The sequence below is a fragment of the Ciconia boyciana genome, chromosome 4, assembly GCF_034638445.1.
Source record: "Ciconia boyciana chromosome 4, ASM3463844v1, whole genome shotgun sequence".
NCBI lineage: Eukaryota > Metazoa > Chordata > Aves > Ciconiiformes > Ciconiidae > Ciconia > Ciconia boyciana.
Genome location: NC_132937.1, coordinates 100,381,419 through 100,524,748, shown reverse-complemented (window position 1 = coordinate 100,524,748; position 143,330 = coordinate 100,381,419). Strand labels below are relative to the sequence as shown.

The following is a 143,330-nucleotide window of genomic DNA, read 5'->3' as shown; positions in this document are numbered from 1 at the left end:
CTGCTCATTTTCACCATGGATGTCAAAACACACAGCTGTGATGTCTAGTGCCCACGGCTCATGTTGCAAGAGTTTGAGCGGGGTCGTCATGAACCTACATACATGCCATGTCTTAGATCGGGTTGAAGTTGGGGTACCTGAGCAACTTCCTGGTCCTTGCAGATGAGCAAATCCCTCCCTTTCGTTTTTTTTAAAGTAAACATAGCATGATGTTTTTACCGGTAGCAGTCCGGGTTGCGTGGTTGATCATCACGTGCTAATAACCACTTCCAGGCTGCGGGGAGATCGGCTCTGCACCCTGGGGTCCTCCTCCGTAAACCGGGGTGATGCTTGCTCGTCTGCTACCGTGCCCTTTGAGGTCTGCCTGTGCAAAAGTGATGCGTGACACTAGGTAATGCCGGCGTCAGTTTTCACTACGCCGGCATTCTGCTCCTCAGTCTTTGCTGAAAAAAGAGACTTTTTTTCTGTGCGCTGCTTATGAATGTGGAGATTAGTGGAGTGTGGATTACTGAGGTTCTGCGAATTGCATTAATGAGGCACCATCACTTTTGTTTCGTTTTTCTGCAGATTTAAAAAATTGTAAGTTTCTAGTTGAATATTAGTTGAGGGCATCAACAGTATAAATCTAATACTGCTGTGAGCTTAGTAGATGCATAAAGCCAATTCATATCATGTCTCAGCATGAGTTTATATCTTCTAATTAGTACCACCATTTTATAGAGAGCACATGCAATGAAAGTTTGTTTGCCATGCCAACAGGGACCGGAGCACATACAGTAGTTTTGCTATAGTAGAGTGATGGTGCTGTATGAGCACAAACGACTTGTAGCCTGAGCAGTAGGTAACCAGAAAAGAGTGGGATTTAATAAGTGAAATGGTGGAGAGTTTTTGCAGAGATATAACCATTTTCAAATTAGACTGGGTGGGGCGCGTGATTTCTTTCTTCGCAACTAATTAGAGCTTGGTATGCTTATTAGTGAATAAAAAAAAGTATTAAAATACAAATGCACTGCATCATATTACTCTGAGTATCGAGAAGCAGAATATTACAATATTCAAATGCTAATCATATCACTTAGCAGATGACTGCAGAAACTAGTGTATTTGAACTGAGACATAAATTATAAATTGTAAACAGTGCATAGGGGATATGTTATAACTGTGTCTCATTTAAATTAAGGCAGGGAGTTTTCTCTGAAGCAGATTATGTGCCTTCATTAAGTTTTAAAGTCCCCTCTATAATGTTTTATTAAGATCACTTGGCACACTGTTTCCCACACTGGATGTTAGCAATATGTACTGGTGGAAACGGCCGCAGCGGTGGAGGTGGTTCAGGTGCATTGCTGCACTCCACGGCTTTAAATGCTGTTTGCATACTTTCCAACCAAGTGCTAGTGCACGTACGCCGGCGACTTTTCCGTCTACTACCCCTCCCAAAAACCCCGATGCCTTTGCTTTCTTTACTTGAAAGCACCTCCAAAACATTTACATGATCAATGTTTGTTGCTGGAGGGATAAAGTTTGCTCTTCCATGGACAAGTGAGAACATATTGATCATTTTATTCTATTTGCTATTTCTAAATTCAATATACCTCTGGAGTCGATAAGCGAGATCGAGAGCATATTCTTTTTTTGTGTGCCTGCTTGTAGCTTGTTCTCAAGATCCAAGATACATTTTTGATTAATCACGAATGCTCTGGGGTCATGGAGAGCAAATGTGTTTGTGGAGTGTCAGCTGATGCTGTCAGATAAATGTCTTAAGCTTAGCCAGGGTTCGTGCCCCAGCTTTAGGCTGTGCCAAATGTCTCCCCTTGTTGAGGCAGATAACAGCTACACTGGAGGCGACTGAGCTGTTTGTTCACCGAAAGGGCTGACCTTGCCATATGGGGCTACAGGCAGGTGAAAAAAACACTGGCGATGTTTTAATTGAAACTTTAAAAATCTTAACTTTGTGCATTTTCCCCATCTTCAATGCAAGTTATTTTTGCATTCGCCTGCCGGTGCCGGCATTTGTCTGCTCGGCTTCTCCGGTGGCTACCTGGCCACCATGGTCTCCTCAGCGGGTCCCACTGGCCGCGGCTGCGAGCCTCCTTTGATAACCTCCGTGTCTTCCGAGAAACTTCTGACAAGGTATTTTTACACGGGGCCCAAAGAGGGGAGAAGCCTGCCAGCAAAAATAAACATTTTTAGGCACAGTTCACATTTCGGTTCCTGGAGTCTCCTGTAATCTCGAGCTGGTGGCCCAGAGAGGGGGGCACAAGAGAGGGATGCTCTGCGGTGCCTTCCCTTGTCCGTGTCAGGCTTTTAGCATCACCTTTAGCTCATCCGTAGCGGTTGGTCCTCTGTAACTAGTCGTCAGACACAGATAAGGAGCAGCGACACGATTGCTAAGCCAACGCCTGGAGAGCACGTTGCACCAAGGCTGATTTGTAGCGCTGAAGGCAAAAAAGATGGATCATATGGCAGTGCATAAATAAGTGAAAACTCCCAGGGCTACTTGTGGGCATTTGTTATAAACCACCTCGAGTCGGTGCTTTCGCTCCCTCCCATCTCCCCAAAAACGTGTTTGTTCTTTGCTCCGAAGATTATGCTCCACTTTTTCTTTCCTCTCAAGAAGTTCATACTGTCATGGGTAAATCATCAGGGCTAATTAGACGCAATAATGCTGCAAAAATTTAAAAAAAAAAAGATATAACACATCTGTCATGAACTCCCACCAGATCTCTTGGAAATGAGACATTTTTAATATTTTATGCTGAACACAAAATATCTTGAGGAAATGGTTTTATATTCTGTGTACCAAAACAAAACCTTCAGTGTCAAACGAGTAATACTGTCTAAGCAGCCCCTTAAATGCTGTTATTTCAAATCTCTCCGCTCCTAAAATATAAATTTCATTTTAATAAAATGTACTCTGTATTAAAAAAAAGTTGCAGGGAATAATGAAGAAAGTGCAATATATGTCTAAAATTTTATGTGAAGCCTGGAGTGCACCCTGATACAGGAACAGACATTACCGTTTTTACAGTGAGTCTTACAAACAGAGATATTTTTTTTTAATGAGATGTTTTCAGCTAACATCTAAATCAAATTAAATGCAAATATTTTGCACTTTAAACTAATTTTAACTAAACCGCTAGCTGCTTTTGTCCTAAAAATAACTTCGTCTTCCTTAAAACAATATTTAACATAGAGGTTTAAATCACGTTCTCCTACTGTATGTTATTAACAGTTAAATGTTTTTGGCTTGCATAATTTGCTTGCCGTGTGTACAGGGGGGAGAGATAATGCATGTGAGAGAGACACATTTGAACACTTTTAGTGGGTAAAAGTTGAGCAAATCCCTATTTCATGTTTATTCTTGGTGGCAGGTCCAGATTAATAAAAATACTTACCTGAGTGACAGGAAAATGCACTTAATCAAATTCCATGAATCCCAATAAAGTTCCAAATCATTCATTTAAATACCTAGCCTGAGACATGTTCTTTAAATAGATCGGTAATCCTTATTAAAAAGAGAAACATATCCGGCTTGGCACATCTGCAAGTATTTCTACATGATGACCGTGTTATTCCTGACGTGCAAAAATACATCTCTTCTCCAACACGGTATTTGCATACACCATTTCTGCAGGTTTTTTTGCTGGGACAGCCACCGATTGCAGTTGGTCCTCTTGTATGTTTTCAGCTTCACTACGTCTTATAAATTGACGAAGCGTTGCCATGTAGGAGCCCTGTGTGAGGAAGGGGCTCAGCACTTGGGTTCAGCAGATGGAGGGAGGGTCTGTGAGTGCTGCAGAAGTCACCCTGAGCAGGTCGTGATAACTCCAATGGCATGCGGGCACCTTACACCATCCAAATTGTGGTGGTCTTTTGTGTCAGCTTGGGGGGGAATTTTTATTTATTTTTATTTATTTATTTATATATGTAAAATTATATCTATTTTTTTAAATTTTATTTTATATATATATATATGTATTATTTTATATATATATATATAACTGCCCTCAGGCTCAGCTCAGCTGGAAAGGCAGGGTAGAAAACGTGAATGAAGAAATAAAATTATCGACGGAATTAAATCAAAGAAACAGAAGTCTTTATCAGCAAATTTATCAGTACAGTGGTGCTAAAGGTCTCCTGCAAACAGTTTATTGACAGAGGTCCCCCCTCAAGTTATTCCTTCCAGAGGATGCAGCATTACTTGCGATATTAAATGTTCGAATTAGCGCACTCAGATTATGAATTATGTTCTGCTTTATTGTTTCTTCCTGGTCCTGTCCCTTTTCCTTCTGGTTTGCAAATTGTCTAACTAAGCGTGAATTCCTTCAGCAGCTGCTGAATCAGACTATAGCCAGCTAAGAGTAAGAGACGTGACGTCAAAATTTAAATGGTTTAGGCAGTCTTCTACCACAAATTAATTTCTCACTGATATGACCAGGTTTGTTCAGCCTCAGAGGGCAGCTCAGAATAACTTTTGTCCGTTTGTCTACGCAGGGTTTGTCCGACAAGCGGTTGCGTTAATGGGGTTGGTCCATGAGTTGAGTTCTGTCTGCGGGATGTGCTGCACATCCCTGGCGTGGGAGCTCTGGGCAGGGAGGTGGAGAGGTCCTCTGGCTTTTCCCAGGCCTCTTCAGAAGTCAGGTTATGTGTATCTATGTTCTCACTTTTACATCTACGTGTATTTTTATTTGGGGACTGTCTGATTAGAGAAGTTGCTGAGTTTCACAGGCAGCGTTCACCTGTGCTGTTTTTTAACAATGATAGTTCAGGTGCCATCTCGTTGCCCTGGCGTCTTGAAGTTCATGGTCTGGTTCCCTTGCAAACAGAGTTAATTCAGTCCACTGCTGGCTTTTAATTAGACATAAAGAGAAGATAAGGCTACCTTGCTTGTAGTCAGAATATTACTTTAGTGTACCTTCCATAGGAATGAATACTTGTGTTTTAGCACCTCAGCAGGGGCAAGAGATATTTGCCTTGCTACAACTAGACTGTGAGAAAGGTTGGCCATCTTCTAGCTACAAAAGAAACTGAATAAAGCTAACGAGGAAACTTGGAAAACAAGCTAAGACATTGCTGTGCTCAGAAGTCCCAGATAAGCATCAGTAAAATCAGATTTGCAGAGGAGGTGTCTGGTTTGTTCAGCAGAAATGTGAGGGACCTCTCTCTTCCCACCGGGGACCCAGGCTCTCTGGGGCAGGCTCTGCTTTTCTGCAGAGGGAAAAAAGGCAAGGTGCAAGCTTCCCTTCAACTAGTCAAACCAAGCGAAGGCAAAGCAAGAACATACATTCAAAGGATGGAAAGATAAACCCGTATGGACGTGTGCTGGGAGAGAGGCAACAGACACCTTGCACTGGCTTTGACGTTACGGACGTGCATGCCAGGAGGGACAGTCAGTGTTTAATCTTTCCTGGTTGTGAACACAAAATATCTACCTCCTTTCTGTTTCTGTTGTCCTTCTTTGCTGGGGACAAGTTCAGAACTTCTGCAGGTGCCTGCAAAAGGGATTTCTTGACAGGACTGTCACAGGGTGTAAGCCACCAAAACAGACTTCCACCATCAATAGTGGAAACCTGGCGACCGTGTTTTTCCAGCAGTTGTCAGCTGGCCCTGTTAAGGGAAACCACTGAGTGTTAGGCAGAGCTTCACGACGCCTGGTCCGCCTTGGCAGTGTTACATGCACTGGGTCTGTCCTACCCCTGGCATGGTCCTCTTACCACGTTTGGCAATAGAGGTACTTCCCGAAAAGCCATTTCAGTGTGTGTCCTGCGAGGCTGCTTTTTCCAGCTTTAGACAGGCCAGCGTGCTTAGATGTGACCTCACTTCGTCAGCTCCCTTGCACACTAATTCTGCATGACATGACAGCCAGCTCCGCTCTCGCAGCCCAGCATCAGTTTCTCCATGGAGAGATCTTCCTGGACATGGTAAAGCCACAGAGATGACTAACCTGAGCTGTGGTGAGAGCAAACCCAGATGGATGCAAGTTCTGCTTCAAGAAAGAGAGCTCAGCAGTCAGAGTTACAGGCAGGTAACTGTAGGCACTATATGGTAGGCACTGTGCAAAGTCCCCCTGAATTTTGAAATCTAAAAAATAAGAAAGAAGTCATGGGCACAAAACCCTGTTGTATGCTGTGACAGCAGTTGTCAAAAGGACCAGCAGCCTCATTACTCTGATTCTTCGCAGGCATTTCAGCAAAGGAGAGCTTTGTTGAAGAACTTGAAGGAAGTTAATCAAGCACGTCTGCAGAAGTTTATGAAAGAGATTGCATGAGTCCTTGGAGGAGTGTGTAATGAGCTGACCGGAGGCAGGAGTGAGTTTGAAGAGAGATGGGTCAGTTAGGCAGCAGGCAGGATGGTCACGTATGTCTGTGTTAGTAAATTAAAGTGCCTGAGAACAGTCCCGAGCGTTGGGACGCAGCTGCCTGTGCTTTTGTGGTCCTCGTGCAGTTGCTGGGACGCCTTTGCCCGTGCCAAGGGATGGTCTCCAGGCACGGTTCTGGAGCGAGGATTTCCCTGGGGCTGTTCCCCAGAGGCAGTTGGATGCCATCACCCTGTTCTGGGGTTGAGGAGAGTTTAGTTTAGGGAGGACAGACGTGGGCCATTCGGTGCCAGCTGGATGCAGCACCCAACAATGTTCCTGGTTGTGTTTGTCAGCATGGACAAAGTCCGTGGGCTCTGAAAGTGAAAACAACTTCCTTACGTGAGACATGATCAAGAAAGCAGAGCCAGCGAAGGATGCAAAGAGAAGAGTGCATGGTCAAAGCTGTAAAATATGAAAAAAGGTCTTTACGGCAACATTCAGGATGAGTATCTGCACGCAGGGGTTCATTGGCAGGACGAGAGGAAAAGGCAATGTAGTGACCACGGTCACGTCGGTGGGCAGCAGCGCTGGCTGTAACGAATTGGGTGAGAATGGTTTTAGGGATGTTACACGGGATTTACACGACAGCGGCAGCCAACGTGAGCCAAGTGTCAGTCCCAGAAAATACAGAGAGAGCATGAGACTTCATGTCAATGAAAAAATGCTGTGTTTTATATCAGATTTTTACCTTTGTTTTCAATATCCATTGAAGACATACATTTAGCAACATAAACGCAACTCTTTCAAAGCTGAATTTCTTATTATGATTATGTAAATGTTGCAAGTTGATTAAGTCTTTGTAGTTATGTTTTGGCTCATAGCAACATCTTTATCAGCAGCATAATTCATACGGTAGCAGTTAGTATGACACTAGAGAGAAGTATCAGTTTATTTCTTGGAGCTAATTGGCTTCACTACATTGTTCAAAAATCATTGGCATCTAGTCAAACCCTACTCACAGAAAATGCACCACACTAATAAACTCAGATCTGATATTAGCTGTATTGCTATTAAATTTACATGAATGCATACCCAGACTATATCATTATTTTAAAGCTGTGTACCACAATGTAAATACTAAAACAATCAGATTCAGTAGGTCTGTTTTGTCCATCAGGTACATGGCTGTTGCGCTCATAGAATTCTTTCGGAAATGCAAAATCAATTCCTTTAACCATATCTTTATTCTCATGTATTTTAGGAAGGAAAGACATGTACTGTCAGTGTTGTCACTAATGTTTTGGGGGAGGTTAAACAGAAGATAGGGTGGATATAACCCAAATAAAAAGGTGTAATTCTAAAGAGCAGGAAATTTACCTGGAGTATAAAGAAGGAAAACATCAGGTTTTATTTTACATTTCAGTTTCAGGTTTAGAGAAGGCAAAGACATGGCATCAGTCACACTAGTCTTGTTTCTTTTTCTTTTTTCTTTTTTCTTTTTTTTTTTTGGGTTTTAAATAGTTGTGCTTTATTATGTGTTTGTTTAGTGCCTGCAGTTATTAAGAGCTGCCTGGAGGATGGACAGTGATGGCAGCTTCACCCCCACCTTTCTAATCTGTCCTGGCCCTTCTGAGCAAATGTTAGCTCAAGTGGCAGAAGTGAGGACAAGAGAGTGATGGATGGGACTTAGGGAAGCAGGATCAGTGGTGGGGTGGAAAAAGACCCAGGAAAGGAACATATGTCTCTCTCAAATACTTCGTCAGCTGCAAGGAAGAGCCACTGCCCCCAAAAAGCCTTGTTCGGGCTTCCTCAAGGAAGGTAGCAGTGGAGAGGCCTTATCTGCTGATGCTGAGAAGGAAACACGTGCAGTGCTGGGTGACCTGGCTTCTGACATTTAATTCAGGTTTTTCACTGATACCAGTCTGCTTTGTCCTTCTCATTTTAAGACTGCAGAGAAAACTCCCAGTGGCAGCAGAGTAGATGTTGCAATGCATGAAAACTTGTGTTTTCAAAACCAGACATTTAAAAAATGCTAAATCTGGCAATAAAACATCTGCCTTTGTTTTACAGCAGTATGATGCTTGCAATGGCTTAAACTACAGAAGTGCCTCCGACCTCTTGGCTGTTCAACAGAGCAGTGCTGTGCCCAACTTCACCTCTCTTAACCGTGAGGAAGAGAGTATGCATGGTGCATAAAAGTTTCTCTTCGTAATGAGATACAGGCTGTAAGCAAGCACTGCATTACCTTTACAGCCGACGTTCACATTGTAAAATTTTAGGGTAATTTTCATCACAAGTAAAGTTCATGGATTATTTTATCAGTGCTGGCCAATGCACGCCCGTGTCCAGTCTCTCGTAAGCTCAAGACGATCCGCGTACCTTTTCAAAAGGCAGCTGCAGGCAAGTGGAAATGAGACCTGAGGCACTGCGAGATTCGCACCTTATTAAAATGTAGGCTGAATTCCTTACAGCTACCCACTCAGGTATCTTGTATAATCTTCTATCAGGATTGTATCTCCGCTTCGGTTTGTATGACATTACCTGTTTTGAATAGGACAAAGGCTCGCTGCTGCTGTCAGCCCTGTTTCAAGCTCAATATTCATCTGCTCCTTTGTGGATGCCATTTTTTATCGGGTGTCCAGAAGAGCATCCCTCTGCCAACCCGCCGTTTCCCAATGCATCGCTCTTTGGCTTGCGTGATTTCTGGGGAGACAAGCTCAGACCTGGATGCTTTTCCTCTCCGCAGCAGAGAAAAGGGACGTCTCTGGTGCCTGCTCTGCCGAGAAAGTTGATTCATGTGTAAATTACCAGTTGCCCTTTATTTGCTCGGTCCGTGGAGAATACACACGCAGATAAAAGGCTCGGTGGGTCAGGGCTGAGTACGTGCCGGTTTCTCCTGTGGCCACGATGACAGGGTTAGGGTTGTTGTCAAAGATTATCAGACAGGCTCTGATGTCTTATCGTTATTTACTCGCGGTGTAGCACATAAAAATAAAATTTGGCACGCGGGAGGCTTTTGCAGCGTTTCAGCCGAGCGCGCATCACAGCTGCATGGTGTCGTTACCATCAGCCTTCAGTATCAGGAGTGTTGCACATCTGTCTTTGTACTGAAATGCTTTGCTTTAAATACCTGTTATACCTAGAGTGAGAGCATGCTCCGGGCTTCTCCAGCCCTCTGCGGAAAAAAAAAACGGGTATTATCTGAGCAAAATAACTTCTAAGATCTTACATTATAAAGTGGCAGAGGGAGGGTTGCACTAGTTTTGCACTGAAACACGTTTAGAGTTTGGTTTCACATGCTTGTAATTCCCAGTCACAGCATTGAACGGCTCTCAAATTCTTCCAACACCCCGTGTTGTGTCTCATTTAATAACATAGTTATAATATATTTGTCTACTTTACAACTGTATTTGTATTGGCATATAAAGTATGCAGCAGCTGGGAGCTGTGTGGGGGTGGCAGAAAGTTATTTGATCTACAAAATCAGTTACCTGTCACTCAGTTGCCTTTCACTGAAACATAATAAAGAATCATTATGGGCCTATTAGCAGTGCTGATGTAAATGCATTTTATGTGCCATTTTCAGATCAACAGTTACCCACACAAAAGTAAAGTTGTTAAGTACAACCTTCTTTGTTTAAGAAGGCAAATCATAAATCAGGCAGGATATTAAGCTTATGAAATGTAAATTCAAGACCCCAAGGGTTTGATCTATCGGGTCAGCTTCAGCTTAGGCATCGGGGGCTATCCTTCCCTTCAACAACCAGTAGACAAAGTCATGTGTGCTAACATATTGCTTTCTACTTTGTAACGGTGTTATGAATGCTTCTTAAAAGGCTTTTGGGGGGGGGGAAAAAAAGCAAGCCTTTTAATATATTTTAAAAACATGAAATTACATGGCTCAGACTGGATTAGGAGAGTGAGGGTGTAACTTGTTGCACATGGGTTTTATATCTCCCGTGAGAATTCTTTTTTTCATTGTTATTAATGATACCACATTTTTGTGTATAATATTGATGCTATTGAAATCACTTAACGGCTTTATTTGCCAGAGAGAACCTGCCTAGAAAAAGAAATTTGTTAACGCTAATATTTTGAAATTCACCTTGCATCCCTCATTACTCTTTTAGTTATTTAAATTCCGTTTTGAAAATTCCCACAGTTTCAGAATCTAAGTTTCCTCTTGATCTTATTGAAGCAGTTTGAAGCAAGTGTCTTCAAAGCCACCAGTAAGTGCACTTTTTGTCTCTTTTTATGGATTAGCAAGGCCCACACTGGGGATAAGGAGAAAATTTGGAATATGGTAAAAAGCCAGTTCTTCACCGTTTCGTTTAACTTCTCCTGCACACTTCTCCAGTTCATTTTATCGGTCTGTGCCGGCACCTCTGGTCCCTACCGTGGGGTTTGGTGATACAACACAAGAAGGAACACCATGCATCCTAGTTGGCGTTCGGCATCTGGGAAAGGAAAGGTTTGGTAACTTGGTCCAAAAATTTACTTGGTAATACCCAAATTGAGCCACCATGGGGATGGGGAAATGGCAGGTTACGTCCAGATAGGAATTCAGGTGGAACGTTTGACACCGTGAGATAGCAGCTAATGACAGCAGTGAAGGCTACAGCTTGAATAAGTCTTGATTTAATTGGATTGATAAAAGCTATGTTCTTAGCTGCAAGCCTACCTAGCTGTATAGTATCCTTAGTTCTAGTGTGATGTAGCCTTATCAGTATAAAAACACATTTTCTGAAAGGTTTGTGGGTAAGCCAGTCTCAAAAACACTCAGGGAAGTTAGTAGAGGGATGGGTTTTTTCAGTAATATCAACCTGTTTGTATAGTAACAGAAGTGAAATATTTGGCAGTTCTATATGTATACAAATATGCTTCGTGTATGTAAGTATGGAGCGTAGTACACAAATATACCATTTACTTAATATAAGCAACAACATTCTGTGGCAATTTTCCTAAGAATATATTTTATACATCTGTGAGGATATATATATGATATAATTATATGACAAATAAAAATATTTGAAGGTAGTGAACAGATTTGTTTATACGCATAGTCATTTACTTACCAGGATAGCTGATCTCAAATGCAGAATTCTTATTTACGTTGTGCCATAAACATGCATTCATATACGTACAGAACTATGCACAACAACAAGGAGCAAATATCAGTGCTAAAAATAAATCTTTACTTCAGAGAACTTAGTCTAAGGTGCACATGAGTGCCGTGTGTTAAATTATGGTACAGATTGAACTAATATTGCAGCACAGTTAACTAGGTGTATGACTTTTTTGAGTGGGATCATGCATTGTCTTTATCTTAAAGACAAAGCCAAGTCATGTGTCCGATGTAAAGTTAAAAGCAGGCAGATTTTCGGATGGGCTTAACATATATTTGTGCATGAGAAACATATACACAGTTGCACGCCTGGTTTGTGTTCGCAGGCATTGTGATTTATGAGCACAAATAAGTAAATATGCTACAAATTATGTATGCACTTAAACTGCGTGACATTTAAGAATTTGCATGCTATTTGCATGACATTTAAAATCTGATCCCATTGGAGCAGGCCCTGCTACCCAGTGGGGAGAAACAAGCAAGGGAGGTCATAGAGCTAAAATTACTTTTGGCAACTTTCCCCATTAAGTGTGGGACCATTGCAAAGAGGGAGAGTGGCTGCACGCGATTTTGTGCTTTCCGTTACCTATCATTAATTAACAGCACACAACTCTTGTGCAGTTTTAGATCTGCACTGAGTTATTACATCTAAGCAGCCACATTTCACATTCATGCAACTTAATGGCACAAAGAAAGTTTTGTTGTTTATTATTATTTAGTGAAGGCACACAAGCAACAACAAAACTAATGTAATGTCACAAAGTCAGTGTAACAGTAATTCTTATAGCTGTGCATCTCACTGTTTTCTGGATTACTTTGCAAATAATAAATCAAATTCCTCCTCAAGGTGACATGTCAGTAATTTCAAATTTGATTAGCTTTATATGAAGGATGTTGATACATTTCTACATGAACTAATCTTTGATAGCTCAGCAGACTGACAACCTTAACACTTATAATGCCCCTTTGTGACAGTATGGCACACTGAAATAATGTTAAGCTACTTAAATCTATAAAACCGTGGGGATTCTGGTTGGGGTATGGCTCAGCAAGCTTGACTTTGGCCTGTTCCTCCTAAGAGGATCTGGGACATAGAATAACTGTTCAAGAATTTTGCTGGTTTTATTTTTAATGTCATAAATGAAAACAGATGGGACTGAAGGGGAATATCTACATCATCCAGTACCATGGCCCATAATTTCAAGCTTCCAGGTGAAGGACATAAATCCCAAGGGATCCAGAGGACATTTGATCTCCACGACTGTAGAGTCATGAACCATGCCGCATTTACAGCGAAGGCAAAAAGCAGTGGTTTTAAGCACTGCTACCTGATGTGGAGTATTTCTCTGTTGCTGGAGCTTTGTGAAAGTGCCAGCTTTTTGTCATTTCATGGTTAAAACTTGTTACAAATTCACGGCTCAAACACTCCTCTTCGCAAAAGTGCCAGAGAAGAACAGATTTATGTTGCCACTTGTGTAATGATTTATCTTTATTTTCTTTGAAGAGGCTGCGAGGGTGGGGGGGCTATATGGATTGCAAAGTTGGCGATTTTATTAAATGAAACAATTTTCCAGCATTTATTTTTAAAAAGTGAAAAGCCAAATTCTTTTAGTCTTGTTTTCATTCTGGCTTCAGCTTTTTCACACTCTTACTCACGCACTTTATCCACATTAAGTAAAAATTAGTCTTATATCAGCATACGTATCATGAGCCCTTTAAAGAAAACACACTGTTACGTGTCTATTACCTGCGAAGCCTGCCAAGTACTCTGCTATGTGTAATGACATTACTTCAAATTTGGGGGAAGGTATTTTGAAGGGGAAGAACACACAAAACCCAGAAATATCAGTAAAGCCCAGTGACTGTTACTCAACAAACTAATTTGGGTCTTGTGCACATTTGGCTTTCTATAATGGGTTAGCTGCTTGGTTTCTAGCTTTAGAGAGTTGACTATATGGGATATAGCTATTCAAGAGAGAAATGTTTGTGCTAGTGCTCAGTTTGCATTCAAGACAAAGGGAATAGAAGAGTTCTCGTCCTGAAAATCTGACCAGTAATTGGAGAGTTTTTACCAAGTACTTGAGAGGATGATGCACACCGGTCTGTCTGTTAGGGTGTATGCATATTTGCCCATGGTAGGAGAGACAGCATTTTCCTTCCCTAGTGCCTCATGAAATTAAAAGGGTACAGATAGATGCGTGGGTTAAGAGTCTCAGCTGGAGTAAATCAAGGTGCTATAACATTATGCCAGTTCAGAGCCACTAAGAATTGGGATTTTGGCATTAGCAGTTTTTGTACTGCACAGAGCAAAGGTACGGCATCCTGTGGTGCTGAGCAATAAATACTCCTGTGAGTATGTACAGCAACATCAGTCATTGCCAAGTCCAGGAGGTATGTTGTGATATGGCACTAGTAAACAGAGCAACAAACAGTAGTTGGTAATATTTAAAAGATATTGGCCATAAAACATGGATAAGACTGTGCAATGTGTGTTGTGTTATCTGCATGCTAACATGATGCATGAGCAGTATAATTGTCATAAATATGCTACTGAACATGAATGTTTGTACAGGTGATTGCCTCTTTGAGCAGATTAATGCTTTTGTAATTTGCCTGGCTTTTTACATATTTTGTGTGAGTATTAGGTAGCCGCTTTTGAAACTGAGCCTTTTATGACTTGAGTGGACTCAGCAGATTTTCTGTATTTGAAATTGATCAATTAAATTGTTGTTTGGGGGTAATTGATTCTGTTTGCTGCGGAGTGGCCTGTGGCTATGTCTCCCTTCCTTTTTATCTCATTCAAAGAATACTATCACGTTAGCACAGAAATGTATGTGCTAACAGCTGAAGCAAGGAAAAGAAACAGTGCGTGGTTGTTGTTCCAAAATAAGTAACTCATTATACGTCATGGCATCATACATCATACAAAGTAAAAGTTTAGATGCAGTGTTCTTTCCTATAGGATTATTATTAAAACTGCCATTGCTATGTTTATGATGTCTTGTGTGGTTCTTCACACTGTTTTTTTCATTTGTTCATTTTCTTTTTTTCACTGTTCTGTTAACCACACCTCGGAAAACAAGTAACTGTTAACTAAAGCCATGGCAGCAAACTTCAGGAATGAGCCTACAGTTGCATGTGATGTGATTACAGAATAATATTGCATTTAGTGACCAGCCATTCTTAGTGCCAACAACTGTTCAAAGTTTTAATTGATTAACGTTACCCACTACTCCGCACAGTGACAGACCAGCTGAAGCTCGTGCTAAAGCGAACAATACCAACGTACAAACATTTTGTATTTTATACTTGTCTGCTTCTACGTATGTTGTGTCCTTCAAGGGCAATTTGTCCCCTGCAGCTCTGCAGCTCCTTTCTTGCTCAACTAGATTTGCAGAACCGTGGCTTGTGCATCCCCAGAGTGAGCCGACCTGTGTTGTCCATCGGGACTGGCATGTTCAGCCCATCACAGGTGTTGCCCAGCTCCTCTACCAGTTTAGATGCTAATGCCTCAGGAATTTTTGGTGGACCACCTTAGCAAAAAGTTCCAGGAAACCAATTATTTTGGCTCGACATGAGGTTTATTGTGAACAGGTGGAAGACTAGAACAACAGACTACTATGAAACAAAGGTCGCCTCACTTAAATGTATACAAGGGGGATCCCGTTGGTGCACCCAATATAATTAAATGATTCATGATCTCTTCAAATTACTGCCGGTCATCATTTCATGAAGGAATGAAATAATAGAAACACAAGGCTTTCAGTTACCTTGTTGTGTATCTCATTCATCTATTTTTCCATAGCAAATTATTATTTCTGTATTATCTTTCATTCTTTACGGTGATCACAACAGCATAATGCAACTACGCTCTCAGGTTGAAATAACAGTTACCATCAGGTAGGTTAAGATAAAAATATGACTCGTAGGTTAGAAAATATGACTGACCATTAGAGGTAGCTTTGCTGTTCTTTGGCTACTGGGAAGTTAGGTGACCTGGAAACTTTGGAAGTAAGAAACCACATGAGCAGTGGCTTTCCCCTGGCAAAGATCAGAGAGCCAGCTCAACTGCAAGTGGTTCAGTGGTAAAAGATCATTGCCTGCAGATGCTCCAAAAAACCCTCCTTGGAGCTTGGGAACTCTGAAAAGTTTTTTTCCCTTAAAGAGATTAATTCCCTATTGATGTTCTTTAAACTAGCCATTAGTTTTTGCTTTAAATACCTGGAGGTTTTTTATCCCAACACTCAATTTTGTTCACTACCCATGTAATGGCCAATATGCATTTCATAGCATTGTGCTACATGAGTTTCACATATCCAAGCTGTATTACATTCTCCTTCATTTACTCATTGTACTGCATTATAAATGAAATAATTTCACATTCTGCTGCAAAAGCCCAGTCTCTTTGGACCAGCGCTCTCTAATCCCAGCTAATAGCTGCGGGTCAACAGAGGAGCCTGGTGGAAAAACGCACAAGTGGTCCTCAAGGGCAGCACAAAACTCTATGCAATATAGACAAAAGCTGTACCAGAGCAGCACCAATAAGCACCGTCCCCCCCCGGTTTCGCACCTGAGCCATTCTGGCATTTACTAAACAGGGTGTCCTTAATTTGTCCCTTCAGCATGTCTGCTTGAAATACTCTCTTAATGTAGTTTTCTGTGTGTAATTTGTTTTCTTTAACCATGGTAAGACGAAGGAGGGAAATTTCATCATGTGATGCTTTGTTGCTGCCGGTCAGTTGCAGAGGTGGAAATTTCAGATCCAGAGTTTGGGCTCAGACATGTGGGCTGCTGAAGTGGGGTAGAGGAGCTGAGAGTATGACAGTAGTAGATTGTCACCTTCTCGATGAACCACAGCTGAGGGAGAATGAAGCACTGACCCAGTCGGTCAGTTTTGTCTTTGCTCGGACAGGACGAGTCTTCCAGAAGGTTGCTCTCAGCTAGTTTGGAAAGTCACGTCCCCCTGTGGTCTCCGAGCTTTCTGCCTCTCCTCCCCTCCATCTCTGCCCTCCTGTCCCTGCTGTGTCCAGACTGCTGTCCCTCATTTCTGCATCCCAGCCTCTCTTTGCAGCCAGTTTCCTGCTTTTCCAGGTCTTCCCTTCACCTACAAACCCACCTCCTTGGTGTTCCCGTGCCTCTTCTCCGTGATCTCCTCTCTCGGTCCACTCTTCCCTCTACCCCAGGACTAGTTCTCCTCTCTGTTTCCGTTAGGCTGCCTTTTTTCCCCTTCTCCCCTTGTTTTGCCTGCATTTGGAGCCCAGGACGGAGTGCTGCCTGCGCTTAGTTCCTGTGCCTGATGCCGCAATCGCCTGCAGCATCTGGGAGCAGCAGTTGCAAAAAAAAGTCTGGCTCAGCCCCGTCGGCCCTGGGCTGGAGCTTGCCCATTGCAAATAGCTTCTTCAGAGGAGTCTTTGGCCAGTTCGGCTGCCAAATTCTGGGGACTCTGTGCTAAGCATATGCAAATGAGACTTTTCAAAGGCTTGTGACTAGGCAAAAAGCTGGGTGGTTTTTCATGGGAACTGCAAAAGGACAACAGGGACCCTACCTTCCAAATTTCAAACTGTTGCTGTGAAGAATAGAGACGCAGGAGCTGCTCAGCAAAATTCTTGTAAGGCTTTCTTTTCTTTTCTTTTCTTTTCTTGTTTTTTTTTTCCCCAACAGGGGCAAAACATGTTTTTCCTCAATCTTATTTCCTGAAGTGACTAAATCCTTTTAGTTGAAACATAAAAAAATAATAATAATCAGCCTGAGGCAGAGACAGAGCATGGGAATTTTCATCCCAAATACTTAGCTTGGCAAAATTTATAAGCAACTGAAAACAAGCTCTTATAAAGGGAACTATTGAGATCCCCAACTACAGAGGACCTACTTGCATTATACACAAAAGTCAGATAAGAATATCTCCATGACCCATTTGGGATACTAAACCCAATTTAAAAGGATCTGCTTTTCATATTTCAGAAATCCACATTAAGTAATGGGTGTCCTAAGGAAGCATTTGGTTTTAGCACTTCTCAGGCCGTACCAAAGCTGTTGCATCTCATTGATTTGCTAAGCATACCTGTCACAGATTTATTTTATTAGTTTAGCTGTTTTGTTTTTCTTTTTTACTGAACCTCTTTTTTTGTGAAAGTCAATTTAAATACTTGCATGCACGTTAGAAGTCCAGCCTAGTCAGCACTGTGCAAGTTCAGCAGCACGATGCCTTCGAGGTGCATCCTTAATATCTCCTGGGCAGAAAATATGAAAATAGTCACAGATGAGATGCTTCCTCATTCAGACCAGTGGCAAAAACATTTCCCACCAGCACTCCTGCGCTTAGGCTTATGGGACAAATCCCGATGCTTCCACCTATTGCTTAGTCACAGTAGTGGATGGGATGCTCTTCCACCACGGGGGCTGCGGATTTGCATTCCCCACTTCTCTTTTTGCGAAAGAGCAGGAGCATCTGCTCCGTGTGCGGCGTGGGGCAGGGTGTCCTCCACACAAGGGCTCTGTGCAGGTTTCTGCAGCTGCAGGAGACACGGCTCTGGTGAGCAGGCTTCACTGCTCCTCTCCCAGCTGCAGCTGCTCTTGTGGTCCTGCTTCGCTGAAGGCTTTTTGGCACGGAAGCAAGTCCCATGGAAATGTGATACAGCTGTATTTTTGCCTTGGTGTGTGAGCTCTCTGCAGGGAGAAGAGGTAAATCTTCTCTCCCAGCCCCGTTCCTCCCAGAGCTGTCCTCCCCATCCTCCCGTTGCAGATGCCCAGATGCACAGACCTCAATGCGGGGCAAAGCTCCCTGAGCTGCCTGGCTGCTGGTTTTCCCAACGTCACGAAGGAGAGATCCGCACAGGAGCAAACCCTGTGTTGACAATGTCCTGTCCCCTTGGTTCGCACTCCTTCCTTGCTCAGAGGCAGTCCTGTAGGCTTTTGGTGTGTCTGAATGCAGACCTGGAAAAGCAATACTGAAACACGTGAAAATTTGGAATATTTGCACTGTAAAACTCGGTGGGGTTCCTGTGGAAAGTAACAATCGCAGCTACAGAGATACCAATGCAAAGCATTCGTGTCATTCTGGTGCTGGAGCTGAAAAACATGTCAAAACAGATGGGGATGTTGTTGACTGCAAGTTCTTTGCTTTTTAGTCAGTCATAGATTTTTCTCTTTTCACAACAGACTGGAAAAAAAAATGTTTTCTTAATTTAATACAGCAATATATTGTGGTTATAACATTTCATTTATCCCCAGACTAACGGGGAATGTTCTATATGTGTTCCAGCCACGGTGCAAGTTTTCCTCAAGTGCTTATATATGAGCTCCCCTCTAACTTCCCTCTACAGGAGATTGAGTTTTCATATTAACTCGTTGCAGGATCTTTTATGAGCAGTGACTGTCAAACTGTGCTTGTCTGTGCATTTGTGCATGCTGATATTGCTCTCATTTAGACTAACTTCAGCTCCCACCTCAATCTTGTTTTTCCCCATGCAGTTTTTTTCCCTAATATATCAACAGTTTGTTTTAAACTTGTTTTGAAAAAAACAACCTACGGTGGTTTAGACAAACCAAGCCAAATTGGAGCAATAAGTATTAAAAGATATGCACGGGGCACAAACAAAAGAATTCCCCAAATGTATTTAAGTTATTTTCTTCCTGCTTTTTTAATATAATATTTGTGGGCCAACTGTGGCAATAACTGATAATTTTAATGCAAGATGACATAATTCCAGTTCAGTGATTCTTCAGAGGGAAATTACCCCGACAACTTCTTTTCATTTTGTTCTAATTTTATGAAAAAAATCCTGCGATTCTCAATGTAAGGAAAAGAAAATAATTTGAATCACCAAGTTTTGAAACTCATTTAAATATTTCATCTCTCTTCCACTTCCAAATATACTTTCCTGGCAGGTTCTTGCGTTTCCATCTCCAGCTCCCGAGGTTTACCATCTTTCTAGCTGGGAGAGACTAAACCAAAGTTTTCTTCAGAACCCACTAAATGTTTGGCAAAAGATCTCTACCATGACACGAGGGATCTTGCTTGCTTTTTCTGGGAGCTCCACGGTCTGACTTAGCAGCACTGGTTCTGCTGGAAGACTCCACATAGAAAGATCAGTTGTTAGGTCAGGACTGTTTTCTGAAATAAAAATTGCATTTGGAAATGCACCAAGGTCATTAAGCGTCATTGTTTTCTGTCTTTGGGTGTTTGGGCTTTTTTTTTTTCTCTCTGGCTGGTAGGGAAATCAGAAATTGTTTCTTCAACATTGAGATGACTGTGTCAGCTTGAAGATACAGCTTTGGAGCTTGATGTTGGTTTTGTTGTTTTTTTTTTTCAAAGGGTAATAGTGAATCAGTCCCTGTTTTGGAATAAATATGGTCTCCCAAATTGAGCTTATTTAATTATTGCAATGGTTAAATGAAATGGTTAAAAACTTTGCCGCTCTGCAATTGGATGATTAAAACTGGATTAGCAGAAAGACCCTGATTTTGGAGCTGCTTTCTGTCCAGTTGTGCTTTTCCTGTGGATGCAAGGCAGGACATGATCTGCAGTTCCTCCAGAAGAAACCCCTATCTGTCGCCCACCCCGCTGGTTCCTGGGTCCCGCTGAGCCTTCTCCAGCCGCAGCTCAGCGATGGGGCCCCACCAGTCACACGTGCAAACCCACAGTGAGCATCCCCTGCTCTTAAGGGTTTGTTTGGTTGGGTTTTGTTGTTGTTTTTTTTTTCCCCTAAACTTAATATTTCCCTTCACGTTCATCCCAGACTTTTGAGTTCTCCCTCCTTCTGGTGGCAGACCCACCTCCCACGCTCACGCTCGTGTGTCTGTCTCCCGTAGACAGGGATGTCAGGCGGGGCGTTGGCGGAGGTCAACGCATCCCAACGCGCAACATGTCTTCTCATCTTGTCTGCCTCACGGCTGCCTTCGCTCTGCCTGCGCTTCACTTTGCTGCTGCCATGCTAATCTTCACTGCCTCCCCCACCTGATGCCTGTCTCGAACTCATCGCCGCGTGGCTGGCTTGCTGCCCTTGCATCCCAAACATCACCCGTGGTTTTTTGGTGGCATTGTTCGGAAGAAGTAGGAAGCAAGGCACGTGCACAAGGGAAACGTGTTGAGCGCTTCCAGACAGAGCTGCCTTTTGCTGCAGCAAGGAGAAGGGTTAAGTGGGGAGTGAAATGGAGCTTTATGGTCATTAATCTCAAATTCTCCCTCGAATGACATCTCTGAGGTTAAGTCACAGGAAGTGTGATATTATTAAGCTTAGTTAAATTTAGTGTAATTCACATCTGCAAAGCCTTGGCAAATTAGTGTTTAGTCTTAAATTGCTGGTTTCCATGATATGGGAGCTTCAGAGTACCCTGCATTAAGTCTTGATGTGTTATGAATTAGGGTGCAGAAGCCTGAAATCCATGCGACATGCCAAAAAACCTCAAGTTTCTGAGTAGTTCTGAGGCAAGTATGCAATTAATTTAGTTTGCAACACTAAGCAGCTGGGATGGCACCCTTACAAAGAATTATTTCCCCCTTTATTTGCTCTCCCAGTGTAGATGCTGGGAACAGCCGCTGGAGACGGGCTCTCTTGCAAAGCCATGTTTATGAGCCACGGCATTTGCCCAGCACAGCTGATCCTTGCCGCACACTTCACCTCATTGGGCTGTAATAGGTGCAGACCTGTATTGATTACCATGACTTGCGGGAGAGAAAAATCTTTGCGCTTCAGACTGGGTATAAATTATAAATAGCGTCTCCAAAGGCTCTGAGTTACAGAAATGGCATTCTTCTGAGACAGCCTCATGTAAAGCTGTTGTTGTAGAGGTTATTAACTTTATGATTGCAGCACAGGTGTACTTGACCCACAACAATGATCATTGTCCATAAAATCCCGCACTCGGGGTTCAATCACTTGCCTTCTTCAAGAATGTTCATTAGCAACGACCAGCAAAGGTCACGCTAATAAAAGGAGGTTAACGCTCACTATATCGGTGAAAATTCACTGGTAAAACAGCACTGTCTTCTTGCCATCTTTTTCACTAATACAGTTATGCAGACTTGTGTAAGTCAGTCAACATAGATCTTAGGTGTACAGGGTGTATATGCGTGTGTAAATATGTATTTGTGTACATACATACACAGCAGCTGATGAAACGCAAATGAGAAAAATGTATCTGGTATAGGTTAGCCATAAATGACTTACTGCAAGTGCACAAGGGTTATTCACACCTCAAATTCACAGATTTTTTTGCATTTTTTTCCATCAAATTTTTTATACTTACTTGACAGGATTAAAATTTTATCAAAATGAACAGAGTCTGTCAGTGACTCACAAAACTGGAATTTTTAACTCCATTTGTTACTGGGTGTTTGTATTCTGGTGACCCAGCTCCATCTTCCATGGCATTTTACAAACTCAGAGGTGTTTCCTTTCCATTAAGTCACTAAAATATGTAATGAATTTCCCGTGAAACCATCATTCTCACCTAGCAGATCAGCTCCTCATTTCTCTTATCATTCAGGGTAGGGGTGCTGCATTTTCACGGATGTGTCCTCTTTTTCTGCCCTTACCACCATACCTATGTGGTAGGTGCAGCCTGTGTCAAGCTTTTTTAAATACCTGCCAAAGCCAGATCTGGGACGTTCTTTTCCTGTTAAGACAGATTAAAATGTGGAGAGGGAAGAGGTGTTTGGTGGGCTGCTGCCAGCAACTGGAAGACGAAGGTGTTGGTGAGGAGAGACTGGATGGACCCAGTAGCCGTGAGTTGGAGGAGGTCTTGGTGAAACAGAGTTGAAGAAAAGTCAGGAAAAGGCAGAAATTGGTGGGCCATGAGGATGGGAGAGCTGCGGTTGGTGGGTGGATGAGATGCAACAGGACCAGGGCCAGGTGGTGGACAAGAGTTCAAGAAGAGCTGCAAGGTGGGCAAGTTGTGGGGGAGAAATTCAAAAGTGGGTGTCCTGGAGAAGTAGATGTCCTGGAGAAATAGATGTCCCAGATGGAAGAAAAAGAGGCAAGGAGTGGGAAGAGATTTGGGGTAAATGAAACCTGGGGAAGGAGTGAAGAGGGCATTCCTCCCCCCGAAGCTTGTGCACCTACTCAGCGTTATGGGGTGGGACGGCCTCTCTATCTGCCTGAGACCCGTGAAAGTATTTGCCCTGTCAAGCCTGAGGTGTTTCTGAGCATGTACAGAAGCGATGCTGTAATAAGGCGTAAGCTTTAAGGTCAGGAGCTGAGGTGTTGAGGGTGTTGGTTGACAGCTGCCTGAATATGAGCCAGCAGTGTGCCCAGGTGGCCAAGAAAGCCAACAGCATCCTGGCTTGTATCAGCAGTAGTGTGGCCAGCAGGAGTAGGGCAGTGATCGTCCCCTGTACTGGGCACTGGTGAGGCCGCACCTCGAATGCTGTGTTCAGTGTTGGGCCCCTCACTCCAAAAGAGACATGGAGGGGCTGGAGCGTGTCCAGAGAAGGGCAACGGAGCTGGGGAAGGGTCTGGAGCACAAGGCTGATGGGGAGCGGCTGAGGGACCTGGGGTTGTTCAGCCTGGAGAAAAGGAGGCTGAGGGGAGACCTCATTGCTCTCTACAACTGCCTGAAAGGAGGGGGTAGAGAGGTGGGGTCGGTCTCTTCTCCCAGGTAACAAGGGATAGGACGAGAGGAAATGGCCTCAAGTTGCGCCAGGGGAGGTTTAGACTGGATATTAGGAAATTTTACTTCACCCAAAGGGTTGTCAAGCACTGGACCAGGCTGCCCAGGGAAGTGGTGGAGTCCCCATCCCTGGAGGTATTTAAAAGATGTTTGGATGAGGTGCTTGGGGACATGGTGTAGTGGTGGGCTTGGCAGTGTTAGGTTTACAGTTGGACTCGATGATCTTAAAGGTCTTTTCCAAACTATACGATTCTGTGATTCTATGATTCTGTGTCTGTGGAACTTAGACACCTCGGAGGGTGGTGAGCAGCGGAATTGGGATTTTGGATTTAGGCTGTTAAGTTTCACGTCTCTTGATGTAAGGGGGTGAGTCCTTCTCGGCAGCTGGTGGCACCTGGAGCAGGCATCCGGCCACAGCAGGAAAGCGGGTGGATGGCCCCGTCTCAGCCCTCCCTTTTCTCGTCTGGTTTACACCGCACTGCAGCAGCAACCATCAGGAGGGGAGGACTGGGTGCAGATGAGTTTTGCTCAGCAGCAAAGCCAGCATTGCAGAGGCAGCGCCTGAGTTCTTGGGTTTTATTCCTCTTAGCCATCACAAAATTAGCCTCTGAAGGAAAAGCGGGGGGAATTGCCCTTCCAGGGATGCTGTGCACCAGAGGACCAGGCAGAAGATGGATGGTGTCAGTGGCATGTTGGAGGGGTTGAGTTGGGTTGGGTTGGATTGGGTTTGGTTATGTTGGGTTGGGTTAGGTTGGGGCCAGCCAAAGGCCATAGTCATAAGATGAAACAGACAGGTTAGTGAATACCATTCCTGTACCTATGAAAATACTCTGGGCTTGTGTTGACTGTAATCCTTTGCCTACACAGATACAACAGGACACTATAATCCAAGCAGAAATTTCAGGGGGAAAAAAATCCCTTTCAAATGTTCCTTGTGCAGATTATAAACATTTTCCAGTGGGGGGGGAGTTAATTTATTCACTAAAGGCTTATGATGTATGAATTCAGATTGTTGCTGAAATCATTAAAACACTGGGTGTTTGCTGTGGTGCTTCACACCCCATAAGTGTTCCCATTGCGGTTTGTTCCTTAGACACAGACTCATTCCTGTCCCTAAAAAGACCTGCCTCTGTCGGCATCCACACCAGTCTCCAAGCTCTGCTCCTGGTGTGAAAGGGGAGAAAATTATATTCAGCTGCTTTACTTTAACATTGCTTTATTGCAATTGCAAATCTGTGCTTATCCTGCTAGCGATTAAGGGCCTTTTTCCATCTTTATTAGATGGGGTGTCTCTACCGTCACGTAGCACGGGATTTTGAAGCCTTCATGCCCTTCCTAGCTGCTCTGGGTGCAGGCGCTGCCATTTCCATGACGTTGCCTTGGCTGCTGTGTTTTCGGGAAGCGCCAAAGCCGGGTCGGTTCGTGCTCACGCTGCTGGTACAGCTGTTCCTCGGGTGATTTACATAATTTCATTTGCTTGGTGGGTTTTACAAATCTGTGATATTCTTCACTGAAGTAAGCTGAGATCAGCGTTTTCTGAATTATTTCCAATAATTAATTCTCCATCCGGATGTTTGATGGCACAATTACTATTTAGGAACAAATAATCATAAAACACCATCACGGAGAGTAGCTATTTTCTAAGCGCCTGGTCCTTTCACGTGTCCAGTCCTGCCGTCATCAATGAAACTACTTGCATAAGCAGCACTATCCCAAGTTAGCAGAGCTTGCCAGCAAGGGCTACACGTTAGGTCTCTGCCCTATAAACACTGAAAAGCTGCGGGATTTTGAAATAAACTCAGATTTAAAAATGCACCCTTCAGTATTTCAAATTACCTTAACTCGCAGGTATTGCTGCGGTACGTTTTAGATGTGTTCAAATACACTCTTTAAATGTTGTGTGCTTGTTAATGTCGGCAGCGTTGCTCGGCGAGCAGAGCTCCAGCCTCGGGCTCAGCAGAGCTCGGGTCCGCTCCTGGTGCTGCCACCGGTCTCGGCTGAACCTGCTGGCCTGCAAAAGCATGGTGATGATGACTTCTCCCTTAAAAACTCTGCTAGACGTGCCCTTGCAAAGCAGTAGGGAGAAAAAGATGTAACTGACTATTTGTAGGATGCTGTAGCATGTTAAGGTCTGTCATGTAAATTAGTATTTTTCAGGTTTATAGCCTGTGGAAGCTTTGAAGCTTAAATACTTGTTTCTCAGCAGTCTCGCCCAAGAAGCCGCGTAGATGTATGTTCTCTTGGGAAGTGTCAGGTTTTGAGCAGGTCGAAACTTCCTTTATTTAAAAGATAATTTTCCCTTCTCCTGGTTGAGAAAATGATGGTTATCAGATGCTAAATACTTTATTTGTGCTCTTGGGTGCAATTTTATAAAGTTTTTTTTCTCTAATTCATTATAGGAAAAAATGCATCTACATTTAAAAAGTTTAGTTAGCTCACTAATGTATATTATTCAAATGCTTCAGAGCTATGTACCCTGCCAATACAATCAACTTTACATGTTGCCTAAGTAAAGCCAATAAAGTCACGGACTATTAAAAGACAGGGCTGAATAGAAAGAAACTCAAGGAGTTATCTAATTTGTCCACATTCCCCACAGCGAGGTCAGCTATACCCATAATATTCACAAGAGATGGTTGTCTAACCTATTCTTAACTTCCAGTGGTGAGATCCTGCACCTTCCATAGGTATGTTCTTACCCCGAAAACATCTTTGTAAGATGTAACCTGAATATCCCATCTCGCATTTGACAGTTAAAGAATTTTTACATTTGTCTTTAAATACAGCTAGAGGTGTAGTTATAGATATGAATAGGTAGGTAGGTAGGTAGATAGAAGTATAGATATAGATATAGATATAGATATAGATATAGATATAGATATTTAGATACAGATACAGATATAGATATTTAGATACAGATACAGATACAGATATAGATATAGATACATAGATATAAATACAGATACAGATATAGATATTGATATAGATATAGATGTATAGATATAGATAGATACAGATAGAGATACAGAGATTAGAGAGAGAAATATACAGATATACAGATATAGATATAGATATGAATACAACTTTAATCCTTGCCTGCTTCTCTCTGCATGCTACACCATTTTAGCATGAGTTTTAAAATCTATAGTTGTATAATACCAAGCACATCTATACTAGACCCCTTCTTCAAGGAAACGGCTTGCTCTCCTGCAAACATTCCCCGCGTTTGGAATTGCTGCTTCCGAGAGCGTCGTTCAGTGACACGCTACAGGTCTGGTCCAGCCAGCAGCAGGTGGGATGCTGTAACGCTGACGGGGCAGATCATCCCCCGAGCATCGCGTGGCATTTCACCGGGAGCACAAATTCAGCGGCTTTCCCTATAGCACGGCCCCAAAGTCAGCATTCTCTCCCTTCAAACTGGATCCCTGAGAAGCCTGACATGAGCTTATCTAGTGTCTCACCGGCTGGCTATTTTCCTTGCTGCCTCTCACTGTGTGGGGCAAGCGCTGTGGATGTTTGGCAAGCGGGATATCTGCACATGAGGCTCTCACGGAGGCAACCCCCCAGCACCACCTTGGCGCGAATTTTGGGGGGCTCGTTGTTTTTCGTTGTGGCTTCCTTTTGCTTGGCAGTCCTTGAATGATGCTGGGGCGAAGGCTGCGTTTGTGCATCTTCGTCCTCGTGGCTGGCTGGGAACAGCCAGGGTACTGGTGCAAATTTGCACTGTTTTAGCCTCAGCTGGCTGGTGGCAGCTCTCCTGCCTGCCCACCGCCCTTGTCCTTTGAAGGGTGGCCAAGTCTCTCCCTTTCCCCTTCCAAAAGCAGGGCTGGGAGGGGCAGCACCTCGGAGAGGTGTTCATGCAATCGGTGCCACCCGGGGAACCCCCCAGCTCTCCCACTATTCAAGGGGTCTGGATCCGGCCCCAGCATCTGGTCTTTCCTGCCTGTGCCCATGGCCATGGAATTCTTTGCGCAGATAAGAGCAGGTCTACGTGGGTTTGCCCATTTGCCCGCACTCCTGCCCATTTGTACAAATGACTTTTTGTGAAGTCTTGGACCCAAGGACACATTTGCTTTTCAGGACTAGTCACCCCAGACCAGCAATGCAGACCAGCCTGCAGCCTGAGATCCTGTAACTCTCTCATCTCTTGAAATGCTATTTAATCAGCCTGTGTTTTTAACTGTTCGTGATTCCTTCCTTTTTTTAATGCAGTTGTGTGCAATTGGTATTACTATGACTATTTCCATTGGTATTAACAGCAGTTCTGTCCTGGACGCAGGGCACTGCCTGGTTCTTACTGGGAAGGCCCTATGGCTGTTTGATATCTTTTTTTTTTTTCCTTTTTTAATATATACTCAAAAGAAAATGGCTTGACCTTTGGTGACCCAAAAAATGACCTGACTTTTGGTAAGCTATGCTCAGGAGGGAACGACCTTACAACTTTCCGTTATTTGGCCAGTTAGCGCACAGAGCAGCAAACAAATGACCCGTGCTCATGGGACTGCCCTTAATATTTAATGAAGAGTAGTGAAAAATGACAGCTGCGTTAGCCTCCTGTCTCTTTCTTGCTTTGCAAACCTTGCTTGCACTGAGCTTTTGCGTGAATCTTTGCATCTCTTGCTCGCGGGGCAAGAGGAATTTATTAAATATTTTGTTACCTTTTTAAACCACTTGCTTCTTGTCAGTAGTTTGTGTGTTGTAAATGAGGGGTGGAAAAAAGCTGATTGCAAGTATGAGAGTTGAGAGGGAATCTTTGTTCTGGGTTGGCAGGATGCTTGTTTCTCTGTTTCCATCATCCCACTAAAGATATTAGGGATAATAAATGTCCAACAAAAATAAACACTGGTCTGTGTCACAGGAGATAATAAGCTAGTATAAAATGTCTTTAGGATGTGTAGTCTATTCTCTAGCATTGCCACAAAGGTTTCCACAATTTTTCTTGGATGAATATTGCATCTAAACCAGCTTACTGTGCGTCTAAGCCCCCTTTATAAGCTTTATTTCATTTCTTCAGATTTCTCTGGTTCTTCCTTCATGGCTCCTCCAAAGAATTCATTTCCCTATGCAGTTGCTTTTAGATTATTATCATGCCCATGACTCCACAAACTATTCTTAGCCAAAATAAACACACCAAGGTTTGGGGCTTGGGTTTCTTTTTTTAATGTCCCCTCAGAAATCACTTCTTCCATTTCATTAATTGGTGTATGGCTTGTCTCTTAATTTCACCTGAGCTTTTAACCTTTCTTTACCATTGCAATGTCTAGAAGTGCATATGCCAGAAGCTCTTAAGGTCACTGGTTCTCAAAGCTCCTGAGCTAATGGACTCCTTCCCAATTTTTCCTGAAGCTCTCATCCTCCCTGTCAGAAGTGTTTAGTGATTTTAAGCAAGGTATATATTTTTAATCTCCTTTTTCCTTAGCTTTACTGATGAAGCTCTGAGAGCTTCTTCTGCTTTGGGGTTTGAGACCTGGAGGTTTACATCAGCAGAGCAAAATAGTCACAACAGACACAATAATTTCTTCCTGGGCAGATCCGCAGGATCCAGGAATCATAAATGGAGAAACCTTATGAATTAAAAATAGTTCTGTCATTCTTGATAACACCTGACGCACTCAAAGGTAAAAAAAGTTAAATTCCTGTTTAGAAGTAACTGTATTATACAGAAGTCATTTAATAGCATCCAGAAAGATGAATGCAGCAAAGGCAGGACATATCTTTTTCTCACACATAAATGCAGATTTGAACATATCATTACGCTACTACAGAGTTACAGAATTACATACCTAAAAATTAAAGTCTGATATGAAGACTTCAGTGTGTGTGTGTGTGTGTGTGTGTGTGGATAATGTGAGAAAGAAATAAATTTCCATTGATTCATAACTTTCAGGAGGAAAAATCCTTTCTGAAAGGCATATCGCACTCACATTCCCAGGTCAGAAGTGGTTGGCTTATTGGTGCATTTATTTGTAAAGGAAGAATGAATTGTGTCGCTTCTCATAGTTCTGAAAATAATGATAAAACACATTTAGTAAGTTTTAAAGTGCTTCTGTTCATGCAAATGCCCCCCAAAAGGCTGCATTTCACCCTTTGAACCATTCGAATCAAGTTTTGATGAGGCTTAGGGCCGTTCATATTGGTGTAGCTTAAATCATAAATGTTAAAGCAACAGCTGACAGTGTTTGGGGACAAGATTGCAAAGCTAATGTCCTGCCCCAAAACTGGCATTAACATTTTGCAGCATGGCAGGGTCTCGGCGTGGACCACGACCACAGGGACAGGGCTCGCTCCCGCTGAAATCCATTGCAAACTCTTTGCTGAGCAAGGCGGTTGGTGAAGAGCAGCAATGCTCTCCGTCCCAGTGGGGACTAAACCCCGAGGCGTGGAGCACCCGTAGTTCATTTTGAAGCCCACGCTATTCAGAGACGAGCCGCCGCTTAGAGAAGCAGACCCGAGGTCAGCCCTGTGGCTAATATCTGCGGAGAAACTTGTCAACCTGGAAACTTTTCTCTGCAGAAATATTCCAGCGCAGAGGCGCGTATGGAGATCTGGCTCGGCTCCTGTGCAGCATGGGAAACCTTTGTCCCACACATCTTGTAAACGCGGCGGGGGGCCACCATTGTGCCACGCATCTTCTGAGCACCGCGGGAGGAGGCTTTTGTCCGGCGCAGCGGGCAGACGCCGTAGGAGGGCACCTTTGTCCCACGCAGCCGGTAATCGCTCCGCAAGAGTGAATTATGGGGATTGCAGAGCTCCTTCCCTCCGCGGGCGCTGTGGTTTCAGACGGAGGAGTTCGTCGGCCTCGCTGCGTGGAGAGCTGCTTTTCCCCAGTGGAAGTGGGAAGGGGAGGCGGCAAAAACGTGTTTGCACACGCGCGTGCAAATGGCCAGCGGGATCGTTCGCCCCGTCGTGTTGCACGGCCGCCCCTGCAGGCAGCAATCCCAGTTTCATTTCTTCCTTTTCCCCTTCCTTATTTTTCCTACCCATTTAGGCTGCCCTTTTATAATGATTATTTCTCTGTCCCTTCTTATGTTTGCTTTATCTCCTATTCAATATATCATCTGCTAATTAATCTAATTAACTAATAAGTGCTCTCATTATTCTTTCAGATCACTAATAACCATGTTTAAAAGACTTGAGCCAGTCCCTCTGGGCTGTCATAGGTATATTTTCAACCCCATATGGTTACTTATCATTTGTCTTCCCAAATGCTCCCAAGAAGCGCACCAGCGCCCATTTCCAAGACAGTCTGAGGTACCATACGTTGTCTCATAGATGCAGAGTCATGCTTTTCTTCAGCTGAAATGTAGTGAACCTGATGAACCGTGATGCTGTTCCGGACTTGTGGTAGCAATTGCGGAGAGCCGAGTCCCAAACTGCGACCCAGCAAGGAACGGTGATGAGATGAGTTGAGATGAGATGCTGAGTCTGGACCCAGCCTGCAGAGATGCCACGTGCACTGCGGGTGCTGGTGGACGTGGTGCTCGCAGCCAGAGCCGGCACGGGCACGGCACCGCACAGCTGGGAGCTGCGTTACCATTAATCTCAAGTGTTGTGAGGTCTCCTCGGATGGAGTAAAACAACTGATTTGCAAACAAGAGGTAGGGGTGACCGCAGCCCGCTAAAGCAGTGAAGGTCATAATCCGTTGTAAGTGATTCCCCAGGTTGCCACCGCCCCCGAGTTTTCAGATTGACCTATGCGGAAAGGCAGTGGCAATGGATAAATCTCTCGCCTGCTGATTTTTGTGATTCAATAAAGTGGCCAAGTTTGGTTTTTATCTGTTCCTGTCAAATCTGAGCCTGTTCTGTTCTAAGGCAGCTGTTGCCCTAAAGGCGCTGGCGATTTTTTTTAATGTTGATCTCTTACTTTACTAATATTCAAAGGTAAATTTTACGCGCGGTAGTTTCATTCAATCCTCCTTTTCTCAAATTAGCATTGTTTTTCTTCCTCCCCCCACCCCAGTCCTCTGGTGCCTACCTGATTGTGCATGAATTCTCAGAAATAATTGCGAGTGGTTCAGCAAGTTCATTAACTGATTCCCTGCAGACCCTCAGATGCATGTCATCCAGACCTGATGATTTGTATATTAAATTTTTGCAAGTATTCCCTTACCTGATTTTTTTGTATCAACAACTGTATTGGCAAGTCTTCATTATTTCTAATTGTCAATATCTCTTTGTGGTGTTGGGTGAATTGATTCTGAAACTTGTTCACCGTTTTACAGTCATTGCTTTTTTCACCTCGCGCATTATTGGATCCACCTTCTCTTTGGAGCTCGTTTCTGTTGATGTCCTGTACGTGTGAAAATATACATCCAGTTCTCCCTACCTCTCTCTGTGCTAGCAACTGGGAGGTCGCTCTGCGTTTATGGCATTTCTCTCATTTCTCTTTGTGGGCCTGGGAGCAGGGGGATTGATTTTTTTTCTTCTGCAACTGTAGTCTTAGCATATTCTTAGGATGTTCTAGCTGTCTCCCACACTAAACGGTTTTTATATGTCTTTTTATTGCCACACGCTCCTAAGATTTTTCAAAGAATTAATGTCTGAAATCACTATACATTGTGCAACAACCCGCCACTTAGTATGGTATATTGAATCATGCAGTTTAGCATCATGGCCATTGAAATTAGTGAGCACTAAGGGTATATATACCTTAGAGGACTTTGGCTTTAGTAAAACTGCTTCTTATTATCCGACTCTCACAAACGATTCTTTCTATCAAAAAATAGATGGCTGCTCATGCATTTAATTTAGATTTGTCTGCTACTAAATACACAATTGAGATTGCAGTCGTCAATGATAGTTTTCCTCTGGCGTAAACCTTATGGCCAAATCTGTCATTGCCCTTAGGACATAGCTCGTCTTGCTTCTGTCTAATTTTCTGAGCCTCTGGTATATAAATCACAAATGCACAGTCTGTGCAGTGTTAAATTTTTAGGGCTCTCCCTTTAGTAGTAGTTGAATGTGAATACGTAAGGACAAAATTTGACCTTTAAATGACTATAAAGGGCCAAGGCAGATACTTGGCAAGCTTTTCTTATTGCAATATTAATCAAGCAAAGAATCATCATAATCCTGGAAACTAAATAGCCATTGTAGTGATTTTATCACCAGGGAAATTGTTCATCTGTCAGTAAGATTGTTACTAGGAAAGGGAAAATAGGGAGTGTTAAAATTGCTTTAGACCGCTGAATCATTCAGTCCCTCTAGACTCAAAGCTTGAATTGTTTTTTGAGAGGGGTGGGCTGAGAGGGGTTGCTACAGGAAAGCTGTAGGTTAATCAGTTTCGGCAAGACCAGTGAATGTAAGCCTGATCTCTCCTGAGGACGTGAGGAGAGTGCATGGGAGAAGGCAGGACGGAGAAAGGGACGGGGAGGCTGCAGAAACTTATTGTTTTGTCATTTTTTTGTTTCTGGATGGTCCTTTCACATAGGAGGAAGGTTGTTGAAAAAAAGAAAAAGGAAGGAAGGGGGAAAAAACAGCATTATGTTCGCTGTCTATATTTTCATCTACTTTAATCCAGCGGATATTAATGAGGATGAATACGATCGAGACAGAAGGAGAGGGGTGCAGGCAGGCGGGGGGGACAGAGACGTGTTTGTGTGGGAAGCGTCCTTGTAGGGCCCAGAAAGCCGCATGGGAAGATGTTTTGCCTCTTGGGGCTCAAGGTGACGTTACCATGTGCTGTGACAGAGGTGTGTGAGACGACCTACCTGTGCAGGAGTGTCCTCGGGGTGTGCCGGGACAGCCTGTCCCTCCGTAAAACCAGCTTCGGTAGGTGACATCATCGCTGGTGTCATTGCATGGTGTCAGTGGGCAATCGTAGTGTACCCAACCGTGCCGTAAGCGGAGGGACGGGTCTGTTGGGCTGCGGGTTGTGCTGGAAGGGGAGCTTTGTCCTTCTGCTGTGGTGGGACACCTCTGCGTACAGGATGACCCCGAGGTGGGGAGCAAGCTCTGGGGAGCATGGGTATGGGGTGGCTCTCCATAGGGGATGGGGTAGATGGTCCGCGTTGAAAGCCGCCTGTAAGATATGACGGACTGCCTCCCAGCAAAGAGGGTTTGCACGAGGATGGGTGAACTTGGAGGTGGGAGACGTGTTTGTAGAAAAGGTGTCCTTGGGAAATTTGTGTAAGATGTCATGAATCGTCTCCATACCATGAACACGGACGGGGCGGGGGGGTGGAATCTGTGTGTGCGTGTGACGTGGATCCTCTTTGTACAAAAACGTCTCTTTGTGTGGGAAGTGGTGTCTTTCTGTAGAAGAAAGCTCCTCTTTTTTGGAGGAGCTTGTCTGATGGCTGCCTGTGAGTGAGCGGGGGAGGGAGACATGATGGGTAAGCACCTGCACCAAAGACTTTCTGGAGGGGACAGCGTGCGTGGAGCCACCGAGGACGCACCAAGGGTGGGTACACGGGGGTGAAGGTCCCGGCAGGGGCGTGAGGGCGGGCACCGTGCCAGAGCATCCCTCCAGGACAGCCGCCCCGCATCCCTGGGGACCGTCGGCCACCCCACGTCCCCCGGGGACCATCGGTCGCCCCGCACGGCATCCCTCTCCGCCGGGCAGGCCACGGCCACCGTGTCCTTCATTGTTGTCACCCCCAGATTGTGATACTGTCACAAAACTGTTGCTAGGCAACAAATGTGGTTACCGGGTCTCAGCGAATAGCTGAAGGGGAAAGCGAAGTGTTGCACCATTGTAGAGTAACCATAGCAATGACCTACTATTACAGACTAAAGAATTATCATTAACAATGTTAAAGTATCAAACGGAGGCCCAGGATCCAGAGACTTCCAGGCAGCATCTCTGCATAATTGGGTTACCCAGGAAGAGGTCCCAACTCTTTCACAGCCCTTGGTTCCCTATCTCCATCGTCTTGGTTTTGTTTTGGGGGTTGTTGTGGGGGGTTTTTTTGTTTAAATAAAGCAAACGCGCCATGCGTTGGAAGGAGGCACTTGTAAAACAATAGAAGCGCCCACAAAAAAAAAAAAAAAAAAAGAGATAGAGGTGAATCTGTATGCGGAGGGAAGAGATAACCAGGAAAGGTCCACTTCACTGCTCAATATCAGTGAAGCCGTATGGCCTCCCCGGGTTTTGCAATTAACAGCCCTGCGAGCGGGGCCGGCAGCAGCAAAATGACCCCCGGTCAAACTGTCACCTTTGTATTTTGCAGGTACAGAGCGCCATGAACTAACTTCCTGGAAGAGTTTTCCATCTGTTTTCAAGTTCTTCAGCGAGGCGGTAGAGGCAAAGAACAGCTCAGTGAAACCAACCCCAACGCGGCGCTCCAACAGGATAAAATATGAAGAATTGTAAAAGGAGGGGAGGAAAAAAAGGAAAAAAAAAGAAAAAACACACGCACCACCAACAACCTCTTTGCTGCTTGTTTTCTGCAAGCAGTCTCCCAGCCCCTCATTAGATTGTTTTCTTCCTAGAGCACAGGGTCGTGATGTATACATCTAAATAGCGTTTTGCATTATTTCTAGATGAGTGCAACTGTCAAAGCAATATGGGTTCACTGGTTGTGCTTCCTGTGGGCTGTAACTTGGATTTCGTGCTGCCCATCAGCGCGCAGATTAAGGCTGACAGTGGTACTGCACAGTGCAGCATGGTGCAGCTCTAATTGCCCTGACATAGCCCTGCACCAAGCTGATGCCAGAATTTAACAGCTTCGTCGTGGTCCTATCGCCTGCAGGATATTTTGCTGCTTCCTTCTATTTTGCCACAGAACAAAATAGGGATTACTCTTTTTTAAAGACGGCTCTAACTCACAAGTGCTAATCAAGCCCGTGATTTTACACCCAGTAGCCTTCTCTTTCTCTGGGACCAAGTGGGATCAACTCTTGACTCTTTCATTTTCTGCTGGTAGGAGGGTCCAAGAAGTTTGGTCCAGATTTATAGGGAAGCCCCTTTGTTGTAGAGATTTTCTCCTCCTGCCGGATCAACGGCATTATCTGTAGATCTTCTCTTCCTTTTGAAAGCTCCACTTTAGAAAAAATGCCTGTTCATTAACTGGATAGATCACACTGTGAAATATGACAGCAAAAAAAAAAAAAAAAAAACCAGAGAGACACATTGCACATTTTCCTGTTTATTTTTAAACGCAGAGATGCTTCCGTTTTCATATGCCGGGTTTGTAATGACTTGCCATCCCGTGGTTATTCCCTTTTTCCCAAAGCTCACGGGTTCATCCCCGCTTTCCCAGGCGCTGGGGGGAGTAAGGGGGGGCGGCTGGCGGGGCCGTCCTGCGTGGGGACCCCACGCCACGCGTGGGGCGTGGGGGGGATGCGGCTGTAGCCACCGCCGTCGCTGCCGGCAGCTTTTCTCCGCTCAAACGTCTGATAAGCGACAAGACGTGCCTGATAGCGTTGCCCGGCGAGCGAGCGCGCTAATTAAGCTCCTTTAGTGTTGATGATGCTAAATTAAAGTGATCTTTTCTTCAATGGCCGTGCCCGCCTCGCCTCTGATGCTGTTAGTGCCGAGGAGGCAACTCAAACGCAGAGGTTTGGGAGCCCCCATCCCCATTCCCCCCCCCCATGTCGTGTTTCCTACCCCACAGCTGGGGGTCCGGGAATGGCGGGGGGCAGGGGGGAGCGTTAAAACGAGGTGATGCCGGAGCGGGGGTACCCCCCTCCGCCACGGAGCAAAGGCAGCGGTGCTCGTGGAGGGGTGCAAGGGGAAACCCGGCTTTGGGCCAAAATCCTCCGGCCGGGGGGCTCTCCGCACCCGCGGAGCGATCGCATCCCTGCCTGCTGGTACCGGCAGCAGGGTCTCCCTTTCCCCCCAGCCCCGGCTCCAGCCACCTCGCTGTATTTAACCTCCCCCCTTTCCAAGCATATCCCCCCCCCCACCCGGTCCCGGGGGACTTGGTGGGGGGGTGTCAGGCCGTGCACTACGCGGAGGGCAGCGCAAAATCCGCGCCGGGCGGTTTTTCTTCCCAGAGGAGAACCTGTTGCGGGGGACAGAGGTCTGCAGCCGGTTCCCCCCCCCGCCCCCGATCGCCGCCTTCCTTCCCCGTCGGAGGATGCCGCTGCCCGCGGCCGGCCTGAGCCCCCCACCGCGGGGGTCTGCAGCCCCCCCAGGCCTGTGTGCGCCCGACCCCCCGCTGCCTCTGTGTTTAGGGGGGAAGGAGGGCGTTTACATCGCGCGTTTTGGGGTTTCTGTGCTTCTTCCCACAGCCGGGGAGGCCGGGGGAGGTCTGCCCCCCCCCGCCGCTCTCCATGGCCGGGGAGGCGAGATGGGGTCTGCGGGGTGGCAATAGTCGCGGGAACGGATCTATTTTTTTAAATGTCGATGAGAAACGAAGTGTACAAAAATTTCTACTGTAACGATTGCCCTTTTTTAGGGATTTTTCTTTACCCTGGCCCGGCTCGCGTTACCGCTTCCCTGGGGGCTGTAAAGCCCAGGGGGGTCCTCGCCGCTGGTGCTTCTCCGCTTGCACAGAACAAAAAAAATAAAGATGCTCTTTGCTCTCCTCCTTGCGCGCTTTGTGTCCCCGCGCCGAGCTCCGCGGGAGCCGCCGTCCCTGGTGGGCAGCGTGGGGCTGTGCGGGCGGCAGCTCCGCCCGCCTGCGAAAACACGCGTGGGGGGGCGGGGGGGGCGTGTTTGCAAACAGGACCCCGGCCGGGTTTGGGGGGAGCGGGGGGGAGAGGGGGGTGAGATCCCACTCTGGACCCCTGCCTCCCCCCCACGCGAGGAGTGTGAATAGGGGCGAGGGTCCTCCGTGCCGCGGAGTGGGCTGCGTGTCCAGCCCCACGGCCCAGGGCTCGCCCCCCCACACACACACCCTTCCCGAGCGAATGTGGGGGTCCCACCCCCCCTCTTCCGCGGGAAGCGGCGCAGGGCGTCGCGCCCGCCGTCCCCCTCCCCTCCAGCTAACCCTAAACACGAAAGAGTACAAAAATACACGCTGGGAGAGGGGTTTGACCGATTCCTCGCGAGAAGGACCTTTTTTTTTGGGGGGGACACTGGGGGAGGCGGGGGGATAGCAGCAAGTGTCGCCCCGGGGGAGCTGGAAGAGAGGCGGGCGTGGGAGCATCCCGGCGTGTACCGCCACGGCCGCGTGGCGTGGGAAAGTGACAACGGTGGTCCTGCAGCACACTTAGGAGGGGTGAAGGCTGACAGAATTGATTCCTTCGGATCGGTGCTTTCAAAGTTGGACGCCGTGGTGTCTTTAGCGGCCAAGAGGTTCTGACATCAGCCTCCTCCGACTTCATCATGGGGAAACTCCCTGACGTCTGACATCACGCAACAGCCTGTGCCACGGGTAACTTTGGGGCCAGGAGTCCAAAAGTGACATTAAAAAAATAAAAAACAGCCCCTAAGAAACTGACCCTGGGATAGGTTCTACAGGAGAACCCCCCAGTCCCTCATGGCCGCCTGCCCAAAAGGTTTGCACACCCTTGTGCCAGCCGAAATGCCACGGTTGGGGGGATGGGCCACCGAGAGTCGTGTTTCCTTGCCAAGAAGGGGGAGCAGGAAAAAAATGTTCCGGGAGGAAAACAGCCAGCAGACCCCCAAAGACAGCAGGGCTATGGGGGGGGGGGGGGGGAAATGGAGGGGAAAAGAAAAAGCGAATAAATCCCTCATCTGCTTTGTGCACCCACGGCGATGCGCTGGTTGCAGTCATCGCGGTGTGATTCTCCCGGACCCAGCCCAAAGATGATGCTGCTTTTCATGGGAATGCGCGTTTTTTTCCCCTGTCCCCGAGAAACATCACTAATTGGGGTTTATTCCCCCACCCCGGAATTTAATTGAGAAGTACAAACGAAAAAAGTGGTCACATCTATAAAACTGCGTGGAGCCACACATTGCCCCGTTCTCGAGCCGGCCAAACCCAAAATAAGCTGCCAAGACTCTGTGCATCCGTGGTGCCCCCGGGCAGGGCTGCATCCCGGCGCGGAGGGATGGGAGGGGTGCACGCGTGTGCGCGGACCTGGCGGGGAGAGGTGTGCGTGTGCGTGTCGCGGTGTGTGCCTGCGTGACGGTGACGTCCTGGGCAAAGTGTGAAAAAGGCAGTTCTCGAGGAACTGGGAAGGAGGTGTCATTCATCATTGCGCCGTCATAATGCCGCAAATTTTCACTTTTCTCTTCCGTTTTTGGATTTGCATGTGTTGGTGAGCATTTCACTAGATCGGTGACAGCTCTTTATTTGCATAATTATATGCTCTGGTCTGAAGGGAAAACTAACCCCCAAATTTCATGGGTCAGCAAACGGCGACAATCAATGTTTTATCACGTATGCTAAGCAAAACCTAAGGACCTATATGAAGTTTCTTGGGGAGTTTTTGCTCCTCAGAAAATTAAAGATTTCGTGCCTCTTGAATAGATGCAAAATCTTTCCAAGCTCTTTGTAACCGAACTCCGTTTGAAGGCAAAAACTAGAGATTAGCTCGTAGATCTGGATTTCAGACCCACTAGCTGTATTACTTCAAAGCGGATTCAGACAAGCAGCTTTACTGCATCTCGAAATTTCGCCGTCCGAAGTACTGTCATTTAAAGAGTGGCCAAAAAAAAAAAAAAAAAGGGCAAAACCAAAAAAAAAACCAACCCAAAAATTGGCCAAACGTGAAAAATGCAGACAATCGCCCCTTCCCGCACCAAGTGATCAGTGGGTTTAATTTCACCCGTTCGGAGCAGTTTTATTCTTTCTCTTGGGCGCTCCCACCCCCCACGTCCCGACCCCCGTATAAAGATGTAGATATTGGGCATAAATACGAAGAAAAGCATTTCCCGAGCTGCAGAATTTGTTCTGGACCATCAGTTGCACAATAACCGCACGCTCCAGTTATGGCAGACACACTCCGAGCGTCCTTCTCCCCCAAAACGCCTGGTTACGAAGAGGAAGGGACCTGGCGATGGGAACCGACCGGCGGTGAAGATCCCCCTCCTCCTCCTCCTCCTCCATCCCCACCAGGACTGCTGGAAATGTCGAGCTCTTGCTTTCGGTCGATTTAAAATAAAATAAAATAATAAAATAAAATAAAAAGTGTCCACGCAGACTTCGGGAGGACCTCTCCGGCGTGTAGGTGAGCTGCACACCCTGGGGGACATGCCACCCGAGTTTCACCTCGCCGATAAACCCAAAGGTTCCTCTGGTCCCCAAGCCGTGACCTCGCCGGGGGGACGTCCCCACGGTTTGCAGCCTTGCGCTTGAGTCCCTCTAAGCTGTTGAGAAGGACGAAACTTTTTTCAAAAAGGGGCTTATTTCAAGTAAGATAGACCGCAATGATCTTCTGACCCCGTGGCACAGCCCCACGGTACTGCGTGGGTCGCGACCCACGAGGAGAGGGAGCGTTTCTGAGGGGAGGGAGGGTTTCTGAGGGGAGAAGCGTTTCTGCTATCCTATCTTCTATGCTTGTTTTATTTTTCCCTTCCCTTAACATCAACCCGAGAAGCCTTTCCCGGGGGAAGTGGGTTCCCAGCACAGACTGGCACCCGCGAAGTTTGCGGGAGTTACGTGGGGAAGTTTCGACGCCCGAGCGATTTCCAAACGCCTGCTCCAGGCAGACGCCAGCCTGGCACCTCCTCCTCGCCTTGCAGGAGCAAGGTGAAACACGAGTGGGAAATAAAATTAGCGCTGGGAGACGAGGGTCTCCTCACCACCCCTCTTTTGGCTGTCGCCGCGGGGTCCGGGGAGGAGACCCGCGGGGAGACCCCGCTCCAGCCATCCCCTACCCGGCGGCGGGTTGAAATGAGCCACTTAAATACCCCCACACACGCACACACCCGCTCCCCGCACTCCTCAACCGGGGTCAAGCAAATATGAATATTTCCGAGGGACGGCTCTGCAGGCTGGTTTATCCCGGCGGAGACGATCGCATCAGTTATTGCCCACGAAACGCGGCGCAGGAGAGAGCTGACCCCTCTGAGGAAAGGCCTGGGTCGTCTCCTTTTGTCGTTTCCATTTCTCTTTACTCACGCCCTACCTAATCCCCTAACGCCTGGCAAAGGACTGTCTCCGGACTTCTGCCTTCAAACTCCTTCTTTAAAGCTGTTATCTCCGACGCAATTAGATAAATAACCTTCCCGCGCACCTCCCCTCCTCCCGGGACCGTTGCACGCCTTCTCTTTCTAAGCTTGACTCGCCAAACCACGAGAAATTGTTTTGCCTTCCAGAGCAAAGCCCTTGATGCCCAGGGTCCTCCCCCCGTGTCCCCCCTGCAACACGCAGGTACAAAACCCACTGCCTCCCCAACCTTGTGCCCGGTCCTGCGTGCCTGCATTTTGTGGAGAAAGCGGCTAACATTACACGGAACTTGTAAACATTGATCCGGCTCTTCGCAGCAAGCAGCAAGTCGGGGGGCTACCAGTCTGCCGGCGGCTTTCGCCAGCCCTCCCCGCTCCCCCGTCCCCTTCCCACACGCCTGACTTCCACTTTCGCTCCCGCCGACTTTCTCCGCTAATTAAGATCCAGCCTTCGATTCCTTCTCGGGTGGGGGGGCTGGCCGGGGCAGATCTGTACGTGCGCTTCGGTTTTTTATTATGGCGATGATTATTTGGGTTATACATGGTTTCCTTTGTACTTTCTGCCCATTCAGCGTGCATCCTCTCTTCGGGGGGGCGGGGGGGGCCGGGGCAGCGCCAGAACCACCAGCGATGGGCACTGCCTTACCGCGCTGCTTCCCGTGGACTCCCCACGCCGCCCACCGACCCGGTCGTGCCCACCAAAGCCCGAAAAACCGACCCCGCGGGCGGGACGGGGACCACCGGGGGCGGGACGCCGTCCTTCCTTCCCGGGGGCTCTGGGAGACCCCCCTCCCTCCGCACCCCCCTCCCGCCCTCCCCGGGGCGGCGGCGGGGCCCGGCGGAGCTCGGGGCGGGCCCAGCACCACGGACAGCGCCGCCCCCGCCGCCTCCGCCGCCGCCGGGGACCGGGGGGTCCCCGCGCCCCCTCCGCCCCCCCCGGGGCACGGTGCCCCCCGGCCCCGCCCGGCATCTTCCAGGAGTGCGGGGACCGCTGCGTCCCGCCGGGGCGGGGAGGGAGGGCGGGGGGGCGGGGGGCGGATCGGCCGCCGCCCCCCGGGGGACCCCTCGGGGAGGGGTGGTGGGGGTCCGCAGGGAGCTGGTCGGTCGCTGAGCTGTCGCGACAGAGCTGGGGGCGCGGGGCTGGCAGGGGGAAGCTGTTCGCCTGCCTGCGGCCGCGGGGCAGGGGAAGAGGAGGAAGGGGAGCGGAAAAAGAGGGAAAAGTTGGTCGCTCGGTGCGCTGCCGCCGCGGCAGCTCGCCTCCCGGGTGGCGGGGAGGAGCGGGGGGGGCAGAGCTGTCCCGGGGATGGCTGAGCATCCCCCGGCCCCGAGGGGGCCCAGTCCCGGTGCACAAGCCCCCGCCTCGCCCCGCTGCGGGGAGGCACCCGGCGCCGCTCCCCCGGCCCCAGCGCAGCGCGCCGGGGCGCGGGCACTGTCCCCGGAGGGGGTCGGCGTGGGGCACCCGCGGCTCGGGGCACCCCTCCCGGGCCACGTCCCGCGGCAGGGCCGGCTGGAGGGGCTGGGGGCCGGGAATCCGTTTGCTCCGTCCCCCCGCCCCACCGCCCCGCCGCCGCGGCTGGCCGGGGGCCGCCCCCGCTGCTCGCCGTCCCCTTCTCGTTTGGGGGCTCCCCGGGGCGGTCCCCAGGTAAGCCCCGGCGCCCCCCGGCCTGCCCGAAGCCACCAGCCACCCAGACCTCCGCGGAGGGGTGCGGGCTGCCCCCGGGGGCCGGGGCAGCGGGGGCACCGGTGGTGCGGGAGGCTGCGGGAGGCTGCGGGGCGTTCTGGCTGCGGGGACCCCCCCGGGCCCCGCAGCGCGGGGGGCTTCGCCCGGCGACTTGGGCGCAGAGGGAGACGCCCGCATCAAAGGCTTCGCCACACGCAGACGAAAGCGCAGGCTTAAATATTTTGCCGCGCTGAACATTCAGCTCGAATGGTTTATTTTTTCTTTCAATTTCATTTCCTTCCTTTTCTTTTCTTTCTTTCTTTCTTTCTTTCTTTCTTTCTTTCTTTCTTTCTTTCTTTCTTTCTTTCTTTCTTTCTTTCTTTCTCTCTTCCTTTCTTTCTTTCTCTCTTCCTTTCTTGCTTGCTTAATTATTTTTTTTTAAGGCTAAGTGGAAACAGAGCTGGCTTCCACTCTGCGCCTTTCCTATGGTGAGGGAAAAAGCACCCCCAGACCTCCAGCGAGCCCTGGACTCTCCTAGCGCTTTGCAAGCAAACGCAAACGCTGGAGTTTCGTTAGGATCCGCCCCAACTTTTTGGGTTTTGACCCCGACTGCCCAGATTTAGTTGCGTTTTCTGGTGGTTCGAGGGGTTTGGGGTTTTGAGGGGAGTGGGATATTTTATTTTTTTTAGGTCCCTGTTACTCTGCCTCCCTTCCCAGGACCGGGTCCGCCTCTGCCTCTTACCCCAAGCCGGTGGAGCCGGCGGCACCCGCCGCCCTCCCCGCGCCCCCCTGCGCTGCCCACCCGCCGTGCGTGGCCGTGACCGCGGCCCCGCTCCCACGCGCAGCCGGGCGCGCTTGGCCGCGCTCTGCGGGAAGGGAAGGGTCGTTCAAGCGCGTTTTTCCCCGCCTGTGCTCCCCTCTGTCTGGGGAGCACAGAAAGTTTCCCGTACGAATAGAGCAAATGTGTTTTATTGCCCTTTTCGGGGACTTTTTCCCCCCTCCCTCTCTTCGGAAAGAAATAAACAGATCTTCCCCAGCCCGAGGAGGAGTCCCGAGACCTCCTCTGCGCCTTCCTCGCCCTCTCTTCCTCTAACCCTTCAAAGTCGTTTGAAATGACTTTTCCTGTCTTTCGGCCATTTGTCAATGTCACATCCACGCTGCCTGCTCAGGGGGAGGAAAGTCCCTGCGCGTCCCCGGTCCCGTGGGCAGGCGGGGGTCCTCCTCCCCATCCCGCTGCCCGCTGACCCACCCTCCATCCTTTCCCCCTCGGCCCCACCAGCACGGCTCCGGGGGACCAGCCCTGACTTCGGGCGGGGTTTTGTCCTGTCGCCGGGTCGCGACATGCTGCGTCGCCGGGGCGAGCGGGACGCCCCGAACACGCACCTCCCTCCCCCGGGGGGAACAGCGGGGACCTCGGCCGGGCAAGAAGAGGGGGCAAAGTCCAGGGGGGAGCTGGGGACGTAGCCTTCCTCCTGACAGCCCTCTCCTCGCCGCAGTCTTCCTCAGCGAGGACCAAGGCAGGCTGCCGGGAGGATTTGGCGCTGCCGAGGGCAGAGAGAGAGGGGAAAGAAAACCAGATCCAAACTCCTCAGGTGTTGAGAGTTCTTCGGGAAACGGGGTGCTGGCCCCTCTGTGTCACACCCCCCGGTGGGGGGGGGGGCTGGCTCGGCCGCCGAGCAGCCCTGAGCCCCGGGCTGAGCTTGGCGAGCGGGAGGGCAGCGAGCCCGGTCGCGTTTCGCCCCTGAAACGAATACCTGGGCAAGCTTAGTTGGCGAGAAATTCAGAGCTGAGGGCAGGCGCAGCTCCGGCAGAAGGGCGATTGTCAAGGCTCCCTTTCCAGCCAGATGAAGTTTTGTTGGTTTTTTTTTATTTTATTTCATTTCCCGGAAAGGTAGAGGGGATTTGTTAGCGTTTCAGTAACTGGAGTTAGAACAAAAGCCAAACTCTTTAGCATATAAGTTTTCATTATCAGCTTTCAACCTTGCAAAACTAGAGCCATTTGCTTAACTTAATCCGTAACATATGTTTGCAACAGTAGCAGATTTTTTTTTTTTTTTTTTTTTTGGTGTGTGTGGTTTGGAGCTGATGGAGTTGTAAATTTTCCGCCTTAGGTTTTCAGCGCCTCCTAGTTACAGCCTAACACCTATTGAGAGAGAGAGAGACTCCACAGAGATCCCACGGCACCAAATCCGAATAATCCCATCCAAAAAAAAAAAAATCCCTAATAAAGTTTACCCATCAGGCCACTCCAACTCCTTTCGGATTCATCCCACTGAGAAAGGAGCTGCCACCTTCCTGAGAAAAGGAGTTGAAATGAGCAATTCCGCACCGTCCCCATCCCGCCTCCTCTGCGAGGCAGCGCCGGGGGATCCGCTCTTTGCTATCACTTTTCCCCGTCTCGTAGGCCACTTTCCTCCAGGTACGGCGGGAGTGATGCACAGGATAGAAGCCTCCCGGTCCCATTAATAAGAGTAATAACGACAGGGACAGCGCCCGGGGTGATCCCACGGCAGATCGGCGGTGTCACGCCTAAGTCGCTCTCTCTCAGTTTTCTCTCCGACGGTAACTTTTTGAAATATCTGCCCTGCAGGAAGATAACCTCTTCTGCACAAAAAAACGGCGTTTAGTCTTTAAATAAGGGGAATGTAGCGGAGCACGGAGAGGTTTTGGAAAAGACCCCCCCGCTAGGTAGCGTTATCACTCTTTACCTTGGGCGTCGGCACTCGCCTGGGGGGGAATAATAATAATAATCATAAATAATAATAATTTAATAATAATAATAATAATAATAATAATAATAATAATAATAATAATAAATACTCAGAAAGCCTCACAGCCCTGAAAAGCCCGAAGGCCCGTCTTTGATTTCATGGCACTCGCGCTTCGAATGCCTCCTAATTGTTCTGATGGGTTAATGACGGAGCGGCACGGAGGATAACTCCGGGTGACGTGATGAAATTCCTGCCGAAACGGCACCCCAGGAGCCTTTTCCACCGCACCGACGGCAAACCGGCCTCAGCCCGCCGATCCGCGCCCGTGGCCGGGCGCCGCTGAGGCCCGAGGTAATTCACGAGGTGGTTTAGGACACGCGTGGGCGTGAAAGATCCCCTCCCTTCCACTCCACTCCCCTCCCCTCCCCTCCCGCGGCACCCCAGCGCAAAAGAAAAGCCCCCCGCCCCCCCCGCCCCATCCCGCCGCCCCCGTTGCGACCCGCGGACCTTTCCGCGGGTGGGAGGGCGGGCGCGGTGCTGGCCGCGGCGGCGTGGGCCGGCAGCGCGAGGCGGAGCGCCATCTAGTCCCCGCCGCGGGAAGCGGCGCGGCGGTGGCGCGGAGGGGGCCGCGGGCGCGGAGCGGGCGCGTAGGGAGCCGGGGCGCGGAGGGGGAGCGGAGCGGCCGGCGCTGGCCGGGGGTCCCGGGGGAGGTGCGGGGGGAAGCCCCGGTGGGCTTCCGAAGGGAGCGCTGCGCTTCGTCCTTCGTCCGTCCGCGTGTTTATGAGGATAATCTAGTTATTTTTATTATTTTTTTTAATTAATTCTGTGTGAGCACGCCCCCCCACGCACGGGTTTGGGAGCTGGGGGGGGCAAGCGGCGTGCACCTGGGTGCTCACCTCCGGGACTCGCCATCCCAGTTCCTGCCTGCCAGGGAAAACATGCACGGAGGCAAAAAACCAGACAAATAAAACCTCTTCTTGGCGTTGTCGTGAGGAGCAATGGTGCGATGGGGGTGCGGGGCGAGCGCGCCCCAAGAGCCAAGGCCATTTGTCCAAGGCAGCGAGGGGAACCGAAGGGGCTGCTCTAAAGGTTGCCCGATAGCAGCAGCAGTGCCTTGGGTGAGACTGAGAAACTGAAAATGTCCTTGTCTGCAAACAAACAAACAGCCGAGCAAACTTTGCCGGGCATTGGGGTCCTCCCACCAAAGAGAGCAAAACAAAGGCAGGGTGTATGAAATGACCGCTGCGGCTCCCGTCCCGTCAAGGGTCACCTTCTCTTTGCAGGGATCCCAGGGACCACAAAAAAAAGAAAAAAGAAAAAAGAAAAAAATTCTCTACGTCGTGTTCGCAGTTATTTCTGCAAAACCCAACGCGGTGCGGACACCCGGGCGGGTCCTGCAAACCCCACCGGGGGTCTCGTCCCGCAGAGCGGGCACCGCAAACCCCCCCGAGTGTTGGGAAGAAAATGACCAACGCCAATGCACGCCTCTGCGTTAACACATCTTTATTGCCGAGTCCTTGCAAATTTTGACTCGATTGTTTTCAGTCACGTACAGGTATTTCCTAACAGAAAACCATGCCGTTTATCTCTTCTGCGATATTGCTTTTTGTTGTTTGGGGGTTTTAATAACTTATTGATTCGTGTCCTGTCTACATCAGCGTGCTAAAATGTTACTGCAGGTCTCTAGCTTCTTTCTTGTTCTTTCTTTCCTTCTTTCTTTCTTTCTTTCTTTCTTTCTTTCTTTCTTTCTTTCTTTCTTTCTTTCTTTCTTTCTTTCTTTCTTTCTTTCTTTCTTTCTTTCTTTCTTTCTCTCTTTCCTTCTTTCTTTCTTTCCTTTCTTTCTTCCTTCCTTCCTTTCTTCCTTCCTTTCTTCTTTTCTGCCTTTCTTTCCTTTTTCCCTTCTTTCCTTCTTTCTTCTTTTCTTTATCTCTCTCCATCTCTCTTTCTTTCTCTCTTTCTCTTTCTCTCTGTCTCTCTTTCCCTTCTGTCTCTCTTTCTTTTTAATTCTCTTTCTTCTTCGTTTCTCTCTCTTTCTCTTTCCCTCTCTCCCTCCTCCCCCTTTCTTTTTCTTTCTTTCTTTCTTTATTCCTTTCTTTCTCCTTCTTTCTCTTTTTTTAATTTCTTTTTCTTTCTTTCTTTCTTTATTTGTCTTTCTTTCTCTCCTTCTCTTTCTCCCTTTCTTTCTCCGTTTCTCTCTTTCTTTCTCTTCCTTCTCTCCTTATCTGCTTCTCTCCTTCTTTCCTTCTCTCCTTCCATCTCTCTTCCCCTCTTTCTCTGTTCCTCTCTCTCGTCCTTCCTCCCTCTCCCCTCTTTCTCCCAGCGTTTCTGAACACAGACCACCGGTGCGCTCAGGGCAGCAGACCCCCAGGTCCGGCGGCGAGCAGGTGCTCCCAGCTCCCCCGCCTCACTTCTGGACGCTTAAAATGGGGAGTTATCACTGAAAAAGCGGAGATTCCTGGCCCCTCTACCGCGCCTGCCTCATGCCATGCCTCTGCCTCGTGGCGCAGAAACGATGACACCAGCACACGCATAATAACGCTATCGGGCTATCGGCCGGTCGCGATACTCAGCCCTGGCGCAAGCCGGGCGAGGGGGCTCCGCCGGCAGCCCCTCACCCGCGGGCCGGGCGGGGTCCCAAGTGCCACCGGGTGTCCCCCCCATCCCGGGCTGCCCCTCCGTCCCTGCCCCGGCTGGCAGCAGCTCGGTGGGCAGGCGGCGGGGGGCTCGCAGCCCGGGCAGGGCGCGGGGTCCGGGGGTCCCGGAGCAGCTCTCCGCCGAGGTTTGCTCAGACCTGAAACCTTCCCCGAGATAGGGAGCCCAGCTGTTTAATTTAACATTGATTTATTGCTTTTAAAAGTAAATTTACACACATGCCAGCAGCGCTGCGTTTTGTTTCCCCAGACCCAAAGATTTATTTTCTACTTAGCGCTTGTCTGACAAAACAATGTCCTTTAACTTTATTACGCATCGATGAGGAAATCTGTCTTATTTTTGGTTGGATTTATCGCTCTGCTACTTGTGGAGACTTTTTGTGGTGCAGCAAAAGCTAAGGTCAGGAAAGACACACAAAATGAAAGCCAGGCGCAGAAGCAAACACCGATAAAGGTAGCAGCAGCCAGTTGACGCTGTTATCGCCCCGGCTAGAGCCCATCTGCAGCCAGGATCACGATCAGAAAAGGGGGAAATAATTTTAACCAGGTAGTTTGGGGTTGGTTGTTTTTTTTTTTAATGGTGAGGACTGGCTCTTCCTTCATTTGCAGGAGCAAGAGGTCTCCAGTATCTCATGGCTCTCTGCAAAGACAGTCGGCGAAACGTCTCTGCAGTGATTGAAGGGAAGAAATGCAGGGTTATCCACACCATGCTGCCGTACCTCTGCGCAGTAAACTCCCAATTACCAAATCTATCTGATGGCTGAACTCAGGGGAATTAGACTGTACTTTGAAGCAGCTTTTACGGTACATTTCATCTACGTTTTGGTTTTCTTTAGTTCTCATTAAAAGGCCACTTTCTTCTTTTCACTGATATACTGTCTTTGTGTCCTTCATTTCACACTCTCGGGGAAAAAAAAAAGTTCTCACATCTTGGGGGAGGGGGGCAAAAATAATAATAATAATAATTTTTTTTTAAACTGCGAGCTGGATTTCTTATTCTTCCCCCTTTTCCCCCACCCTTGGTGCAAATCTTTTATTTTAAAGCAGGGGTTGTTCGTACTAACGAAAGGTCCTTCAATAAGAGCGCGGATGGAGGGATACTCCAGCGGTATTGAGAAGGTAAAATAAGAGATGGACACAGTGTGAACAAATCTCTCTCCCCTCTCTCTCTCCCTTTTTTTTTTCTTTCTTCTTCTTTGTGTGTGTGTGTGTGTGTGTGTGTTCCGGGCTCGGTCTCACAAACTGATTTCTCAGAGAGGCATCTAATAATCACTTTAGAGATGTTCAAATGAGGACATTCGCTCCTTTCTAGCAAGAAGTAAAGATGTGACAGGTTTTGTTATCGGGGGTATAGTGAGAGCTTTGTAAGATATTCCCTTTCTTTCCCCATAAATACACCATCTTTAAATAAAGACCCCCTGTCTTAAAGCGTGACTTTCCCTGCTGGCTCTGTCCACTTTCTGTCCGGTGTGTCCACATAAATCCAAACTTCATGTCACTTAACATATTTTAATGATTTTTACCAACCCAGGCAGGGTTATGGGAGGGGGGATGGGTGGGTTTTTTTCCCTCTCCAGAAATTGCACATGACTTTTCCCCGCTGACCCCTAAGCCCGCATTTCCCTGGACCAGCCTCAGTGGCAGAGAAAACCAACCACCCCACAGCAAAATAGCAGAGGAACTCTGCGGAGCGCTGGAAATTCCCCTGTCCATGTTAGCAGCGGTTTTCTGGTCGGCCTTTGGGGGAAAAAAAGGGGGGGGGGAAGAGGGGGAAAAAAGAAAAAAGCACCCTGTCACTCAGAAAGGGGCCGTTTCCTTAACCTCTCTCTCCCACACCCACTGGGCAGGCCGGCCGGCTCTGCCCCCATGCACACGGACACGGGGGGGGCTCAGGGACCCTTCGGAGGGGCAGCAGCCTCCCTGTCCCCCGCACCCCCTGGTTTGCCAAGGAGGGTAGGGTAGGCCCAGGGCTTTGGGAGGAAAGTCCCCCCGAGACCCTAGGTCTGGAGGGGGGGGGGGGAATGTGGCTGGGATTTGCTGTGTCCCCCCCATCACGCCCTGACCCCACGCCGGGGCCGCCCCACGCGGGCTCAGCCCCGAGGTGCAGCTGCAGCCCCAGGAGTGCGTCCCCCCCGCGCCCCCCAGCGTGGGTCACCCCGGCTGGGGGTCGTCTTATGGGGTGCATGTCCGTGTCCCCCAGACTCGGTAGGTTTTGGCAGCTCAGTCCTGGCAGGGCAAGGCGAGGGGAGCATCTGTGAGCCCCTTTCCGTGGGGAAGGCTCAGAGCGTGGTTTTGGGTGCAGAGAACATCTGCAAAGCATTGGGGCGGCTCCTCCGGGAAAGGCTCTGGCCTTTTCTTGCAGAAATGGTAAAAAGAGACGGGTGGTTGTCGATCCCGATCCCCCCCCCGCAAACAAAGGACAAAGCTTGATGAAACAAGCCCGGGTGTGAGGAGCGCCGGGAAGCATCGCCTCGGTCCCCGGGACAAAGGTGGGAGCGGAGGAAGGAGAAGGAGGAGGGAGCTGGATCGCAGCTCCCGGGCATCTGGTCTGGAGGGAAGAGGGGAGGACGTGTTGGGGAGGCAGGTAAATAAAACCTGAGTCGGAGCGGTCTGAAACACAGCATCCGGGGCCATGCCTGTGCAGAGTTCCGCCTTGATATGCAATTAAATTACAGCAAATTCCTCTTTAAATAATATCGTTGGGAATCCTTCTTTAAGATTCAAGGATGTCTGAGGTTAAGTAGCTTTTAAAACGTCAGTTCTAAATGGCTTATGCAATGAATAGCTACCTTCAAATCCTAAAACCATTATAAATATGCTATACATATGGATGCCAGTTTATCTCTACATATTTCTTTTTAAAATGAGGGAAGCATTCATAAAAAGCTACTTGCAACACTTTATTTTAGGAAAGCAGATGTTAATTTTTTTCACATATCATTTTATGACCAAGTACATGTGTAACATTGGAAAGCATCCAGAGCGCCTCTGTTATTTGCTAAATGACTGTTAGTCGAGGCATATTATTCTCGGCATAACCAAGGTATAGGTTATATCAATAAAATAAACATCTGTGATTTTAGCAGGAGAGGCAGGGGGGAAAAAAAAAAAAAAGAAAGAAAAATTTTAAGAGTTCCTATAAAAGTGGGAAAAGCGTTTGTGCAGGGAGAGCACACCTGCAAAGGAGTAAATTGGCTATTTACACAGCCACGCCGAAACCAGGCTGCAGAGGGAAAAGGGGGTGGCAAAACTCCGCGAGAAAAACGCGATCCTGGCCGTAGCTGTCTGCACGACGTGCTAACACATCCCGGGCACCGGATTAAAAGCCCTGGGATGTTTTCTAGGCAGGGATTGCTCTCTCCCCCTCCGTGCGGGCAGAGCGTTTAGCTGGCAGGGATGTATCAGCCACAGCTTCCCCCCGTCCATGTGCAAGAATTCCCAGAGACTTCCAGGGGCTGGGTTTTTCCCTCTCCGCAGCAAAACCTCTGCCAGAGGTGTTGGTGTTCGCGAGGAGTTTTTACGAGGGGCTTGAGTACATAAGAGGAGCGAGGCGTAACGCGTTTGCCATCGTAATTAACCGTATGCAATATTTATCGCCCTGTGATGCTTGTTACCAGGCGGGCGAGCGCACTCAATGGAGGTTTAACAAACAGGAGCGTTATTGATCAAATATAATGAATAAATATGCATATGTATTATTTATCTGTGCACACATGTATGCACACAAGGCAGGAGCGTCTGGGTACCGGAGAGGAGGAGAGCTGGAGGCAGCAGCCACCGCTCCTGCCTCTCTCCCAGCCCTGCCCCTGTGCCAGGGGGCCGGGGAGGAAGCGGGGGGGTGGGTTTCTTTTAACAGAAAAGGCTGCAAATATGACAAAATAGGTCACCGAGAAAACCGGTCCCAGCGTGGAGTATAACGGTAACAAAACGCTGCCGAGCAAAAGGCGAGGAGCTCGCTGGCCGGGGCAGCCTCGTCGCGAACCATCTGGTGCGTATTAAAAGCCGCGCTGGAAATATTGCGGAAAACTGACGCCGTATCAGCTCCTAGAGGCGCAGGGGCCTGCGAGCTTTCCATATGTTGGGGTACGTAGACGGGGTGGCACAGGGAGGGAAAGGTGTCGCGTCGGCCAGGAGCTCCTCGGGCAGGGTTTTGCATAATCCTGATGGAAGTTTGTCCCGACAGAGAGGGGGAAGGAGGGAGGGGAGGGAGAGGGAAGGCCCCTCTCCCCGTCCCGCTCGCTCTGACGACGATAGGGTATGCAACTGCTGACGTCACTTCACATGAGGGCCGGGGAGCAAACGTGACCCAGGCAGGAGCTCATCTGTTTCTCATCACTTGGGAAGTTTCTCTCGCTCCCCTCCCTCCCTCTCTCCTTCCCTCTCCCTTTCTCCGTATTTTGTTTTTTCTTCTCTTTTTTTTTCTTTTTTTTTTTTTTTTTCCCCACGTAAATAAGCCGAGGCAGGCCCCATCGTCATCCCCGTCCCTGTCCCCAGCCGCCCCCGCCCGCTCCCCGCTGCCGCCCGGTCTCCCCGCGGGGAAGGGACGGGACCCCGGGGCTCACTCCCACTCGGGGTGTCCCGGTCCCCGCCCCGGGTCCCCCCCCCCGTCCCGTCCCACTCCTCTCCCTATTCCCATGCCATTGTTCGCACTCGCAAGCCAACTTCGGCTGCCGATGCAAAGCCCGGCGGTCCCCTGGCTCCTGCATTGTGCTGAGGGTCACTTACTCTGTCCTGGGAGTTGGGCTCCGCTCCTCAATCTCTCCTCTTCTCTGCTCCTCAGGAGCTGACGCCTTCTCCCCACGCACCCGGAGCTGCCACAGAGGCTCCTCTTGATAAACCTGCTGCTAATGACGGCCCAGTGCAACCAGCACAGAAATAAAAACTCTCTCTGCTTCCCCCCCCTTTTTTTTTTCCTCCAGGCTGCGTTCCCCTCTGACCGCTGCCGCCTTTAATTATGGGAGCTATATTTCTTCCCTGGGAGCCATTCGTGGGGATTTTTTAGGTGGAAAGGCGTTTCAGCAGAGTTATTTTTGAGCAGGGACCAGTGCCCTACATCCAGAGGCTTTGAGTGAAGTGCAGATTGAGACATATCGGGTTCCCTATAAAAGGATCATTTCTTGTGGGAGGTTGGACACGAAGTTTGGACTCGTGACTTGCATTCCTGAGAGACATGCATATTTTAAAACAACAAAGCAAGCTCGGAAGAAGGCTTAGAGGAAGGGAGAGGGAGGGGAAAAAAAAAAAAGAAAAAAACTTGGAAAGAAGTTACTAAGTGACAAACATCTGTCAACATGGACCAATTTGTATGGCTCTCTGGGGGAAAAAAAAAAAAAAAAAAGTACCTGACTAGTTTTATTTATCACTTCGGAGAGCCGCAGCTACTTTGCTGGAAGTTTGTGTGGCTCTTCAGCCGCTCAGAAAGGCAGTTTGGCTCAAAACTGGGAGTTTAAAGCGCTTTCCTGGCCTGTGGATTTAAGTCCCAGCTCCTTCTTTACCGGCTCTTTGCGCGGAGCAGGTTCAGCGTTTCAAAGGCTATCTCACCCCTCCAAAAATAACCCCGGGTGGGGGGTAAAGGCAAAAAGAGAGCAAAGAGGGGGACCCGTGTGTCTGTGGCAGGAAGCCACCAGCACACCCGGTCCCGCAGCGCAAGCAGAGTCTGGGGAAAAGTGAAGAAATGTGGTGAAAAAGGGCAGCCCCGGCTGGCTGCGCAGGCTGCGGGGCGTGGGGATGCTCGGGGCCGTGGGCAGCGCTCCCCACTTCCACCACCCAAAGGGAAGGGGGTAAAAAACCCCTCTATTAGAAAATAAAAAGTAAGCCGCCGGGGCGGTGCGTGGGGGGGACCGCGGGCAGCGGCGGGTGGGCAGGCGGCTGGTGGGCGGGCAGGGGTGCGGGCAGCGGTGCGGGCAGCCGAGGCGCGGGGGTCGGGGCTGCTGTCGGGGGTCTGCAGACAAAAGGAGAAGGCCCGGTGGTGATCTGGATATCTCTGTTAGTTGTCAGTGCAGGTCCACGGGCTGCCGGGGAACGCTCGTCAGCCCTCGCCGAGCGGGATGCAGCCCGGGCTGCCTCCTGGCACACACGCACACGCGCAACCGCGGGGTCTCTGGGACACACGCACACACACACACACATCTCACTCCTCGCAGGGATCGATCGTGACCCCACGCTTTGGCCGGTGCCTTTATGTCTTTGGCCGAGCGATGATATGACCAGCCTTAAACGTTATATACAGCAAATGTCTTCCTAAATCAACACAATAGGATAGCTTACAGCCACCAGCCCGCTTCTCCTTCAAGGAGCCTGCCTTCCCCCCCCGCCCTTCCCCATCCTTTCTTCCCTCCCCCCCCCACCCTTTTTTTTTTTTTAAACAACTGGGGATATTTTATACCCTGTAGTTTTGGATTTGATCCATTGCTTTAAGCTTGATGGAGGGTTCTGCAGACAAGGAGATGTATATACACTATTATACAGCCATCATTGAGATTACTAACAGGGAGTCTCTTGTCAGCCAGACGGTCCTGCTTTGAAACACTACTCACATTATCCTGATTTTTCAAAATTGGGGGTAAGGGAAGGGAGGGGAGATACAATTTCCCACTGTCCCTTTTGTTAATTGTTTTCTTTCCTCGCAATTACGTTCATAACCCGACCGGGCCCGTTTCACGTAGTGTCTTTGTATTTCTAGTGGGAGCCACGTGGGGGTGGGAGAAGAGATCCTGACATCCCTCCTCAGGCCTTCTTCCGAATACCACCACCACCTTCTGCACACAAGTCCTTGCACCCCAGTGACCACCAAAATCGGGCCGGGGAGGGCAACCTGCTCTCCCTCCCCCCGAAAGCGGCAGGGCGGGGGGTCCCCGACCCTTCCCCACAGCTGGATAACGTCATGTTATTTTTCAGGTGGCTGCACCTTGCGCCTTGCAGCCGTGGGAAAATGTCCAGCGGGGATGCTCTCACTTAAAAAAGAAGGGGGACGGGAGGGGACCCCCAAACCACTGTCAGACAGACCTTGGGAGAAGGGCAGGGGGGGAGAGAGGAGCAGAAGCTGTGAGAAGGGAGTCACCTTGGGCAGTGGTCGCCTTTCACGTCTCGTTTCAGCCTTATTCCCCGGTTATTTTGCGCTGAAGGTGATCAGAGGGGAGAAGGGGTAGGTGCTGAAATATTTAAGGGAGCATTTAAACCCAGAGCCTTCAATGAATGAAGAAGGAGGGGGGGGGGGGGTAGGAAAAAAAAAAAAGTTGGAAAATGGATTCGCTGACAAGTAAGGATAATAAATGAGAGGCGCTTTCAGATAGATATCTCAGACGTGAAATTGCACCCAGCTGGTTGTGTAAGCAAACAAATAGTTTCATGTTAGGGACTCTCGACTTGTGGCTTGATGAATAGAACACGACAGAGGTAAATGGCTCTTTAGCTCATTTAGGAATAAAACTCTTTGGCTTCCTAAGTAAAAGACCTGGTGACGCCATGGATCCTGAGCAAGCACTTTAACAAGAGTTTTATTAGTTTCCACTTGTGCTCTCGGATCTCCCCCCTCGCTCACCTCCTCCCTTACGCCTCTGGTTTTTTCCTTCCCTTCCGCACCCCCCTTTTTCTTTCTCTTCTCCCTTCCCTCCTTCTCTCCTTTTTTTTTTTTTAATTATTATTATTATTTTCCCCTCGAAAACGCCTTCTCGTAGGAGGGATCCTCCACGTCACCGGCGCCGGGAAACTCGGCAGGTTTGCAAGGGCAAGTCGGACGTGGGGTCTGCCCATGGCAGCCGAGAGTTCTGGCTTTTGAAATGTATTTATTTGTCCTTCTTACTGCGCTCCGGAATCACTGCAGAGCACTCATCCTCAGCCGCTCTGACCCACTGGGGATTAAAAAGGGGAGGGTGTCTAAAAAGGAAAAAAAAATCTCACGTCAAAGTCAGTGACTGAAACCGGTGAGAAAGGGAGCCTTTTAAAACAAATATATAGACACGTTTCGTGGAGGTCACGCCGTTTCTTAAATTAGCCCCAAGATGGAAAGAAACGGGAGGAAAAGTGGGGAAGGGCGAGGGGACCGATCCCTGCCTCTCCCAGTAAAGCAGAGGCAGGACAAAGACACGGCTCTAAAACAGAAAAAATAGGAAAAGCGGGGAAAAAAAAAAAACAACCAACCCAAACTCGCTATTTCCAGACTTAAAAACTAACCCTTTGAATAGTCAAAATGCCCCATGAAACCAGAGGAAGCATGTCGACAGTGCCTGTAATAGCCGTGCACACGCCTTCGCAGGCATTGCCTATGAATGGCTGCGCGCCCGGACACTGCTGGTGGGGCGGCTGCAGCCAGCCGTGACCCCCCGGACCCCCTGTCCCTCTGTCCGTCCGTCGGAGGGTCCGTCCAGGCCAGCCGGGGCCACCTTCCCTGCCAGCCCTGCCTGCCCTGCCTGCGCATCCCTCGGCAGCGGGTCACATCTCCTCCCCGTGGGGAAGGGGACGCCCGGCTGCCATACCCTACAGGTAATTAAAAAAATATATATCAAATTAAAAAAAAAAAAAGGCCTTTCCGTCTGATAAAACACATTTCTCTCTTTGTGTGGGGAGCCAAACAGTTTCCTGGGCGTGAAGCAACGCAGAACCCACTTTTTCCTTGTCTTACTTCTGCTGCCGCTTGCAACGACCCCGAGCCCGAGCTTTCCACGCGAGACCCTCCACGCAGCTCGCAGGGAAAGAGCCCTTTGCATCTGCACTCGCCGCTTTTCGTGCTGGCGGTGAGAGAGGCCACTCGCGTTGGAGTCCCATCCCCACGCCCCCCGATTCCACCTAATTTCGAGGGGTCCGGGGGAAGTCGGGGTTACCCTTCCTCCCCACCCCCCCACAGGAGTGGGCTCATCGCCCTCTCCCCTGCAGGTGAAGGGGGTGGATGGAGGGCGATCCCCCCAAAACGGGGGGTGTCACGAAGCCCCGGGAAAGGGGCCGCCGCAGCCCCTTCCCCTCGCCGGGCAGCCGGAGGGGGTGCGGGGAGTTGGGGGGGGCACGACCTCCGCCCCGGCGCTGCCTCTGCCACTGCCGGCAACCCCCCCCCCAGCCTCAGCCGGGGCTGAACCTACCGCTTAGCACCATTTCCAAATATTTATTCGACTGAACATATAGAAAAGGCCTAATGGGGCGGTGGGAGGAGGCAAGCTAGTTAGCGAGGAGCTGAGAGGTGGGGGGGCCCTTTGTATCTGCCCTGCCCTGAGCGGGTCCGCTCCTCGGAGCTGGGGTCGGAGGGTGGTCCCCCCCGCTGCCCCCAAAATCCCACCCACCCCCGGCTTTCCTACTCCCCCCCCCACCTTGAAGCGCTGCCGCAGCGGTGGGTGAGCACGGAGGGGCTCTGCGCGGCAGGGGGGGATGGAGGGAGGGAGGGACGGATGGACGGATGGAGGGGGATGCCCTGCGGAGCCCCCTCTGAGGAGTTTGGGGGGGGCCGCGGAGCCCCCGGGGGCAGCGCCCGGGCCCCCGGCAACAACAAGGCAGGAGAGATGTAGCTGGAGTTGGTTTTAAAGCAATATATTGTAGGTTACGAACAAGCCAGCAGAAACTTGCAGAGGGACCCCGGCCCCTCTCCACATTCACATATTATTATTATTATTATTATTATTGTTATTATTATTATTAATATTAATATTTTTTCAGCAAATAGCGCTCGGTGACGCGATCATACAATATTTTTAGCCGCCGTATGAATGCCCGGAGAGGCTGGAGCGTGGCAAAGGAAAACATCCACCGACACAACGCAGACTGGGTAGTTAACACTTCAGAACACGATACCGTCTTATAACCAAAGTTTAATAAGGGATTGAAACACTTCTTTCTAGGCACATACATGGAAATAAGTGCATCTCGTACACCTCCTCTACACCTGCAAGTTTCTTGGCAATCGGTGGGTTATTATTATTCATAAATATGAAAATTAATTGAAAAATACGTTTCTGACCTACGAAAAAGTTTATCTGTTTTCATCAGTGGGATAACACTGTAATGAATATATTTACATCTCATTGGAAGAAACCGAGACCTGTCTTTCTCTTCCGATATCCCCATTTGTTTGGTTTATTTTTTTTTGTGGTTTTTTTGCTGTTTTGTTGTTTTTTTGGGGTTTTTTGTTTTGTGGGTTTTTTTGGGGTTTTTTTGTTTTGTTTTTTGTTTTGTTTTGTGTTTGGTTTTTTTTGTTTGCTTGTTTGTTTCTGTTTTTAACTGCTAATCCAGCTGGGTCCCCAGTCACCCATCCCACCCAAAAAGCAACGTTGAAGAGCTGTTTTCGGCACCTCCTGGGGCTGAACATCCCCGCTCACTCCCCACCGGCAGCCCGGAGGGGTGGCTGGACCCCCTCTGCCAGGGAAGGCGAGCAGGGCAAGGAACAAAGCTGTCGCCTATGCAGTGTCCGTGCGAGCGAGAAGAGGGAGGGTGTCTGTCTGTCTAATTCCCGTCCTTGTGTGCCCAGGCCTGAAATCATCCATCCCCCCCGCCCAGCACCTAGGAATACAGGCCGCTTCTCCATCCCAAAATGGGCTCTACCCTCGTAGAGGATCTGTCCGCAATGTTGATTATCCAGCTATAAGTGCCTACTGTATAGAGCTGCTCTCGCCTCGGATCTGCTGCGCCTAGAATATTAAAAACCCCAAGCGGGTTGGATTGAAGGATCTTGTTAATGCAAAAAAAAAAAAGAAAAGACAGAGAGGGAGAGAGGGAGAAGGAGAGTATGGAGGACAGCAAATTAAAAGGAAAACATTGCCCATGACTCCACAAACTGAAAAACCTGCCTCATCTGGGCTTGTTTGGAGGGCACGGGAGGTGTCTGCGCGAGGGGGGGAATGTTATTTTTAAAGATCCAGCTTTATTAATACGTTAAGAAAGGGCTCCCCTGGTAGTATGTGTTCTTACAGCTCCGTCTCAGATCCTATAAAACATTAATGCACTGAACGCTGTTACAGAGATCTGCACCACCAGCTAGAAGCATTGTGAAGCCTTTACCTTCAAAGGAGCTCCATTACAGAAACGATTTTTAATTTTCTTTGCAAAAAAGGACGAGCCGAAACGAAGCGGGGCTCTTGGCACGGAGCTCGGGCCCCCACGGTGGGCGGCTGTGGCGTGGGGGGCCACGGCCTGTGTTTCGTGCGTGGCCGTGGCACATGAGCGCACATGAAATGCTCTGGCTCACCACCCAACAAGCAAGCATCCAGTTGGATTTCTATATTAATGGGCTGGGAATATACCCTCCACGCACAGCGACTGGAGTCAGGAGAAACAGCGAGAGCGATGTTTCAGCTGACAGCAGGCGCAAGGCGTGCACGCTGGAGCACACGCCGGGGTCAGTGAGTCCTCGGGGTGGAAAAGAAGGGAAAAGAAGCAAAAAAACACCCCACCCCAAGCCCCCAACAGCAGAAAGCCACCATGCCCACAACAAGCAGGAGTCACGGCTGCGGTATGCCTCCCGCTGCAGGTGCAGGGGTGGTGGCATACGGTGCCTTCAATCCATGCCCATGGTGTCTGAGAGCGAGCAGCAAGGTGTGAACTCAGCAGAAACTCCAGCTGAATGGGAAAAGGTGCTTCAAAAAAGGGTAGGCCAGCGTGACGGGCCCGTCAGCCTTGGCGGAGAGTCTGCCCTGCAGTCCCAGCAAGGCGAGGTCACCCACGGCATCACCGCGCCTCCCGCTCCCTCTTCCTAGGCCTCGACAGCTCATCCCTAAGCTTACACAGTCAAGTCAGTTTGGGAACGTCACGTGGTTTACACGACTTGGTTACCCCTCACAAGTATTTTTGAAGTTCTCCCTTTTAACACTAGTACAGGAGTTAAAAAACCAGGGAGGTTTTGTTGTTGTTGTTGTTTGGTTGGGTTTGTTTTTTTTTTTTTTTTTGGGGGGGGGGTGAACTGTTGGCATGTTTCAAGCAACAAGACTCATGGGTTGTGGGATGATAAGTTGATTTTTTTTTGCTAAATTCTTTTATTTTTGTTTAAATTCTCACTTCAATTTTAATTCTTGAAGAACAGCTTCGACAACATATATCGCACTCATTATAAGAAGCAAAGGGTTATATCAAAAATTATTAGTATAGAATCACAGGAAACCTGGTTTGGAACCAGAAAAAAATACAAAACAGATATAGATACATAGACACAGGACAATTTTTTTTATAATTATTTGGAAAATGTTATTTTCCCCTAATTCTCGTTTCTTTTTTTTTTTTTCCTTTATGCGCATACGATGTCTGAAGTTTTACAAAAAATGAAAATAAAGACTAATATTTTACAAAATGAGTAACAATGCTCGTGGTAAGTGTTTGCGCGTGGAATTTTTTTTGTTTGTTTGCTTGTTTGCTTTTCATTCTACACAAGGTTCAGTTCAGTTTCGACGCGTTTTGTTTTGTTGGTTACTGTACAGCATATATCAACAACAGTCCACAATAAATCCTGGAAGATCCAGTATCCCCTTCAGGTTTGATTAATATCCCCTCGATACTCATATTTTTTTTGTTTTTATTTTTTTTAAATTTTTTTTTGCTTTTTTGTCTCTTTTATTATCATTATTATTATTATTATTTTTTTACTTTTTTTTTTTTTCCTCCTCTCCGAAAAAAAAAAAAGAAAACCAACCCAAAAAAGGCCAAAAGCAGAAAAAAAAGCCACGCACCGCCACCTCCGCGGACGCGAGGTCCGTCCCTCTCCCCACCGCGGCCACACCTCTGCTCCTGCTCGGCCCTTTCTTTTGTTCGGTGTCCGCCTCCCGGGCCCCCCCCGCACCCCGACCGCCCCTCGGTGCGAGCGCTCCCGCCGCCGCCGCTCCGCCGCCTCTCCGCCGGGGGTGCGGGCCGGGCTCTAGGAGCACTGGATGGACATGTAAGGCCAGTTGAAGCTGCTCCCCGACAGTAGCATATCCCTGATGAGGGTCTCGATGGGGGTTTTACCTACCAAGCGGACGAAGAAGAGCTGCTCGATGACGGAGGAGGAGACGGTGCGCAGGGAGGGCAGCCGCAGCAGCAGCTTCCCGAAGCGGCTGGGCTGGTTGGGGTACTGGCTCCGCACGTACTCCTCCAGCGCGCACTGGGACTTCTCCTGCAAGCTCTCGATGTGCGCAGCATCCGACAGGCCGCAGGCGTCTGCCCGCCGCACCGCGCCCGCGGAGGCAGCCGCGGAAGGGCGGCGGCGGGGGGGGGAGAGGAGGAGGAGGAGGAGGAGGAGGAGGAGGCGGAGGAGGAGGAAGGAGGGAAGGAAGGAAGGAAGGGAGGAAGGAAGGAAGGAAGGAAGGAAGGGGAGATGGTTAGTGGCGGGGAAGCGCACGGGGAAGCGCCGCCGGGATGGGGGCACCCCAAAGGCGCACCCCATCCCACCCCGTCCCACCCCATCCCATCCCGCTCCGCCGCCGAGGAAATAACGCGACCTCTCCGCGCCTTGCCGCGCCCGTGGGTGTTTCCACAGGGGATGCCGTGGGGTGCCCGCACCCCCTCCCGCGCCCCCATCACGAACACACCACATCCCCTCCCCCGCCCCCCTCCCCGCCCCGGGCCACCCCGCGCGGTCCCTGCTGCTGGAGCCCTTCGCCGGGCTGCTGGAAGGGGGGACGGGCCCCCGCGAAACACCACCGAGGGAGGGGGAAAAGGGGGGTATTGGGGAAAATTATTACGAATAATATTAATAATAAAAAAGATGAAAAGCGGAGGCGCGCACAGGCAGAGGGAGACAGAGGGAGTTTGTTGACATGGCTGCGCATCAGAGGGAGGCAGCGGCTGGGACCCGCAGCGGCTGGCAGGGAGCCGGCCGGGGGATGCCGGGGGGAAAGGGGGTCCCCTCTGTCCCTGCCCCGCCGCCGGCGATGGCGAACGGGCCGGGTCTTTGCCGGCCGTGCGAGAAATCCGGAGGAAAACGGCCGGGTTCGTCCGGGCTTGAGCTGAGCCGGCGCCTGCAGCTCCCAGACACAAAGCTGGGGAGGGCTGCAGCGGGTGAGCCTTGCCTAAATGTGGCCTGAGAGACTCCCTCCCTATATATAGGTCCCTGCGGCACGTATATGGCCAGAAACATACCCCTGGCACCTCGCAGAATGATGCGACCTGGGCAAATGCATACTACTCCGAGAGGAGAAAGCCTTCACATCCACGCGCTGGTACCTATAGACGTTACTCTGCGCCTACCTCCGCGCATAGATACGGGCAGGGAGGTATAGATACATCTGTGCGCTTACACACAGGCGCACACCCTCTCTCTGTGAACACATAACCCAAAACGGGGGATCTTTGTGCACCGGCTGCTTGTTGGGAGAAGCGGGCAGGAAAGGACAGTGGTGGAGAAGTGGTGGGTACGGCCGGATGGTTAAAACCATCCACATTGTTTCGGAGATTAATAATAAATATTTAACAAAAAAAAAAAAAAAAAAAGGAGTCAGGATCAGAGGGAGGCAGTCAGCTGGCAGTGCGGTTTAACGCAGATCAAAGCCAGACTTTGCTAATATATAGATCCGTATATGAATTAATGCATGTTAATGGCCCCCAAAAGGACACTACAAAATTGTGAATGTAGAATTACGACCCTGGAAAGACACAAGAAATTATTCAAAGACAAAAAAAAAAAAAAAAGAAAGAAAAGAAAGAAAGAAAAAAAATCCGTCGCCACTGCATTTTTGAAGTTTAAGTCTTCCCATATCAAGAACTGGCTTTACAAAGATTTCTGAACACCTTCATCTACAATACTATGGCCTCGAGCAAAAATACAAATAAAACAAGCCATAATTCAGGAACTTCTGAGGAGGAGAACCTTTGACCTGAGCTGCGGACTTGGCATCCCTCAGATACACAATTATCTGAGCCAGGCTGCTCTGCTAATCCATACTGTACCTTTAATGCAACGATATTTTGCAACATCAAAAGCACCAGGTTGCAACATATATATCTATCAAAAGCTCGGGCCTGTCCTTGTTTGCAATATATATCAAAAACACAGGCCTGTTCATATGTTGATTGCCACAAATCACACTCCATATTTACATATATCTCGCTATTTTACATGCATTATCTGCCCATTATGCATTAGGATCCTATTCAACTTCCAAACAATGCAATATGAAAGGGTCTTGCTGACACCCTAGCAGGGCTTTTTTCTGTATGCCCCATATGTCAGACCCTTCAGGTTAGTAAAATATTTATCAGGTATTTACGATGAGTCCACCTATAACTGCAGGTCACCGGACAACGTGGGCGGGGAAGTTGCTCGCTGGAAGGGCGGCAGCCTGGGCAGGGGGTGATGTTGGAAAAATACGCCTTGGGTTTTGCCTCAGAGCTCCAAACGCCCCGGGTTTTCTCATGCCGACAGTTATCTATTGAGCTTTAATTATTTTAAATGGTCTGGCATATGCCTTTACTCGGGTTTTATTCCGCATCCTTCAAGGTGGCGGCGGGAAGGCTTAACTCTCCCCTCAGAAAGGGATTAAAAATAATAACAATAATCATAATAATAATAATAATTAAGGGGTGCGCAGCTCGATTAGATTACGGAGTCCAGAGCGGTGCAATCCGTGGGAGAAATAATGCAACCCGTGTTTCCCGGAGGTGAATTATTATTCCATCTCAGAAAGTGGGCTAATGTGAAAATCCTGCGTGTGCCTCACTTTTTTATGTGGCAGTGTGTCAATAAGGGAAAGCTCTATATTTCTTCCTGCAGTCTATGGAAAAGAAATTATGTAAATAAATAACCATTACTGTTCAGCACACTCCAGCCTTCCCCTTTGTAGTGGCGGGAATGTATTTCATGTTACGCGTTCGGAAGAGTTTAGTGTTCAGAAAATATAGATGTAATCAGCTGGCATCTAACTAGAAATCAAAGTTCTTACTGCGCTGCAAATAGATTTATTGGATTTATGTTATCTGTCTCTGTCCCTTCCTGGAAACGTTTATTTATGACGAGGAAAAGGTAGGTGCAGGAATTAATCACTCTAAAGTTTGGGGCGGGGGGTGGGGGGGGGGAAGAAAGGGGAAAAAAAAATAAAAAAAGGAGGCAAGAAAGGAGCAGGTTTTGGGTCACGACCCAGCCGTTGGACGGTGTCCAGAATTTTACGGATTAAATACACGCTATCCGGAGCCCGAATGTAAAAACCACACGAGGAGAAACCCCATGCCAGCTTTAAAGACTTAGTCCTTAGCGAAGGACTTAGGACAATATGCCTAAAAATGTCTTTTCCATCAGTCAAAGTTTGTTTAAAAGTTGGACGACTTTGAGAAAGGCTTCCCATGAATTCCCCTCTGGCTAAGCAATCAAAACAAGTTTAGTGAGAAGTGGAAATGTGCGGATGGGGGTAAGGGGTAGATGACTCCTGACAGCTGTATTTCCATTTTCTGAGATGCCCCGTGCGATCCTGCTCCAAAATCACATTATCCTTCCCTTCCTCAGCCCCGCTCACGCCCCGCTCCATGGCGGGAAGGGGCTTCTCCCCTCGCCAACATTTAGTTATCACATTTGTTCCTCATATATGTAAATGAAGGGCTCCTCTAAAGCCACTAACCGCGTTTCCAGCCAAGGTCGATCGTTTGGGGAAGGTGAAAGGGGGGGAAGGGGGGGGGGGGTGTAAGAAGAGAGAGGGGGGGGGGAAAAAATAAAATCCCCCCCCCAAATACGTCCCCATCTGGGGCAAATCGCCTTCCCGGGGCCTTTGGCGGGTGGAAGGGCCGAGGCAGAGGCCAGCCCCCCCTCTGCTTGGGGGTCATGGCTCAAAGTTGAGTCTGGTAAAAAAAAAATAAAAAAAATTAAATTAAAGAAAATAAAAAGGAGGGCTCTCCCCGGCTGTCCCTGTGTGTCGATGGGCACCCTGAAAGGAAGGGGAAGGGCAAGCCTGGGAGTCTGCAGGCAGGCTGCGGAGTTAAATCAGCCTGATAAATGCCGGCAGGTCTCTTTGTCACTTTTGAAAAACATGTTTCCATCAAGAAGACTTATTAAGATAAAATACGTGAAAATGTCGAGCCGGCTATTCAGTAAATCTTCCATTTGTTTTAAGATCTGCACTTTATCCTTTGCAAAGAAATATTCCCTCCAACGCTGCGAGACTGCATTTGCACTGGAAGTAAAAGGGGGCAGTCACAGTACACGTCTCCGACCACCCTGCATACAAATTAGATACTCCTGTCTAAATAAATTATCCGATGTTCAAATCGATATTAATACTGCATTTGCTACATTACAATATTGTGCAAATTTAGGAGTCATTTTAATACAACGCAAATACTATTTTTCATGCGTGAAAGGCAACAAATATTGATGGATTATAAACTGCTTACTGTTAAACAAGGCCTTTGAACGATTTGCCATCTTTGTTCAGGAATGCTTTTAATTTTGCCTCGGCCTAGTTTTGAGCCAGATTTATCGGAGCTGTTTAGTTGTCGCTAACCGGGAGGGCCGGTTTGGAAAAGGGGGGGGAGAAACCGGGACAAGGGAGGAGCGAGGGGACAGGGGAGAGGGGGGGAAAAAAAAAAGAAGGAAAAACAAACAAGCAGAAAAAGTGGCAATTAGCCCCATCGTGGCGATAATTAGTATAATAATTAAAAAATGACACTGCCAGGCCTCTTATCTCGCCTTGTTTCCATTTCCTATATTTCCTCCGCATCGTTCGCCTTTGATGTTTATAAATTTCTCCCTCGCAGGTTACAATAATAGAAGACGTATTATATTCTTATAGGCTACGACCAGAGCACTTCAAAGGCGACGCTAATGCACTTCCCCGCTAGTTAATTCGAACCATCTATCACAGGGAAAAATTGTTAACATGCATGTTTCCACCGCCTCCACTTAATTTGATATTTTTTCTTTTTTTTTTTTAATTTTTTTTTTTTTGGGGGGGTGGGGGTGAGGGGGTTAAAACGCCAACATCAGTGTGGGGCTGAAGGGGAGGTCGATCTGCGGTCCGGGTCGTACCCCCTCGGGCGCAGTGCTGCCTCGGCCTTCCGCCTCTTTTTTTTTTTTCCCCAAAAATTCAATTTTCATTTTTTTCCCCCCTGATTTTTTTTTTTGTTTTGGGGCACGACCTCCCCCCCCGCCCGCCCCCTCACCTGAGGTGAAGAGGACGATGGCTTTCAGGCAGCTGTACTCGGCCGAATCGACGTGCAGCGCCTTCAGCTTCTCCACCTGCTCCTGGAAGATGCGGATGTGGTCCATGAAGGCGACGACGCGGTCGGCCGACATGGGGGAGGCGTGGAGGCCGGCGGCGGCCAGGAGCGGGGCCACATGGAGGGGCATGGAGCACTGGGCAGCGTTGAGGACGAAGAGCTCGCTCCAGGTGAGCCGCAGCAAGGCCACCTGGTCGGTGATCTGCAGGTCGGGGAAGAAGGGGATGTTGCGGGCCCACTCGACGGCGCTGAAGAGCAGGCGGGCGGCCAGCTCGCAGATGTTCTCGATGCCCATGATGTTGTTGGGTTGCATGCACTGGCTGCCGTAGCGGGAGGTGGGGTAGGGCTCGGCCCGCAGCAGCAGGGAGATGTATCCCGAGAGATAGCAGTGCCCGTTCAGGGGGTCGCCGTTGGTCAGGGCGTACTGGCCGGGGTTGGGCTGGGTGGGCGGCATCCTTCCTCGCTGAACCGCTGACAAAAAGAAGGAGAGAAGGAGAGGAAATGTGCATCCAGGAGGCTCGCAGGCATCGCCCCGGCGGCGCTGCCAGCCAGACGGAGACAATGCCGGGCTTCTTTCCCCCCCAACCCCCCCCCCACCCCTCGCCCCCGGCACACGCACAGGCACGGACAGACAGAGGCATGCGGAGCCGGGCAGCTGCAGCCGACCTGCATCGCCCCCCACGACCGGCCCCGGCCCCGACCCCTGCTCAGGCAGCCCCAGCCCAGCGGCAGCCAAGCGACCCCCCCCCCCGCCCCCTTCCCCCGATGCAGACAGGCTTCACAAAATAAACACAGATTAAAAAGAAAGAAAGAAGGGGGGGGGGAGGAGAGGGGGGGGGGGGGAAAAAAAGCCAAGGCAAACAAGACAAATCCGCAGCCCCCGGCCCCCTCCTCTGGCAACAAAAGGCAGCCCCGCACGTAAAAAAATAAAATCAAAGAAATCCTCCGGGTGGTGAGAAAGTGGGGTTAAAAATCACAGCCAGCTGTTAAAAATATAGCCAAGCTCTCTTGTGGATCCCAGCCGATTGCCCTGGTAGCGCTGAGATTTACGAGTGAACTGCTGTGTCGCTTTTTAAAAAAAAAAAAAAAAAAAAGAAATAAAATAATTCATAAAAATAAATGCGTCCGTATTCTTCAAAAACGCCGCGTCGTCACCCTTCAAGCCGGAACAGGTCGCAGCCCCCCAGCTCCCCACCGCTAACTTTATTAGAGAGAACCAGCTTTCCAAAGAGGACCCCCCCCTCCCCCGCCCAGCAAAGTTCTCCCTGCTAAAAGGAAGAGAAAGATTAAATATTATCAAGGGAAGGGGGGAAATAAAACAAAAAGGTCCGAACTTACAATAGCCAAACATTCGTGGAAAAAAAAGGGGACGGTGTAATTAATATCTTTGGTGCGCTGTTGCCACTGCAAAAGCCTGCAGTCAGCGTTGCACAGTGAATGCACAAGCTTGCAACTGCAAAAACACTGGATTCATTAACCATCTCCACACAGAGCGTAAGCATGCCTCGAGTCCCGAAAGCTGACCAAAGTTGTTTTTTTTTTTTTTTTTTTTTTTTTCTCCTTTAGTGTGTGTGTGCGTGTGCGTGTGTTTCGCTCCATCAGTGCCAGCGTTTGCAGCCGCATGCCATGTAAACAAAGGTAACTTCAGGGGAAGAGACGGCTACTCAGCCCTGTTCCCCGCACGGGCGGACACGCACACGCACACGCTCGCTGGCACACACACGCACACGCAGATCTCACTCATCTTTCCGGCGTGCCACATTTTCTCAACTTTCTCTTTTCTTCCCCACCCAGCCCTCCTCGCCTCCCGGGCCGGACCTCTCTCCTGCTGCCCTCCAGCCCACCTCTCCCTCTTCGATCTGCTTGTAAACTTGGCAGTTATTTGTCAATTAACTGCGAGCACAATTCTAACTTTTTTTTTTTTTTCCTCCTCCTTCCTATTTTTTTTTCCTCCCCCCCCCCACCCCCTCCCAGACGCCTACCAACAGCCCCTGAAGCTACCAATGAAGTCGTCATATTTGCGAGCTCTTTCAGATCTGGAGCAGCTTCATTCCTTTTCTTGTGGCATATAAAATATAATTTTAAAACCAATTAAGGCAGTAGTAATCCCCGCTCCGCAAAATTGACTGTTTCGCTGATGTGACTCTAAGACATCTTTAACGACAGTCACAGGGTAAACTTTAACTGTAAACCGAGAAAATACATTTCGAGGAGAAAGGAGGGCAGGAAATCTTCCTACGCGAGAATGAGCCTGAACGCAAGGAAAACCACAGCGACTCTTGGAAAGGAGGAGGAGGGAAAAAAAAAAAAAAAAAAAGAAAAAAATAAATAGCAGAGCAGTTGGAAATGGTGAGGAGCCCGCTGCCAGATGCAGGCTGCGGATTCTGCTAAAATGCGAAGGACCGGTAAATAGGTTATAAATCGCGATTTGTATGCAGGCTTTAAGGAGAGGGTGGAGTTTGATGGAGAAATAAAATGAGCAGCGTGCTAAAAAAAAAAAAAAAAAAAAAAAAGGAGAAATGACAGAAGTACAGAAACCCGGTTCAGTCACAAACTTTCCTTTGAACGCATGGAGTGAAAACAAGGCCAAATCTCGCACAGAAGCACACTCCGGGGCAGCGGGAAGCAGAGGGAAGCAGAGATACAGTAGCACATTTCCCCCTCTTTTTTTCACCCCTTTCCTCTTTTTTCACCCCCTTTCCTCTTTTCTTCCCTACTTACACGTCTTTCATCTTTCTTTCGGGAAAAATGAGGCTGGGGAAATGGATCTAGCGAGAAGTGTTGAGGGTTTAAAAAGAAATGATGGGGCGGAAGGGGGGTGGTGGGGGGGGAAGGAAGCTGAATGGAAGCACATCTCGTACGGGAGAGAGATGTATCTCCCCCCACCCCCCGGTCTCATGCCAACAATAGACAAAACCACATCCAAACACACGCACACGCACACACACGCGGGAGCGGAGACAGCGGCCACAGGATAAATATTCCGCGAGCGACCGTCATAAATAATAATAATAATAATAATAATAATAATAATAATAATAATAATAATAAATGATAATGATAATAATAAATAAATGCTAAAATTCTCGGCACAATGAGCGGGGAAGGGGCGAGCGCGGCGGTGCCGGGGAAGGGGGTGGGGAGGAGCGGGAGGAGGGCAGGAGGCACAAACCGAAAAGCAAAAGAAAACACCACCAACCACCATCAACAATAACAACAAAACCTGGCGCAAAGCTGCCAGATGGGAGTGCAGGCAGAGGGGGAGATTGACATGTGCACGGGAAGGGAGAGAGACCCAGGTCGCCACGGAGAGCCGTGCAAACGTACACATCTCTCTGTGGGTAGGTACGTGTATATATATATGTATATATATGTATATCTGCACGCCGCGCGTGTGCGCGCGTGTGTGTGTATATATATATATATATATATATGTATACGCGCCGAGGTGCGCGTGTGTGCGCGGATGCCCAGGCAGAGACAGACAGACGGAGAGCCCTCGCAGACGCACCCTGCACAGCCGCGGGGAGAGGGAGCGATAGCATAGTAGGGAAGAAATATTCACCTTCCCGCCTCATGCCCACTTTGAGGCACTTCTTGAGGCGGCAGTACTGGCACTGGTTGCGGTGGTGCTGGTCGATGGGACAGTTCCTGTTGGCGCGGCATGTGTAAGTTAAGTTCCTGCGGACGCTCCTCTTGAAGAAACTTTTGCAGCCCTCGCAGGTGAACTGGCCGTAGTGCTTGCCGCTGGACTTGTCCCCGCACACCACGCACTCGATGTGCTGCTGGCTCTGCCCCGAGCCCTGCTGGCCCGCTCCCTTGTCCCCGGCCGTGCCCGGCGTGGAGGGGGGTCCCGGCTGGCTGGGGGTCTGCGGGGTGTGCGGGGCGGCCGAGCCCCCCTGCTGCTGGGGCGGCTGCTCCCGGGCCGGCTGCGCCGCGGCGGGGTTGGGGCCGCTCGGGGTGCCCCCGGCCACGTCTTCCTGCGGATCTCGCCAGCTGCTAACTACCATTGCCATATCTCGGGCCCGAGAAAGTGCTGGGGAGCGGCGCGGCTCGCTGCGGGCTGCCGGGGAGAGAGGCGGGGGGCGGGGGGGGGGCGGCCGGCCGGGCGCCGGGGGCGAGCGGGGAGCGAGGGGACCCTGCCTGCCGCCTGCCTCCGCCTCGGCTGCCGCCGCTGCCGCTGCCCTGCTGCCGCCGCTGCTGCCGGCTGGAGCCGCTCCTGCCGTTTTCTTTATTTTATTTATTTTTCGCCGCGAGCCCCCCTCCTCTCGCTCCGGCTAATTTCTTTTTTTTTTTTTTTTTTTTTTTTCCTCCTCTTTTTTTTTTTAGGGAGGGGGGGGGGGCGACGGAGGATTTTCTCCCTCTCTCGTCTCTCCCCCCCTTTCCTCTTCCTCCCTTCCCTCTCCCTTCCCTTCCCTTCCCTTTCCTGCGCTCCCCCCCCTCCTGGAGGTACCCCCGCCTGGCCGCTTCCCCCCTCGGCTCCCGCTCTCCCCGGCTCCCGCCGCCTCTCCGCGCCCTCCCCCCCGCCGCCACTTCAAGTTGCAAAATCAGAAACGGCAAACAAGGCTGTCGGGAGAGGCATTCAGGAGAGTAACACGCCGGACACGCACACGCAGGCAGACACGCGCGCACACGCCCGGCACTCGGCTCCCCACTCGCGCACACGCACACACGCACGGGCACAGGCACAGGCACGGGCACGGGCACAGGCACACGCGGTCCGGGCGCTACGAGCGCGGAGGATGTGCAGGCATAGAGGAAGCCGCCGCGCCGCCGAGGAGGAGGAGGAGGAGGAGAGGGAGGAGGAGGAGGAGGAGGAGGAGGAGGCGGAGGGGAAGGAAGAGGAGGAGGAGGTCGCCGCTCGCCGCTCGCCGCCGCCGGGGCCCGGCCGCCGCCGCCGCCGCCGCTCCCGCGGAGGCTGCTCCCGCTGCCGCCGCCGCTGCAGCCGCCGCCGGTGCCGCTGCCGGTGCGGGCGCTCGGGGAGGCGGGAGGTGGAGAGAGGAGCCGTCGGCCGGCGATCAGGGCATGGAGGTGTCCGGGGGCCAGGTCCAGGGCAGGGCGCCGTCAGCCATTCAGGGCGGCGGAGCCGGGGAGCGCGGCGGAGGCGGGCGGGGAGCTGAGGCAGTTTGATCTCCTGTCGCGGCGGCGGAGGAGGAGGAGGAGGAGGAGGAGGAGGAGGTTGCCGGTCGCTGCTCTTTCTCTCCCGAGCTGCTCCCTCGCTCTCTGTCTCTCTCGCGCTCGCGCTCGCTCTCTCTCCTTTTTAAAAAAAAAAAAAAAAAAAAGAGAGGAAAAAAAATTCGCAAAAAAAAAAAAAAATCGGATGTGACTAAATTCGCAGAGGAGACGAATTCGCGGCGAAGTGTAAAAATAGAGAACGGGAATAATAACGACACGCGCAGGAAAAAGAGAGATCCAAAGTAGGTCGGGTAAATAAATCCTCTTCTTTTCCTCTTTCTTGCCCCTTCCTTCTTCTTCTCCTGTGAGAGCGCACGATGCCGGTTGCGAGGAAAAAAAAAAAAAAATCGCTGGAAATCGCCCCCAAAAAGGTTCTTTTTTTTGTTTGTTTGCCTAAAAAAAGTATTTCGGGTGAAAACTCATCAGCCAGCAGCGAAGCCCTCCCCCAAAATAAAAAAATAGGCGAGAATGGTCACAATAATAACGGTATTAAGATGTGAACGCGTTCTCTCTCTCTCTCTCCGGGCTTTTTTTTTTCCCCCCCGTCTCTCTCTCTCTGCTTTTCCCCCTTTTCTCTTTCTTTCCGAGATTTTCTTTTTCTTTTTTTTTTTTTTTTAGTTTCACCTCTCTCTTCTTCTCTTCTCCTGCAGGAATGAAGCGAAAGACACAAGGAGGAAGGGTGGAAAAAAGAAGAAAAGGAAGGAGAAGAGGGAGATGGGGGGGGGGGAAGCACACAACTAATAGAATATGCAAGAAAGGGGAGAGAGAGAGCGAGAGGGGGAGAGAGGGAGAGGGGGAGAGAGAGAGAGAGAGAGACCCAAAAAATGAATGCGTTTAAACGGGAAGCCTAGCAGAGCAATGTTTCCGAAAGGGGGATCTGCGCGAATGTCTGTATATAGTGAACTTTGACACTACTATTGAAACTGACACGTTTCTATGGAGATCGCTGCCTTATATGGAGCTCGTGTCAAGGAGCCAAGAGAAGGGCTGCTGGCAACTGATAATCAAAGGCGACTGACTGGTCAGAGCCCTGAATTGGGGGGAGAGAAAATGGGAGGCTAAGGTTAGCCAAGCCTCCTTCACTCCATTGGTTGCCCCCCCAGCGCCTTCCCCCCCCCCTTTTTTTTTTTATTTTTTTTTAATTTTTTTTTTATTCTCCGCTACCTACTGACTGGGATGGGGAAGGGAGGGGAGGAGGGGGGGGGAGGGAGGGAGGGAGGGAGGGAGGGAAGGAGGGAGGGAGGGAGAGGGGATTCTTCTGACAAGCACAATTTACATTGAGATCGCCCTGCGCTGCTATTTACTTTGAGACCTGATTAGTATGGGTCGTCTACGGTCTCTCTCTCTCTCCCCCTCTCACGCACACCCCAGCACACACATCGGCAGCGGAGGATGCATTGCGATAGGCGGAAAGGGGAATTAAAAGGGAACGATGTGGGCTCCCCGCGAAAAGTTGGTGTGGGTTTTTTTTTTTTTTTTTTTTTTTCTTCTCCCCCCTCCACGTCTTAAATCGGGATTTCTCTCTCCCTTCCCAATCGCAAAAGCCACGCCAGGGGTTTTAATGATGGAGAAGAAAACACGCTCGCTGCACGGAGGAGCAGGCGTGCGTGTGCGCGCACCCTTGCACAGACACACAGACACACACACACGTCCACGCACACATTTACATCTCCACATGCTCCCATTCCACTTTGGGCTATTTTTGCCGCCCGTCCCTCACCCCTCATTCCTCACCTAATATGTCCACCCTCCTCCCACCGCCCCGCTGGCCTCCGCGCTTCCCGCGTGGGAAATCACACCCTCCCCTTCCCCTTTAAATTTTTTTTTTTTTTTTTTGGGGGGGGGAGCGGCCAGAACAACCCCAACCACCCTGCGCGCAGTGCCCCTCCCCCGGACACCCCCCCCGTCCCCTTCCCCAAAAGTGAGTTGCGATGCGCGGGTGGCGATGCGCAGGGAGGGGGGGGGCGGTCGCTCCTCTCCCCTCCCCTCCCCTCCGCTCCGCTCCCCTCCGCTCCTTTGCGCTCCCCTCCGCTCCTCTTCGCTCCCCTCCCCCTCTGCCCCCTCTGCCCCCGGTTGCCCCCGTTGCCCCCGCTCCCCTCCGCTCCCCTCCGCTCCCTTCCGCGGCCCCGGCGGCGGCGGCGCGGAGCGGGAATCGCTGGCGCCGGCTGCCATCTAGCGGGCACGAGCCGCCGGCCCGGGGGAGCCCGGGGGGGCCCGGGGGGGTCCGGGGGGGCCGCGGCGCCCGTCTCCGGCCTTTCACCCCCTCCCTTTTTTTTTTAATACCACCCCCTCTCTTTTTCATTTCCCTTCTTTATTTCTAATAGACAACTGCAGTGGAGCGAAAAACCCCCCTTCTTTCCCATTTCTGTCCCTTCTTTCTCGCAAGCTTGCCTTCCCGGCAACCTCCCTCTTCTGCCAGAGGTCTGAAATTCGGTTTGGGTGGAAAGACTGCATGTGACAAAGAAGAAATAAACTGTAAAAACAAAACAAAAAAAAAAAAAGAAAAGAAAAAAGGATACCCCCTGCACACACGCACAACTCGACACCCTGCCCTCCTCTTAGCTCCCATAAAAGTTTATTGGAAGCCGGGGGAAAAACCTGCGGGGGGAACGGGGATGAAATATATGGCAGAAGTTTTATTGTCATTATTTTTTGTAAAGAGATGTTGCTTTCATTAAAAAAAAAGCCCTCAACTTTGATGTATCATGATCACTTTTTTTTTTTTTTTTCTCTTTCCCTGTCAGCTCTGAAATCTGAGGCTGGGAGCCGGCTGGAGAGGAGAATCCTTCATCATTTCTGAGATCAGAATAAACGCTTGATTTTGTCCCGAAATAATGAAGAGATTTTCAATGAGTCCCTTGGCCAAGCCGTCTCTATTGTACATTGCATTGATAAAAAGGATGTTATTGACTATGCAACAGTAGGCTCCTTTCCTCTCTCTCCAAATAAACTCTCGGTCCTGTCTCTTGGTCAGTGAAAAGGTGAAACGAATAAGATTAAATCGGACAAAAAAAGCAAGCTCGGGATGTATACCATCTAGATTTTACTCCCCAGGCTGTGAAGAGACGGGGAGTAAAAGAGGCAGAGCAAGGCTCGGAGAGAGAGGGGGAGAGAGAGAGAGAGAGACAGAGACACAGACACAGACAGAGGCAGGAAGCCTGAGAGAAGGTGGACGGACCCAGCAGCCGCAGCCCGGCTCCTCCGGCCCCGGCTCCCCGCCGCCGGCCCCGGATCCCCGGCCACGCCGGGCCACCCCAGGCAAGTCGCCGCTTCTCTCCTCGGGGTTTGGGGGCGGAGGGAGGGGAGCGGGGCCGCGGCACTTGGCGGGGAGACCTTCCCCAGCCCCCCCCACCCCGGGCTTCCCCCCCCCCCCCGGGGGTCCCGTTATTTGGGTATCCCGTTACTCGGGCGGAGGGAGAGGCGCCGAGCCCTCATTTTGTCCTGAGAGTTTCTCCCCCCCTTCCCCTTTCCCCCTATACCACGCGTGTGGGTATTTCCACTGCACCCCCGCCCCTCAGATAACGCGCGTGTCTCTCTGAGCTGACCCACGCGGGTCTCGCAGGCACCGACCCCACGCCGATGCCGAGCGCGACTTGCAGCGCTGGCAGGACGGCGGGCAGGGAAGTGCGAGCATCCCACCGCTCTTCTCCTTCACCTGCTCTGTTTGTTATTTGATCACCTAATGAAAAGATCGATGGCAGCCTGTTTATCCGGGTGATAGTGTCAACAGATTACAGGGACAGCGATCAGATGCTTCCCAGCCGGGCTGGGCGCAACCGCAAATCAGGAGGAAACCCAGACCCGCTCAAATTGCGCCGGTCTGGGCGAGGGGAGGGGGATGTGTGTGCGGTGGGGAGGTATTTTCTCCCCTCGCCTGGCTGTAAAGGCTCGGCGGTTTGCATTTGCTGCGTGCTGAGGGAAAGCGACGGTGATTAAATGTGGGTTTTCATAAAGCCGGTGCGTGAAGGGCCGGTGAAGTTTGCGGGAGTCCCGAGGAAATCCCGTCCTGTTTGTTGAGCAGGAGCCGGGGGAGGGAGCCGGGAGGAAGGGCATCCATCATCAGCAGCAGCCGCACGCCTCGGCTGACCAGGTTAAAGCACAGTTCAATCGGCGGGAGGCATTTCCTCTCCCCGACAAATTACGGGGAGACTTAAAAATGGTCACAACTCACATTTAGTTGGGAAATGAGCTCTGATTGCTTTTTAACCTCTGCGGATCTGGGATGGGTAGAGGAGACGGCGCGGGGACTTGCTCAGACTTTTTTTTTTCCCTCTGTCGCCCCAGACCCCGCTTTCCCCAGGCCAGGCTCCAGGCTGGGATCTGAAGGTGGCAGAGTTTTGGGAGGATTTAGGGCTTGGGGGTTTTTGGTTTTATTTTTTTATATATATTTTTTTTTCCTTTCTGTGTCTTTCTTTCTTCTCCCCCCACCCCCGGCGTAACCCAACCCGGGACAGCGCTGGCTCCTCTCTCCTCTGCAGCCTTCTTGTCCCCTCCGGAAAGGAAAAGTTCCTCTGGAGATTAGTGGTGACAACTTCTACACCCTATTTCTGGCGGGGAGGGAGGCGGAGGGGGGGTCGAATATAATATAAAACCCGGTTGAAGGTGTTATTATTATCATTATTTTGGAAGTGGCACGGCCGCACGTAAGCTGGGAGCTGAGATCCGTAGCCTGCATTTTCCAAAACAAGCGTGAAGTGCCTGCTTCACCTGCCAAGCTCCACAAGGCAATATATATATATATATAAATACACTCACACAGGCACGGACGTACATATATGCATGTATATATATATATGCACACACGCACGTAGGGAGCGGGGCAGACGGAGGACAATAACTGCGCAGGCTGCTGTCACAGGGAGCAGCGAGCAGCTCTGATGCACAAAAATGTCCCTCTCGCTCCCAGTTTTTAGCATTTTTAGCCCTCCCCTGCTCTGACCGGCGGACGCCTTCAAGCCGGGACGCTGTAAAACCAGAGGGTCGCCTTGGGGTCCCTTCCCCTGCCATCCCCGCCCCCCCCCCCCCCGGGTGCGCCCCTCGGTCGCAGCCGTCGGGGCGGCCCCTTTCCCGGGCCGGGCCGGGCCGGCTGCAGACGGGATGTGACCGGTCACACCGGGACCCCCCCAGCCTTCACCGGGTCTCCCGGCCCTGCTCTCCCCCGGGGTCCCCGCAGCCGGGCTGGACGCGGCGGTGCGGGGCCAGGCCTCGACAGCCGGCGGTGCGGGGCCAGGCCTCATTTCCCATCGGCGGTGCTGGGGCCAGGCCTTTTTCTTCTTTTTTGTTTTTTTCTTCTTCTTTTGCCTTTTTTTTTTCCCTTTCTTTTTTTGTTTCCCCCTCTTTTCCCTTTTCCCTCCTCTCCCCCCGCCCTCAGCCAGACCTGAAGGACAACCGAGTTCTTTGAGGAGCGCACTGCAAGAGGTGCGGGCGGGGGGTGCTGCTTTACAAGGGGAAGGGGTCTCTCCCTGCCCCGGGAAGGGGGTCTCAGCACCCTGGGCAGCGGGGGGGAAGCCGGGCTGGCCCCTCCGGGGGGGTCTGGGCTGCTCGCTCGCTGCCGCCCGCAGCACCTGCCCGCAGCCGCCCCGCGGGTCGCGCACCCCGGGGGGCCCTTTGTGCCCACCCCCGCCGCTTTCTAAAGGAAGCCCGATGCCGGGGGGATGGACACCGTTCCCCCTCGGAGCCTCCCGAGTGGGCATCTCCCCGCTCCCTTCCAGGTATCCCCCTCACTGTCGCCCAAGCCCACCGCCCAGGCCGAGTCACTACATCCCGCCGAAGGCATCTGGCCTTGGGAAAGAGGGGCCTCCGCCTTCCCCTGCTTAGCCCCCTACCCCGCACATGCCCCGGGCCACCCCGTCACGGATATCCTGCCTTATTTATTTATTTTTTAAAAAAATCACTCGTGGGAGCAGACTCCTTCCCCCCCTCTCCCACTCCCCCACCCCCCCGAAACATCTTCCTGGGGTCGCGGCCGACATCCCCGCGCTGTCCGGAGCGGCTGCACATCCCACGACCCCCGTGGAGGGTGTACCCCCCCGGGAGGGTGTCCGTGTCCCGTGTGTGTCCCCCCCGCCCCCTCAGCGTGTGCTTAACCCAGAGGCGCGACCGCCCTTCCCCTCCGCGCACGCCGCCTGCTTCCCTGGAATTATTTTAGACGGGATTGGCAAAAAAGCGGCGTGACAGCGGCCCCCCCAGTCCCCCTCGCCACCCCCTCGGGAAGGCAATCTGCCGTCCCCGCAGCCTCCCCGGCAGCGGGGCCGCGCCGAGCCGGGGTTTGTCATTTGTTAGCGCTCAAAAGTACCGGGCTCCGGTGCCAACCCGAAAGCAGGGCGCTGAATCACAACTTTGCACTCGCCATCCATCCACACAGAAACGCCTGAGCATCCGAAAGTCTGCTTTTTTTTTTTTTAATTTAAAAAAAAAAAAGAAAGGAAAAAAAGAGGAAAAAAATTAAATCTGTGCCTGGAAGTAAAAAAAAAAAAAACAACAAACCAAACCACAACAAAAAAACAAACCCACGGCTGCGTGGGGAGGGGAGAGAAAGCACCCAAACCGAAGGCCACTTGTCTGACAGCATAAAGGAGCATGGCAATTCCCAAGCAGGGCTCCAGGAAAAGAAATTGATGACCTCTTGATGCAAATCAAACCTTCCTATATAAGGCAAATCTGGGAATAATTTTCAACACACTAGTGAATCCAGGACCAAATATTTACTTTCGGCACAAATAAAGCTGCGGTGATCTAAGAGCCGAAGCCAAGAGAAACAAAAGTGTTCAAAAGCCACATTAACACGAGGCTTTGCGTGGAAACACCTCTGACTGTATTTTCAACCCCCGGCTGCTGCTAGGGATGAATTTGGTGTTATTTATCATTCCGAATTGGGCTGGAGCTTTTGATGAAGAGCTGACGTTTGGAAACGAGTTTGAAAGTTGTGAGATTGTCCTGACAGCGCAATCGACGGCAGTATATAATCATTTCCTTAATAGTTACCTGTCAGAGATCCCATTTCTTTTACTGCGGGGATTAGTCCGTCAGGAGTAGACTCGAGCTGGACTTTCCGCAGACCGGAGATCGGCTCCCAGGCGTTTAAGTATTTAATGTCACTTTCTCCCCCTGCATCCGAGATAAAACGGTGCAAAAGTATTTTGCTGGGGGAGATGCAGCAGCGCCGCTGGTAGCAACAGTAGCGATATAATCATATTTACCTCATCAGAAGTTGATCTGAGTAATAAACCTTAGCGTTCTCACTTAAACTGTCAGGAGTAAGATATGTTTATTACAGCGTATTCTGTCTGCGTGGGGAGGACGGGGATGCGCTTTAGATAAAAGTTTAAACGAAACAGAATAAACACTGCAGATCGCTCCAGCCCAACACAAAAGCTGTACATGACTGCTATGGATTTTACCACGCGAAGGCTTTTTTTTTTTTTCTTCTTTTTTTTTTATTATTCACACGTTTCTAGGGGTGAAGCCCGGGCATATCCAACGGTGTCGTTAATAAGGTATACAAAATTGCCTGATCCTAGCAAACGGGGCTAGAGTTATATGTTTTATTGTTAACCCCTTGCACTGAATCTTCTGAAGCTGAAAGGGAAAAGGAAAGGGCTTTTGTCCGAGTTGATCCTTGGCTATTCTGGGGCTCAGGTTGGTGTGAAAGGGACGAGGAGGTCACTTGAAATCTCCTTTTATCTACTCCTATTTTCTCTCTGGATCAGCAACTTTGAATAGACACCATCTAATCGCTCGTAATGGAAAAAGGAAAAAAAAAAAAGGGGGGGTGGTGGTGTGTGTGCTCTGGCAGCAACGAAAATGCTTCTGGCCGGAGGGGTGCGTGTCCGTGGGTGCGCGCACGCAGGGACCCGGGGCGGGCAGACCCCTGCGGCCGTCGCCTGCCATGCGCGCACCCTGCGCGCCCGCGGAGGCACAGGCGTGCTCCCCCCCCCGCGCACCCCGCGGGGCAGGGTACTCCCTGCCCGGGTCCCGGGGGGGGGCCCTGGGGGGGGCGACCAGCGCCCCAGAGACCCCCTGGCAGCGCCCGGCCGGTGCGGACCCTTCCCGGGGGGTGATGCTCGGAGGAGCAGCGCGGAGAAGCGGCCCGAGGTTATTTTCCCTCTCACCCTCAGCCCCCGGGATTTTGGTGATTTGCATTTTTCTTGAGGGTGCCAGGACTGGAGGCAGCCCCGCCCGCCGGAGGAGGGTGGGTTTTGGAAGGGGGCTGCCGTCCTTCGGTGGGCAACCGACTCCGCTTTGACGGTTGCCCGAGCCCGGCCGGTGCGTAGGCGGCGACGGGGGTGCCCGCGGTTTTCTGGGGGTCATCTTGCCAAGGATGGTTATTCCTTTTCTTTTTTTTTTTTTTTTTTTTTTAGGCTTAACCAAAAAAAAAAAAAAAAAGGAAAAAGAGAAGCGGACAAAATTGGGGGCCGCTGGCAAATAGAAAAAGCTTTGTTCTGGAGGCTCAAGCCAGGGCACTATCTCTTCCCTCCTAGCCGCTCAGAAATTGGCGTTTCTTTCTCAGTCTGGGATGCTTTCGCTGTAAATTCCTTCAAGTGACTACTTTGTTGCTAAGGCTACAAGTTCCCATCCCAACACACAAATCTTTTCCACTCCAGGACCAGCTCAAGCCCTGGGCAGAAGTCTTGACTTAAGAGACCTACTTCAAACTCCTTGGAGTGCCTCCCTGCTAAATACCTGCTAAAGTCTGCGGTTCAAATGAAGGACTAAACAGTCCTCTCCCCTCTCTCCCCCCCCCCCCCCCCCTCTCCTGTGGTACGTTTTGCTGGGACTTCTGGTGAATAGATGGCGAGAAGAAACCCAGTCCAATAAAGATTAAATTAAGTAGAAGAAATCCAGCCGGTGTATATTTTGAAGCTCCGGTGGGGCGTCAAACCGATGTTTAACACATTTTTTCCACTCACTGTGCACAAGTCCTCAGCCCCCACCGCCTCGGTTAATTTTTTCACCCTGGAGGAGGAGGAGGCAGTTTCGGGGGGCGGACAGAAAAGGGGTCCCCTGACCCACAGACCTTTCCCCGTCCTCCGGTGCCGTGGGAAGGGGCAGGGGGGGACCGTGTCCCCAGGCAGGGTTGGGACACACACACAGACGGGCTCCTGCAGCGAAGGGACACCCTTTAGGGACAGCCTGGGGGGTCATCCAGGCTGTCCCTAAATACGGAGCTGTGGTGAGAGGGGAATTAGGGTGGGGTTTTTTTAGCAGGATCACCCTTCTCCTCCCTCCCCACCGCCATCGCCCGCCCTCTTGACTGCACTGGCCAGGAAAACAGGGTTTTATCGCCCCCGCTCACACATGTTTGTGAACCGCTGAGCCCCCAGCACCCCCAAGATGGGAGCGTGGCTCTCCTGGATGCAAAAGGAGAAGAGAAAAAAAAAAACAACAACCCAACAAATCCCAGCCCTAGAGAGGCTGGTCGCCTGGAAAAGTTAAGCGTGACTTGGTAGACGTTTGTAAATGCAAATAGAAATGAATAAATAAACCTCAAACCAGGTAGTTTGGGTGTAATAGTTTAGCAGGACTAATTGCAGACAATGGAGCTGAAATGACTTTTCCAATTAGCTGCTGGTTGGAGTTTAGTTGGAGGAACTGTCAGCTCTAGCGATGGGTAATTGCTTTATTGCTCACAAAACTATCATCTATTTAGAACATATGTGCTAATTACTCTGGATGGGCGTCGGAAAAGAGACCATAAATCTATTAGCACTTTAAAAAGTCTAGGGTACTTGTAAGCGGCCAAACTCCCTTCCTTGGCGCGTTAAGGGCGAGATTCGCGCCGGGATGATAGACTTTCCAGAAAATAAAAATAAAATAAACAGATTCAGCCACACGTATGTTAGGGTATATTTGCGATCTTGGGGAGGGGGGGAAGAGTGGCCATCTCCAAGCGAGGAAAGCCTCTTTCTATAGACCAAACTGGTGCAATAAATCACTGTCAAAAAAACGATTTTCCTCTTTAGCCTGGCACTATTTTTTTTTTTTTCCAAAAAGATTAGTTTAGAAATCTTTTAATTGGATTACTCTGGAAAATTAATCTCCTTTAGGCTCGCTAAGTTTGTGTACCAAATATTTGGAATTAATTCAGTGCCACAAAAAGCATCCGGGATGCCTTTTGTTCGAGCTAGCTAAGAAAAGGGACAGGTAGGGAAGGTGGCATTTTACCGTGCGCGTTCACGTCCCCTCGCAGCTCTCTACACATATTCATTGCTGTGTATGTCGCACCGTACCGCGTAAAATTGCTATTGTAAAGCAGATAAACAGAATTGTTTGCTGGGCTGTGCTATGGATCAGGGCTCCGGCGCGGGGTGAGGTGTTTAGGGAAATTATGTAAAAAAAAAAAAAAACAGAAAAAAGGAAAAGTTTTGGTAGCCCAAGGAGGACTTCCCCAGGCGCCCCGCTCTGAAGGAGCATCCCTGGGCCGAAGATGCTTCCCGCGGCCCCCGCCCCGGGCCGCTCCGCTGCTGCTGCTGCTGCTCCTGCCTCGCAGCGCGGGTGCGCACCCGCTCCGCGGCTCCGTGCCGCTCCGCCCGCCTGCGCGCACCGGCCCGCCCGGCCCCGCTCCCGGGGGCTGCCCGGGGCTCCCGGCCCCGCTCCCCGGGACTGACCCAGTCCCTCTCCCCGGGGCTCCCGGTCCCTCTCCCGGGGCTGGCCCTGTCCCTCTCCCCGGGGGGGGGGGGGGGCCCTCACCCGGGGCCCGCGGCTCTTTCGGGGCCGCCCGGGGGGGAATCTCCCCATCCCGGGCACACGCCGGGACTCGAGAAGATCCCTTAGTTTTCAGCCCAATTTAGCTGTTACGGACGGCCCCGTGAGGTGTGCTTAATTGGTGGGGGATAAAGGCGTAATGACTTGTCGGGGAGACGGTGGTGACTCTTTAATGTACTGTCTTCTTCCCCCCCCGCCCTTTCTAAGCGGAGACATGCCATCTCTCTGCTAAAAGAGCAATAAAGCTGGGTTCATTTATTTATTTTTACTTGTTTATTTTTCCCCGAAGGAAAGGAACCTGCGGCTTGTTCTCGGTGATTTATGCGCAGGATGTGACACTGCTCGGAGTCCTGGAGGCCGGGGGGGGGGCGGGGGGCAGAGAGCGGCTGCGGGGGGGGGGGAGATGGGGAGGGGAAAAGCTGCACCTGGCTGGAGCAGGAGGCAGGGACGGCGTGGGTGAGTGCGTGTGCGTGGGCGTGCGCTGATGCCCAGGCTGGGCAGGTGAGCGGGTGGGCACAACCCGGGATGGAGGAGGATGATGAGGATGGGTTTTGATCTCCTGAGCACTGGCCGAGCTCAGCGCAGCGGGGAAGTAACCCCTCTCCCCAGACCCAAATCCCAGCTGCTCTTCCAGGGGTCGGTGCTCGACTCACCTCCTAATTAGCGTGTGCCACTTTGCGAAGCAGCATTAAATTTTTTCGTGTCGGCCGTTACCGAGCTGTGAAGCGCCGAGCGGGATTGCCCGCGTTTGATAAAACCTGTGACACGGATGCGCGCAGAGTTACACGGAGGGAAAACGTACAGAGAAAGGTGCGTACGCGGAGGTGGATGTTACATATCCACATCCCACGCTACAACCTGACACGCAGGGGTACCACACCAGCCCAAACCCCGAAACTCTGCAGGCAGGAGGGACACCGGCGCTCACCCGCGGCCGTACGCGCACGACACGCGTGAGATCCCTGCGTGAACGTGCGCAGGCAGGTCGCTATTTCCAGCCGGAGTTTATGTACTTGCTGAACAACCCCGTGGTCTGCAGTGAATTAATTCTTGCGGCGCTGATCCTGCCGAACATCAGCCCCGACCCCCGCTCACCTCGTACCCCCCCTCGGGTTTCTCCCCGCTGCGCACAGGTAGAAGTTTCTCTGCTGTGGCTACACAGATTAATACACGTTGACAGAGCCTTTATCCCTCCTCGTACTGTGTTAAACGAATCTTAAAGTCCCTTCTGAGACAAACGGGGAACTCTCTCTCCCCGTCTCCCTGTCTATCTGCGTGCGCTTTGGATGTGCCCTGTGGAAATTGTTTACAGTTTGAAAGAGTCTAACCTTGATTTTCCAGCTTTGAGCTCCCTCTGGAAGCGGAAAGAGCAATTACTCCACATTACTGTACATATTTCATCGCCGTGATAGATCGCAGGTGTTGCAGCCGCCGCTATTGTCTGCCTCCCTCCCGCGGCCCCGGGGCCGGAGCCCCGAGGATGCTCCCACTCCGGCTCGGCCGGTGGCCCCGAGACGCTGCCACGCACACCCCCACAGCCCGCGGGTCCCCCCACGCTAACGACCCACGGAGGTGCGGAGAGGGGCAGGCTGGCGTGCTTACCACCCCCCCCCGCCCCACGCCGCTCTCTCCGGCCGCCCGCTGGCCTCTCCGGCGTGTACCCGGCGCGGAGATGCTGCCTTTCGCCCACGCGCGGAATAGACGGCTCGTTTGTGGGCAGGCATCTCTCTCGGTTTAACCTCGGGAGCGCTGAACGCCTGACGCGGGGCGTAGCGCACGGCAAGCGGCGGAGACCCCCCCGGGATGAGCGGGGGCTGCCCTTCAGCCCAAGGTAGGGAGGGGAGGGAGGGAGGCTGAGGACAGCCCCTGGGCTGAGGGACCCGGGGGCATTAAAACGAGGCGGGGAGGACAGGCAAAACAACCCCGAAAGAGGGAAATAGCTCGAAGTCCCGAGCAGAGCGCTTTTGGCCAGAAAGTGCCTGGGATGGTGGCTTTTAATTTCGGCTGCGCAGTGGTCCTGCGGAGGGGATCCAGGGGCTGCGTTTGCAGCGAGTGACAAAGGTGCGGGGAGGCAGGCTGCTGTGCTATTGCCGGAGCATCCCCGAATAGCATTAAACTGTGTCATGGATCAGTGTCGCGATGACGTATGGCACACCACAAGGGATCATGATGAGTGACGGGCATAATAGACACGGATAGTGGACCAAAGTCTCCTTGACAATTCTTAGTCATATGTCTTGGGGGGGGGGGGGATAGTTTTACATCCCTGATCCCTTAATTCGGAGCCAATTCCGGGAGAGAGACACGCGAAGCGCACGGCTGGCTCTGCCCGAGTGGGGTGGAGACGGGCTTGAAGGGCACGAAGGACTGCGGGGAAGTCTGAAGAGGTTTAGGTGCAAAGCACTTGGCAAAAAAACCCCACCTGCTATCCCTAATTAAGCAGGAAAGGGACGGCTCAACTAAGCGTTACCCAGCGCCTCTCCGCGCTCCTTCCCCGCAATCCGCTGCGGAACCGCTTAAGCACCGCGCACCTCCCGCACCCTGCGCTGGGACAACCCCCTCTCCCCATCACGATTTGTGGGATGCCGCTCGTGTCCTTCTTCATCACGCGTGGGCTTTGCTGCGGGCTGCCAAGCGCCGAGACCCGAGGGGCTGCGCGGAGCAGCGGCGGAAGCCGGGGAAAGTCGCATCCCCCCGGGTCCTCCGAGCAGGCAGAAAGCATGCCACTTATAAACCACTTAAACTGCGCGAAACGCGCCCCAACGTGCCTCTCACTACGAGGGGGAGAGCCCGAGGAGCTGGAGCTGCGGGTTTTCTTTTGTTTGCAAGCATCCCGAGCTACCAGGGGGAAGTTTGGGCTTCTCCCGCCGCTGCACACTTGTCCCCAAGCCTCTCGGCGGGTGTCCCAAGCGGGGCAAGCGGGTCCCGGTGACCTGCTGCCCGCCGAAACCCGCCTGGGCTGGCTGGGCGTGCTTGCCATCCCGGTGGGGATCCCGGACAGGCTTTTCCCCGGGAGAGGAGGTTCACGGGGCTCCGTCTTCGCCCAGACCCGCCAAGGGACATCGATGACCTCGAAAAAGATGCAGAGGCGGCATTTATCCCGCCGAGAGCAGAATGAGTGGTATTCGCCCCGAAAAGGAGAGTCACAAGAGGGGAAACACCTTTCAGCCTGACATCGCCAAAAAAAAAAAAAAAAAAGAGAAAAAAGTCTGCTGATCCAGATGCTGTGAGAAGTTCACTGAATGTGTGAGCAGGTAACGCAGGGAATAGCGACATTGTTAACAGAAAACATCTAATTAACAATGACTTCATTTGATTGGGAGGATGAAAAAGCCTTTCTAAATCAGTCTAGATTTACTGGCCTAAGCGCAGCCCGTTTATGAATATGGAGGCTGTATTGAGTCTGCCTTCTTTCAAGATGTCATCTGAGGGGTAATAGTATAGGTGAAGTCATTTAGTTACACTGTGGAAACTTTTATAGTCCCTTTCTTGGGAATTTAATTCAGTGCTTCTTCATTTTATTAGGAACAGACTGACTCCATCAACGGCGCTCTCCATGTTTAGAGGCATGACTGCTTGAAGCAATTAGGCTCCCCAATTAGCATACTTCTCCTGACCCCAGCAGCACCACCAGGTCCTTACGTTATCCATCTCTTCAAAGTAGGGGAAAGCCAGAATAAAACATGCCTCCCAAGCGTCCGGGGTGGTGAAACCAACACGCAAGCGGGCTACCAAAATTACCCCTTTGCCCTTAGAGGGGGAGGAGGGGGGCAGTAAAAAAAAATAACATTAAAAAAGCCTCCTGATAGCACCCCGGTGTCCGCGTTTCGGCACTTTCGCTGTTTTCACGCGTTTTGCCCTGATTTCCAGCCGACTCCTGCCCGTTCCCCCCGGGCTTTCGGCCGGGCTCGGTGGGAGCGGGCAGAAGCCGCAGCCCCGGGGGTGTCCCGGGTGGGGGGGGGGGGATCGCCCCGGGGGTGGGGGATGCTCCCGGCTCTGCCCCGCTCCCCAGACGTGGGTCACGTCCAGGCGGGGAGGGACAAACCACGAGCGAGGGCGCGGAGGCTGGACCCGCGCAGGCACCGCGGCCCCTCCACGGGTGTTTTTTCTTTGGGGGGGGGACACTGTGGCCGGTGGCGGGCGTCCCTCCCGGCAAGCCCCCTCGCTCGGCTCCCCCTCCAGCCCTTTGGGTACCACCAGCTGACTTTTAAGCACGGGTGGATGGCTTCAAATCCCTGCCCCGCCCCCCCCGCTGCGTGGGTTTCCCGAAAATGTGACGGCAGGGGGGTGCGAGGTCTGATCCTGCCCAGCCCCTCTCCGCCCACGGCCCCTCGGGCAGCCGGCTCCCCCCGCACCCCCCCAGGCCCTCATCCATCCCACCGAGCTGGCAAGGGGGGTCGGGATGAAGGCGGCTGGTGCCCGAGGGGCCCGATCCTGCAAAGCCCGCGGGGGGCTTCGGGGACCCTCGGCTCACTCCTCGCCTCCAAAAGTCTGTACCAGCCACTCGCCCATCACCGGTAAAAAGATTCCTTCCTCCCCTCCCACCCCCCCACCCCTCCTGGAAGCCCACGGCGGGGATCCGGGGAGCCAGCGTTCAGCAGATAGAGCCATCCGCCCAGAGCTTCGCAGCACTGTGGAAGAAAAATCTCTATAAAACGAAATAGGCAATCAACTGAAATCTATCCTCTTTAAATAAACTGATTCCTTAGTATTTTCCCAGTGTTGCTGTAAGTTGTTGTCTGTGATGTCCCCCAGGGCTCTTTCCTCTGCTCTCTGATTTGGTGTATAAAAGCAGCTCTGAATGATGGATTACTGTGTCATTGCAGCCTGCGAAGGATTAATTTGTTTCATTGATTTCTCTTTAGGCAGATTGCCAGAATTCTCTGCTTCCCACCTTTCCCCGGGACTTCCAGCAGTAATAGACAGTAATAGCCTAAGACAAATCAGCCCATTCTTGTAAAAATAGAAACACAAAATCCTGAAGTCCCAGGAAAGCCATAAAGAAGTTTTTTCCTTGTTGTACTGTACTTGATTCTTAAAGCGAGTCCATCTTCTCTCCCCACTCCCCTTTTATAAAAAGGGTTACAGAGTCCTGGGGGGGGCTGCTTGGTCTCAAGAGCAATTTCAACAAGCAGTTGCATGTGAACTGTGGGCATTTGACAGTGGCGGAGAAATGTTTTGTTCGTGCTCAACAACAGGGGTAGAAAGCACAGAAGGACTGAGTAAACCTCACAGTTCATTCTTTCTTAAAATCACCCGGCTGCCTATAGCTAATCTATTATTGATCCATCTGCCTGTCTGGGGTATCTAGAAGAAATGCAGTTTATGTCAGGTCCCGGAGTCACCGGTCTGATGTGGCGGTGGGTGGGACTGGGCTCTCCCAGATCAATTCATCTGCATGCTTTCAGGAGAATCTGATTGGAAAATCAGGCCTCGAAGCGCTGGGATGTGGTGGAAAAAGGGAGCCGGGCACCCCTTTCAGTGCAGGTTGTGGGAGGGCGAGGGGGGGAGAGGAGATCCCACGCTGTATGTAGCCCACCGCTGCTGTTCTGCCCACAGCGCTGCTCCTTCCAGACCTGCTGTACCGACAGCAGACATGGGTCAGCTGCGCTAATCTATTTGCTTCCACAACGCAGCACTAAAAATTGTATTGATTTAGTGTTCTCAAGTTAAACTTTAGATGTAATTAGTCCCACAGTAAAAAGTAATGTTGTCATGTGCTGATGTCTTTCCAGCTCAGGCTCATGTAAAGCAATGTCATGCCGAAACACCACTTTTAGATGGCACCGAGGGCAGAGAAGCATTTATTTCACCTCTGTATCTGCCTTGTGATGGGAGTAGCTCAAAAGATACTTTCAAAGGAACGGTAAATTTTTCGTACTGAGTAACACAGATCCACCGCATTGCAAACCTAGGAAATTCTGAAGTTACAGCCCTATTATTTTTTTTTTTTTCCCTGCTCTCTGGGAGGATGTTAGCCCACTACTTCCTATTTTAATTTACTGTAATTTTAGGTTGAATCCAAATACCAGTACTTGGGTCACAGCATGATTTCCTTGATATCATGCCAGAAAATATGCCTTGCCCTGCCTGAGCAATGTTCTTGTATTTACTTGTATGACATCCCTCTGTGGTGTGTAAAGTCTAACTTTTCCCTTCTCCACCTAACGTAGTTTTTGAAGGAACTATAACAGTAGTTATAAAGAGGGTTATGTGTTCACTCCTGGGAATCCCTAGAAATCCCGACATTGTCTGGGGAAACCCTGCAGCGTGGGTTAGCCTGCAGTAAGACAAGGGTGGCTGCCTCCAGGCACAGCAGCCTGGAAAACGCTGGTGTCCTGGGGAACGCCGCGAGCTTCCCTTCAAAGGCTTCTCTGGTGTAACAGGGACCCCCCCTTTTCTGGCATAACACAGACTCACTCTGCCCGGCATTCCCACTCCTGATGGTTTTTCACTGTCAAGCAACTTTGAAAGGAAAGGCACAAAATGCAACAGTCCACATTTTTCCTGCTCGGATAGCCAAGCCCCAGGGGGGCTTGGCTCTGAACGCAGGGCTCGTCTTGCTTGGGAGCAAATGCTCCCATCCCCTCTGCCCCTTCCTCCTTGCCGATCCTTTGCAGCTCACACAGGGGACCTTCTGCTCCTTTGCTAGGCACTAAGGAAAGTTTTGCTCTTGGTAAATAATGATAACAATATTCTTGGCTTGGAAAGTCTGGGTTAGGAGCAGAGACAGATTTCCACCCCCATCCTTCCCGTTTGCAATAAAACAGGCAGAATCCATCACAGACCAAACTTAAAAAGCTTAAGTGAAGCTCACATCCTTTCATCCCTGCAGGACTGGAGAGAAACAGAGTCTGTTAGATTAGCAAACATTAACCTCTCGCACAGTTCTGGATGTAGGATTAATGTCTACCGAAGGGACAGCTGTATGACCCTCACACATACACTAACTATACATTAGGGCTGTCACTCTATCGATCGGGAGAAGTTTGTGTGAAGAAGCACCCCCCACCAGGGAGCAAAACAGACTAGAGATGGAAAAAGCTATTTGTGCTCTAGTAATACACACTTTTAAAAACTCGGTTCCCGTTTCTGGCATCCACAGTGCAGATGAGCTGAAATCTGCGTGCTTCACCCTGAGGTTCTGCCTCATACAGACCACACACAATTTCCAGCTGTGACCCTGGGATCGGCTCATCTTTGGGCAAAACACAGACCTGTGCCAATGCTGGATTTGCACACAGTAGAGCATTGCTTAGACTCTGCCCACATGAGGTTTTGAGTCCCCGTGGGATTCTCACTGGCTGTACATTAGCAAATCTATTCCCATTTAGCTAATTTGGAAGAGACTCCTCTCCAAGATTTTCTTTCCTTACCCACGTATCTAAGAAAAAGAAGAAATAGGGGTGAATAATATGTTTGTCAAACTTTCTTCCCATTAAAATATGAAAACTTCATGCTACGAAAACACAGGTTGATTTTTTCCTAGGGTTTGCTGGATTAAGTACAAACACTGGGCTTGACTCTGGTCACACCCTATTTTTGTATTAGTCTAACTCTTCTCATAACACAGGAATTCCACAGATGTAACAGCGGGTTCAGTGCATTTCTGAAAACAGACTTATTTTAGTTATATAAATGAAAATAAATGCTTATTGTTTAAGCCTGTATATTAAACATTAATGGTTTCTTGGAGTCCGATCCACACAAATATTTGGATGTCAAATATTGAACTTTCCGGCCCTTGATGGTAGGAGAAACGACTGTGCTGTGCGCTCCCAAGCACCCCATAAGAAGAAAGAAGAGAGGTGCGTCCACCACAGCAAACTTGGTCGGAGCCTGCGTGCCTCGCAGGGTGCCCCAAAGGGGACACTGACCAGCAGTGTGGCCCGTGGTGGCCCATACAGAACCTTCAGACAGCGCTAGGTGCCTGCTGAAGGCAGCTGGATGCAGAGGAAACGTGACGAGAAAACCCTTTTTACCCGAGCCTGCTGGAGTTGGGGCATGTACGGAGAAGATGAGCTGTCCGAGATAAGCTCGCAGACAGACGTGTCCCCTACAGATGGTGGTACCCAGTCCTTGTTAGCACACAGAACAGGACAGAGCTGTGCACTACCAAAAATATTAAATTTTGGTTAATTGTCCCTCTGGGCCACATGTGTGGCTGGAGGGAAAGGTTTTGCATGCAATGTTTTGGGTGCCTGTTGGGCTTGGTGGGCTGCAGTAAGGAGCTTCCTTCTGTGGGAATGGGGAGTAGGCAAAGTGGACCCCAATCCCCTTGGGCAGAGGGAGTAGCCAAACCGCAGCTTGCAACAACCAAGCCAAATGCTCTTGAAATGGCCAAAAACCGGCTCCTACATGGTACCTGCCAGGGGAGGCAGTTGGTGACATCCCAGACCCATGAATCCAGGCTCAGCTTAAAAGGGATGGAGGTCAGAGACCAGGATAACCTTGAAACCCCAGCAGCTGAGATGAACATTGCCGTGGCCAGCACACGTATCACAGGGCTAAGGGGCTGGGCGGGCTAGTGGTCTTTGCAAAGGGGCCGCAGCCACAAATGTTGCTGAGTACAGTGCTGAGCCCTGCCATTTACAGGGTTGAGGTTTTTACCCAAAGCACGTTTCTGGCAGTAGTTATCTGACCCAGCAGCTCATACTGGAGCTTCCTGATTCTCGAAATCGGGTATCCAACATTGAAAGATACAGCAGAAGGAGCTACGGCATATGCAGTAGTGCAGAGACAGTGTACTGGTAACTGACCAAGCTCTGAACTGGCCAAAAATTATCTTACAGGACAGTTTCCAAAGAAAATGCTGATTTGGCAGAAGAGTGTTTCAGAGGAATATATCAATTTCATCAGCTCTTTAAACAGGGGAGCATCAAAATGCTTTGCTAGAGCAGTCCTGAAATATTATCCATCAGATCAAGTTCATATTAAAAAGAGAAGCAAGACAAAGGCGAGAGCAGCTGTTTTAAGATAAAATCTTTCAGTCAGGTTAAAACAAGATATTTTTGACTGTGTTTAATAGTACTTGCTGACAAATCGTGAGGGTCTTGGACTTTGCTCTTAGCTGCTGCAGTGCTGAAACCCTGCAGTTCTGGAAGATGCAAATATTGGCTTTGGTCAGCCCGAATTGACAGGTATAGGGAAAAACAAACCCATGGGGAAGAGAAACAAACCAGTCTTCTCTGATGGGCAGAACGGGGATTTCTGTCTTGCTAAGCCTGGATCCAAATCTTTATATATTTTGTATAAGACAATTACTAGGCCCTGGGCCCAACTTCTGGATAGTATTAAAGGGAAGATCCTGACTGAAAAGGTAAACATTCAGTCAGACCTCTGACACAGTTTATTTTTGGTGTGTTCAGCAGCGGGGAGTAGCTTTTTTTTTGTTATTGAGGGCCATGCGTTCGTAGCTGTATGTGTGGGTAGGCAGGGAGCTGCTGGATACGTGAAAGCCATGGAGACCTGCAGTGCCTCGCGCAGGCGAGGAGATGGAGGGCATCAGCCCACCTCTAAGTAATTTAGCTCAAATGGCCGGATGAAGGGTTATAAAAAAAAATTGGTACACCAAGGTACTCAAAAACTAGGCACCATCACTTCTCCACAAACATGTTCTCCTGGCAAATAATTTGATTTTTCCATTGAAGCAGACAAGGATAAGCAACAGCCGCTGTGTTACGGATCTCTCAAAAGTCTGCTGAGAGTTAATTGCAGCTTTCCCAGGAATTTGTTTGTTTTTAACTCTCGTAGAAATCTGAGGTTGCTTAATGTATGAAATGGCATTCAAGTGGTTAACACTCAAGCACTTCTGAACAGTATTTGGAAAGGAAGTATGGTCTCTTGCCCACCCATTAACCTCTGCTATTATGGGGCTTTTATACCAGCAGCAGTAAAATTTACCTCCCTGCTGTATGTGTTGCTGTATCGAAGATCAAAGTTCCGTAGTTTGCAAAAACATGGAAAGTATAGCATAATTAAATCTATTTGTTTAGTTAGAACTCAGTGTTTAATGAATAACAAATTTCTGCTTGTCCACAAACGGCATGAATGAAAACACCAAATGAATGAGCAGGGATTTTACAGCCATCGCTGTATTGATACTTCATTTTTTCCAAGTGAGTAAAAACTTAAAAGTACGTGGCTTACCACACTACTGCCGCATTACCATGATCACAGGCAATGCATTAAAAATGGTGGGATCCTACATAGTTCCAGTGCTTTACATAGCTATTAAAATTAGCTGCACCAGTCATTTCTTTCAATTTACACTATGTTAAACAGCGTTAAAGAAGTACAGTTCTGGCTCTAAGCAGCTTTTCAGCTTTACTGTACTCCAGGATACCTGGAAGACCGTCACTAGTAAACCATATATGTGTGTTGGTGGAGATCATGGCTGTGGAAGGGAATCACGTCAGCCACATCCCAAAATGCACTGATTTTTAACACAACAGCCATAACATATGTGCATGAGCTCGTGACTGGAAAATCCTTTTCTAGAGAGCTCAACACGAACTTTGTTGACCAACTGCTATGGTCCCCCTTCAGCTAGAAACACAGACAGTGACTTTAGTTGGGAAAAGTACTGGGCATACCTCCAGTCTATACGGAACACTGGACTAACGCTACATTTTGACCTTGTGTATTTTATTTTTTGTGTGTTCTAAGCTATTTTTTGAAATGACATTAGCAGGCAGAAATGGCATTAAAATTAACTGTGATACTTTTCTACCTAAACTGTGTTTTATCTTCTGAGTAATGTTTTTGGGATTTTCCCTAGCATTTGAATAGTAAAGACAAAAGTATTTCAGCATTTTATTATACTTTTTGTCGTTTTTCTCAGCTTTGTTAACAGAGTCAAAGTTATCTTGTCAATTTTGCCATTTCAGTTTTCAAATTTCCTTTCTCATTCACTGACACGATGGCACCCCGTCTGGGCTATAAGCATTTCCATAGATTGAAGTTCAAATGCCGTGTTTTCACTGGAAATAAAAAATGTCCCAAGACACGAGTTTTGCAACCAGTTACACTTCAATTGTAGTTTACATTTGATTTGGTATTGTCCCTTTGAAATGACAACAGCTTTAGAGAAGGTGTAAAATGAAGGCGGTGATCCCTTGCAATCATTATAAAATAGCATGAGAACGCCTGTAACAGTAGGAGCAGTGTCCTGGCTATATTCCAGTTTGGCTAACTACATCCTGTTTTTCTAAATTCAGGTTTATTTGAGAGCTTCATCCAAAGCCTCCTGAAATAACTGTTTTCACATTGCCACATTCTGGTCCCGGACTGGTTGTTCTTCACTGCTAGGTGAAGCCGTGTCCATGTCCTGTGTACTTTTTTAATGATGAAACAACCTTTGGTTTTAATGGGAAAGTCTAAACCTCACATCTGGATGGCAAATAAGAGGCCAGTAAAATCCTTAAAATCCTTCTGGCTAAAATATCACCAAAATATATAAGAAATTTAATTTTATCGCTTAACACTTCTTTCTTTGTCATACATACCCCCCCCCCATGCAACAAATAATTACACCAGTATAAATGTAAATGAGAACAAGAGGCAGAAATCTGTCAATGGACCTGCTCTGTAGGTAGGGAGAAATGCCAAGAATAAAGTAGCTCACAGCGTGGGTGCATCGATCATTTAAAAATCACAACATTGTCTGATTCAGTTGTCAAGATATCAAAAACATATATTTAGAAATGCATGAGATAACAATAAATAATATGGCAAACAATGAGTTTAAATTTCAGTGTAATAGAAATCTGCAATTAATGGACTTTCTGTGTAACACTAGCTGCATGGTTTACAAGTTTTGTTTTGCAGCAAAAGTCTGAAAAAGGAACTAAACATTAAAAATCTGCACTTTTGAATATAATTAACACATATTAAGCTACAACTTCTGCACAATTTCCTATTTAGGGTGTTTGTTTCTTGTTTCCACCTCTGTCTAGAACTATCTAGCTGATTCTGCCAGATTACTGGTAAAAATACAGAGCTGGAGGTCACATCTTATTAGATAATCATACAGTGTAAAGATGCTTCTCAGCTTCAGAAAGAGGGTAAAGCAGTTGCTCTTTAACAGATGCCACGCTATATGAATTATGTCATTTCCATAGTTATAAAACAACTCGAGAAAATGTACTGTAACAATATGATGTATGCTAGGATTGATTACCCCAAAAATCCTTTCAAGAGGAAAAACAGAGGGAGGAAGAGGGAAAGACTGTTTCTATCCAAGCTTCACGTCCTAAAGGTTTAGCTTCTGTGGAGAAAAACCTCACATTCGGTTGTTACATAGGGTGGTCACTCCATTTGTGTATTCATTATGTGCATTAAACAGTCAAATATATTCCTTCCAGTAAATATGAATAGTTTAATTTGTTCTGCTGAAAGAGAGACAACTATCAGAAATAGCAATAAAAGTCACATAATGAAATAAGAATACTAGAAAATCGGAGGATTTTAGTACGGTCCATTATTCATTCAATTCCTGGCAGCCTTTATGATTACAAATCACTTGATTGACTAACTAGACATTCTCAAAGTGAATTATGAATCAGGTTCATTTTTCCTGGTTGAGAGTTGGTACATGTTGTAACTCTTCCACTTTGTGATATATCAAGTTCTTGTAACAGTAATAAGAGATATAATCAACTCTTTATTTCAGGACAAATAAATTGCCTTTTCAAAAATGAAATGTGGTTGCTAACATTTTAACAGTGTGCAATGTAATTCCTTCCTGCTATTCTCAGAGTGCAATCTGCTGCGATGACATAGCTTTTGAGTATTTGACTTTACTGAAATTATTTTAAGAGCCTCGCACCCTCAGTCCGTGCATGCTGACCTTGGTCAAAATTTGGCGCTGGGGCTAAGAGCAGAAAGTGGTCCTTTTCCTTGCTGAAAATGAGCCTCAGACACCTCAACCCTGGGCCAGAGTTTGCCCTTTTGTGCCTGGCTCTAGTCTCAGCTTGGGAACGCTGAACAGTTTTAAAGCTGTTTAAGTTTACTTTGGAAAAAAAAAAAAAAAGTAAAATGAATCTCTTCTAAAGTGTGCTTGACCCTCAAGTCCTCTTGCATGAAAAACTCCCTCAGGCTTTTGTGGAAATTATGCAAAGGGAATGACTGGCAGACTGGGGTGGGAGTTATTTGTAGAACAAATGCACAATCAGATCCCAAATCCCTCTAGAATAGGTTTAGTGTGAGGTGCATTTCACCTTCGAATGGCTACAGGGAAACAAAACAAAAAAAAAAAGGAAAAAAAAAAAAAAGACCAGACTGAGGCTGCTCGAAATCCGTGTGAGTGTCCGAGGTGAAAACCACTATAAACAGCATTTATGCCTCGCATCTGCACGTCAGATGTAGCCAGGACTGCTGGTTCGGCTTCCCTGAGCGTGGTGGTCTCTGGATGCTTGTGTCCCAGCCAGCAGGGCCAGCTCCCACGTGGGGCAGCTCGGGCTGGGGGGCTGTGGGCACACAATATGCCATCGGGTCTGAGGGACAGGGTACAGGACGTCCTCTGACACAGGCGCCGAAGCAGTGCTTCTTCCCACATGGGGTTCTGTGCAACAGCCTCCAACACAGCTCCCAGTTTTGCAGGGAGGAGAGGGTTTTTCTTCTGGTCAGGGAGGCGATCCTGGTGTTTGGGTGCTTATTTTGGCTCTGGTGAAGGGACAGGCTGATACTCAGTGGGTTCACATTATTTATAGAACAATTTCAAAGACTTTAATCCCTTCCCCTTCCCCTCCCAAACACAAAAACATGTTTCTAAAGCAAGATCTTGTGGGAGAAAAGATGTATTACCACTTTAGTTTTTGGAAGACCTTAATGTGGTCATTCATTTTAGAAACAATGGTTACAGACTTCAGATTTATTCCTTATTCATCTTTCTATCTCATTTCTAGTCTTCTAATAACCTTAATTAAATGCTGAGTAGTTTAGGATATTATTAAATAGCTTTCATAGGATTTTTTTTTAATTTCTGATTACATCATGGGTACAGATTATTGAATATTCTATTAATTTTAAAATTATGAGGATAATAAGAGGATAGTCCCAAAGAGGAGTCCAAAATAAGACGATAGTCCCAAAGAGGATAATCCCAAAAAAGGTGTTTGTAACAATTTGAACTAAGTCGTGTTAATTGAGTTAGGGGATAAGAAATGAGATTTAAAGGGTGAGCAAGGGGTAAAATCAAAGCCCGCGTAGTTTTAAAATCAAGTGGATTAAGAGATTGGTCAGAATGGAGGAGGTGGTGGGTCAAAAACTGGACGAATGGTTCGAATGGAAAATTCACTTACCTTTAGGCCACGTGCCTGTCTTTCATGGAAATGATGTGCAATGGCACCTGATGTAATGTGGTCAAACATGAAAGGCAAAAGTGCTCATTACGGATCAACAGACTGCACATTGCTCATTGTCAGGCAAAGGTGTGCAACATGAAAGGACACGGAAAAGCCTGCTCAAGGGTTACCGCATCTGACAGCGTTGTGTCCCCTGATGTGCCCAAGCACACCAGATCAGCCTTTAGCATGCCTATGTCCCACAGGTTGGGACCGTTTTCCGAAGCGATGCACTGAGTGGCACTGAGACAGTGATGGTTTTGATGCATTTGGCTTAGGACGTTGAGTGTGGGCCTTTCCAGCATCGTTCCCCTGTCCTTACATTTGCTTGTAACTCCCTAGTTGTCAGCATAGCATGAATTTTGCTGTTTTATTTTTCCTATTGCTCTGAAATATTGGTTGGGAGTTGATTATTGCAGCTTTTCGGGTGACCACTTTCTTCTTGGTGACCGTCTCCCTCTTCCTCACCATGCAGAGGGCTTTACACGTGATGTTCCTGGCTCACCACCTCTTGTAACAGGAGCATAGCTCTGACATATCTGGAAACCAGGCAAGATATTTTTACTTGTGTTCCTTAAACTCTGCATGAGTAACCGGAGACACTTGCATACTGGAGGAATTTCTGGAGTCATCGGTACTTATGGAAATTACGGCACCCTTTACAGTTCCCTACTGGGGATGTGAGAGGAAACCAGTGCCTGTGAAACTGAGACTGGGGAGATGAAAGACAGAAAAGCAAATGAAAAGCAGGGTGCAGAACTTAAGCTACCAGGAAGGGATGATGGAGGCTGAGTGCCTTTGTTTAAACGATGGACAAAGGCAGCCTGGTAAAGACAGGCTAACCCACATGACCAACATCAGAGGGGTTATCACATGTATATCACTTGCACATGAATTCCTTACGGTTATACAAGCGTCATTTGTGAATTAAAGCAATTGGCGTGGCAGCCTTAGGAAGAGTAGGATAAATCAGCTCACGAACCACGGACACTGGGAGGACGGTACACGCTGCCTCTTTCTCTGGAACGTTTGCTGGTTTCACAAGATTTGTACTGATTCAGGGCACAAAGGGGGATCTAAAACATCGTACATCCCAATGAAGCTCGGGAGAAGCTGTCTGTGAAAAAGCAGCTCTTAAACCCCAGAGAGAAAAGCATAAAATGAATTTGAATTTAACCAAGAAGAATAAAATACTGTAATGACTGATGGAAGCATTAGTTTTGTAGGCTCAGTTATGTAGGTTGGGATTTAATCTGTTTAGATCTTTTTCTTCCAAGCTTAACAGCTTTAATTATTTTTACAAAGAAAAAAAATCAATACATCCTTACACACTATTAATAAAAAAATCAAGTATCATTGATATTTGAAAACAGAAATCATAAAGAACATATTGCATTCACACCAACTACATACCAAGCAGAATGTTAATAACATTAACCTTTACTCTATCAGATATTTTCAAGAAATACCACTATATTTTTTGCAACGGTTCATATCTGTCATTTAACTGACATGTGATCTTTGCTAAGTTTGCCAAATCACTGAGGCCTGAATACCATTCAGCAATGTTAATTTTGTTTTCCTATTCCAGCCTTTACACAATTATTCTCATGGCAATCATTCTAGCCTTGAGTATAAATAATACTTCAAGTGGTTTGTTGATATCCAGAAAATGATGTGTATCTACATTAAGAGATTCTGGAATCTAATGGGAGAACCATGCATATTATTAAGCTGAAATGCCTATTTCTTTCCTCCCAGATGGGAAGTAGTACAGGGTAGTGCCATGGCATATGCATTAATTTTATTCCTTCCGCAAATTTTAGCACATATTATTTTTGCAGATTTTGAGTCTTTGCTTCCTACCAAATATCCAGGAGATTTAAATAGGATTTTGCTGCAGAAAAGATCTCAATCTTAACACTTAGGACCCTGGATAATTCTCAGGTGAGCTGAGGAAGAAGAGCATGGGAGCAGTTCTGCTCTGGAGAAGAATAAGAAAAGAAATGAGAGTATGGTAGGAGGAATCCTTGAGGATTAACAGAGGCAAAAAGAGAGACAGAGAGTAATTTTCTTGTCTCCCATATTTCAGTCCTACAGATTGGGTATGCTTGCTCTGAAGGTTCTAGCAATAAATAAAGAGCACATTTAAAATGAAGGGGATTACAACCAAAGAGTAACGAAAAACATAAATCCCAATATCTGTCCGTCAGCATTGTTACCTCCTTAATACACACAAATACTCTTCTATTTAAAAATTAGTCTGTTACAGATTTCTTCCTAAGTCTCTGGATTTCTTGCACATTATCTTCCACAATTTTTATTTCATATTACTTGCTTTTTCCAATTCCAGGCCTTTTTTTCGTTTTTCTTTCTTTTTGGTCCAGCGGGACATTTTATTTCCTCAGGACCTGAAAAAGAGGAAGGAGCACACTGCATTGCTCTCTGAATGTTTGTGTGGGAGTGAGCTGTGTGGGAGCATTTCCTCCAGCGCTTTATAGATACTCAAAAGGCCAAGTTTAAAATCAGGATTGTTGACGTTTGCAGATGTGCAAGCATAGCGGGGCCTCAGCTGGAAAGGCTGATGGTCTAAGGAGACACAAGGCAGTACAAGATGAGGGTTGGGCTTATGCGATCACTGTTTCTCTTTTTACTGCTTTACTTTCTGGGTTCCTGTAACTTGGTCTTTGTATATGTTTGAACTTCACAGCCTGTACCCATTACTTATAAGGAGTTTTAAGTCAATGTCAGTTAATGGCTGTGGCTCTGAAGACCAGAGTCTAGAGTTGGTGTTGAGCCTTGAGGACAGCCCTGGGGGCAACTGGCTCACGAGAGTGGTGCAGGTTCAAAGTCTGATTGTCCTCTCACCCTGGCCCAGCCAAAGGCTGCAATAAAACATCTCCTGTAATTAGCTGAAAGCTACGTTACTCTTCCAGCTACAAGAGGAAAAAGGATATCCGCAGGTGAGGATGTGGATGAAGACAAGGCAGGTGATGCTCTCCACAACCCACTACCCAAAGCAGCCCCTGGGAGAAGCCGTGCCTCTTGTACGCACACGAAGCCTCCGCAGCCTGGCTGGCCCTGCCTCTCCCCTCTGCAAAGCAGCAGCTCTGCAGGACTTCAGCTGGGGCTGTGGTCCTCCCCAGTGTCTGAAGGCTTTCTGAACAGAAAAACACGGACAGAAAAAAAGAGTATTATGGTGTATGGGCAGACACCGCTTGATCTGAGCAGCGCTTTCCCCAGCCAGGTCAGCCTCAGCTATGTAACACATTTTAAAAGCACAGATCTGATGGTGACACACAACAGAGCATACCCAGCTGCAAATCTACATATAAATTGATCTTATCTGCCCAATCCATCTTGGTTTTAATTCAACCCACCTACTGTTAATAAATATCTCGGGATCCTGTCTCTCCCCACTGAGTAGCTATGGTCAAAACACCCCTGGTTTAGATATCTAAAACACCCCGAGTTTAGACATCTCAGTTAAGTGTTACCACTAGATGGGATGAAGCCAGCCTTTATTTCAGCAGTTCTTTTTCTGTCTTTTTCTTTTTTTTTTTCCTTCCCATCAGCATAGATGCAATTTTTGTCAGGATAACTTCTGTTGTGTCTGAATTCCTCTTTGTGCTCTTCCCAGCTTTTCAGGCAGCTCTGCACTGCAGCATCACACCCCTCTCTGGAATGCTATTCCCTCAAGACTCCCATGGCACAGAGAGATGGGTAATGTTTTCTGAGCTTCTTCCACTATTACCACATTTTCTATAGAGGATCAAAATGGATTATTTTCATCTTGACATGCAAATGCCTAGGCTGTGCCCTTGGCTGAGATCTCAGCATTGACTACAGAAGTAAAAGATATGGGGGTAGCAGCTTTTTAATATCACATATGGAAGTGGCAGTCTTATTTCTTAAGGAAAAAAAAAGAAAAACCGACTGTAGTCCATTGTGCCTTACAAAAAAAAGCCTAATAAAAATATTTCTTCATTCACTGACTGAATACTGTATTCGCATTCGGTCATCGGTCTGCACAGAGGCAGATGAACATTGTGTGCAACTCAAGATCTTACCGTCGTACTCTGATCTGCCTATTTGCCGTGCCAAAGTATCGATGGGAAGAAAAGACACACACGAATAATTTTATCAAGTCAGATTACAAGCCCGAATATGAACATTTAATAAGCGATGGAATTAGACCAGAAGTAGGAAGGATTTCTAAAGCTCCTCGTGAAATGCTTATAGAGCTAAAAAGGTCAAATTCTTCACCAATTTTCACTCTGCACAACAGCAGTTAAGTAAATGAAATAACATGACCTGCAAATCCGTGCAGGATACAGCCCGCAGAATATGTCGATACACCGTAAAAGTCATCGTGTGGTTTCATGTTAACATGAAAGAAACGGTATCTGACCACGAGAGCACCCACACTGACTCACTGTTTCTAATTATTATTATATTCTTTTTCTGAAACAACAGCAGCGCCAAAACAACATCAAGCAATTGCCTCCTGGCTAGCGTTCTCAGCAAACCCTCATGACTATTGACTCAAATGAGCAGCCCAGCAAGTAAGTTGTTAGCTTAAATGAAAATTATAGCAGAGACAAAAATGTCAGCCTGGGAACTGAACTAATAAGGGAAAGAATGCGCACGAAGCTGCCGGCGCAGTTTTAAACCTCAGGAAGAATAAAGGAAAGCACAGCTACCGAAATTAACTTGTGAGGCTGAGGTAAACAGGAAAAATCCACAGCCATCGTTATGTCGCGCAAAGCCGATGAGTGCAAGACTCTTAGCAGTGATGCCTTAAGTATGCCTTTACACGCTAAAACTCGAGATAGGGTTTATGGTAGGTGGTGAATTAAGTGTGGGCTGACAGTTTAGCAACCCAGTGCCACTGCCAGCTGGTCTAACGTTCCTGCTTTTTGGCTTGCGTGCAGGAAAAGTGACAAGATGGGGTTAGGCAACCCGGATGTGTCCTTCGAAGCAGCTCCCGAGGAATAAACAGGCTGTTTGTAAGCAGGGGGGGAGCTCCCTGGTGCAAGGTCCCGAGCCGGCCGAGTGGGGCGAGGAGTCGGAGGGGAAAGGTGATAAGCCGCGTTGGGCTTGTTCTGCAGAGCCCCTGGCTGCCGTTCAGGCTGAGGTCTTGGACACAGTCCACCAACAGGCCTTCTGCCAGGGGATTTGTTACTGCGAGAGCTTGGCTTAGGCAGGATTTTATTATAAAAATTGTCTCGATTCTTCTTCTGTCTTATTAAAATCTATCCCACCCTTCCCTTCCACCCCAGGAGGAGGAATATTTTGTATATATCTGGGCGAAACACACAAACAAATTCATTTCCCACGGATAATATATTCAGGGTGATTTGCTTTTCAGAGTCAGGAGCTCAAAATGATGAATTTATTATGCAAAGTAATAATTGCAAATTATATTGGCAAACTCCATTCCAGAAAAAAATGGGGTATTAATATAACTAAAAGGATTAAAAAATACTGGCTATTAACTTGGGGCTACTGCAGATATTTTAGGAGGTTATATATCTCTGTTCCACCTAAACCACCAGAGGCAGTAGCTTTCATTTTAAAGGTCTAGTGAGATACTGTAATTAATGGGCCCACCTAACAGCATATGTCGCACTTGTATTGAGTAGTAGGACATGGTGCATATTATGAAAGAAAGTGAAGGAAATGCTTAGCGTCATAAAAATTTGCATCTCTTTCTAGTTCCTTTTTTAGTGCAAAGAAATGAAATATATCAGAGTCGGAACACGAAAGAATTTGACTCTGGTTTTTGTGTCAAGAAAGCCTGTGCCTTTAGTGGGGTGACTGAGTGGTGTATTTTGACTTTATGGGTCCTTACAGGATCTGAAATGCCTCATTAACAACCCCTTGGAGATATATAGCACTTCCCAAGGATGACTGGAGCAGGCTAGCTGCTTCAGGTGAAGCCAAGGGTAGGCAGCTATTCCTCCTTCAAGTTGCCCACAGGTTCCCTGCCTGGCTTGGTCCTTTACGGTCATGAGCAGAAAGAGGCCCTAACAGTTGCCAGGGTTGAGGTCTCTAATGCAGTGCTTGTCAGCTGCATGAGATTTATTTGTTCTGCTGTGTCTGTACGTTATGTCAGGGGTACTCAAAGGATTAATTTTGAATCATGGTATTCTTCACAGAAAAGCACAGCTCTCTGCTGCTATAGAAGCATTTCCCTCTCTGGCACACATGTCCCATTAGGAAGTACTCTGCAGCAGATTATGTTCTCCAGGATAGTTGAGATTTGTGGGTAATTACAAGAAAAATAAAGATAATGTGCTTATAAACCTTACGAGGAATAGTTGCATTACTAACTAATTCATACGCATGGCACCATTAGTAAGTGATGGAGCTTGTTAAATTAAAACATTAGTGACATTTTTAACATACTTTTCATGAAAGCATTATGATCTGAGTGCAAGGATGGGATTCAAGCCCTCCACAAGTTGCACTCCTGGCTCTGACACACGTGCTGGCTGTGCTCTTGAGGTGGTCCGTAGCACTTCACTCCCCATGAGGGAGATGCTTGAGAATAACCTGCTGCTACCAGCCCCGGAGCAGCTTCTCCAGAGCTTGTGCTGTGAAAGCCTTGATGTAGCTGGGCTTCCAGGCCATGCCATCAGGCATTTTAAACAGTGCCTGCTTTAAGCTAAAGCCTTAAGTGATGTGCCTTCATGAGGTGGGGATAAGGGTGATAGTTATTTAGCGTTTGCAAGGGACTTTGAAGACATAGGAGCTGTGGGAGTTTACGCACCACTGCAAGCTGAGAACAAACTGTCTAACACTTATTTCCTCACATCTTTTCTTGTAACGTGCCTTATCGACAGTCATGGCTATGAAAGGAGTTCCACCTTGTGGAAAAAAGTCACTGGAAAAATAGAAGGGCAATTGAGATGTTTAGCGTATAAACATTGAACTTATGATCAACAACTTCTTCACTGAACAACAAACCTCTATTTTGCTTTTCAAGCAGAGCAACAGAGACCATGATTCACAGATTTTTACACAGATCCCAAGACCAACATGCCTTAGGACTGACAAAGAGGAGCAGTCTGCAGCCTCCAGTGTTGCCCACCTGCCCAGCCTGCAGCATCAATAGCAGGCACAAAGGTAAACCTACTCCCTAGGTGTCACAACGCAGTTCCTCCAACTGACCGTCAAACTGTGTTTTGGTCTTGGTCTTCCCAGCTAGGTGAGGACACAGACCAGTTAACTCCTTTAAACACACACTAAGTCCAACTAGAAGCATAAATAAAATCAGAAGAGGGAACTGGAACTCAGCAAAACTCAACAAAGCTGAATAAATACTCAGCTAAAGCCAATTCTCTTGGTATTTGTAGAGTTATGCTTGTGAGGGAGACATTTTGGAAACAACTTTGGGTCATCCAAAACACTGGTTGATAGCCACTGCCAGAGACGTGTTACCTTGCTTGATGTGGCAGTGTTTTGATATGGTTTGAGAAGTTCCTCTCACTTTTGTTGTATGTTCTCAGTGAAATTGCTATCATGGCTGATGACATCAGCAGAGAAGAACGAGGTAATAGGACCTGTATCACTGAGAAGCCATCACTCCAATGAAACATATGCCGTAATGTTTAGCAATAAGCGTTGAAGTATTACTAATAGTTACAACTGAACTCTACGTGCCAGATAAATGAAACAAGTATGTCTTATTTCCTGCTGAAGTGCAATACGGTCAGGCAAAGCTAACTACAGAGGCTTCAGTGTGAGCAGAAAATGCTCAGATTAAAAACCATGTTGGTGGCACCCAAATTGCATTAAAACAGTAATATAAAAATGGAAAGTCAGGTCTGTATTTCCTTGCCAGGGTCTCAAATCTGATTTTGAGGCTTTGGTTGTCTCTACTGCCTTGAAACCTGCAGAATTGTGGGATTTTTGCCTAATTTCACCCTTGGAAAAGTTTGGCAGTCTAGATGGCTTCTATTGCTGGTGAAGAGGATAGGGATGCCCAGGAGTCAGTTCAGCCCATCATGTGTGTTAAGAGAGGCAGGCTCTGGGTCACTGACTTCTGAAGACATCAAGGTGATCCTGGACTGAAGTGCCTCCAAGGCTGATATTGTTGCAGATGGCTCCCAGTGTGCAATCCAAAATACTGTATGAGCAGCTTGTGTTTCCTATCCAGCACCTCAAAATGGGTTCAAAACAGCTGACAGAAGCATCTATTCGCTTGGTAGCCAACCAACGTCATGAATGTAGGTCTTATATTCTTTTTTTCTTTGTTTCCCAACGAGCTGAGAAGGGAATCACTGTTTTCTGTTAAAATACTTTGGAAAGAGGAGATAGAAAGCAATAGTGCCTGCCCCCTTCTTGTAATGCAATAGCCTTATTGTCAGAGCAGTCATAGAGGAAGAGGGACACGTGGGTCCCATTTCCCTTCTGCCTCGGGCGGCTCAAACCCGTGTTTCCCTCCCTTTAGGGAAACGGCTGTGGTCAAGGAGAGGATTCAGGATTCGCCAGACCAGTGAGGAAAGATGAAAGGGAGCACGGCTCCAGGGCTCAGGGCATCCTTTTGGTTCCACTCTCTGCTCCCAGGATTGTTTCTGTCTTTTATTTAAAGACTGTTTAATGCAAGAACACACAGTCCTGGGACTGGGATGACACAGTGGCATGGTTTCACCGCCTTCTGCTGACCCGCACAACATGGACTGTGCCTTGCAAAAAAGTATACAATGCTAACATTTTCATATGACTTGAAATTGAAGAGATTGGGACTATTCAATTGACAAAAATGAGTAAGAAGGAATATATGAGCCCTATTTGAGATAATGAATCATACTGGGAAGATAAAACAGGTTCTTCTGCTTATCCACTCAAGAGACAAATTTTAATGAAAGACAAAGGGGGAAAAAAAGTAATCAAAGGAATCTTTTAAGTTTTTCCCTTTCTTTTTTAAACAAAAGCTGCAATTCACCTGTTGAACTTACTGCTACTAGGTATAACTTAGGCCAAGAGATTAGCAGGATTCAAAAAGGATTAGACATCTATATGCATAACTAAAATATCCATAAGCTACAGTGGGTAGAATATGATCTCACCCTTTTATAGAATAGCTTGCCTCTTAATACCAAGTGAATCCTGTGTACCAACTTCTGTCTAGTCAAGGACCTTGTGAAGCACCTCTCTTTTTATCCAGGATCTTTACGCATCATCCCTACAGAAAAAAGAAAAAAAAAAAAAAAAAGAAGACAGCTAAAATATAATACACTCTTCTGCATTACTGCTGCTCCAGGGAAGCAGTTGTCATATTGCTTACAGGGAATAGTGATTTTACAAACTTATATGATATTTGTACACTTCTTAAATTGGCATTTTTACACTGTAAGTGAAATTCAGCCCTGGTAAATAAAGAGAGGGGGAAGCACAATCTGACCACCCAGCTAGGAATGAAATGTTGGAGTCATTTCCATCAGAGGCAATCTGCAACAGTGAGGGTCTGATTTCCTACTGTAGGTGTACTCTTACTTGCAGTAAGAGTGAGCTGACAGAAATGGTCTTTACAGAATAGTTGTATACCAACAATGCAGCGAGAGAAACAGATGCCTACCAAATTCTCTGCGTGTGCATTTCACGTGGGCTGAAGTTAAACCTTTCTTTTTCCACCCATTGAGTTATAGATGTACAGTGATGCTTGGAAAATCAGAAAGCATTTCTGAAAATCAGGGCTGGGTGCTTCTTCCCTTCCTTGGACTCAATTATTAAGAAATAAATAAGGACAGGTAGATCTTAAAATAACTGTCAAGGTTTTATAATTGGTTTTAGTCTCTGGGAGGCCATAGAAGTTAAGGGGAGACTAACTCTTAGATTATATTAAGTCAATAGTTATCTACTGTCTGTGCTAGTGGGCCTCAAATGTAGGATCAGAATTGTATTTGAATTTACATAGTCTTTTCTCCTCTGTTCTCTTTTTGCTGGTCCCTTTGGCCACCTATTCCTTCCCATTCCTGAGGAAGGCTGTCCTTCTAGCCCCTTCATGTCACCCTAGGAGTGAGAAGATCACCTGGTTTTCTGGTTCGTGCTGAGTATATTGTTTTACTGCTGTGAAAGTGTAGAAAGGTCTTGCTTTGCTGCCAGAGCCGCTATCTCACATTCTCAAATTCAGAGAAACAATCCCACCCTCTTTATACCCACCACTACGAGTTAAGCATTGATTGGTGTCCTTGTGCCCTCAGGTACCACTAAAGTTTTTGCAGTCCGAAGATGTTCAGTGTCGTAAGTGATTGGGACTAGAGAAAGTATTTCCTGGTTAAAGCTTTTTCTACCAATACAAACTTGCCAGCTAAATTTAGTTGTGAGTGATATTTAATAATTCCGGAGTCCCTTTGCTCTTGGTTTACAATTTGTCAGCATTACTTCATTACTGTTTGCAAAAGTAACAAAAGGTGTTGCAACAGGGATTCATTTGGGCAAATTAAACCTGCAGTGGGATTTCAAATGCAGGCATTTGTCCTCTGGGATTAGGCATCAGCAGCCTGTGGAATTATTTCTGACATTTCATCCATCATACACTCAGAATAACTAAACAAACCGGTGCTGCTCTCTCCCTGCTCAAAGAACAACTTTCACAGAGCCTTCCCACGGAAATATCCCAACCTATTAGTGTCAGGAAATTGTGCTTGGAAAGTTAAGAGAAAAAAGAAAAATCTTCTGCAAGTGAAAGGCAGAGATGTTATCGCACGTTAATAATGTGCATTGGGAGGTCTGCTCGTAAACAGTTCTTTGGCTGGTATAAGTTGGAATGACATAACCAGTGTAGCTATACTGGTTTTGTTCAGTCCAGGAATTTTCACCATAGGAGTGACTAGATCTATAACTGTGAGAATCTGGATTTACTCTTCTTAAAGTAAGCTGCCAAATTGGTATTAGGTGAAGTGGGAGGAGGACCGGGCCCTGCAAAGACTGCTTCTTTTCTGCTTCTTTGTTTGAAAAAGTGAATTTTAAAACACCCAAGTTTTCAACATAGCATCTTGCACCCTGTATTCTTCAGCTTTTTCTAGAAATGCCGAGCACATACTTCGGTGGCCAAAGTGTTTATTTCAACCAGCTCATTCCTGGCTAAATATGATCAAACTAGATTAGCTGTAATATTTAAATACCATAGCGTCAGTGAACGAAAACTGTGGACTAGCTCATTATTAGAGGATAATACCCTTCTAATCTATATTAAAAAAAAAAGAAGTTGTCTAATAGACCTCAAATTGGCTTCCCATTCTAGAGAGACCTCCAAGGATATATCGCAATTACAGAAGGCTTTCCCCCCCCCTTTAATAACTAATATAATGTGCTTTGAAGTAATGTGGTCTCACATTGAAATCTACAATCAAACACCTAAACTAACAGAAAAGGTAAAACCACCACAAGGGAGAATTTAGAAACGGAAGTGCATAATCAGATAAACGAGAAGAAAGTTTTGAAAAGGATTGCAGAAGAGTAACAGGAGATATTGCTGGTGTGTTTCTTACTTCATTGTTGTTTTCCTTCAGTAAAAGTTCTATCAGCTGGGGAGAGTTGCTCACTTCTTTGAAGCTGGCTCTTGTTTCTCTGAAATCAGATTCCTTATTCCCAGGGCTCCACTCCGCGATGCCAGCACAAACATACATCAGCAGCTGCACAGCACTTTAAAGAGTTAGCAAGGAGCTATCAAGCAATTACTTATTCCATTTTAGATCTCTGTCCATTATTTTCACTGAGCAAGTTTGAAGTTGGGGGAATAAAAATCAGAGAAAGCAAATACACATTTTGGAAGTCTGAGCATCTCACCTAAGGAGCGAAGCTCACCTACCGCTAACTAAAGAGACAAGACCTGTAGGTGAGAACTGCCAATGGGAAGAATAATCCCCTTCCTGTGAATAAAGCCTTAAAAAGTACTTGGGTCTTCACTCTGATAAATACAGTGGGTTTTGGTGTGCTGAGCCTGTGTCAGCCTTACTTCTGTCAGGGGCAGGTGCAGTTCTGGCTGCTTCTGCACTTGGACAGCATGGTGCGCAGGCTGGTTTCACCTATAGCGGAGTCCCCTTCGAGTTAGTAGGACTGTGCTGTGGGTAACTTGGGTGGAATGAAGTGAATGAAGAGGCTAAGCTTGAAATTCTTGGATTACTTCCAAAATTAACTTTTTTTTGTTGTTGTTACTGAGCCTAGATTTGTGCTGTTTTCTGGTGCGTATGTGTCTCTGTGTGTGTGAAATACAAGCTATTGTAGACAGAGATTGACTTTTCTTATAAACAAGTGTACATTTATCCTTTGGCCTGAAGTGCAAGATGAATAAAAGCATTAACAAGCTTCTCATAAAATAAGCAATAGTGGAACCATGAACTGTCTTTGCTTCAGAGGCATCTATGTGACTGGGGGTTGTTAATAATGCTCGTAGTGTCCCTCACTTGACACCAACAAAGCCAAATGTCATCCCAACAAAAAGGCAGCAAAATCTCAAGCAGTCCTGTGCAAGCTTATGAGAAAAGATGGGCTTTGCTGTTTGCCCTCAAGTTGTCTACTGGCTTGCATGGAATTTATTAATTTTGTCAATGGAACAGCTACACAGAATACTCTGAGGAAAAGGTAAAAAATATAAGATACCATTAACCATGGTGGGGAAATCAGAAAGTTTCAGGCCATAACTTTCTGATGCTTCACAGTTTGCTAAATTTTTAGTTACCTACAACCCATCCTTCCCTGCATTTTCCTAGGCAAAAAAAAAAAATTCCATTTTTTTTTCCTGAACGGAGTGAGGGAGAGCTTCTCACACATACAGTTAGATATGCCTGGTTGCTGTGGATATAGGACTTGGATATTTTGACAAGACACTTTTGACAGTTTTCCACAGTTGTCCCCCAAAGCAAAACTGTGGAAAAAGGACCTTTCCCCTCTGCTTCCCTCCTTTCACCCCAAAGCAGTGAAATTTACTTCTGGATGAGCACCCAGGGTGAATCTCCCTGCTTGCATCCCAGAGGCAGATGTGGCCAATATTTCTGTGAGAAAGATCACTCAAACTCTGCCATTAATTTACAGCCTGGGTCTTCATCTATCCTCCTTTATTAACCTGTGTGTAAGTACCTGCAGCTGATTAAATGTCTCCAGTACTAGAATTTCAGAAAACTGCTGTAGATGGAGCGAATCTTTGCCCGCCAGAGCAATTTGGTAGTTCTGTTGCGGGAGTAAGAGGTGCAAGCTGGTCCATGAGCAGTCCTGGGAGCCAAGCCTGTGGTCACCTTTCTGAGTGGCTTTTCCATCTTTGTCCTAGACCCGTTTAATTTCTCTGAGAACATCTTTTTATGAGCTGGGACAGAAAGTGGGAGGGAATGAGGCAGGGCGGGATGGCTTGGGAGTACAGTCAGGGTTTGTATAAACCAGTAGTTCAGTCATTCACCCAAAACATCAGAGGATCAGTCCTAATCCCCGAGTCAGTTATAAAACAGCATCAACATGGAAGACAGCTCTGCACATTTTTGGATACACGGGGTTGGATGTCAGCTTCAGGGAGACACGTACAGATCTGAGTTGCAGCAGAGCAGAGACAAGCATCAACTCGGGGCTAAGGATTTCCCCAGACACTGTAAAATTAGGTTACTTTATATATTTTTTATCCCCCTAGACTTTTTCGAAAATCTGGTTCTGCTTCTAAAACATTTGCAAGTAAAGAAAGATATTGCAGAGGGTATCTATAACCGAGTAATTTGTAGCAGATAGCTTTTTTAATGAATGATGGATTTTTTTTTTTCTGTCCAGAAAGAGTGAAATTATTTTTTCAACCTTGATGCTGGGAGTGGAGAATATAATTTACTTGTGGCCCCTATGTGGTGGCAAGAGCTTTTTTGGTTTGCACAAACAGGCACGAGTGGTTTGGGATAAACAGCTCTTGAACAACAGACTAGATGAAACTTGGTCACTTTAGTTTCCAAAGTGGTCCTGCAGATGCTGAGAGAATAAAGCAAAGGTTGTCCTTATCCCACTTTCCCATACTGATCAAATAGTTCGGGTGTCAATGTATATGCCAGACTTGCTCTTTCTTGCACAAGGGTGGAAGCCCAAAGAGGCTCTGTGCTCCATGATGACCCTCATTCCCTCCATGCCCTTCATGAAGCAAAACACAGCGTACAAGTTAGATCATCTCTTGCCTTATATTCCCCTACTGCTCTCTATTTCTAAGCCTTCTACACCTGAAACTTTTGAAAAAAATTAACGATTCAAAATGGCAATGAGAGAAGGCAAGACAGCTACAATACATTGTGATAGTCCTGCCCAGCTGGAGAAATCTCTTTCAGACAAAAGGAGTTGGTTAGGCACCCAACCTCAAATCAAGATATCAGCTCTACTGTATTGCTCTTTGTTTCCTGTCCTTTTATATCCATGGAGGGAAATAAATACTTCTAGATGAGAGGAACTAAGTTTTAGACAGTTAAAGGTGGGTGAGTTGAGTCCCACACATTTTTTACAGCTAGATATTTCTATGAGCAGTATAAAACAAAGTCCCTGTCAAATAAAGATAAGTTTTATAACATTTTATGGTAGTACCTACGCATCTCCCAAAAGACATGAAAAAGTTTCAAAAGGTTGTGATATCATTTCATGTATGCCAGTAGCTGAGAGAGACAGCACAAGGCCCTAGGCTGCAGGGAACAGCTTGATCCTGTATTCCTGAAAATCCTCAGAAATTCTGCCAAAGGACTGGACTAGGTGTACTAGGAATGCTAAGGAGAGGTACTAGGCTGGGCTTGGTATACTAAGATTAAGCTAAGGAGAGATACTTGACTCTCTGGGACCCTTTCTAGCTTCTTTTAGGTTCCTGTCTTGTGGTCAGAGGTTAGTACATGTATGTAAGTAATGTTCAAACAGTGTTTCGCCATATGCACATGCGTTCTGGGGAAAGTCAGAAAACCTGACTTAAACTGTTTTTACACATCAAGGTTATACAACACTGGAAGGGTCAATAATGGCAAATCCAGGCAAAATTATGGCCCTGTTGGTGCCAAGTGCAAACTTTGCTTTGACGCAAGTCGGGGAAGCTTTCCAAGTAAAATTTGCAAATTTCTTCCTTTGGATATCATGCCCTTTGTCTCAAGCAGCTAAGGTCACAAATGCCTCAAATCAATATGGCCACAAAAGACATATAAAGAGGTAAGTGCTCAACCATTGTTGCTAAAAATATGGTTTCCTTACAAGAAAGGTTAGCCTTGACTAGAAAGTCTATTGTGTGACAAGATCAGAAAGACTAATCTATCACTCCAACAGCCAACACAATACAGGGAATTTAGAGTAAAATGCTCATCTCTGACCTGCCCCGTGGATCACCTAGTGGTCTGCAGTCACTCTACGCATCTGTTGACATCAACAAGGCTGACAGAAAAGTAGTGTCAAGGTGACCCTAACTTCCGCTTTGATTAATTGACTTTATAATTTGTCACTTTGGAGGGGGAGAAAAAGGGAATATATCATTAACCTCTTTTGAAAGATCTGTACCTTAATCAAGTATAATTATTTTTCTAGATTAAACAATTACGACCTCTTCCTACACTAACAAATATTGTCTTAGCTCAAATCTGATATCAGTAAAAAGGTACTTACTGTATTGAGCTAAAATAAATTGTGCTAGGGCTTGTTTGTCTGTGGCGATTCTGGAAAGGGCTGTGCCTCCTCCATCGGAACAACTTACAACAAAGGCCATACATTTCAAAGGACTGAGTTCCTGAGGACTATGGCTATGTAAGACTGGCTTTACTGTAAATTACCACTAATAAGTCACTGAATATTTAGAAAGAATCCTGAGCAATTCACAAATATCCAGCTATTTTTTTTTTAATTTAGCTTTCTTTAAAAAACCAACCAAACAAAAACACAACAGCAAAATTCTAAGAAGACATAACCTTAAGCTATGTGAAGTGTCAAAATACATTTAAATACATGCCAAGAACTGAGTGGTCTTGCTTTATTCTTATCTGGGCATCCTTTTACCCAATCAGAACTTTAACGTTCCTGTCTTATTCTGGGTGTAAGACCACGCTATTCACACTGGTTTCCAAGTATGACAGATTCCAGCCCAATCTGATACTGCAGTGACTGTTCATTTCCCACTGGTGATCACCCCCTCATCTTATGGCTGCAAAGAGAAACATAGAGAAGGATCACAAGACTCTCTATAATAATAATGTACACTTTACATGCATCCATATTCTAGCACTGAGGCTAAAACATTCTGCTCTGCTTCCTTACTTTGCCATTTTGTTTGGTGCAAATCTTAAAAATTAATTGGAGATCAGTATTAATTATTGAGTTTGTTTCCTTTATTTTTTTTTATATCTGTTTTGCCAAGATAATTTGTGCAGATCATCCCATGCCAAATAGCAGGTACATAAAATAAATAGAGATATTTGTAGGCAACATGCTGGCAAAAGATTGAAAATGCTGTTCTTCAAAAATCCTGAGTACTTTCTTCATCATGTACAATTTGGACTGTACTAATGCAATTGCTAGCGCATGTACTTTGTTTATAGGGTCTTAAGACATCTTCATTTGTTAGGCTATAACTCTGCCTTACACCTCTGTCTGCCACTTTTTCACTACCCTTTTAAAGATTTTGGCTCTAGCCCTGGTTGCAATGCATGAGTTTAATTAAAATCTGCAGATGTTTTCCGTAGACTATGTAGGGTGGATTTACGTTTCGTCAATGAATGCACATTGGCTCTTGCTTGAATATATGCATGTACACTTCAAATACATGGACAATAAATAGATCCTTTCTGAAGAAACAAGAACAAAACATGCAAGCACGTACTCTGTACAGCGGTGAGAAACAAGACTTTGACATGATGGCTATCCCAGATCTGGGAGCTGTCACTTGTGCAGTATATGCAGAGATAAGGAGGAAGCTATAATATAAACACAGAGAAAAGACTTGGTTTTCATTCCAGTTTAATTTGCCAGAGCATGATCCTTCGCCCACATGCTGAAAACAGGGATGCGTCCTCTCAACCTGCAAACCAGCTCGCTGAAAGATTGGCAGCTGCCTGCAGAGCAGGCACACCTTGCGCTTAGTCCCAGGCAGGCGATGTTTTAATCATGGCCGTGGTGATGAAAGGGCTGGGAGGGCTCACCTTTCATGCACCAACCTAAACAAACACAATATAACATCTCTGCTGCAACCCAAGCCGGTTCCTGCTTCGGCATTCCCGACACATACTCGGCTCGCTGCATGCTCTCAAACATAACTCGTCTACATGCTCCTGTGTTGTTTTACATCACTGAGCTTGGCCTTTTAGAAACCGCAGGATAATGCTTCCTCATCATCCCAGCAAACGGCAATTTCGTGTTTACTGAAAAACAGGAAAAGGAATGAAATGAATTTCAAAAACCCTCTTAATTATTGATACGTATAAAAATTGTCCTCTTGTGTTCTGAAAACTGGTGTAAAATGTCACAGCTAGAGAGTTTCTTTTCAGTAAGTTATTCTCAGTAAATTTGGTCTGCTCGTTGCACGCATACACATATAGATATCTCAGATCTGTCTTTATATACGCTTTCTCCTCATGAAAAGCATTCTGACTACTTAACAGGCATGTGGGATCCTGCATAAATTATGCTGATTCTATATGATTCAAACTATAAAATATAAAATTACATTGCATTTTCAATAAGCGTATACACAAACCATGTGGAACGTGAAAGGTCAGACTGGAAATTCCTCATTCTCATTTGAGAATAATTTTTTTTTCATCCAGTAGCCCCATTGATTTCAACTGGGCTTAGTAAGAGGTCTCACTTAAGACCATCATCTGGCCTTGTTTTAAGACCACTTCAGGGCTCCTGTTTTGCAATCTGATCTGTGCATAGACAGATGCATTCTTAACTGATGTCAGTGGGCTGTTTTTTTGGCTTGGGAAGGCATTTCATGGATCAAGGACATAATAGTTAACTCAACTACCCAAACAAGAACATGACAAAGCTCCACAGCAACATTTAATCTGATGTCTTTGAGATTATATTGAATTTTAGCTTCATAGACTTGTGGTGTTTCTCCACCAAAAAAGTATAATATTCTTACAGATTCAGACAAACATCACATAAAGGTTAGAGAACAAGCAGTATTTAGCATATCTGAGGTGGACTACACCAGCAGAATGGCAATGTCTACAGAAAAGGTGATCCTTTCAGGACACCCATTCCTCCCCTTGAATTCTTGCATGCATGTTTTTCTTTGTCTTTGCTGCCTTACACTGAATTTTCCAAACTTGCCTGTGTATGTGATATCATAGGAGCTAGGTGCCTGTTTTCAGAAATAATGAGTTTCTATGAATGCTACTCAGTTCACATAAAGATGGATGTGACCTCGAAAAACAGCTATACTTTGGTGCTGGAGATGAGATTTCTAGCTTTAGATTTGGAAATATTGGTACTTAGAGGCCAGCTCTGATTGCTCTTGTATTGCACAGGGATCTGCTCTCTCAGCATGGTGGGTGTTGAGCAAACACCTTTTGAAGTCCGTGGAAATTCTCCCACCAACTTCTAAAACAGACTAAGTTGTGCCTGAATTCTACAGCCTATTTTTTTCCATCTCAGTCACCAGCATGGTCTCTCCCTTCTGTGTATCATGGGTATGGAAGGTAAATTAGCCACCCAAAAAATTTAACAGACCATTAGACAGAGGTGCAATTTCTGTGACAGTGGAACAAAGGTACCTACACCTTTTAGAGAGCTTTACAGTGCCAGTCTGCTTTCACTGCTATCCATTTTAATATTACCTGTGATCAGAAGTACGAGTACTCTCTACAGGGTACTTTTCATATACTTTTACTGGACTCTGCCTGGCACATTCACTGATCTCTGCAGCACTTCAGCATGTTCTCTTTTTATAGATGTATCAGACATCTCACTCCTTTAATATATGGCATACCGATAGATGGATGCACCTACGTGAACCCCGTTGCATCAGTGTGCATTGGTATGGTACTCAGACATGCATTACAAGTAGAAAGACTGGCTTGACATGAGTAAAAGTGTCCTGTCGTATTGTACATGAGACAATCTTTAGTGACTTTATCTGGCCACTGAACACGGATGTAAGCTTTGTTGGTTACTGTTAAGCACACTATCATGAGCTCCATACGTACCTACAGTTTCAGTTTTTAAATAGACCTTCCCTGAGTGTAAGCAAAAATGGTGGAGGACTTAGAAGAAAAACTTTGCTTTGGGGCTTTAGAGTCTCTTGGCTTATAAAGTAGCGCTGGTGTGTTATGTGTCTAAGACTGGTTGTCTGGGTTAGAGCAGGACTGGAAGGTCTCAGAATGAATCCATGCAGAGCTGAGTGCTTTCTGCATCTCCTCGGTCCATGAAGAGTCACATTGCTGCCCACAAAGGTGCAAAGGTTGAATAAAACATCGTTTCAGGTAGTATGAATCCAATCCATTGACTGATTTTGGATAGTCATTTTGATACCTACTAGGAGCTGCAGAACATTTCAAAGGGCATCCCAGTGGGATTGCTCCTTGCTGGATTTACAAGGAGCTCTTCCGATCCTTTGAACACACTGCAGAGGGTAATCAAGACAGGTACAGGCTTCCTTACCTGTTACCACTTCTCTTCATTTTCCATTCAGCAACTGTGTCACCCGTGCACGTGTTCAGCACAGTCTTCCGTGGGTGTGCACTCAATAAGATCTGAATACAGCAGTCAAAATCTGGATCAAGGCACAGTTTGAATTAGATTTCTCTGTCGTAGTGGAAGGAAAGATTCTTGGAAAGTTGCTCCATGCCATATTTCAACTATCTACTGCTAGTTGTTTTGGATGAAACTTTTGTTATGGTTAAAAAAATTATATCTTTCTAGTTAACTTCTTGCTTTCACTTAAAAAAGACACCTTGGAGCAAGGCGAAGGAGCTTTGTGAAGACCACAAAGCTTAGCCCGAAATGTAAAGTCTTGAAAGTAAAGGTTACAAAAATTGGAATACTTAAATACAGGACCTTAAAATGGAGGCTGCTACACCTCCTTAGCCATGGTTATTTTCTGTACTAATCTACCTGTCTGTATGAAACAGGGGGAGACAGACACATTACCAATTTCAAGTAATTTTCGCTGTCAATGAAGGGGATGACTTTAACAAAATAATTATTTGCATGATAATATTAATAATAATGCCAGAAAAATTAATGCCACTGAGTACAAAAAAATGTGTGAAACAAATAGGGGTCAGGATCAGGAACACTGGAATGTGAACATTCAATTAACAATAATAGAAAAGATGTGGGGCATGGTATGTAAATGAAAGCTGCCTGGGGCCAAATGCTCTCAATAGCGAAGCCAACAAGATATTAAAAACACCCCACATGACTTTGTTTTTCAGCTCATGAGCAAATCCATGTTGAAAATATGTTTATCTGCTCTAACAGCAAAAACAAACACATTCCATAATCTATGTATTAAGAGGATGTATAACTTGCACAGCATTCACGGCTAGGAAAATGTGACTACGTACAGTAAGTGCTGTGAAACGGGAGGGGGGAAGAAAGAAGAGTGGTAAGAAGGACAGATGCTTGAGGAGAAAAATCTTGCTAACCAGAGGTTTTTACATGGACCACAGCATCCCATGTCCCACATGCTGATTTCTCGAGCAGACCTGTTGCCAAGATAAATTTTTTCTTGGACTCTAGAATTTATAGGATGTGCTTGGCTTGCATCAAGAACACAGCAGTTCCTTCCCCACACAAACAGCTCTATCTAGCTAGGCTGGGTATAAACAGAAAGACTGCTTCACTAATTATTTATACAAAGACAAAGATAGCTGCATTCTGGAAGGTTCATAGGAACTGGATTTTTTTTTTTTTTTGGTCTTATTGTGTTTTTGACTTTCAGGGCTGTCAGACTCCACCGAAAAGCGTCTAGACCTTCATCCACAGGAAGGTAATTTGCAGGTTTACTACTCTGATTCATGCAGTGATTTTTTTTTTCTTTTTTTCCTGAGACAATTGATACTGATTATTTAATAGTAAAGTATTTATACAAAGCAGGATCCTTACATGGACAAGGAGTTTCTCTTCCTACCTGCCCCCCTGGCTTTTGAGACTACTTGTGTGAACAAGGGGTACTCCAGAGCTCCCAGCACCGACCTCACTGTAAATGTTTGCATTATGAGAAGAAGATTCTTACACGTCCTGGAGATGCACTACACTGATGTGTTCCAGCAAACAGTGGCTTTTTCAAATCAATATGACTACTTTTATGAGTCAAGTGAAACTCATTCATAAGTGTTTTCAGATTCAAACCAACTGTTTTTTAAATCATGCTCCATCTTCCTTCCCCCTTTCTCCCCGGTTTTAGACCAAGGAGTTGAAATACTGAAACAGGCTTAGCAAAAGAACTAAGAAAATAATTTCCTGAGTGCTTCACAAACCATTATCATCATCCTCTCACTTGTGCATGAAATGCAGCTGAAATATGCAATATATGAAATAAGTTCCTAGCAGTTTACAGCAAAGCCACAGTGAAAGGAGGTGAGAGAAGAAAGAATAATGTAGCCAGTGGAAAAACAAGCAGTATTTTGGGCAGGCAGAATACTGTTGAGCTGCAGTCACCTAGGTCTGTAAACTGAACCTTGCAAGTAGTCTTACTCTTATTTTAAGCACATTTTAAGAGCCTGTGGGATTGGGTCTCAGTTTAGGCTCCAGGATTAGCATTCCTCTTGTGCAAAGTACCATGGAATTTTAATGAATACAAGTAGTCAGAATTTCTGCTGTCTCCCAGAGATTTGTTTATTTACTAATTTAGAGACAGATTTAACATCTTACTTCAGCGGTACATCTGCACCAGCACAATACTGAGCCAATGGTTAAAAATCTGAAGCTGAGAAAAGAGTGGCATCTGTGAGTCATATATAGTTCTAGACAGACATATAAGTGATCTCTGAAAATACTGTCCCCAGCTTAGATAATGAGACATTAAAAGATTACAATGGACACAAAGATATGGCATCAAAAAGTCCAGTCCAGTTTGCTGTGGGAGCTTTCTGTGTTTAAAATAAAAGAAAAAATTAAGATATGATTTGAGTTTCTGTTGTACATGTACAAGTATTTTTCCTTAGGGCATGGATGCCTCTAGGACATGATTAGCGTAGCGCCTGGTTTGGTCAAATAGAGTTTTTATATTGAAATAACACATCAGGCCCTTTATCCCAGGTCCTCAAAGGGAGCTGGGCATTTAACTCCATTTGGCAGAACCAAACAGCCACTTTTCCAGGTCTATATCTCAGCTGCTCCTTTTCTTTACTTCAGGTTTTCTGAATTCTTTTCCCCTTTAAAATCTTCCTTTAGAGCCGCAGGGACCCACCAGCAGCACAAGTGAGGGGAGCTGGGTAAGAAACTTTCTGAAGCCCTTGGTCTCATAATGAGTAGCCAAAAAGCTTCATCCAGCCTGAGAATCAAGATGCTCAGCGCAAGTATCTTGCTAGGTCCAAAACTTTGTGTAAGTGGTCTATATGGTTTTAAGAGGGCTGATCAAGAAAGTTTTTTTCAGCTTTAAGATGAGGCATTTTAAGCTGTGTAGTAGATGCTTTGGGACAAAGTTTTAAACCTTTTGTTGACATTTGCTTTTGCAAAAATTAAGTAGCTGTCTATACGAAACCTGGTCACACAGTCCTGAAAATCAGGCTATTAAACAGAACCAGACAATAATACACAACGTGGTAATTTTTATTTCTATAGTATGAAATGTTTTGCATGTTTGTTGCTTCTGAAAATGAATATAAATTTCAACAAATACCAGGAAAGCCAACAAGCTCAAACAAAAGTAAACAAATAACACCTCTCCACAACTCCCAAGTCCTCCCAGAGCATTTTATACGGTTTCTGAAGCTTAGCTGTGCTCTCAATAACCCCCTAGTTCAGCTTCTGGAACTACAAAAATCTATTTTCTGTCACTTAAGTTGTCTTGTAATGTCATAGGTGAATGATTATTTGCTGAATTTTAATCTTCTTGAAAAAAGATACATGTTTTTGTTATGATTTAAAAGAGTCACTTGAAAAAAATAAAAATGTTATAGACTGCTGGAGCCAAGCCAGGCTTTGGTAAAATCTGGCTAGATAATATATTCTCTTTAAGATAAATTCAGCAGAGTGAATATTCATAGCTGAAGTAGTGTTCCCTGAAATACAAAATTTATAATAGAAGTGAGATTGTGTTCTTAACAGCATATATGAGGCAGTTTTTTTTAAAGAAGCTGTCTAATTACCTTTTAAGTCAACTACTCCGCTTGTTCCCCTGGTGACTCTACTCTCCCAAAAATGTATCGGCTGAGTTTTTCGTTATTATTTCCCAAACAAGAAAATAAATACTATGAAAAATCAATAGCAAAGTTCACACGAGCAGATGTTAAACTTCTGCATAGTTTACCATACATTCAAGATACTGATCTTACCAGCATGGAGCCTGATATTTGTAATGGAGCTTTTTTAGTTAGTAAAGTCAGTAGCAGTAGAGCTTTGGAATTGGTAGCAAAAAGTCAACTGCACATTTGAATACTCAATTTTGCGGCTATAAACAGCCACGTCACATTTCCAGCAACAACAATGGGATGGTTTTCAGCACTGCTCTACCAAGGAGGAATGTTTTCTATTTTCTTCTTGTATATACAATTAAAAGCATTCCCACCAGAGAACTCTGCCCTGTATTCACTTCTGAAACAGAGCATGAGAGATGTCTCTCAAAAGTCAAAACCCTGACTTTGCCTGGGCCAAATAATGAAAGAACAGCCCAGCAGTGCACCGTTACTTCTAAGGCTTCTATTAAAAGTTTGAATTCACTGACTAATTGTCAATACTTGACTCAGCATGCAATTAATAAGGAGATCTCTGGTCATGAGAAAAGTCTTTTTTTCTTCTGTGTGGAGAGGTGAGTTTACCTTTTATCAGGCAAGAGATAAGGAATTGCATGCATGGGGTATAGGCAAGTTCTTGTCTTGCTCTAGGGGATATCCACCAGTGCCTGTGTTCTTGTTGAGTAATAATGAGATACCATAACCAAACAGTAGAAGATGCATGTCAGATGGTTCTCCAATAACATTAGAAAAAAAGCAGCTGATGTATGGGATATTGAAGGCAGATTAAGTTGTTAATGTATATTAGTATATTCTTAATTTCCTTTTAATTGAAAAAGACATATTGACTTTAATTAGAACCATTTCACAGGAACTGTCAATTAGCACATGTCAAACTAGTTAATTCAGAACAGAATTCTTTTAATTAGGGTCTGCTTTCCTTTAACTGTGGGGCCAATGAAATCAGCCTTTCCTTATCAAGATTTTAAATGTCTCTAAGACATACAATACAAATGTAGTCTCTTATCTATTATTAGAAGCCCATATGGATAACATTAAAATGATGATGCTGGCATTGTTCATGCAGCACAAATCAGAGTTTCCTTTATGACTGTTTGAAAAAAAAAAAAAAGATGGCTTTGAAGAAAGACTATTTTAAATACACAGATTTATCCTACTTTAAAGAGACTACAAAATTTATGACATGCATGTTCACATTTAAAGTATTATTTAATACGTCTGCTCAAATAAATGGGCCTATTCAAACGTTTTGTGTGTTCTATCAGCCAAAGACACATAAAATATTTTCAAAGCATGCATAACGTTCTTCCCTTAAATGAACTGTAATCAAAAGGAGAAAACAGACTCGATGATTTTTTTGGGACAATATAAAACCAGCATTGTTAACTTTCATTGCATGTGAAGATTTAACACTGATTGCTAATCCAGTGGCTGTGAACACTAGTGAGCTAATGTCATCTCAGTTATCAAACAGCATATAATCCCGGTCTTGACTTTCACATACATTTTCTGAATATGTCTCGAGTTTGCTGATGGATCTTGACTCTTGGCTGACATACTGGTGTAAAGACCTTCCCCATGGTTTCTGGGAGCTGCCATGTGCAACATCTGTAACGCTGGTCACATCCCTTCCAGGAGTAAGAACAGCTGAGAGAAATATAACAAAAAATAGAAAAGGAATGATTGCAAAATCTAGACTTAGTTTTATCATACAGGGTTTAGCCACTGTTTTACTGACCTATATCAACAGAGGATTACAGAGATTAGTGAAAGGAATACTTAATAACTGAACTGTGGATTCCAAAGAGGATTATCTGGTAAGATATTTCATGTATCCTGATGCTTTGTTGAACATATTAGGAACCTGATTATGGGCCTGAGTAACTCAACAATAAAAAAAGCATCATTTCCCAAAATGAAGTACAACTGGGACGCATTAAAATTTAACGTGTCCTAGAAGTACACTTCACCTAGGATCCTAACCACGCCGTTTTTTTCCCCCAGGGAAACTCTGTGGTATGTGGTCGGCAGTACCGTTGTAAGAGTGCCCTGTGCTAAAACGTGTGTTAGGGTTTCCACAAAACTTTGAATAGTGGATGAACTTTAACTGATGATCTGCAAAATTGAAAAACTGTGTCCCGGGAGTTCTTCAGCTCAAGCAAGAGGCTCTGGAGACACGTCACTTCACTGCCTACTGTCCAGTATGAAGTGTGCCCTGAGTATAACTAACAGCTGTAGTTCTACTTTTAAATGTGATTGTAAATAGGTAGCATAAGAGCCTGATATTTTTTCATTAATCCCATTGCGGCCCATATTAAATCTCTGCTTATCAGTTTAAATACTTACCATAATTTAGAACTCTTTAAGCAGATCTAAGTCACTTTGGCACTGAATTGCATAATCCAACTTCTTTTATAACACAGCAGAAACAATGCTTTGGATTTTGATCATATTACTCAACTGACAATATATTGTTTGTTTCAAAATGGCAATTAACAATAACTCTTCTTTTAAAATCAACCCCACATTGGCTTTGCATAGGAAGTATGGGTACGTTCACCACCAGGGTTATAAAACCTTGGGTGACTGCCTTTGTGCTCACGTATTATGCATTATGCTGAACCTCAAACTATACTTGAACAGTTTAAACTATAGGAAATTTTCAGATTACAGTGAAATTTTTAGTCCTTGCAGTATGCCAGTCAGGTGGGTAATAATTTATCTAATCCATACCTTATGGCTGGGATAACGGAGAAACAGTTGTATGGAGGGAAAGTGACTTACCCAGGCCCCAAACTGAGTCGGTTAGAAATGGAATTAAAAGCAGAAGCTCCTGATTCCCTGAAGTTGCCTGAACCTCCCTGCAAATACGCCAATGCACCTCTCAGCGTGTCCCACTGTGTGCCGTGCCCTTAAAGCAGCGCAAAGCATCTTTTTTTTCTAATTAATACTAAGGCGATTCATTGCTTAGCAGCAGCACTAATATTTACACACTTATGGATCTCATGATTAAGTAGCAAGCTTTGACTTCAATTAAACCTGACAGTTTCTGATAGCAAAAGTCATTACAGAACTTCAAAAGCACTTGAACTGCAGCAAGATCTTTACAATTATCTATATAATATCTTTCAGCCTCTGTTGGCTCCTTGATCTTCTGCGGCAGGCCCAACTTCTCTGTCAACTTCGGTCTATGAGAAGCTGAACCTTAATGCATGCTATTTAAAAAAAGTATATGAAAATGCTGCAATATACAATGGATTTCACCCGGTCTGACATTCTTTTTGGGATAAGTGCTTAATAAAAATTGCCCATGTGAATCATGTACTGTTCATGCATTGTTCATGAATCAAACCAAGAGCCATTTAAAAATGACTAGCATTAGAGAAACGTAATAGCTTTTTAACAGATTATTTAAATGACTGTAGGTCTGCTTTCCAGTCATTTTATCCAAACAGCTATGGCAGGACTATCCCTGAAAAGGGAGTAACTTTCTGATTAAACTCTTTTGTTGTTGGATTTAAGAAATATTTTAGAAGAGAGAATTTCTCAATTATGTATTCATCTTTCAGAGCCCAGGCATGGAGGGTGTAACAATTTGATCAAACCCAGCTGAAAGCAGTAACGGTTTGGAGGATTCATTCCGTTCTTACATCACGGTGAAGAAAGTCTTTAAATACATGCAGAGCAGAACAGAGAGTTTGTTCAGACTGACCAGCACGTAAATAACTTCCTCGGTAGTTTTTGGTCTCCGCAGCTTGGCTTGCCTGGTACTTTTGTAGAGTGATGCAACAGTGATTGAGCAGTGCATTTGTGTGTTTTTGTGGCCATATTATCAACCCATATGATTCCTTGATTTTTGCTTTGTTGGCCGTATGCATCCCAATGTAATTGAAACCAGCAGATACCCTTATCTGCTCATGTGCTGTTGGCTCCTTGGCCCGACGTTGCCAGTGGCTGAACTCTCTGTCCCTTCCTCCTTTCCCAAGGAGGGTTTTTAACTGTGACGGTTGTGCTCATATTAAAACATTACAGCAACGGGTTTGCAGCACCCAAAGATGGAGCCCCTTCCCATTAAACTGGGAGAGTTCCTTACTCCAAGTCCTCCAGACCACTGCTTTTCACTTACTGTTGTTTTGAAGCATAGCCCAGATTTTCTCAAAACTGATGGTCTTTCAGACAGCTTGCTCTCCTTTCTGCTGGCTATTTTTGATAAAACCCGTGCATCTTAGTGTTAATGATGAAAACTACCTAGTGGAAAAATAATGCGAAGGCAGCTAATACTTGCCTAATTATTTGCAGTGCGGTTTAGTAGCTGCAAACAAGGGAAGTCAGCTGGCTGCCCCGTCGTCTCGAAGAAGGCACTGATGGACCATCAGCAGTTCAATAATCATAGATAAGGAGCTGCTGCTCTTGCTCCCACAGTCACTGCAGGCATATTCCTCCAGGTCACATCGCCTCGTGCTACACCAGTGTTAACTACCCCTTTATTAAACAATTCTCCAAGCATAACTAAAGCATTTGGGTTGTTAACATACATAATAAGTTATATTTAAGAAGGTTTCAAATCAGCACATTGTATTTTGCAGCGAAGTCATAAAAATATGCTAACATGATAACATCTAATGAGGGAAATGTTGCATGCAGATGTCTGTTTGCCTATTATCCCATAAAATGACTGTATATTTTTATTTATATGAGTAACGTTAGACACAAACATGTTACGAAAAAAGCATTCATTTAGGAAATGTATAATCACAAGATGAGTCTAATATAAGAAACTGTTTGAAAACACTTTTTTTAGTGTTTGTAAAATGAAGAGAAATTAAAAAAAAAAATGTTCCAAAGTACATTTTTTTTCTCCCTCATGATGAGAAAGAAATATAGGTTCTCAGCTGGCATATTATTTGTGATGTGGCAGCGAAGTGAAATTTGTGCCTCGCGTCATGTATCCTTTACATGATGCAAAGGAGTATAATTTTATTTTTGTTTTATTTGAAGGCTCTGTCTGGGCACATTGGCCACCAATTTCATTTTTATTGCAGTGCATGGATAGCAAAGTCACATATCCTTACGTTAATGCAAAGGGCATAGGAAAGGAAAGGGAAAGTATAATTTTTGTTGTTGCTGTTGTCATTTGAAATTTCCATAGTGTCTGTGCACATTGGGTACCATTTCATTTTTATTGCGCTGCACTGATAGCAATGTCACATATCATTAAGTTAACACCAAGTTAGAAAAAAAAAGAAAAACAGATTTTTTTTTGCCCCCCGCTATTACCATTGTTTGAAATTTTTTGTACTGTGTGAATATAATTTCTGTGGGGTGGTGGAAGTACTGAAAAATCTAATATCCAATGTAAAAAAGGTATACGAGTTTATGTTTTTGTATTGCTCCATGTGACAGTGGATAGAAAATGTAATGCTACTTACATTTCTTATTGGTGGGATAAAGGTTTGTTCAGTATCTAGAAACAGTTTAATGTGGAAACAGCCATCTTTCAGGAAAATTGGAATAAAACTAGAATTTACTTTCCCCAAATAGGTATATTTTATTAAAGCGCTTATCTCATGCATCCTAAAATATCTTCCGTGTCCATCTCACTCTCTTTTGACTCCTGAGTAGAGAACGTGACCCTCACTTTAGGATGTGGAAGGTTAATCCATAGTTGTGGTGGACCCCACTCCTCATCACTGACATTTGCAAATAACTGCCACCAGGATGGACATGGTGCTCATCTACATGGGGAGCACCAGGCAGCAGTGTGGCTGCTCCGTTTTAAGTAATAGGTCATTGTACAGGTCAGCACTCATAGCAGGCAGGAGTACAGCCCTTGGGCTCCTGTGGGAAATTTTTGCCTTGGTATGGAGAATCTATTGCCAACAACTGTCTCAGTTTTGGAGAGCAAAAGAGGCCAACTTGTTTTATTTTATTTAATCTATTAGTAACTATTCTCATATCATGCCCAATATTGCCTCTTTATCCTTGACATTTGGAGCAAGTCTGTTGTGGTCCTGTAAGTCAAAGTCTGTTTTTAAGGAGCCACCCTTGGACAGACAGATACAGGGCTGCCAACAAGAGATTCCAAGCTCCAATATGGTCCTTCTTGGTCTACAGATGTGTTAGGTCTACTAGTTTGAGATAGACCCCATGCATTGCAGCTTGGACCCTGCTCTCCAGGCAACAAAGGTGGTGAAAGGGCTGGAAGGCATGTCCTATGAGGAGTGGCTGAGGACTCTGGGGTTGTCTAGTTTGGAGAAAAGGAGGCTGAGGGGCGACCTTATTGCTCTCTACAGCTTCCTGAGGAGGGGACGTGGAGAGGGAAGTGCTGATCTCCTCTCTCTGGGATCCAGGGACAGGACATGTGGGAATGGTTCACAGCTGCATCAGGGGAGGTTTAGACTTGACATTAGGAAGTGTTTCTTTCTGAGAGGGTGTTCAACCACTAGAACTAGAGAGGTGGTCGATGCCCCAAGCCTGTCAGCTTTTAAGAGGCATTTGGACAATGCCCTTAATAATATGCTTTAACTTTTGGTCAGACCTGATGTGGTCAGGCAGTTGGACTAGATGATCGTTGTAGGTCCCTTCCAACTGAAATATTCTTTCTATTCTATTCTATTCTATTCTATTCTATTCTATTCTATTCTATTCTATGCCATGCCATGCCATGCCATGCCATGCCATGCCATGCCATGCCATGCCATTCTATTCTATTCTATTCTATTCTATTCTATTCTATTCTATTCTATTCTATTCTATGCCATGCCATGCCATGCCATGCCATGCCATGCCATGCCATTCTATTCTATTCTATTCTATTCTATTCTATTCTATTCTATTCTATTCTATTCAACTGGCTGCTGTAATTCATACTTGAATTAATGGTTCAAGATAAGGAGGCTGCATCTAAGGGGCACCCCAGACACTTTGCACTGCTCTTGCAGTGTTCCCACCTGGTGCTCACTGTGGAGGTCAGGCCATGGAGGATGGTCTCAGACAGCATATTCAACATCTGTAACGTCCCTTTTTTTCTGTCATAGAACATTTTGAATGTGAAGCTTTTTGGAGCATGTGGTTTGGCCCCTGCATGGACAGACGCAAAGCTGTGGCAATTCCAAGCTTGCCCATGGGCCTTGGGAGATCCTGTTACTTGAGGTGGGATAAAACAGCTTCCAGGCTCTTCCACTCTTGACAAGGAAGGATCTAGGCTGGGATTTGTTGTCTACATGAACCAAGCTGAATCTGGAATGACAGGAGAACCTCGGCCAACACGTGTTTAATGAAAGCTGTATGGCATTAAACAACCACAGATGTATGTAATAGATTTTGTGGTGTCACAATAGGCTACATCCCAATAAGCCACCTGAACACACAAATATGTGACAGTTAGCATGGTTTACATTTTTAATGCATTTCCTTGTGTGAGGCTTGGAAAGGCCTCCTCCTCACCCATTGCCACAGGCTACTTGTGTGCAACAGCAGCAGCACTCCATCTTCAAAACATCTTGTATCATGAAAGAGAAAATCATAAAACAAAGGTTGGCCAGAGGAATCCCATGAGTCCACCCATTTACACCGAATTTGAGGTGTCAGCACCTGTACTGCTGCTGCTGTTCCTTGGACGTTGTCCATGAAACAAACACCCTTCTGCAAGTAATGCAAGGGGATGGCTTGCTTTAAGTGTCAGTTGCAGTGCTGGGCACAACCTTTGATGGTGCCAGTGTCCTTTTCCCCCTGTACCTCGAGCGAGACAGAGCAAGTGTGAAATATTTTGTAGCAGGTGTTAGAGAAAGCGGGATAACGCGGCAGTTTTGGAAGAAGTGCTGGAATGGGAATATGCTGCTGAGCTCTCCATCTGGAGCGGAAACCCAGAACCACCCTTTCCTCACAAGCTGTAGGAAGAACAGGGGAGTGTGTGTTTGGGGGTTTGTAGAAGACAAATTTTAGTTTGTTTCTAAATGTCTCCATGTGTTTTTATTTGTGTTGTATACTTTCCTCTTGGCTGTACTGGAGCTCTTTTGTTTTATACTGGCACATGAGAACATTTTTAAGTTATAAAAAACTTACTTATCTCAGGGCTCCACAAATGAACTATGTCTTTTTCCCCTCTCTGGGTTTTTATTAAGCTCAGTGGGACTAATTCCCTGTTGCGCTCCGCACCTTGTGTAGGCCTTTATACTGATGCCAAATGGGTGTAAAATGCTGGCTAAAACTAGATGACATGCCTCTGACTGATGGATCTTGAGATCTGCGATCACGCACCAGAAATTTGTGTCCAGACCTTACATCTCCAGTGTGGGTTGAGCCTCTCCAGATGGCAGGTGATATTCCAGGGATTAATAAGCCACTTTCTCTCCCACTTCTATCTCTGTAGCAAAATGCTGACGAGCCTTTTGTATAGTCCTTTAAATTAGGAGAGATGATACACAGACACACACACATATAAGTGTATATATACAATTTCTTACTTTTTAAGTAAAAGAGATTATATATGTGTATGATCTCTTCTACATATATACATATATATGAGGCATTTTAAAATGGCAGGCTTTTAGGAAAAAAAAAATTAGCCTGAAGTGCTGTTATAGAACATGAACTTAATTTTTGTGAAAACTGTGCTATCTAAAAGCAGTTTAGTTTGCTGCCTGTGCCAGCTATGAACCACAGGAAGAAGGGGCAGGGAAAATGCTGTGTGCAAGCAGCGTAATGCTCTGCCTGTGCCAGGACCTCGGGTACCAGGGGAGGGCTGTTTGCAAACAGTTTAACTCTTTGTCCAGAAGGAATGGCAATACACCATCTCCCAGCAATGACAGTTTACTTGCTTTAGTTGGACACGAATCCTGGCAATTTTTGACGGCCAGGGGATACCATGCAGAGTACAAGGGCTTGGATCTTGAGGACCGGCCAACACTCCCAGAGGGCCAGAGCTCAAACATCAGTTTCACATTTTAAGGGTCCAAGAGACATCTGGGTGGGGCTGCAAGCAGTTTGGGGTTGGAGCGTGGGATAAGCTGCCCATGTTGACATAGCCATTACTCATTATAACCATGTTGACATAGAAATTGCCAAAGTTCAGCTTTGGTAATTTCAAACCCACATTGCAGAGGCTGTGTAATGGGGGGAACAATAGGGAACTGGACTCGGTATACAATGCATATTAATAAAATTCTTCATATGGTTTGATTTCTAAAGGATCTCTTGTCAGCCTATTCCCTGCATTTTTGTGACAGTCACCGCAAACACTGGCAGGAGACTGACTTAGAATGGAAAATATTAGCAGGAAAAATGGGTTTTCTCAATATGTTGAATGCACTGCCAAAATCCCTTTGCAATCCACCTGCAGTCTGAAGACTTACTAGTTAGAGCAACTGGAGTTAAATAACCAAGTATGGACTTAATTTACTTGTCATATGCTAAAAAAAAACCAATGAAAAAGACAAGAAAACAATTTTTTAATCATAATCAAACTCATATTCATAATACAAATTACTAATGATTTTCTCTGATAAAATTCCTCCGTGTAAAGCTCTGGGATAACTGTAATGGATGGTCATAGACACTGGTCCTCAAATCAATTTAGAGTTCCTGGAAGAAAACTTAATCTTGGAGCCTTCTGATGAGCAAACTCTTTTGACCTGGTATCAAACTACATCTCTTGTCTCAGAGACTCTTTAATGGAAGCTTTCTGCTCTTGTGCACTTCTTGAATAATAATTTATCGTATAAACTTCAGAGTAAAAAAAATCCTACTTCTCCTAATTTGATCATTTATGTATCTGGTAGCTGAGATACAAACAACCTGGTGTCATAACCTTTGGAAAATTAAAAAAAAAGAAAAAGAAACTGACTTATAGTAACCAAGAATTGTTTTCGTACCATTCTTTACGAATAGGACAAATTGGATACTGATAGCTTATAAACATTAGTATGGTCTGGCAAAGCCAATTTAGTGCGAAGCACAATGTTGAATAGTAACTGTCTTAATAGTAACACCAGGAAAAGACAGAATTTTTCTGGGCGCTATATTTACTACAGTCAAATCCCTATTCATACCTCACTCAGGCAAGACTACATTGAATAGGAATTTTCTCTGAATTGGAGACTTAGGGATTTGGCCATATGTAGAAAGTTAATTTCCCCCCTTCATGAACTCAAGCTCTGATTAAAAAAGAAGTAATTATAATTTTTCAGCAAATTAACTCTAAGTTTATTAAAACCATTCAGTCTGATAATCTATATTGTCAAGTTATGTTTAATACTTATTATGAGATTAAACCACTAAAATATCTCTAGTTTGAGGAAATATCTTCAAACTTCAGTCATAAAAGAACTATATTAAAGCAAACATTCAGATTAATTGATGATGGGATCGTTTAGTGTGTAACAGCAAGGAAGAAACCTCAGACTAAATCTATTAGCACTGGGTGAAATCTTGGGGTCATCATGTACTCTTTGCAATCACTCCCCTGAATGTTTATACATGTAAGTACTGACTAAAAATGAATTAATAACTTCAAGATTTAATCTGATGTTATTAAAGTTTTTGCTGATTGTTTACTGTGTCTGAACAGCTTATGTAAATATTCTAAGCTGTTGCGTCGTCTGTAATTACCGTGCAATAGATGAGTTACAGGCTAGTTAAAAGCATGTTTCTTGATTATAGAAGAATCATTCTAACCTCATTTCAGAATTTCTGTAAAAATAAATGTATCAAAATATAATAAAGCACCTAAATATTTAGAGCCAAATGTTAAAATCCTGTTAAAATCATAAATATATAATAAGTAACAAGTAATTTTGAAATAGATAATTTTCCTCTATATTTTAATACACTTAATAACCAAAAATCGCAGTAACAAATGAAGAGGCTGCTAGCATGTCCTACAGAAGACTTGCTAATGTTTAGTGAAAAATATACAGAGAAAACATACTAGTACTTCTTTGCAAGCAACTTTTAATGTGAAAACAGTAATTAACACATTTGACCTATCATGAAGGGTAGCAGAATATGATTTTATGCAAATACAAAGTTATTGGAATGGGCCAGAAATTCAACAGAAAAGGCTTTGTGAATATCTTGATAAAGATTATCTTTCCAGACATCTAGTACAACAAACACAATTATTGGTGACATTCATATTTCCTTTCATTGATGAATATGAGAGTTATTAAAATAGTGTTTGGTAGTCTGCTGAAGATCTATCATTTTCCTGGCATACTAAAAGAGTGGAAAGAAAATTATCTGGGAAGAAAATTATTACTTCTTTGCCCTAAATTGGTGATTATATTCATCATAGGAACTGATGTGTTGTGCCATCAAGTGACTTTGTGTATTACCCAACAGCTCTTCTACCTGGCTCAAGAATGCACTCCAAAGATTGTCCCAGAAGGAGAAAAGTGATCGCTGAACCAAATACGTCTCTCTTTTCTCAAAACATGAGCATCAGAGCATTTACTGTAGGACACCGCATCCAGTCACAGAGAACTCCTTGCATCAGAAAGAGAGGATAAGGAAAGACCTGCAGATTTCCAGGTGATTGTCTCCTCTAAGTGGAAACACTGCTCACGCATGTTGCTGTGACTTGTGGTCCGCATTACTTCCCATTAATAATTGATGTTACAACATCTCCAAGTCAGTTTTAGTGCCAGATAACCTCGCTTAGTTTAAAGAACCACTGCCAGGAGCTTAAGAGCCATGGGTTTTGGTGAGCGCCAAACAGGCTAAGAGTGGTCTCTATTCTTTTTAGAAACATGTGAAGAACAGATACTGCCGTGATCACAAGGGAATAGTGATGCCTCTCCATAAATTAAATTTGTTCATAACCTTTTGACACAGACCATAAATAACCTTCATATATTTCACACACAGAGACACGTGTAATAAATTACGTGAACAACGTATATAAATATTTACTTTACAAAAATACAAACTAAATATAAAGTGCCATATGAACAACCCATCTATTAGCAAATGATTAATTCCCTGTGCCAATCGATAACTGGATTGCATGCCTACCTGCTCTGTTTGCTATGCCACTCTACTGGTTGCAGGTACAAAGCAGTAGCAAAGAAAATATTAATCAATTGGCAGCAGGGCTGTTTCAGCAAAAGTTACACCAGAGACAAAGAAAAGGGGAGGCTGAGATCTGGCTCCTGGAAAGGCTTGTATGATTTTCTGGAGCAGGTTATGAAGTCTGGAAAAGGGAAAAAAAAAGGAAAGAAGAAGCCATTTTTATTTCCGAAAATTGTTCTCGGTAAGTTTATTTAATATGTTTTATTTGCACACATGATTAGTATGATATAATAGCAAAAAACCTAAAAGAATGTGCCAGAATTCCGAAGTGCTAAATCAGAAAAAGTTTATGGGAGAGAATAATTGCTCTTCCTCAGCTTTATACCTAAAAACCAGGTATCCTACAGGAATTAAAAATAGAATACCAGCTTGCCTTTCTAATTTTTTTCCAAATTCTTCTTTGTGCTTTAAAACCTGGAAAAGATACCCTGTCTGATGAATTGGATGCTTTACTTTTTAAATAATATCATTAAAAATGTTGATGACATTTAGGGTAGAAAAACAACTGAAAGTGGTATATCTAAGAAAGTACTGACATTTATTACCTGTTTCAATGTTAGCACAATTTCTTGCTGAAGTTTCAGGGAAAGAAGAAAGATTAAATTCATAGATGATTTCATTTTGTTTTTTGTTAAAAAAAAAAATTAAATTTGTACCTTCCCAATATAATGATGCTGATTTGCATTTTCAAAGAAAAAAAAGAATTGTTAAACAATAGGAATCAGAGAACCATTTCCACTGCTGGAAATGTCCATAGTACTTTTTTTCATCTGTGTTGAGCATGTAGCTTCTTCTACGAGAAACTGTCAGTTTGTCCTATTGCCATGTGGTAACACAGGGCCAGACAATGGCTAGATCGAACAGCCACACACAAAAAAAATGAGAGCCATAGAAACTCTTTGCTTCTCATATACCTTTAGGTGACCAGGTTTGTGACCCTAGAAAGTGCAAGAGCAAAATGAGCGGAGAGCAGGGAGCCTCCTTTTTCCCAGACACGAGGTAAGAAAACCTGATGGATAAAAAGATGTTGCAAACTCAAACACATTCTTCTAAAACAATTACTAAACCCATCCATCCATTTTAATTAAAAGAGACACATACGGCACCAGTGCAGACACTGCTGCAGGTTTGGTGTTACCTGCATTAAGCTAACTGCCACCACTGGCTTGCGGAAACCTGAGGAGGGATCTGATCTGCAAATAATATTCCAAGTCGCTGTGGACCAGCTGAAGTAGAGAAGGAAAACTCTAGGACTATTAATCAAAAGAGTGGCCTTTTGCTAATGCCTATTTAATTGAGAAGTACACTATTTGATAGTGATTAACCCTTTCGCAGCACGGACTAGTTAACATTATGTCATGACAAGCAGAGGAAATGATGGTGGCACAAAGTATTCCCTTAACTGAATAATGAAATATAGAATCATAGAATCATAGAATGGTTTGGGTTGGAAGGGACCTTTAAAGGTCACCTAGTCCACCCCCCCTGCAATGAGCAGGGACATCTTTCACTAGAGCAGGTTGCTCAGAGCCCCGTCCAACCTGACCTTGAATGTGTCCAGGGATGGGGCATCTACCACCTCTCTGGGCAACCTGGGCCAGTGTCTCACCACCCTCAGCATAAAAAAGGTCTTCCTTATATGTAGTCTGAATCTACTCTCCGTAAGTTTAAAACCATGACCCCTTGTCCTGTCGCCTCAGGCCCTATTAAAAAATCTGTCCCCATCTTTCTTATAAGCCCCCTTTAAGTACTGGAAGGCCACAATAATGTGTCCCCAGAGCCTTCTCCTCTCCAGGCTGAACAACCCCAACTCTCTCAGACTTTCCTCATAGCAGAGGTGCTCCAGCCCTCAGATCATTTTCGTGGCCCTCCTCTGGACTGGCTCCAACAGGTCCATGTCCTTCCTGTGCTGAGGACCCCAGATCTGGACACAGAACTGCAGGGGGGGTCTCACCAGAGCGGAGCAGAGGGGCAGAAAGCCCTCCCTCGACCTGCTGGCCACGCTGCTTTGGATGCAGCCCAGGATACGGTTGGCCTTCTGGGCTGCGAGCGCACATTGCTGGCTCATGTCCAGCTTTTCATCCACCAGGATCCCCAAGTCCTTCTCGGCAGGGCTGCTCTCCATCCCTTCGTCCCCCAGCTTGTATTGATACTGGGGGTTGCCCCGACCCAGGTGCAGGACCTTGCACTTGGCCTTGTTGAACCTCATGAAGTTCACATGGGCCCACTTCTCCAGCTTGTCCAGGTCTCTCTGGATGACATCCCTTCCCTCAGTCGTGTCAACTGCACCACTGAGTTTTGTGTCCTCAAAATATAAGGTATATGAGTACAGATAGTGAAATATGAGATAAATCTGCATTCAATACACTTGAAACTATTACATGGCTCTACCACAGATTTAACTGTGATTACTTAATCTCATTTGGGTCTACCTTTCCACGGAACTTTCAGCTTATAACCAAATGAGGGCCATTCATGTGGACTAAGCTGGCCATAACTCCTATGCCTTCATGCTTCCCCTGCAGCAGTTGGAAACAATCCTGCTTCAGCTTTATTTGTTTTAATTTGAGTTTAGGAAAGTATAAAGTTAAGGCGGGACCTCAAGAACTCAAAGAAATTTCAGAGTTGAAACTCTGCCAGGTGACATAAATAGATTACAGCATACACTGACAGGCCAGGAGCAGTTAAGAATAAAAGATCAAAGAAGCTATGAGAAATAAAGATAGCCAGAGATCTCTAGAACAGATATCATATTATTAAATTAATTACCACTGCAAGGGGTACATATGTAGACAGTACCATATGCTAAAGGGAGGGGACAGCCAGGTTGGATGTTGAATTTCCCTGTTCCTTCATTTCTTTCTTTCTCCACTTACTTAATCCCCATGTCAAAGGAGGACTGTTTCTGACCATACGTTTTGCTGGAGTTTTATCTAGTTAATGGGGATTCTGCAAATTAATCTGGGATGCTACAGCATAATTCAGTGGATTATGCCTTCAAATAAAATTTCCAGATGTATCCCTCTATTTTCTTTTTCATATTTTCACCCCATTATCTCAGTTGACTATCTTACAGTGGTTTTGATTAAAGATTTAAAATTAACACCAGTTACCACACCACGTTGTCTGAAATACTGAGCTCATTTTCTCCTATAAGATAGATACATCAGGATAAATATTTTAATGACAAAGTCAGTAATTTTTTTCTTCATGATTACTGTTAAAAGCCCTCAAATATTTATAGATTTTTATCACATCTCCTTATTGTCAACACTTACCAATACTCAGAACTTAACCTTTTTCTAGTGAATCTGCTCCCCCATTCTTTTAATGTATTTTTATTTCTAAATTCTATTCCAAGGTCACTTTTCACAGGAAATAAAAGTGTGGCCTTAACAGGCTGATGTATGGCATGAAAACGATGGAGCAATTTGAGGGATTCAGTAATAGCAAATTACCAGGACTGAATGATCTCCCTCCAGAATTCTGAAGCTAGAAAATTATTAAGTACAGTATGTATAGATGGGAATATACATTGTCTTTTTGAGATAGTAATAATAATATTTAACACCCCCTATCCCCCTTCTTGGTGATTGAAAGGGACTAATACTGTTAACTTCAGGGTTCTGAGTTTCTTTTAAAAAATGGTGTGAAAATCCAGACTCATTTCGGTGCTGGGAAAACTTGAGTTCTTCTAAAGAGGATGATAATGCAGGACACAGAGGAGAATAACCTGAAAGGACTAAAACAACACCTTTTCTGCAAAAAGGAGCTGAATTAGGACAAAACAGGTAAAAATGAGCAAGGAATTAAAAAACCCCTGGACTTTCCAAAATCTTATGATAAGGATAATCTAAAGAGGGTGTTTAAGGAAATAAATTGCTGTGTAGGAAGGAATGGACTTCTACCTTGTATTAAACCGGGTATTATTTTATCATTTGTAGCGCATCGATCCTCTCCCCCCTGCATGAAGGTGAATTAAAATTGTAGTAGCAAATGGTTAGGATGGATAATCACCTCTGCTGTGTTACTCTGGACACGTCCATACAGCTGACTGGGAAGGAGAAGGTAAGAGCTAGCTATTGTCAATAAGTTGCATTGAGGGGCTGTAAAACTAATTTGGCCAGTGGAAGGCTGTTGGGGCAACTGAGGTGGCTGTTGAGCTCTGACTGTCTCTGCCAGCTCCTTGCAGGGTCCCACACTACACAGCAACCCATCTGTCTGTCCATACCCAAGCTGGGGCTGTGTCTGCTCCCAAAACTGAGCTTGACTCTCCTGATTAGTCCTGTGGGAGCAAACTACAGAGCCTACAAGGATGTCAACACTGCCAGCGGAGACCCATGCAAGATCTGCTTGTGAGGAGCAGTGAGCTAGCTTGTGTTCAGGCAATTCCATATTTAAAAGAATAGCAATAACTCAACCAGCAATTAAATCAGGCTTTTTGGTGCTCTAAACCTGTAAATAATACAGGCAACAGTGTCCTATTGTCATACTAACCACATCTTGTCGGGTGTAGGAGCACATCTGGGTTCGTTCACCTCACTTTAGGAAGGACACCTTTGTCACTCGGGTGACACACCTTGGACATAGGTTTTATTTAGCATGTCAAATTGCAAAGCAAGCGGTTAGACCTCAGTCTGAGACTGACTTACCTTGGATTCACTCAAAGGCTGTAAAAGAGAGTAATAGTTGAGTGAAGGTAGGTGGATGACAAAGAGCATCTCCTCTGCTCTACATAGACCCACATGGATGGACAGAAATAAAGATAAATTCCTCTATCTGGCTTGAAATCAAACTGGAATCCAGTGCCATTCAATCAAATATTTTGAATGGATTTTTTAAAAGGGTTGGATTAGTTCATTGTTAGTATTCACTGTAGCTACACACATAAAGAGATAAATATGTGACTATTTAAGCCGAATGCTCTTTTCCAGCTTCGAAGTTATACAATTGAGAGCAAAGTTTGGCAATCTGAAAGTAATCAAACCTAATGCTTCATGCTGTGTAGTAACCTTTTTGCCTGAAGAGGTCAGGAAGGAAATATATTCCCATGCTAATGGGTAACCTCAGTTTTATTTGTCAGCAGTTGACATGTTCTTGAGGTACTTGCTTGTAAATGCTGGAGACACAACGTGCCACTGCCTAATTCTTTGTGGCAGAGGTGTTACTACTCCAGTTAGGAGAAAATGCTTAACACCCCAGGAAAGAGGGAATAGTTGTTCCCTTTTCTTCTCAAGGTATGGCTCAATCATTCCTCCAACTTTTGGTCTACTTCCTTACACTTTCAGTCAATCTAATGTAATTTTTAAGGTATCCTGTAATTCTCTGCACGCAGGCTTTACCTATTAAACCACAAGCAAGCACAAAAGTGATGCAGGGCACTGGGTAATGGTGGCTCTCCCGCGCACGTAGGTACAAAACTCGTCGAGTACACCTCTGCCTAATGAGAAAGCACAGGTGTTCTGACAAGCAAGAACAACAAATAAAAAAAAAAAGTCGCTATCCTGTCAAATACTGTGTGCATATCAAGGAACCGGAATACAAAGCAGACTTAACAGCAATCACATTTTGAGTAAAATTCGCTTGAATGTAACACCTTCTCCCTCTAAGGTTTTGAGTGTGGTATCTTAAAGAAGATCACACAAATTACTCATTCCGGGAACAAAGGCTCTTTTTTGAAAGCTGTCAGCTTGCTGACAGTTGTGATGAGCATTTACTTCAGGCTTGTAAAACATATTAATCAAACTTGTTCCTATAGCTTCAGTCCAAGGAGGGTTACTGTTTCTTTTAGAGAAACGTTTTACATAAGTGAAGAGCTCTGAATACGTATACACCTTGAATGCAAACCACCGTTTATGTAATTCATTTATTTGTAATGAATAAATACTACTCTACACCAGGCTTAAGGAAGATTGAAGCAGTATATGGAAATCTGTTTATTACAAGACTATTTGCCAAAGACCTATGCACCATTCATTGAACCTTGAAAAACATTTGAAAATATGGGTTGCATTTGCAAACTTCAATGTATGACATGGAGAGCTGGCAAGTTGCCTGGTTTCTACTTAAAGGATTGTCATTCTGGGAAAAATAAATTTCTCTAACTAGACAAAAGTCAATGTTTTCATGTTTTACTGCAATCAAACTGATATGGCTGACAATTTAATGTCTCAACACTTAAAATATCTGTGGATAATCAGTTACCTCAATCAATCATAACTACAAGATTTCTCTATTTTCAAAGCCTGTATACATATGACTGAGATATTTAACAGTTTAGAGAAACCTCCCCATCCTTAATCCTTCATGATTTCTCTTGAGCCGTGCAGTTCTTTTTTTTCCCAAATGCACAATTTTATAATTGTTGGAAAAAAAATTCCAACTCTTCACTGTAATCAGATTTTGAAACCTTTGTGTTAATGTCCTGTTTTATTTAATTTTATGTATATTTTATAGTCTGCTTGCCTGTCAAAAAGATGTGGAAATGTGCTGGCATTCCAGCTGAAGACATCATTATGAGTGAGAAAATGCTCAAGGCTTTTTCAAAGTGGGTGCTGAAACATACGTTTCTCTTCTTTGACTCCAGGGGATGCTAACAGCTGCCCCAGCAGATAGGTATTGCAAGGTCAAAGGCTAGCAGAGCTGTGCACCTTCAGGATTTGACTGCCAGCAAAGCAGACGGGTAGTTTCTCAAAACTAATAATAAAAATAGCAACAATGATGAGAAGAAGAAGGAGCTGACAACAAAAATGAAAAGGAACCTGCAAGAAGTGAATTCTGGGTAGCGCAACACTAGGCAGAGCTGATTTTAATATCTGACAGGTTGAGTTCACTAATCTTTGCTATTCATATTGACGTGAAACTTCATACAGTTTTAGAGATTTGTATCTATTAAGACATGCAGCAGTGTTCCTACAACATGGGAACAAGTTTGCTAGCGCTTGCCGTTCTTCTTCCTCCGTGATAAAAATTGATATGAACCATTTTAAACGCCTAACAGATAATTACTCTCAACACTCAATAAGGAAAGCTACATCTTTAGAGCCTCCTTTATCTTTAAAAAATAATAAAAAAACCCAAGCCCTAAACCCACCAACAAGACAAAACAACATTCTTCCCCCCATTTTCCCCCCTCTCTTTTGTTTCTTTGATTACTTGGAGCTTTGTAATCAAACTAAGCTTAGTTTCGGGACCCTTGGGGCAGTATCTCTTAGTTCCCTGTCAGGCTGCGTTGCAAAACAATCAATCTTGCTCTCGCTCTGGCTTGGTGGAAGTGCCACGACATGAGGAGTGCAATGCTTTGCTCTTGCTGTGAAGCTTCGATGACAAAAGTTTTTATCAGAAGCTGACTGTATTTAGGGTTATGAATATGCAATGACTCTCATTAGTATTGAAGCACAGGAGCACGGGCTGACATCCCCCGCCACTTTTAGCTGCTGCAGAGTCGTCTAATGAATTGTCTTGCTCTTTCACTCGCACAGGCTTTGCTGTTACAGCTCCCCGTTCCAAGGGGAGTTGCCCAGTTTGAGAATACTATTGACGGCAGAAATTAATTGCCAAGAACCGCTCTTGATTTTGTTAAACAGTGTTGAGACAGTGTTTAAATTGTCAAAACAGAAAACCATTAAACTCTACAGGAGACAAAATCATCGCGAGTGAGAGGACCCGCGTGTCTGTATGCATACCCATGCACAGGCATACAGGTGTGGCACAGGTATGCGTATGGTCTTGTAATCATACCTATACATACAAACGTATGTGTGTGTATCAGTGACAGGTCTCAGAAACCTGATGTCCTGCTGGTTTATGTATTATTCTTCCAAGTAGAACAAACAGGGATAACGGAAAGTTCTCCAAATGAGCAGGATTCCAATACATTGCTATTTGATCAACCCTTTAATACTCTTTCTTTTCCCTTTGGGACTCTGCCAAACATTTTTCAGCTCACACATCTACAGTCTTTATGAATAAGTTACTGGTAAGGATGTTTCCAACAAATGATTAAGATATCTGGCTTGATTTGTCGTATTTGAGGAGATGTGTAAGCTTTCAGAAACAAGTGAAAATGACCCCTTTTTTCCCAATTGGTTAAATTAAGTATTTTTTTCCCTATTCATCTGAAATTTCTTCTGACATAAAAGGAGCTTTTGTGGCTCTCTGCAGATTGTGAAGGATAGAGTGAATTGAAAGGGATAATATATTCCAAGAAGCGCAAGTAGCATTCTGAAAGGTGTGCACGTACTGCAAATAATAAAGGATATGAGGTGCTCCAAAGAAGATGTCAGCCCCATGCAGCCCTTTATCCATTTAATCAGTAATGGAAATGGTCCCCGTGCAAGGAAGGAGGATCTGTTTAATTTTTACTGCGATTTTTGGCACCGTTCCTCTAATGCGAGCTTGGCTTAACTCTTGACCCAACCCCAGGAGTGTCTGTTCTCATCAGCTGGAGAAAAAATAAACATAAAGAACATCTACATGTTGGGAGTATCAAATACAAGAGCAGTTTAAAATAAATGCAGTTCTGACAAAAGTGGCTCAAGTATCATACATCAAACACTTGTTACCTCTCTTGGCCTTAGTGATTGCACGTGACTAAGAAAGAGTGAGTGATAAAATCTGAAGAAAGATGAAACCAATCTGGGCCTTTTTAAAGATCATCAATCATTCTGCGCAGCCATGATATTATTAGTTCCAGTAAGCCTTGTTCTCCCATTTTATGGACATCATAAACCCCCCACCCCTAGACCAATGCTACCATGGGAAATCATTTTTATGGGCAGCATCTTAGTGTGGGCCAATCAGATCTAATCACATAACAAGCTACTGAATTATTCAACGTTCTCCCTAATTTTGCATTCTTCCTGCACTTTGCTGTCACTGCAGGGTTTTAAAAGTATGTGTTTTTACAATATTTATTAAGAAGATAACCATACGCAGGAATTTTGCTTTCTCTATGTCTTTCAATAATCGTTTGTTCCCTTAGATTGTTGCAGTATATACATTACTATATAGAGAATATTTTTCCTAAAAGGAATAGCAATCCACAATGTGGCACTCGGCTTTAAACTCTTTCAGCTTTTAAAATACCGAACGTAAGGACAACAATAGTGAAACAATTGTGTTCAAACATAAAATATTCAGATTTACTGAGCAAACTGTAACCAGCATGTCTCTTAGCTGTTGCTATGAATACAGGGCTCACATTGTATATGAAAATATTTCAGTTTTAATTGCAAATCTGTGCAGAGATGATTTGGGGTCTGTAATTAGCACATAAATTCCAGACTTTGTGACTGCTGTGAAAACACACATTATTTATGGAACGATTATCTAAATATAATTCAGTGTTTTTTGCTTTCAACAACTACTGTAAAAGTCTGATTTAATAAAATGTGAAAAATTTCCTGTCTCTTGCACTTCTGTTTACATTATGAAGCATTCATTCCTCTGCACTGCCATTTCCCACTCGACCTGCAGTGGACTTTGCTTTCAGTGGCTCCATACTTCACTCACACCTCGGGGAGGTTTCTTCACAACCATAAAGTGCCAGGCACTTAATTTGTTTAAAATGAAAGCTTGGATTATGCAAATAGCTTTGAACTGCACGAACAGAGTGAGTTTATGTGACCTCCATCCTCGTGCTTTTCATCCAGGCTAGAAGAGGGAATAGATAGGAGCCCTGTCTGAGCTGGTTTTAAGCTACCGTATGCAGATTTCCAGTTATCTGGACAGGGTTACTGGAAGGACAAAGTGGTCTCTTGTTCCCACCCACTTATTGCAAACTGCGGGCTCAGCCGCTTCTAGCTCCCATCAATGTAGGGCAACAAGCTCCCATCAACCAGCACAAAATTTGTCTTCTTCCTTACCAGCAATCCTGTGCATTTTCAAAGCTAGTTACTCACACGACCTGTTTTACAGCAATAATTTTTGAGAACCTCTTCCATTCTAGAGTTTAAAAGCGTATTTTCAGGTTGTATGGAACTGAGCATTTCCCTTGCCAGTTTTGTGCTGTTCTCTAGGTTAAGGGCTGGAGCTGCTGGTGGAGGGGCTGGGCACCAGGTATGCACCAATACCGCAATGGCAGGTTAAATAATAAAACAGAGCTTGCAGTAACAACAACAGTAAAATCCATAATATGGGCTTAATTTACATCAGAATGCAACACACCTGAAACTTTCTCCCTTCTTCCCTTTTTCCCCATCCTCTTGGGTCGCTCTGTATATAGTTTTGCTCTCTTTGAAGGAAAATCCTTCCCCTCTGTCCCTCCGGATCCCAACTGCGAGACACCTACCACCTTGCTGTCTCTGTCTGCTCCAGCGGCTCTGTGCAATGGCACCCTCAACAGCCACCGCAATAATATTCGCAATAATCACTAGCAGAGTTGCCTCGCCTCTCCCAGGGCTGCCTCCTCTTGCACCAAAACCTGTGCCTGCAGGAGCATCCCCCAGCCCACCCTGTGGAAGAGAGCAGGTGGGCTGGACACCGTCTCAGTGCCAGAAATGCGAATTTTTTTTGCACGAGGCTGCCAGGGTTTGCCCAGACCTGGGAGCAACACCTCCCCATACGTCTGCCTGGTTGCTAGCGATGGATCCAGCAGGATCCGTGCACGGCGTACCTCGCAGCCCGGCCTCTGGGCGTGAATTGTGATTTGAATGGCGATATCAATGTCATGGTGCACACGCTCCAGGAAGGGAGTTACGAAGAGTAATTGAGAGATTCAGCGTGAAGCCACTGAAAGCTGTAATTTAAAGTTCCAGTACTACTATTACCATTAAAATTTAAAGTGACAGAGGCCCAATTATGAACGGTTATTTTCTTAAATAAAATGGCTTTTTTTATCCTCTGTGAAGCACTCATTTCTGCCTAGCCACCGCTGTCACCAGGACCTGTCTTTGTGGCTTCTGGTGTCAGTGAGATGCTGAGCCTCCCGCCCCTGACGAGGAAGGGATCCACAGGGCAGCGAGGCTGGAGCCTTGCAGGGGATGGCAGAGCAGGCTGCTTCGCAAGGAGATCTGCAAGGGGTCCAGCCTGCTCTGCCAGCAAAATTAGGCACAACTTTGGTATCTGAAGGAGGCCCCAGCCCTGTCCTTGTAAACTGGAAATGGTACCCGGGGACAGTGGATACACTGAGTATGTTTTTAGTAAAGAAAAAAAGGATGAGTGAGACTGGAGGTCACTGACAGGCAGGTGGGTTAGCAATTGTTATCACTGCTTCCTTCATAATTTTAATGTAAAAATTTGCTGGTTGTTTACATGACAAACCTTAGCATGCAGTACAACTTACTTGGCTGTCTACTCAAATAATACAAAAAATTCTCCTGGATATTTATTTGGCTGTTGCTACACGTAGATTCACTTCAGATGAGTAGGTTACACTGTCTTTAAAACATCAGTGGGGCAGATGGCAGGAAGGCTACAGGACCCAAGTGTTTGCAGTGGTGTCACAATTTTGGTGTATTTTTCTTAATGCCTGGTGTGATGAGACACTACGAGGACCTGAACTTTCGTATGAGAAGGAAGGTACTGCTTTCTGGGAACACATAAAGTTTTAATACAGAAACTTTTTGAAAAGCGGCAGAGTTCTGCTGCCTGTCACACAAGGACTTCCAAAAGTGAGTGGCATTTGGCTCACAGGTAGCAGAAATGTAGTCTAGGAATTTAGGGAAGTAGAGCTGCCCTAAGAATATTACCTAGGCCAGCCGATGTATGTACGTACAAAATTCAGATCAATCAGTTTGATTCTTTTCCACATTATTATCAATATAAATGGCATTTTAATTGCAGATGCAGAACAATGAATCCAGTGTTTTCAGGTGAGATCAGTGACACACAAAAAACCTGGGCAGTAATTAATAAATATCCAGGTGGAAAGGAAAGCAGAGCACTTTTCTGAAAACCTGACAGAATCAATTATTTCTCCTTACAAGTGATACCAGCATATTAGGTTATTTTCCTGGCCACTTGTCAAGCAGCTGCACATGAGACCATGACATACCATTCTCACCTTCATCAGCGCTGCTACACAGAAGAATATGAGATGTTTTCCACACATTGGTCACCATCAGCCTGAAGAGTTTCTTTTTTTAATCCCCACATTTAACCAAAATGGGAGTGATCAGAAGAAAATATCTGAGAAATCCCTCAGACCACACTAGAGAGCATTCACCAGGAGGGGTATCATGTAGAAGCAGAAGGATGTTCTCTTTGAAGGCACCTCTGGGGAGGCAGAAAATGATTGCAAGAGCAGAAGACAGGAATACACACACTAACTCACAGAATAAACTCTGTTTGATAGTCAGGAGTATCCACGTTACAAAAGAAAGCTACAGAACAGAGTAGGGAGACAGTCTGGTGATGCGGTGGATCTTTTCTGTGGCTACTCCCCATAGCAGAAATTAAGGCCATTAGTGGAACAGGTTTTTAATTATGGACTGTAGACCATTGTTAGCAGTTAGGTTTCTGCAGTACTGGCAAACTCAGTAGTGGGGGTTCATCTCCTACTTTAAATATTTGAAATGGGACACGGTGTAGTAGCCAGAGGCCAGCAACCATCCGTGCTAGGTGCTGTACAAACACAGGAC

General features: G+C 46.5%; 2 protein-coding genes and 1 long non-coding RNA gene across 12 annotated transcripts in view; 2 read left to right on the top strand and 1 right to left on the bottom strand.

The window, feature by feature from the left end:
- The window catches only part of ARB2A (ARB2 cotranscriptional regulator A), a 269,434-nt gene extending 234,301 nt beyond the window's left edge, over positions 1-35,133 (top strand). For 2 of the 4 annotated variants that reach the window (XM_072860767.1, XM_072860768.1), the window contains exon 11: positions 29,547-31,010. In XM_072860767.1, the coding sequence (XP_072716868.1) occupies positions 29,547-29,764 (218 nt within the window). In that variant the 3' untranslated portion in view covers positions 29,765-31,010. Of the gene's footprint in view, positions 1-29,546; positions 31,016-34,204 lie in introns of those variants that run through there. The other 2 variants (XM_072860769.1, XM_072860770.1) reach the window with 2 other exon arrangements.
- Positions 35,134-54,755: 19,622 nt separating this feature from the next.
- Positions 54,756-69,437, bottom strand: NR2F1 (nuclear receptor subfamily 2 group F member 1). 6 transcript variants are annotated; one of them, XM_072860761.1, is made up of 4 exons: positions 68,671-69,435; positions 65,049-65,576; positions 59,935-60,122; positions 54,756-54,896 (listed from the first exon to the last, which is right to left on the bottom strand). In XM_072860761.1, the coding sequence occupies exons 1-4, from the start codon at positions 69,119-69,121 to the stop codon at positions 54,879-54,881; spliced, it is 1,185 nt and encodes a 394-aa protein (XP_072716862.1). In that variant the 5' UTR covers positions 69,122-69,435; the 3' UTR covers positions 54,756-54,878. The 6 variants fall into 6 exon arrangements, with proteins under 6 accessions (XP_072716862.1, XP_072716861.1, XP_072716860.1 ...); XM_072860760.1 differs by lacking the exon at positions 54,756-54,896 and adding an exon at positions 57,521-57,628; XM_072860762.1 differs by lacking the exon at positions 54,756-54,896 and adding an exon at positions 59,721-59,850.
- Positions 69,438-70,309: 872 nt separating this feature from the next.
- Positions 70,310-135,726, top strand: LOC140651377 (uncharacterized). 2 transcript variants are annotated; one of them, XR_012042382.1, is made up of 7 exons: positions 70,310-70,522; positions 70,931-71,343; positions 73,025-73,538; positions 116,205-116,252; positions 130,021-130,209; positions 131,670-131,748; positions 134,694-135,726. It is a non-coding gene; the product is annotated as an uncharacterized lncRNA (long non-coding RNA). The 2 variants fall into 2 exon arrangements; XR_012042381.1 differs by having other exon boundaries at positions 70,310-71,343.
- Positions 135,727-143,330: the final 7,604 nt, after the last annotated feature.

Bases quoted from the DNA above. Each gene is read 5' to 3' on its own strand.
- NR2F1 (XM_072860759.1), bottom strand. From the start codon at position 69,121: ATGGCAATGGTAGTTAGCAGCTGGCGAGATCCGCAGGAAGACGTGGCC. The intron at 65,577-68,670 runs GTGAATATTTCT...TCTTTTTGTCAG, and splicing joins AGTGGGCATGAGGCGGGAAG to CGGTTCAGCGAGGAAGGATG. The intron at 60,123-65,048 runs GTGAGGGGGCGG...TGCGGCGGGCAG, and splicing joins CATCGTCCTCTTCACCTCAG to ACGCCTGCGGCCTGTCGGAT.